The 144,179-nt window shown below is 33.7% G+C and overlaps 4 protein-coding genes and 2 long non-coding RNA genes across 13 annotated transcripts; 4 read left to right on the top strand and 2 right to left on the bottom strand.

Annotated features, from left to right (window-relative positions):
• Positions 1-2,109: 2,109 nt before the first annotated feature.
• Positions 2,110-5,646, bottom strand: LOC139861339 (soluble inorganic pyrophosphatase 1-like). Of its 3 annotated transcripts, XM_071849712.1 has the most exons (9): positions 4,693-4,869; positions 3,742-3,876; positions 3,527-3,555; positions 3,366-3,431; positions 3,096-3,203; positions 2,923-2,988; positions 2,675-2,795; positions 2,503-2,584; positions 2,114-2,391 (listed from the first exon to the last, which is right to left on the bottom strand). In XM_071849712.1, exons 2-9 carry the CDS (start codon positions 3,866-3,868, stop codon positions 2,349-2,351), a joined length of 642 nt encoding a protein of 213 aa, XP_071705813.1. In that variant the 5' UTR covers positions 3,869-3,876; positions 4,693-4,869; the 3' UTR covers positions 2,114-2,348. The 3 variants fall into 3 exon arrangements, with proteins under 3 accessions (XP_071705812.1, XP_071705811.1, XP_071705813.1); XM_071849711.1 differs by lacking the exon at positions 4,693-4,869 and adding an exon at positions 5,044-5,646 and having other exon boundaries at positions 2,110-2,391; positions 2,503-2,795; XM_071849710.1 differs by having other exon boundaries at positions 2,110-2,391; positions 2,503-2,795; positions 4,693-4,886.
• Positions 5,647-43,674: 38,028 nt separating this feature from the next.
• LOC139861794 (phosphopantetheine adenylyltransferase-like) lies at positions 43,675-70,800 on the top strand. Of its 3 annotated transcripts, none has more exons than XM_071850299.1 (8): positions 43,675-43,749; positions 44,017-44,165; positions 44,301-44,372; positions 44,455-44,514; positions 44,680-44,774; positions 44,861-44,930; positions 45,022-45,132; positions 70,651-70,800. In XM_071850299.1, the coding sequence occupies exons 2-7, from the start codon at positions 44,034-44,036 to the stop codon at positions 45,118-45,120; spliced, it is 528 nt and encodes a 175-aa protein (XP_071706400.1). In that variant the 5' UTR covers positions 43,675-43,749; positions 44,017-44,033; the 3' UTR covers positions 45,121-45,132; positions 70,651-70,800. The 3 variants fall into 3 exon arrangements, with proteins under 3 accessions (XP_071706400.1, XP_071706401.1, XP_071706399.1); XM_071850300.1 differs by lacking the exon at positions 70,651-70,800 and adding an exon at positions 47,865-48,184 and having other exon boundaries at positions 44,017-44,121; positions 44,311-44,372; XM_071850298.1 differs by lacking the exon at positions 70,651-70,800 and adding an exon at positions 47,865-48,184.
• Positions 45,684-47,997, bottom strand: LOC139862890 (laccase-11-like). The gene is made up of 5 exons (XM_071851520.1): positions 47,793-47,997; positions 47,520-47,667; positions 47,186-47,430; positions 46,932-47,060; positions 45,684-46,853 (listed from the first exon to the last, which is right to left on the bottom strand). Exons 1-5 carry the CDS (start codon positions 47,941-47,943, stop codon positions 45,799-45,801), a joined length of 1,728 nt encoding a protein of 575 aa, XP_071707621.1. The 5' UTR covers positions 47,944-47,997; the 3' UTR covers positions 45,684-45,798.
• Positions 70,801-77,592: 6,792 nt separating the features above from the next.
• LOC139861969 (uncharacterized) lies at positions 77,593-79,743 on the top strand. Of its 2 annotated transcripts, none has more exons than XR_011764027.1 (3): positions 77,593-77,688; positions 77,830-79,314; positions 79,403-79,743. It is a non-coding gene; the product is annotated as an uncharacterized lncRNA (long non-coding RNA). The 2 variants fall into 2 exon arrangements; XR_011764028.1 differs by having other exon boundaries at positions 77,633-77,688; positions 77,791-79,314.
• A 19,678-nt stretch (positions 79,744-99,421) lies between these two features.
• On the top strand, positions 99,422-101,929 carry LOC139863820 (probable folate-biopterin transporter 4). Its single transcript, XM_071852420.1, has 5 exons — positions 99,422-99,499; positions 100,291-100,616; positions 101,041-101,238; positions 101,346-101,483; positions 101,570-101,929. Exons 1-5 carry the CDS (start codon positions 99,422-99,424, stop codon positions 101,829-101,831), a joined length of 1,002 nt encoding a protein of 333 aa, XP_071708521.1. The 3' UTR covers positions 101,832-101,929.
• Positions 101,930-118,081: 16,152 nt separating this feature from the next.
• On the top strand, positions 118,082-119,461 carry LOC139864975 (uncharacterized). Of its 3 annotated transcripts, XR_011764565.1 has the most exons (6): positions 118,082-118,201; positions 118,328-118,457; positions 118,556-118,585; positions 118,654-118,705; positions 118,800-118,990; positions 119,210-119,461. It is a non-coding gene; the product is annotated as an uncharacterized lncRNA (long non-coding RNA). The 3 variants fall into 3 exon arrangements; XR_011764563.1 differs by having other exon boundaries at positions 118,556-118,705; XR_011764564.1 differs by having other exon boundaries at positions 118,137-118,201; positions 118,294-118,457; positions 118,556-118,705.
• Positions 119,462-144,179: the final 24,718 nt, after the last annotated feature.

Below are 144,179 nucleotides of genomic sequence, written 5' to 3'. Positions count from 1 at the left end.
GAACAAATCCTTACAGCTGAGGAGATCTTCTATCCGAGGTTTCCACAGCGTATAGTTTGTGGCTGTGAGCATAATCATAGCTCCGGAAGATGATGTTGACTCTTCTGTGGACATTATCACCTTAAAAATAATTTTTCAACACAAACGGGGTTGAATTGTAGAAAACAGAGATCACCGTTACGTCCGGAACGGTTGAAAATGGTGGAATAGACACTTCGCGGCTTAAATTCCACTTATGGGGCAAAATTATAATTTTCTAAACTTTCAGGGACCAAAAATGAATTTCTAAAAATTTCAGGGACCAAATTGTAAAATTTCATAATTGCTTACAGGAACTTGCTACAGTACCGCCAGCTGCTACAGTGAATTGCTACAGTGATCGTTTTCTCCGGCGAATATTCCGGCACCGGTCGTCTTCTCCGGCGAGATTCCGGCAAGTTGACCAAACTTTGACCGCGTTTTCTGGGCTCGTTATAACTCCGTTTAAGTCGCCATTTTTTGCGTTGGACTCGGTTCGACGAGACGAATCCAATGGTACACTCAAAATTGGATTTTGAGGAAACTTTAGAAGACCCAAAAACTCAACCAACGTCTCTAACCAAGCTCTGATACCACTTGTTAGGAAGAGAGGATCGCCTGGACGTTGGGAGATACAAATTTGAGAGAAAATAACTCTATTACTCACAAGAATAGATTACACGAGTATTTATAAAACTCTAAAAAAAAACTCTCAAACTCACACACACTCTCAAGGTTGTGATTACACTTCTCTGAGTGATTTTGGGATGATTTACAATTGAAGTTTCAACCTCTATTTATACTAAAACTTTGGTGACGGTGGAATGGTGTGAACGAGGAAGGTGTCGTGTGAACGGAGATGGTGGGCGGCCGTCATCGTGTTCATCTTTGCTTCTTCAACATGGTGTTCAAAGAAGACTACTTTGAACATCTAGAAGGTGAGCTTCTAGATTGTAGGCTGGAAACTTTCATGTATGTACATGTATGGTTATGTGAATTGTACATTAAAGTGCATATTGAAACCAATTACATACACATTTAGAAATATGTTGGATAATTTAATAATATGCATCAAGCATCATTAGATAAAATAACATTTTAAATTCTTTTATGTTATAATTCCCAAATTCGCGAGTTATAAATTAGTTATTGATATAGTTGACGTCATATTTTAGGAAAAAATATTAGCGCTTATATATTTAGTAGTTTTCAATTCCAACGGAGTATATACATTATTAACTATGTGATTTATTATTAAAAGCAAATGTAAAATTTATTGTTTATTTTTTTAATAATATATACTAATATATAATATAATATATATATATATATATATATATATATATATATATATATATATAATAATAATAATAATAATAATTGAAATTGGGTTTGATGGACCTATTTTTAAATTTAATTAAATGAATGGTTGGGAGATGACATCATCAATTAGTGATTGTGACTAGCAAGACACATCTATAGAATTGCATACGAATGTGCCAAGTAAGCAAAAATAACATCACTAATTCTATAAGATGGTATATATTTTATTTCAATACTGGATCAAATAATACGTTTGTCAATTGTGTTTGCAATGGTATCATGTCTCAGTGTGGAAAGGCCCGCGATTAGTTGCTAAGCAATCCGGGTTCAAATCCTGGGGGTGGAAGGTTTTCTCTCCAATTTTCTGCGATTAGTTGCCAAGCAACCCAGGTCCCGCGATTAGTTGCCAAGCAATCCGGGTTCAAATCCCGGGGGTGGAAGGTTTTCTCTCCAATTTTCTGCGATTAGTTGCCAAGCAACCCAGGTCCCGCGATTAGTTGCCAAGCAACCCGGGTAGGAGTTTCCTTCTAGCGTGTGTGGGTGCAAATGATGAGAGTCGTTGAAATAAATGATCCGCTAAAAAAAAAAAAAAATACGTTTGTCGTGAAATAACTAGAACCATTTTCTTCGATGACCCTTTATGTAAAATTGTAAGCTGATCATGTTCACTGTCAAAAGGATAATAGCTTTCAAAGACGAGAAAGCGAAAATAGCATTAAACCGTTAAAAGGGAGAAGAAAACTGTGGAAGGATGCAATCATTGTGCTGTTTTTGTTAATTACAACAAGACAGGGTGTGAGAAAGTAAGATGTAGGCACTTATAACTATTATAACTATCAGATGCACATCCTACTTCCATAAATGGAGTTGTTTAAGTGTCATTTATTTTAAAGAGTAGATGGTTACATCTCTTTTAGCATTCTTCATTACAAGTTTTTCATACATTTCTTAACAGTCCTACCACCATTGCTATTTTCTGCACCAATAAACAATACCTCGAAGACAAATCACTGCCTCAAACTTTCAACAATGTAGGAAGCATACAGATCCCTGCCATCATCAATTCAATATCAATCAATATTCAAGTAATAAGATATATAAAATGTGCAACAAACATATATAGATATATAACTATGCAAAATTTGGATTACTAATTCTCACATGGAATACTCAATAGCTTTGACTGCATCTTCAGCAGGGAGAAAGTCGTTCACTTTGACTGATTTGTTCTCGTTCTTTTTGTCTGCAACAATCAAATTAAGGGTATACAATGACCAAAAAAAAATAATATCAAACACATATCTAGTTTTTAAGCAAATGTATGTATGGATACAGTCCTCAAAGAAACGACGAATTTCAGCTAGACGGTGAGGAGGTAGTTCTTTGATGTCAGTGTAGTGCCTAAATTCTGGATCATCTGCACATACTGCTATGATCTTGTCATCCCCTTCACCCTGTTCAAACATTACATTTTCCAATATAAAGAATCAAACAAAGGATTGATGTACCAAATTTGTGTTTTTATCTAAATGTTTGTATTAGTAGATAATGAAATAATTAGATTAGTAAAATGGTATTCACCTGATCAATCATAGGCATCAAACCAATAGCACGTGCACGCAAGAAGGTGCCAGGCAGTACAGGTTCCTGTACAAGGGATTGAAAATGAAAATATACGATCAATTGGAGTGATTAAGTTGAACGATTAGATGCATTAAAATTACAAAAAATCATATTTTGGAATTTTTTATTACCTGCATTAATACCAAGACATCCATGGGATCACTGTCTTCACAAATGGTTCTTGGAATGAAACCATAGTTGTGTGGGTAAACCACTGATGAGTAGAGAATACGATCAACCTATTTTAGGGAATGTTATCAATCAACAATGCACCAGCAGATATATATAGATACTATAACAAACATACATATGATTGTCAAATTTGTTCACAAATCTTGATTATGCTAATAACTTATCATGTAGAACACAGCGTGATTAAAAGTGAGTAAAGAGATGTTTACCTTAATGAGGCCACTTGCCTTGTCAAGTTCATACTTAACTTTGCTGCCTTTCCCAATTTCAACCACCTGCCACAGATTAAACATCACTTGCATCAAACTATTATTTATATAAATTTCTCTCTTTTCAGAACATCCATTTTGAATGAAGTCGAAAAGCATACACAGTTGAAAACTTGAGGTGCACCAGGCCCTGCATTTAACACCACAAAAAGAACCTTTGAGGACAGAATCACGATCATTCGGAATCACTTTCTTAATCACACCAGATATCTTTCTCAACATTTGTCATAAACATTATCTATAAAGAATACAATGCTTCACTTTATGGCACAGTATTGGGAACAAAGGCAATATATACGGAGGATAAAAGACGTACCGATCTCCAAGTCATGCCAAGGATGAGCAGCAACGGATCTTCGTGACATGGAGTTGAGAATCCGTTCATTGAGGGTCGCACGATTTTTTCCAGAACTTTTTGCACTTCCTTGTCCATCATTAGCCATGTTTTTACCTTCAATTTAAGAGAATTCGTTTAGATCATACTAAAAGATACAACAACCACAAAGTAATTTACTACAAGACTTGTCAGCACAATTATACATGTGTTAAACAACTTCATTTATTGAGCAATTTCAAAACAGGAAAGCAATCAAACAACTTAATCAATAATATCTAAAACAAGGCCATAAGGTGTCAAGACAGTGAGTCAAAGTTTAATGGTAGATTTGTACTTTCAAATCTTCGTCGACCAAATATGTGCAGTTTGGGATCACCCAAGGGACTAAACTACCCACGCGATCATCCCACAGTTACATAACCCGCCCCAAACTGCTACCTTGAAAATCATCGATATTACGTTGCAATCTAAAGTACAAACAGTAGAAGGCATAACAGTTCTAATTAGGACACCGTAAACAAAATAATTCAAAATCAAAACACAAATTTTAAAATGGATATTTACAACTTAATGCAGTCTTATTTAATTTTTTTTTCAAAAAATCAACGAATACATGCACACAGTCACACACTGGAGTCACATTTTTAGTAACATTAACAGAATTATATCCAAACATCACATCACACGTCATCTAAACTGACGACGAAACAACGAAATCAGTATAATATAAAGCCCTAATTATTCAATCAGTATGCAATCAGTTTCACACGCATTGAATTAGAACACAAATCGATCTTACAAACACACACTAACAGCAAAATCGCTATCGAAGCAATGAATATGCAAATCTAATTGATGAATTCACTGATCGGTAAACAAAACAGTAAAGTAATCAGAGAATAATATCGTAAAATTAGTGAATAAACTTACAGATTAACAGCGAATGTGATTTGTGGAGAAAATAAAATGAAATGTGAGGAGAGGAGAGGAAAAAGGGTGGCCGTATAGTGGACGCGAAAGTGTGACCCTTTGACGCTTTTTGAAGACAAAAGAAAAGCAGACGGACTAATTAACCGTTGGATTAGTATAAATTATTATCGACGGTCGATGGTTATACACGTGTGTTATTCCGTCTTTTATCAGTTCCTTCACGCACACCCACGTATGCTAACGGAATCACGTTTTCTTGTGCGAATATTTTCAGAATAAAGTTAAAATGTTAATAAAAATTTACCCCGATGAAACCAAAAATACAACTAGTATACTCTAGCACAAATATACCATTTTAGAATGACAACTCCAACGGTTGTGAGTGGTATATAGAGGTGGTTATATTCGATGTGGAAGTCTCAGAATGCCTTGAATCATCATTTCTCTTTAAAAAAAATAGATAAATTTTGAATCTTTTTTTCGGAAAATGGACCTGCTTTATTTTTTGAATTCCACCACCCATCACCATCGTACCACCAATTTCAAATTTCTAACCCCTATTACAGCCACCTTCACACTTTAATCCCTCTCACTTTCTTCCATTAATTACGTTCCCAATGGTTCCAAGCCATCACACAAAACAAAGACAGTCTGTTGTTGATCAGTAGTTCCGGCCGTGAATAGTGGCAGCCGGTGGTGACTGACGGTGGTTCGGTATCGGAAAATTCTGAAAATTTCAGGGTCTGTTCAAATTTTGATTCCGAATTTAGTGGTGTTGGTGGTTTTGCCTGATTTTGGCTGGGTCGTGCTAGATCGGAAATTAAAGTTGACAGTGACCGGCCACTGTGGCGGCTTGTGGGAGCGCGTGTGGAGGTCGGCGTGGTTAAAAATTTCAGAGTTGATTTGGAATTTAGTTCCGCAGTTTGTGGTGTTTCTGATTTTGGCTAATTTGGACTAGATAAGTGGCAGTGGTTTTATGGGGTGGCGGTTTTGGTTGTTTTAACCCGATAAACTCGTTTCTGTGTGAAGGTTGCTGCAACCACATAACAATCTACAAGTTTTAGAGATGGGTGATTCCATTTTATTGAAAGATTGGAAGGGATTTCACATAATATGCTCGAAGACACTTTAGGTAAATCTACTGAATGTTGGGAGTTCTTCTCGGGTGAATACGGGTCCTCATAAGGGTGGCAAGAGCATTGGAGGTAAATCTGCTGAATGTGCAGGTTTGGGTTTGGATCGGTCTCCCTCGGTTACGCTATTTATAGACAAGGTTCAAGCGGCTTTAGATTCTCATGGTTTTTGCAGTCGCAAAAGAGCTCGTTGTTTTAGTTTAGGGGATGATGATGTGGTTTCGGAGAATTGAAAAATTGATAATGGGGTTTGTGGTTCGGATCGTGTTCCTAATTTTCTGGAGGTGAATGGTGTTTCTAATGTTCATCTGGTTTGCAATATGGTGGTGGAGGATGATGGTTGTCCTCGGGTCGATTTGGGTCAAAATAAACAGGGACTGGAGAAGGGTCGGGAGGCAGGTGTGGGTTTTGGGAGTCTTGATGGGACTGGGCCTGGTTTAATGGGCCTAGGTGAAGATAATACATCGGGTAAGGCTACTAGTTTTTTTAAGGAGGTGACGAAAGATCTTGAAGGGTGTATTAGAATGGAAGGTAAATTGCTTAATTCGAGGGCGCTTCCGAAACATATAGTGAGGAAGGGGTTTAAGGTTAAGAAAAGAGGTACTATGAAAGGTTAACGTTGAAGGTTTATGTAGTTTTTTGATTTCTTAGTTCTTTGATGTTAGCATGTTAGGTTACCTGCAGTGGTTGCTTAGTCTTGTGCGGTCCTCGTTGCCTCATTTTGTATCTTTGTTGGGGGTTTTTCATCTTTTTGATGAAGCTGGAGTTTTATAAAGTTAAAGTTTTTTGCCAAAAAAAAAAAAAAAGATAAATTTTGAATATGAAAAGAACTAATTAGCCACTTAAAACACAAACCACATGTCTCATATAATTAGTATAATTTTCTTAATAGGTGTTTCTGTGATAACCCGTTCTAATCCATCTGGACGAAGTCATCAACATTTGGTCCCATTGCGAGGTACAGTCCTAAGTATGCCATGAGCGACTCTATGTAATATCTTTAAAATGAGCAAATGCACAGCGGAAGATTTCTTTCATACCTGAGAATAAACATGCTTTAAAGTGTCAACCAAAAGGTTGGTGAGTTCATTTGTTTATCATAATCAATCGTTTGCATAATTTTAATAGACCACAAGATTTCATTTTCATAGTTAACTGCAGGAACACTCATCTGCAAAAATCATTCATATGGTGAACACCTGGTAACCGACATTAACAAATGCATATAGAATATCCCCAAATATACAGGTACACTCATCTGTATATAAAATCGAAGTACTAAAGCATCCATAACCTGGATGGGGTTTGTTAGGCCCATAGATCTATCTTCAGGATTCACGTCAATTAGGGGGTCTGTTCCCTAATTCTTAGGCTACCAAGCTAAAAGGGTGATATTCAATTTCGATAATTCAACCATAGAATGTAGTTTCGATTACTTGTGTCTATTTCGTAAAACATTTATAAAAGCAGCGCATGTATTCTCAGTCCCAAAAATATATATTGCAAAAGCATTTAAAAATGAAGCAAATGAAACTCACGATACTGTATTTTGTAGTAAAAATACATATGACGACATTGAACAATGCAGGGTTGACCTCGGATTCACGAACCTATATTATTTGTATATATATATTAAAACATATAATCGTAACGGAACAAATTATTAATTTTATCTTTATATATTGTATATTTAATTTGTGTATTTTTTCCAAAATGATTAATGTCTATATAGTTATTTTAATATGTCCATATTTATATACATTATTGTTTAGTGTTATATTAAAAAAAATATCAATAGTTTGCTATATGTAAGTATTTAAATAAATAATATTAATAAATTTGATATATATGGTTATGTGAAATATTAATATAATAATTATAGTATATGTAATAAGTATATTTTATGTGCAAATTATTTATCTGTTTAAAATGATAGTTTCGATAATAATAATGATTTACTAATAATATTAATAATAACTTTATTAATAATAATACTAATAATGATATTGTTAATAATGATACTTATACTTATAGTAATAATAATAGAAATCTTATTAATAATGATAATATTAATAATCATATTACTTAACAATAGTACTTATTTTGATAATAATATTAGTAATAACATTAATAATAATAATAATAATCATAATTGCAACTAGGGTTATGATAATAATAATAATAATAAATGGTAACTAATACTTATATTAGTAATAATAACAGTAATAACTAATATTCATAATACTTAATAATAATAATACTAATAGTAATAAAAATTCTAATACTTAGTGATAATAATAAAAATAACAATAATAATAATAATAATAATAATAATAATAATAATAAAAATAAATAAAAAATTGGTGTTGAAAACTACCTCATAAAGCTTGTATTAAAAAATGTCCCGACCCGGGCTCGAACCCGTGACCTCTCGTTTAACAACTTCCTCCCAAACCAATGAAGCACCCGTAAGTTCTCGTTTTAATTCGCTTGTTTAATTACTTAATATATACAAAACGGTTTTCATCTAAATATTTATCACCATTAAAAGAAAACGGTGAAGCCCAATTCAATATTTAATTTAACAGCCCAACTTCTCCATCTTTTAAAGCCCATAATCACAACCGATCCAAAATCATTTGTGGGTTTGTTTAATTTACGGCCTGCAACATAAAATCAAGGTATTCTTGGGTGGTGGGTTTCGAACTGCAACAGGAGACAGAAGTAGCGGCAGGAATGTCACGATAATCGTCATTTATTATTATTGTCGTTGTAACCTCTCACCATTATTGTAACAACATCACGATCATCATCTTCTAATCTGTGACGATCGCTCCAAATCCATATGGACGAACACGTCATTCATCGATTTCATTGCGAGGTATTTGACCTCTATATGATACGTTTTGTAAACATTGCATTCTTTTGAAAAGGCACACCATAAATGAATATTTAAATCAAAGGTTTTCGACATCTGATGATTTCTACATATAGACAATCACCGTAAATAATAGTTTACAATAGTACTTCCGTTGACAATGCAGTCAAAATAAGATACATGGTGATGATTTGGTGAATGCAACGTTTCCTTGAAAAATATGTCATGTACGACTCCATGCACATAGCTTGTCTAACATATAAGCAAACAGCGGAAGACTTCTAGGAAACCTGAGAATAAACATGCTAACAAGTGTCAACACAAAGGTTGGTGAGTTCATAGTTTTAGTGTTTCGCATAATCTGTATATAAAAGTGGATCACAAGATTTCAGTTGTTTCATCCAGAAACATTTACCAAAAGTTTGTCAATAGATTCTACGTAACAGAGCACCCTGGTAACTAAGCTTTAACGTTATAATGATAAATACCCCATTCGTTTTAATACACGCAAACCAACATGTGCTAAACTCAAATAATACACGTCCGTTAAAAGGCTAGCGCTCTAGCTCGGACAGGGATGTCAAGCCCTATGGATCTATATACTGTTATTCGCGCCCACCAATCCATATCCTATGTACTGGCAGCTACTAGTTACCAAAGCTAAGGGATTTTCGGTTCAAACTCAGCGTAGAATTAAGTATGTACTTGTATCCATTGCGTTTAAAATAAATTGCATGTATTCTCAGCCCAAAAATATATATTGCAAAAGCAATTAAAAAGGGAGCAATGAAACTCACCTTAGCAGCATATAAAGTTGTTTACCAAAATGTGACCGAAACACGGATTACCAATTAATCGTAGATCTCAACCTAGAGAACATATGTTGGTCAACAAATGTCTATTAAGCTAGGTCAGGTTATAGTGTATCACAATCCTAATGCTCGAGATCGACATATAATAGTTATCCAAAGTCGTTTCAAAAAGTCAATTTTGACAATAGTTCAACAAAACGAGACGTGCCTTATATAAGGATTCATTTACTCGGTTGGTAATATTTAAAAGTTCACTTTTATCAGTCTCGTAAACAAGTTATTTAAATCTTAATTGCAGATTCAACAGCAATTTCAATTAACTTCAATCATAATTCAGTTGATCATATCTTTTAATCCGTTCATCGAAACTATTCGATATCTAAATGAAAAGTTATTGATTTTTCGCCAGCTTTCCAAAAACATGTATATCATGTACCTTTTACCAGTAACATATGTATTTAATTAGTGATTCATTATAAACTGTTTAACGACGAAATTTAGCATACAAGCATATATAAATATATATACTCGAGCACTAGACATGGATACATAATTAATATATAAAAGATAAGATATGAGTGCTTACGTATCAGTATTGAGATTCAATATTGTAGGAAAGTACGTAGACGTAACGGAGATGATAAACACTAGGTTTGATTCACAAATATACCCCCGAACATTACCCATAACCTCCTTGGCAATAACCCATGATTTTCTTAGCTCTATCCCGCTTGAAAACCATTTGAAAGTGACATGCTCATAACCTCGTCGTAGTATTTTATGTATAATACTAATTAATAATATTAATAATAATAAGATTAATAATAATATTAATCTTAATAATAATAATAATAATAATAATAATAATAAATAAAATAAATACGGAGTAATATATGATTAGAGAAAGAAGTGTGTGAAAACTGAGCCTAAAGTCGAGCAATTTATAGAACCTTTTCTGAAAAAGTACCTCATGCGATCGCATGGGATTTGTGCTTCAAGGCCATGCGATCGCATGGTACCCTGGGACAGCTCACGAATTTTTAACTTCTTGTTTGTCGACATAATTTTATATTGTATATATAATATATTTAATTTATATAATTAATTATATATTATATTAAATTCACATGCATAGTTGACTTGTAATTTTTGTTCTGATAAGTCGTACGTCATCACTCGACTTATGTCCCGGTTCCGGTTTTTCAAATGTCCTTTCGTACGCTGAGAAAACTTGCATTTTACGTTTCGTGTCACGTACCTTTGTCAAAATATAGCCTTAAATTATCCCTAAACTATACCACTCAAAGTATATCTTAAACTTTCGAGTATTTTGGTCATTTACTTCTATAAATCATCGTCTCGCTATTTGTTAATATATATAATAACAATTCGTTTTTATGACCAAGTTAATATTATATTTTATCGTATTGTTAAATATATATTTTCAATATTAATAAACACATTTTAAAATACATATCGCAAGTTATTCATATATCTAATTCCAACAGTTAATATTCCTTATTATTGTATGTGTCCAAATTACGTTATTTAAACAAACACTTTACCATTTATTCCGAATACTGTTAAGAATGAATGATTTCCCAAATCAATGTGGACCTCACAACAGAGACCCGTAATAATATCATAATCCTTAAGGGACTCATTAAATATCTTTTAATTCAATCGTTTGGCATAATCTTTTAATTCCGTAGTTGAATATATCAATCAGATAATCAAACCAATAAGTTTAATACACAGTATCATTTACTTAACATTTTGTTATGTTTTCAAGTTATAGTATATGTACCTATTTACATATAATTGTTCGCGAATCGTTGAGAACAATCGAAGGGTAATTGAATAATTCAAAATTTTGAGATTCAACTTCATAGACTTTGCTTATCGTGTCGGAAACGTTAAAGATTAAGTTTAAATTTGGTCAGAAATTTCCGGGTCATCACAGTACCTCCCCGTTAAAGAAATTTCATCCCGAAATTTGAGTGAGGTCGTCATTGCTAACAATAAAAATGTTTTCATGACGAATATGAGTTGATAAATAGAATTTTTATTACCGTTGAATAATATGGATAAAACAATCCAATTACTCGAAGCATATGAGAGAATTTATCGTAAAATAGTGAATTGAAGGAATAGAGATTCGCCTTAACTGTTGACATAGTAACGATTGATTTCCGGAATTTAAGGAATAGAAAATTTTCATTATCTAAATAAGATTTGATTCTTCGGAATTTGCGGAAATTAGGATTTTCTTTGATTAAATGCGTAATCTGCCTCGATTGCTATGTCTGATATTTTGCTATAAATTAAACACTTTCGTTTCATTATTTTCACCACTCCTACATCTTCTTCTTCATTTCATATTTCCAAAAGATTTTGAAATGCTTCATCCAGTTCTGATTCTTGATATACTCCTAACTTTCATATCTGTCACTCTTCTTTTTCATCTACCACCAGAGGAAGTTATTTTCTTCTACCATTACCTTGGGGTTATAGTGTTTTTCATTCTCCCGTATCTTTATATTGATATACGCATTGATATACACGGTTTGTAATTTCGGGGTTGTTATAAGGCTTTATATTTTTCATTATATTTCGGAGCTTCATGCTTTCGTTTTCTCTTCCCGACTTTAAGTCAAGCGAATAATGGTCCAGAATTCGTAGGTATGGATTTTGAAATGAACATAGTTAATGTTCTAAGAAGGGAATTGTAATGGCACGATCTTGATTTATCAAATTACCAGAATATCCCGAAAAGACCGAATCATCAAGAAATATATTTTCTTGATATATTTAGAGATTATATAGAATGAAAGAGTTATCTAACATGGTTCATGATGAGGGTGGGATCTGTGAACCTTTATCACGTTCCATTAAAAACTCAGCATGACTTACTGTAATATAATCACGTTGATCAAGTGTCATTATATTATACTAATTCATGCTTCAGTTCCCAACACTACTTCAAAACATTCATATTTTAAACTTGAAGGTTTCAGAATTTAGAAACTTGATGTTTTAGCAGAGGTATACGAAATAGTTTATATTTTACTAGGAAAAACTATTAAATACGATACAATTTTACACAAGATATTTATTTATTTATAGAATGGATATACTTAAACCTTGCTACAACACTTATAGGCAGTGTACCTAATCGTACAGTAGTGTAGTTTTTAGTAAGTCCGGTTCGTTCCACAGGGAAATCTTTAAACAAAGCTTAACGCTATATTAGTTTACTTTTATAAAAATACAAATATATATATAAGTAATATTATTATTATAAAGGGGGGTTTTTACCGTTTAATGACCGGTTTGTCGATTTTAAAACTTTAGTCGCAGTTAAAACCTAATGCAAAATATAAAATAAATACAAGACTTAAATTAAAGCGTAAAGTAAATAACGATAATGAAATTGCGGATAATAAAAGTGCGATAAAATAAAATTGCGATAATTAAAAAGTACGATAATTAAAAGTGCGATTAAATAACAATAAATAAAAGTGCGATAATTAGAAGTGCAATTAAATATAAAATAAAGGAAATTAAATATGAAATAAAAGAATTATGCTTATTTAAACTTCCGTAATCATGATGTTTGACGTGTTGATTTTAGTTTTATGCCCATGGGTTAATTGTCCTTTGTCCTGGATTATTTAATATGTCCGTCTGGTTTTTGTCCATAACAGTCCATCAGTCATAAATATAAAGTGCGAGTGTCCTCGTCAAATTATTATTATACCCGAAGTTAAATATTCCAACTAATTGGGGATTCGAATTGTAACAAGGTTTTAATACTTTGTTTAATGAATACACCAGGTTATCAACTGCGTGTAAACCAAGGTTTTACTACTTTGTTAACAATTACACCAATTACCCTTGAATGTAATTTCACCCCTGTTTTAATTATTCTAGTGGCTATTAATCCATTCCCGTGTCCGGTTAAATGAACGATTATTCGTACATATAAATACCCCGCCCATCGTGTTCGATCGAGTGTATATGGTAATTTATAGGGATGCCCAATTGTAAATCTTTATATTAACATTAACAAACTATCATTTAGTTAAACAAATATAAAGCCCATTAATAGCCCATAGTCTAATTTCCACAAGTGTCGTTCTTTTGTCCAAACCCCAATTATGGTACAAAGCCCAATTACCCAATTTTAGTAATTAGCCCAACATCATGATTACTTCGTTTTAAATAAGCATAATAATAACTTAGCTACGAGACATTAATATAAAAAGGTTGAACATAACTTACAATGATTAAAAATAGCGTAGCGTTACACGGACAGAATTTCGACTTACACCCTTACAACATTCGCTAACATACCCTTATTATTAGAATTATAATTATAATTAAAATTAAAATATAAATTATATATATATATTTTACGTATATATGAGAGAAGAGAGATGGATTAATTGCGATCAGAATTCGGTTGCTTTTATAGGAAAAGTCGAAATTTGGGGCTCCGCGACTCGCGGTGAAATCCTCTTCAAACTCCGCGAGTCGCGGAGAATGAATTTACAGCTCAGTCCTTGGAGTCTTTCTCTGCCGACGGTTTTTATTTATAAATATAATATATATATAATTAATATAATTAATTATATATTATATTATATTTATATACATAGTTAACTTGTAATTTTTAGTCCGTTGCGTCGAGCGTTAAGAGTTGACTCTGGTCCCGGTTCCGGATTTTCGAACGTCCTTGCGTACAATTTAATATCTTGTACTTTGCGTTTTGAATCTTGTACTCTTGTAATTTCGAGACGTTTCTTATCAATAATTGGAACCTTTTTGATTGTCTTTTGTACTTTTGAGTTTTTTGGTCGTTTGCATCTTCAATTCGTCGAATCTGTCTTTTGTCTTCACCTTTTATTATTTAAACGAATATCACTTGTAAATAGAACAATTGCAACTAAAAGCTTGTCTTTCTTGAGGAATAATGCTATGAAATATATGTTCGTTTTTAGCATTATCAAATATTCCCACACTTGAGCGTTGCTTGTCCTCAAGCAATATCGTCTTGAAATACTAGAATCACTTCTTTATTCTTCACACTTTGTACATCAGTGATTTCTATACGGCGGTATAAATAATGGTAGTAACGATATGGTTTACAGTCCCACATGACTATAAAAATTTAGATCCATTAAGGAAATTGGATCTTTATGAAAACATTTGATCTTTTGAAATCTAGTTTTTACCCTAGATAAGTTTTCCGGAATAACCCTTTACCGATGTTTGCAAAATATTTTTGTGGGTTTGGTGGGTTTCAGATTTGAAAATTTTAGCTCAAACTTGCGGTTTTGTGTCACCCACTTGCTAACCTTGTATTTGGAAAGCAACACGTCCAGTTTACTTGTCCCGTATATTACCTTTCGGTAAACTACCGTCCGGTTGAAAGGAAAGCGTTGAACAAGCAACTGTTAAGGCAATGTCTCCTGACATGCTTTTAATTATGGTCTATAACGTGTCGGACGCAATTACTATCCTTGGTAGGAGCAATAGTAAAGCTCACCCTTATAATTTTTCGGTATGGCACAAGGTCCTGTCTTTGACCACTATGCAACCACCGTTCTTACGGTTGACACCCGATTTAGTTCAGGTGACCTAATGAATTCCAGGTGAATTCCTAGGATTTTACGTTCAATGGTAATGAACGCATTGAAAATAGGGTTTTCAGAAAACAAATCGGTTTATAATTTTGATCAAAATATTTTCTCGTTCAAGCTCGAGTTTAGATATCATTGAATTCCATGAGTTTGTAATTCTCAATCTTTAAGGTCAATCTCAAGGATTGAGTGATATCAGTCTTAAAAGCTGATTTTTAATCTTTAAGGAGATTATCCTTTCTGGGGATCTGATTCATTAGTCTTGTCCAGCTAATTTGCATGGTGCCCCCCCCATTGTACGAGATAAATCCTTCTCATGGTTAGGATAAATCTGACCACTTGGCGACCCTGTTTAATGCTGAGGTCCGTGGATTTCCTGCTGATTTTAGTGATGACTTTTCTAGATTTTTCGTCAACCTACAGCTGGTCTGGACGACAACTTCATGACCTAAATCAAGAAGCGCGTTTCTTTTTCGGAAGACTTTACTTCCTTTTAATGATGGAATTGATTCATCGTGTAGATCCATCTCTTCTTTTATTTCATCGGGTAAAACAGTTTAGTTTAGTCCAAAGCAAAAGTATTTTCAGTTATTTGTTACAGATATATGTGACATATGTTTAAGATAACTTGGTAAATTTTCCCACACTTGGCTTTTATTTTCCTTTTTATCGTCCTCTATTCCATTTTAAATGAATTTTAACATTTTAGTTTGTTTCTCAATTTATGTCCTTTCCGAGGTAACAATAATTTCGGTGTTAAAACCTAGTTTTATCGTTCATAAATATGTATAAACATGATTTTGAGTTCATTTAATTGAAAATTTTGAAAAATTTTACTAGAATTGGGTAGTCAGTATATAAGACTAGGGCTGTTCTTTTTTTATCAGAGAGCACTAGATTCTAATACAACTACTGCTTTACTAGTATTTTTAATGGTAACCAAGTGTATAAAGTAAAAAAATTTAAAATCCGAAAGAATTTAACCCCTTCTCACACTTAAGATCTTGCAATGCCCTCATTTGCAAGAAATCAGTAACAATTTAAATTATTGAGGGTGATTTGTGTGAAAATGATTAAATTTTACCAAAGTTTCCAAATATATTGGCGTTTGTTTGCTGAATGATAAATGGTGCACATCATTTGTTCATTCCGTCTTGTTGTTATTTCACATATATTTTGCATCTTGTCGTCAAAATTAGTTGCTTTTGCTGAACTTAATGCCAGTCTTTGAAAATGCGTTGTTTTACCCTATTGTGTACATAAGATAAACTGCAAACATATATACATATTTTTGAAGTTTGGTATATTACCCCACATTCAAAAATTATTAAAATCTAAGAATAAAAGTTAGATAATTATAAAAATGATTACAATATTAACAAAAGTATTAAACGTATCAATAATTACAAATTACAAAATAAAAAAAATAATAAGTAAACTAAGGATGATATTGGTACCAATAGGGGTTCCAGGCATAACCATAGGTGCTATAGAATGCTTCGGCAGGGTCATACGTAGGATATGGTGGCTGCATCTCTATAGACCAAGGAGGGAAGATGGGTTTCGGTGTAGGAATATAGTTTCTACCTATATGTTGGCAATGAGCTATGATTTGGTTCTGATGAACTTGCCAATCTTCAAATGCTCTCTGTCTAGCATTTTCGTATTCCTGAGAAGCTATAAACCTATGCATTTCTTGCATCTCATTCCCCCCTCCTACATTACCTTGCTGTTGGTTTCTCTCCACCTGTGGATGTCTACCATGGTATCGTACTGCGGCGTTATTTCGCCTCTTCAAAACTTTCGCACCATGGTATACATTTAAACCTATAGTATCGCGGGGTTCTGGTTCTTCTACTAATAATCCCCCCCGACTTATATCCACACCGAGATATTCACCAATCAAAGTAATAAAAATACCACCTCCTATTATGCTATGCGGTCGCATCCCCCGAACCATAGCTGATAAATAATAACCCACACAATACGGTATACTTACAGCGCTTTGTGGGTCTCGAATACACATATGGTAAAACAAATCTTGTTCATTTACCTTTTCCTTGTTTTTACCCCTTTGTGTAATCGAATTAGCTAAAAACCTATGTATCACTCTTAATTCGGCTCTATCTATATCCAAATAAGAGTAATTTCCCCCTTTGAAACGGTGATGGCTTGTCATTTGACTCCACACACCGTGTGTATCAAAATTTTCATCTATCTTTCTACCGTTTAGTATCAATCCTCTACAATCGGCAGATGCTAACTCCTCAGGCGTATATATACGTAAAGCCTGAGCCATGTCCAGTAAAGACATGTGGCGCATCGAACCGCCTAACAAAAATCTAATAAAAGAACGATCGGTTAAACTAGCTACCCGATCATTCAACTCTATACTACATAACAATTCTTCACACCATACTTTATATACAGGTCTACGTATGGTGAATAAATGTACCCAGTCATTAAAAGAAGAATTACCATACCTCTGTACAAGTAATTCCCTAATTGGCCCGGCCAATTCTACAGCTTCTAAGGGTCCCCATTCTATGACCCTCGGTACCTCAACAACCTTAGAATGAAGAGTATGCAAACCCCTTTGATATTTTGGATAATCTATCCAAAGTCTGTCAAATCTCAGGTTCGGGTGCAACTCTTCCAAGTGCATATCGGAAAAGGTCATGACTGGATGAGGTATATCCTGCTTGTAGTAGTTATCCACCTCCTGTTGTTCCAAATTCTCAGCAGGAGCATTGCGGGCTTGGGATGAAGATTCACCCCTTTCATTCTGCAAAACATATCAAACACAATTTTTGTGCATCCAAATATGCATTAGTGTCAGCAAAATCATCAATCAAAATAATTACAATGACATTATCAATTTATATCAAACTTAAGCTCATTTTCACATTTTTATCAAATCTACACTTTTTCAAATAAGCATATACGAAAATGTTCGCCAAGTTCATAAGCATTCAACTCAAATAACATTTCAAAATAATCATTACTAGCAATTAAACAAGTCTCAAATGGCATTATCTTTCAAAAATCAAGTTCATGAATTTTAGACTTGAAAAAGTCCACTTTAATTCTCAAAATCATGTTTAGGCTCAAAGTTTGGATCATTTAACTACCTAAACATGTTACATTACTCAATTTAGCAATAATTCACGACAAAAATCGGCCATAACCTGTTTATATCAAAAAGCCCCAAATTTGCTCAAGAACACAAACCCTAGATTACTCAAAATTTGAAGTTTAAGGCTTCTAATCATGTTAACTAGCATCAATCTAGGTTATACAAGCATAATACATAAACAATTTAAGCATAATTACACTAAAAAGCATCAAAATCAAATTGGGAAAAAAAATGGCTCAAGAACACTAATTTCGGATTAAATGGTGTTTAGGTGTAGAAATTTACCGTTTTTCTTGAGTAATTCTTAGATAGCATCCTTCGCAACATGATTTTAGCAAAAAATTTGGTGATTAACGGTTAAAAATTGTGTTTTTGGGGGTGTTTTTGGGTGGTTTTTCGGAGTGTTTTTCGCTGTTATTTTTGAGTTGGGGGTTGGACTGATCAGTTCTTGCGGGTATATTTTTTTTTCTGTAATTGGTCCTCCCGCGACTCGCGGGGATTAAACCTCCAAACTCCGCGAGTCGCGGAGTTTGGTATTTTTTTTTTCTTTTTTTTTTTATAATCATTAACTTATTAAAACAATTAAGTAATTAATTTTAAAATTTTGTTTCCCTTGTTATTTAGGACGAGGTCGTTTCGGATCGATGTCCTAGTCCGTCCCTCGACAAAATTTTAAAATTTGTCTTTTTGTAGCGATTGTTTTAAAAGATAAGATTTTTGGGTTTTTTCAATGTTTTTGGCATACTCTAATTCAATAAGATTAAAAATAATGATAATAAAAGTTCTCGTCCCTCCCTCGGGTAAAGCAATTTCGGTTCAAAGACCTAGTCTTCAACTTACGACGAATTTTAAAAATCATATTCTTAACTTAATGAGATAAAGTAAATTTTTGTTTTTAAATTCACACAACTTAAATATAAAATTCAAAATTAATATTAAAAATTCACACCAAACTTAAAATTTGAAATGCATAAAATTAAAAATTCATATTTTAAAAATTAAAAATTCACACCAATCTTAATTTAAAAATTCATATTATAAATTCATACCAAACTTATATTAATTTTTCAAATATATACAATTTTAAATATATTGTTTTTACAAAGTTTACAATATTAATTTAAGATTTAAATATTAATTTTAAAAACATGGTAAAAATAAAATTAAAAATCTTTTTGTCTTTTTATCCCACTTTAATCAATCAAATATTATCAAAAATATGCGCCCCTCTTTTCGGTAAAGTAATTTCGGTTCCAAGACCTAATTTAACTCATGACGAATTTTTGAAATATTTTGGGTTGATTGTTTAAAGATATTTATACCTTAAGAATAAACGTTAAATTTCGCAGTGATGTAATAAATTTTTGAATGATATCAATAATTTCGTTCGCCAAACCTAATTTTATTTAATACCAATTTAATACTTTTTAGCGAACAAATTAGCGTTTATTATCAAAAGGTTAAAAATAAAAATAAAAATAAAAACTGTACAGACATACCTGTGGAATAGATTTCTTAGTTATATGATCTATCCCATTCATAAGATAGTCGGTTTAATTGATTTTCCATGGCTACATAGGCGTAACCTCGAGCATTCAGTGTCTTTTCTTCTAAACATATGAACGGTCCGTCTCTGCATAAAGTAACAAATTCGGTATTTGAATAGGTTTGATTATTTGAACATTTACCTCCATGTGACCATTTTCCGCATTTGTGACATCGTTCTAGGTGTCGTGCTCTTCTTTTCGCTGCGGATTTTGATTTTCCTTTACCAAATTGTAACTTATTATCTTCGCATCTGGATTCTTTTCTAACTCCGTCCATTCTTTCTCTGATTACTGATACTATTTCACTTGGGAGTATGTCATTATTACGTTTAGTGATCAAAGCGTGTAGCATTAGACCATGGTTTAGTTCACAGGCAGTCTTCATTTTGTAAAAACCTAAAAAAAATAAAAATTCAGAATGGGGGGAGAAGACTAGTTCTTTAGGGTCTGCTAGGGAAAGACCATTCGGGTTCCATTTTCGAGAACTACACGAAAACAGACAATCTAACTCTAACAGAAATACATATTATCCTTTAAAGACTTGATTCTCCCCACACTTAGTTAGCTGTGGTGTCGAAATTGTGATTAACTTCGTTGTCGACTTCCATCGGACCATGTATGTAATGTTTAACTCTGTGACCATTAACTTTAAATTCAATCCCATTTGAATTTATCAATTCTATCGTTCCGTATGGGAAAACTCTTTTGACTATGAATGGTCCAGACCATCTTGATTTCAATTTTCCAGGAAATAGCTTGAATCGTGAATTGAAAAGAAGAACTTTGTCTCCTTCTTTAAATTCTTTTGAACTTCTGATTCTTTTATCATGCCATTTCTTCGTTCTTTCTTTATAGATTAACGAATTTTCGTATGCTTCATGTCTTAATTCTTCTAATTCGTTTAGTTGACTTAATCGTAGACGTCCAGCTTCATGTAAATCAAGATTACATGTTTTCAAAGCCCAAAATGCTTTGTGCTCAATTTCTACTGGAAGATGACATGCTTTTCCATAAACAAGTCTAAAAGGTGTGGTTCCAATTGGAGTTTTGTAGGCTGTTCTAAAAGCCCAGAGTGCATCCTCCAATTTAATGGACCATTCCTTCGGATTTGATCCTACGGTTTTCTCTAAAATACGTTTTAAAGCTCGGTTGGTATTTTTAACTTGTCCACTTGTTTGTGGATGATATGCGGTGGAGATTTTATGAGTTACTCCATATCTTTTAAGAACTTTCTCAAGTTGATTATTACAGAAATGAGTACCCCGATCACTTATTAAAGCTTTCGGTGTTCCAAACCTTGCAAAAAGACGTTTTAAAAAGTTGACTACAACTCGTGCATCGTTAGTTGGGAGAGCTTGTGCTTCCGCCCATTTAGATACATAATCAATGGCTACGAGTATATATATATTATTATGAGATTTTGGAAATGGACCCATAAAGTCAATACCCCAAATGTCAAATACTTCACATACTTGGATGACATTTTGTGGCATTTCATCACGTTGATTTATTTTTCCGGCCCTTTGACATGCATCACAGGATTTGCAAAGAAGGTGTGCGTCTTTGTAAATTGTAGGCCAATAGAATCCAGCTTCATAAACTTTTCTTGCTGTTAGTTGAGGCCCATAATGCCCTCCTGTTGGTCCTGTGTGACAATGGTTTAAAATTTTACTAGCTTCATCTCCAAATACACATCGGCGTATTATTCCATCGGGACAACTTTTAAACAGATGTGGATCTTCCCAGAAATAGTGTTTTATATCACTGACGAATTTCTTTCGTCTTTGGTACGATAATCCTTTTTCAAGGAATCCACAAACTAAGTAGTTTGCATAATCTGCAAACCATGGAATTTCTTTATAATCTATCTTCAATAGATATTCATCAGGAAAGTTGTCTTGTATGGCCGATTCATTTAGAACTTCTAACTCAGGATTTTCTAGACGAGAAAGATGATCAGCGGCGAGATTTTCTGCTCCTCTTTTATCTCGGATTTCAATATCAAACTCTTGTAAGAGTAAGATCCAACGGATTAATCTTGGTTTAGCATCTTGTTTTGAAAATAGGTATCTAAGAGCAGAATGGTCGGTATAGACCACCGTTTTTGCTAGAACGAGATATGATCGAAATTTGTCAAAAGCAAAGACAATAGCAAGGAGTTCTTTTTCAGTAGTTGTATAGTTCGTTTGTGCTCCTTGTAATGTCTTACTAGCATAATATATAGGTTGAAATCGTTTTTCAATCCTTTGTCCTAAAACGGCTCCCATTGCAAAATCACTTGCATCGCACATTAGTTCAAATGGTAGATTCCAATTTGGTGTTATCATGATCGGTGCATTAGTGAGTTTTTCTTTAAGAATATTAAAAGATTTGATACACTCATCTGAAAAGATGAATGGAGCATCCTTTTCTAGGAGTTTATTCATAGGAGTGGCAATTTTAGAAAAATCTTTTATGAAACGTCGGTAAAAACCGGCATGCCCTAGAAAACTCCTAACTCCTCTAATATTGGTGGGATGTGGAAGTTTAGCAATTACATCTACTTTAGCTCTATCCACTTCAATTCCTTCTTTTGAAATTTTATGTCCAAGAACGATGCCTTCTTTAACCATGAAATGGCATTTCTCCCAATTAAGTACTAGATTTGATTGTTCGCATCTAATTAGCATTCGTTCCAGATTAACTAGACATGATTTAAATGTATCACCGAAGACTGAAAAGTCATCCATGAATACTTCCATGCATTCTTCTATCATGTCGTGAAAAATCGCCATCATACACCTTTGAAAGGTTGCAGGGGCGTTACAAAGTCCAAATGGCATGCGTTTGTAAGCAAAAGTACCATAAGGGCACGTGAATGTGGTTTTCTCTTGATCTTCGGGTGCTATTGGAATTTGAAAATATCCGGAAAATCCATCTAGAAAACAATAGTAACTATTTCCGGCTAATCTTTCCAACATTTGATCTATGAAAGGTAAGGGAAAGTGATCTTTTCTGGTGGCGTCATTTAATTTTCTATAATCAATACATACACGCCATCCTGTTACAGTCCTAGTAGGAATAAGCTCATTTTTCTCATTTGTAATGACAGTCATGCCACCCTTCTTCGGCACGCATTGAACTGGGCTTACCCATGGACTATCAGAAATTGGATATATCAAACCTGCATCTAGCAGTTTAATAATCTCTTTCTTAACTACATCTTGCATATTAGGATTTAGTCTTCGTTGGCGTTGCACATACGTTTTATGACCTTCCTCCATAAGGATTTTATGTGTGCAATACGAAGGACTTATTCCTTTAATATCATGAATCTTCCATGCAATGGCTGGTTTATGAGCTTTCAACACAGAAATGAGTTGTGATTTCTCATTTTCAGTAAGAGAAGACGATATTATTACAGGTAATTCAGATTCACCATGTAAATAAGCGTATTCCAAATGGTTTGGAAGTGGCTTTAACTCTAATTTCGGAGGTTCTTTTATCGATGATTTGTATCGATATCTGTCTTCTTCTTTTAGCATTTGAATTTCTTCTGTTGTTGGTTCATATCCATTAGCTATAAGTGTAGCTAACATTTCAGCTTCATCAATTGGTTCATTACCTTCTCCTAAAGAACATTCTCCTGTTCCTTGTAATTCTGGAAATTCTTTTAATAATTCTGCATGTGCATCTATAGTTTGAATATAATAACATGTATCATCTGCAGATTGTGGTTGTTGCATTGCTCTATCAACTGAAAAGGTAACACTCTCATCCTCTATACTTAGGGTCAGTTTCTTACCGAACACGTCTATCATTGCTTTAGCCGTGTTTAAGAATGGTCTTCCTAATATGAGAGGAACTTGAGAATCTTCTTCCATGTCCAAAACAACAAAATCTACTGGAAATACTAAAGTACCAACTTTAACTAGCATGTTCTCCATTATCCCTCTAGGATATTTTATTGATCTATCGGCTAGTTGTATGCTTATTCTGGTTGGTTTCAATTCTCCAAGGTCTAGTTTAGTGTATAGTGAATACGGCATTAGATTTATACTAGCACCTAAGTCTGCCAATGCTTCTATTGAACTAAGACTACCCAGAAAACATGGAATTGTGAAACTTCCTGGATCAGATAGTTTTTCTGGTATCTTATTCAACAGCACTGCTGAACAATTAGCATTCATAGTAACAGCCGAGAGTTCTTCCATTTTCTTTCTATTTGAGATTAGATCTTTCAAGAATTTAGCATATCTTGGCATTCCTGAAATCACATCAATGAAAGGAAGATTTACATTTATCTGTTTAAACATATCCAAGAATTTGGATTGCTCGGCTTCAAGTTTCTCTTTCTTCATTTTACTCGGGTAAGGAAGTGGTGGTTGGTATGGTTTAACATAAGGTTTATCCTTAACTGTGTTATCTTCATTAACCTTTTCAACTACCGGTTCTTTTTCCTTATCTTGATCAGGTTGTGGTTCTTGTGGAGTAGGAATAGCTTCATCAGAAGTTACAGGTATTTCAGGTGGTTTAAGTGTTGTACCACTTCTTGTGGTAATGGCTTTAGCTGTTTCATTCCGGGGGTTAGCATTTGTATCACTAGGTAAACTTCCCGGTTTTCTTTCACCTATTAACCTTGCTAGGTTACTCACTTCTTGTTCCAGATTTTGAATAGAAGCTTGTTGATTTCTAAATGCTTGAGCATTTTGTTCATTGGTTTGTTTCTGAGATGTGAAAAATTGCGTTTGAGTTTCAACTAGCTTCGTCATCATATCTTCTAAATTCGGCTTTTTATCATCGGTTTGTTGTGGTGGTTTGTTTTGAAAATTAGGTCTTTGCTGATTATAATTATTATTGGATAATTGTTGATTGCTAGGACCTTGTTGGTTATTGTATGGAATATTTCAGTTATAATTCTGGTTTTGATTGTAAATCAGTCTTGGCGGTTGATAATTATTCTGATAATTATTTCCAGGCCTTTGGTTTATGTATGAAATATTCTCTCTTTGTTCCATTGTTAATTCAATACTGAGACAATCTTTTGTCAAATGTGGTCCTCCACACTACTCACAACTAATTCATATTGAGTGAATATCCTTAGTCATCTTTTCCATTCGTCTCTCCACAGCATCTATCTTTGCGGAAATGGAATCTAAGTCATGGCTAGAATCGGCTCTAGCTGCTTTAGATGATCTAATGATATCTTTTTCTTGGTGCCACTCATGTGAGTGGGAAGCAGTGTTATCAATAATTTTGTAAGCATCAGTTTCGGTTTTCTTCATAATAGAACCACCAGCTGCTATATCTATGTCTTTCCTTGTAGTGATGTCGCATCCTTGGTAGAATATTTGTACTATTTGACAGGTGTCTAAACCATGTTGCGGACATCCTCTTAATAACTTTCCATATCTAGTCCACGCCTCATATAGAGTTTCATTTGGTTTCTGTGTAAACGTAACAATTTCTGCTTGAAGTCTTACGGCTTTAGATGCAGGAAAGAATTGTTTAAGAAATTTGTCAACTAAAACATCCCATGTATCGATCGCCCCTTCAGGTAACGATTCCAACCAATCTTTGGCTTCTCCCTTTAAAGTCCAGGGAAATAACATGAGATATATCTGTTCATCCTCCACTTCTCGGATTTTAAATAGTGTGGAGATCCTATTAAAGGTACGTAGATGTTCATTTGGATCTTCCTTCGGCGCACCACTAAATTGGCATTGATTAGTCACCATGTGTAGAATTTGTCCTTTGATTTCATAATCTGGTGCATTAATGTCTGGATGAGTAATTGCGTGACCTTGGCCAGTGCGTTTAGCTCTCATTCGGTCTTCCATACTTAATGGTTCCAGATTCTTCATAATTGAATTTGTTGAATCGGTATCACTAGATGATTCTGATTTAATGGTTCGTTCCTCAACAATCTCTGTTTGAATGATTGGTGGTTCCGGAGGAAAGTTTAGTGGTTCAGGATCTATGAACCGTTCCTGAATATTTTCCGGATTCTCAATTGTGAGGTCGGGTTCAAAAAATGGATTATCGGAAATTCGAACTGAAGTACTTGGTCGACTGGATGATGATTCTAAAGAAAAATCAACGGCAGTTATATTTGCTAAATGTCTTGATCTAGTTACAGGTGGTGAACGTACAAAAGGTGATGAACGTCTTGCTCGGTGCATTCACTGAATATCCTATTAGTTTTAAAAAGGAAAGAAAAATTATAATAAGTTATCCAACCAATAGACTTTTCTGATTTTGCCCACGTTTCGAATAGCCAAAAGATGCAGCAGAGGGGCAGGATTCGTTTGGTCTCAATATAATTGAGGACTGTTTGGCTCCAATAACCCGGTCCACGTACAAATCCAACTATTACTACGAACCAGAAAATTTTGATGTCTATCAATTTAACCACTTAAAATAAATTTTCGTAATTTTAAGAAATTTAGATAAGAAGTAGAATAAAAATCTATGTCCTAAAAACTAGAATAGCGAGAAATAAGAAAGAAAAAGAGTTCGTCGAAAAAGAAAAATGGTTGAAAAATAAAAGGTGACGGAAAAATAAAAGAAACTTATAAAAACTTAAAAATACTTGACTAACCTAACCTTATTACTACAACTAACTTAAAATTATAATCGCAAATTGAAATTACTAATTGGAATGATAATTGGTACATAGTAAAAGGTGTCTAAAAATATTAAAGCTTACAGGAAAAACTAAATCCCAAATGGAAATAACTTAAAAAGAAACTAAAACTTAAAAAGGCGTCGCAAAATTCTAAAGCACCTAAATCTTAGTCTAAAGAAAAAGCACTTAAGGAATTCTACGGCAAAGCATAAAAATCTAGGAGTAAAAATAACTATAGCAAAAACTAAGTTTAAAATTAAATATGAGCTAAAAATACAAATATTACGCTAAAACGATTAAAAAGGGACAAAATATAAAAATATACAAAAAGTTGTAAAAAGTACAATTTTTATAAAAATATTATTTTTATATTATTTATTTTATTAAACTATTAATTTTACAATTTAATTAAACTAATTAATACTAAATACATAAATTAAATAAAAAGTAAAAGTTAAAATAAAACTAATAATAATAATAATAATAATTAGGGTTAAATAATAATAATAATTAATAATTACCCGTAATTAATGCTGAATTAGGGTTTTGTCGCCTGTCAGATATTCTCCGCGAGTTGCGGTATTTAAAACTTCAAACCCCGCGAGTCGCGGGGTTCCAGAATTCAGCTGACAGGTTATATCTTCAACGCGTTTTTCTTTATTTATTTATTTATCTTATTTTCTGTTTTTAATTTTTTCTGTTTATATAAAAAAAAAATAATATGTGTATAAATAAAACTTATATTTAAAACTTAAATAAAAATAGAATCACTTTATAATTTTATAAATAAAAATCTTAAAACTAGATTTATATATATTTTTTTTATATTTTTTTTTATATATGTTTTTAAATAAAAACAAAATACTTAAATAAAACTTATGTTTTTATAAACTAAAATAAAAATAAAGAAACTTATAAAACTTTTAACAAACTCTTAAAAATATATAAATTTTTGTTTTTCTTTTTATATTTTCGAATATTTAAAACGTATTTTTACAAAAGCGACTTTTAATAAAAATAAAATAAAAATCTTTTTTTTTTATATATATTAGCGTTCCGCTTCCGCCTTTTAAGAGATAATCCCCGGCAGCGGCGCCAAAAAATACTTGATGTTTTAGCAGAGGTATACGAAATAGTTTATATTTTACTAGGAAAAACTATTAAATACGATACAATTTTACACAAGATATTTATTTATTTATAGAATGGATATACTTAAACCTTGCTACAACACTTATAGGCAGTGTACCTAATCGTACAGTAGTGTAGTTTTTAGTAAGTCCGGTTCGTTCCACAGGGAAATCTTTAAACAAAGCTTAACGCTATATTAGTTTACTTTTATAAAAATACAAATATATATATAAGTAATATTATTATTATAAAGGGGGGTTTTTACCGTTTAATGACCGGTTTGTCGATTTTAAAACTTTAGTCGCAGTTAAAACCTAATGCAAAATATAAAATAAATACAAGACTTAAATTAAAGTGTAAAGTAAATAACGATAATGAAATTGCGAATAATAAAAGTGCAATAAAATAAAATTGCGATAATTAAAAAGTACGATAATTAAAAGTGAGATTAAATAACAATAAATAAAAGTGCGATAATTAGAAGTGCAATTAAATATAAAATAAAGGAAATTAAATATGAAATAAAAGAATTATGCTTATTTAAACTTCCGTAATCATGATGTTTGACGTGTTGATTTTAGTTTTATGCCCATGGGTTAATTGTCCTTTGTCCTGAATTATTTAATATGTCCGTCTGGTTTTTGTCCATAACAGTCCATCAGTCATAAATATAAAGTGCGAGTGTCCTCGTCAAATTATTATTATACCCGAAGTTAAATATTCCAACTAATTGGGGATTCGAATTGTAACAAGGTTTTAATACTTTGTTTAATGAATACACCAGGTTATCAACTGCGTGTAAACCAAGGTTTTACTACTTTGTTAACAATTACACCAATTACCCTTGAATGTAATTTCACCCCTGTTTTAATTATTCTAGTGGCTATTAATCCATTCCCGTGTCCGGTTAAATGAACGATTATTCGTACATATAAATACCCTGCCCATCGTGTCCGATCGAGTGTATATGGTAATTTATAGGGACGCCCAATTGTAAATCTTTATATTAACATTAACAAACTATCATTTAGTTAAACAAATATAAAGCCCATTAATAGCCCATAGTCTAATTTCCACAAGTGTCATTCTTTTGTCCAAACTCCAATTATGGTACAAAGCCCAATTACCCAATTTTAGTAATTAGCCCAACATCATGATTACTTCGTTTTAAATAAGCATAATAATAACTTAGCTACGAGACATTAATATAAAAAGGTTGAACATAACTTACAATGATTAAAAATAGCGTAGCGTTACACGGACAGAATTTCGACTTACACCCTTACAACATTCGCTAACATACCCTTATTATTAGAATTATAATTAAAATTAAAATTAAAATATAAATTATATATATATATTTTACGTATATATGAGAGAAGAGAGATGGATTAATTGCGATCAGAATTCGGTTGCTTTTATAGGAAAAGTCGAAATTTGGGGCTCCGCGACTCGCGGTGAAATCCTCTTCAAACTCCGCGAGTCGCGGAGAATGAATTTACAGCTCAGTCCTTGGAGTCTTTCTCTGCCGACGGTTTTTATTTATAAATATAATATATATATAATTAATATAATTAATTATATATTATATTATATTTATATACATAGTTAACTTGTAATTTTTAGTCCGTTACGTCGAGCGTTAAGAGTTGACTCTGGTCCCGGTTCCGGATTTTCGAACGTCCTTGCGTACAATTTAATATCTTGTACTTTGCGTTTTGAATCTTGTACTCTTGTAATTTCGAGACGTTTCTTATCAATAATTGGAACCTTTTTGATTGTCTTTTGTACTTTTGAGCTTTTTGGTCATTTGCGTCTTCAATTCGTCGAATCTGTCTTTTGTCTTCACCTTTTATTATTTAAACGAATATCACTTGTAAATAGAACAATTGCAACTAAAAGCTTGTCTTTCTTGAGGAATAATGCTATGAAATATATGTTCGTTTTTAGCATTATCAAAACTAAAATAGTTTCTTTTATGATGTAATACAGATAGCGCGAAGAGATGAATGATTTAAGATAAGAATAGTTATGAAGATATCTCCAGAAATATCGAGGATATTTATAATGAAAGATACGATGATATCTTAGAATTTCTAATATCAGAGGATGATGCAGAAAATCTGTCTGTGAAGGTTTAGAATGAGGAGTAAGGTGTTTGCTAACGATTTTAGCAGACATTGAATCATTTGGATCCTTTGAAGGTAGATTTCGTCCTTGTGATTTGTCCACAGCCTCCTTCATAGTTTGCTCAATCCGTTTTCCAGTTTCAAACCTTCTCTTTTTCTCAGATTTACCACCATACTATTCTTTATCATCAAACTTTTGACTGTTAAGGTCGTTTACAGTTTTTGCTGCTTCATCAGCATTGTTCCAATTTCAGAGAACTAGTTCATAGTTTGGGAAGTTTTTCAGAAACTTCACATTCGGAGTAAATAAGTCTAGGAGATAGACATTATATGTTTATATATAACTGTTGGCATAGAATTGCTGCGAAATTCGAAATACTGATTGCTAATTCCCGGTAGTTGGTATGGCAATTATCGTTAGAAGATGTAGATGAGTACATGATAGGGTTTCAATGAGTATAAGGATTTTTTGGAAGGTCAAGGATCAATGAAGTTGTTGGTAAATTTACTGCTAATGTGGTGGAACATAAAAGGTTCCCCAGTAACAAGAACGTATATATCAAGATTACAATAAGGCTTAATCTGAAAAGTTGAAGTTGACTGGTTGAAAGTGTGGTAAAACTGGATACTTTGAAAAGGAATTGCAAGGTTATTTTTGGTTAAAATAATACCAAAGGATCTTTCTCAGTTTTGAAGTCAAAGTATAGCTTTGAAAGATGTAGAGATCTAAGAATGATTTCACCGGTTCAGAGTTATGACTTAGATTCTGATCCGTCAATATCAGAATATGTAATTGAATTTGTATGAAAACGATTGTATATCGTTGTGAGCATTGTTAATAATTTTTGAATCAAAGTTGAAGAATGTACAGTGTAACATATTAATTGTGACCTTATATATTTCCCGAGTATTACCTACCCGTTAAAGATTTCACAAGTAATATTTTGTATAAAAGAATTTTTCATTACAGTCTTTATGAAAATATCTTTATGTATATTTTCTTCGGATGTAATTCGGATCATAGTAAGCTCATTTGATTTTTGGCTTGAATTAGAAATGAATAATCTCTAAAACATTAGAGATTACATAATCTTCGCGGAGTATTTCACTAATGAAATCAATACTTCATTATTTATTCTTTTTCCTTGGTGAAGGATGTTGATTGCTCGGGGAATTTTTGTGAACCTTACAAGGTACATATGATATTTTCTGGAACGTTTCAAATACATCGAAAATGAAAATGTAAAATCAATTATGTAATTGAATAATACACTTGGTTTGTTAGGAATGGAATCTATTAATTTGAAACAGAGATTGTAGTTAACGATGGCTAAGTTGTTAACGAAAGATGTACCTTATATCATATTAGTAATATGAATTAACTGAGTAATATTTACCCTTTTTCAATTCATACATAATAGCTTAGTACGAAAAGATTTATGATGGTTTTAAAATTTATATATATATATATAAGATATACATATAAATTCTTTAGAGGAATTAAGTTATTACTTCATAACTCATTGATACAATATACTCGTTGTTGTCTCGTAATGATGTCCACAGTGCTTTCTTGAACTGGCAGAGCTTGTGATGTTAGAGGCGATGTTGACAGTACTGACTGTGCTGGTGAGGCTAAGGGTACTATTGATACTGTTGGTAAAGTAAGTCTAGCTTGTACCTTACGCACAATTCTTGTCAGGGTTTCTATTCTTCCTTCTATCATTTCTATTCATCTGATTTACGGTTAGAACAGGGATAAATAATCTCTAAGATTTTAGAGATTACCTAATCGCCGTAGAATATTTCTCCGATGAAGTTATGAATCAGTACTTCATCATTTATTATTGTTGGTACTCCTTGGTACCTATGGTCAGTATGATGTTGATATCTGAGGTACAGATTGTGATGTTGAGGCGTGTGATAGGGATGTTATTGTTGGTGGTGGTAATGATACTGTTGGTGTTGATGATGGTGGTACCGGTTATGCTGCTGGTGCTGTTGCTGGTGTTCGTAACCCTTGCACCATATTCTCCAAAGCCACTACCCGAGCACGAAGCTCGTTGACTTCTTCTACTACCCCCGGATGATTGGCGGTTCGGACAAGCGGATGAATAAGATTTACAATATTGGATATTACGTAGTCGTTGCGAGCTATTCTGAAACTGAGGGTGAAAATGGTGTTACGAACGGGTTCGCCGGTAAGTGCTTCAGGTTCTTCACCAAAAGGTGAATGTGGTGGATGGAAGGGATCGCCTTCTTCCTGTCTCCACTGATTAAGTAGATTACAAACTCATCCTCAATTCATCCAGAATAGATGATGGCTAATTGGTTAATTCATTCCGGTTACGCTGCTTTCGGAACTCGAGTGGAAATCCATATCGAAATAGCTTTCGAAATCTGAGGAATTCGAACTAGATGCAGAATTCATCTTACACGGTTTGGATAAAGGATTTTTGATATGAAATGATTTTTGGATATCGGATGATATTCTAATTACATAGAATACCTATATATAATACAAGGGATCCGTAAATTACGGAGGAACTTTCGAAAGCTGTCAGGCAAAGTTTACTGTAATAGATAAGCCAAGATATGAATTTTGTCTATACTCTATCTATGCAATCAATGCAATAAGACGCGTTTAGACTTAAGATGATAGACAGGTAATTTCCGACAAGAAATGATAAGCAAAACTTTTGACATGCAGACACAGTCGAAGTCTAGACTTACGAATGCATCCTAAGAACTATCAGTTAGACACACTAATGCAAGACCTGGTTCACTAGGACCAACGCTCTGATACCAACTGTGACGATCGCTCCAAATCCATATGGACGAACACGTCATTCATCGATTTCATTGCGAGGTATTTGACCTCTATATGATACGTTTTGTAAACATTGCATTCTTTTGAAAAGGCACACCATAAATGAATATTTAAATCAAAGGTTTTCGACATCTGATGATTTCTACATATAGATAATCACCGTAAATAATATTTTACAATAGTACTTCCGTTGACAATGCAGTCAAAATAAGATACATGGTGATGATTTGGTGAATGCAACGTTTCCTTGAAAAATATGCCATGTACGACTCCATGCACATAGCTTGTCTAACATATAAGCAAACGGCAGAAGATTTCTAGGAAACCTGAGAATAAACATGCTAACAAGGGTCAACACAAAGGTTGGTGAGTTCATAGTTTTAGTGTTTCGCATAATCTGTATATAAAAGTGGATCACAAGATTTCAGTTGTTTCATCCAGAAACGTTTGTCAAAAGTTTGTCAATAGATTCTACGTAACAGAGCACCCTGGTAACTAAGCTTTAACATTATAATGATAAATACCCCATTCGTTTTAATACACGCAAACCAACGTGTCCTAAACTCAAATAATACACGTCCGTTAAAAGGCTGGCGCTCTAGCTCGGACGGGGATGTCAAGCCCTATGGATCCATATACTGTTATTCGCGCCCACCAGTCCATATCCTATGTACTGGCAGCTACTAGTTACCAAAGCTAAGGGATTTTCGGTTCAAACTCAGTGTAGAATTAAGTATGTACTTGTATCCATTGCGTTTAAAATAAATTACATGTATTCTCAGCCCAAAAATATATATTGCAAAAGCAATTAAAAAGGGAGCAATGAAACTCACCTTAGCAGCATATAAAGTTGTTCACTAAAATGTGACCGAAACACGGATTACCAATTAATCGTAGATCTCAACCTAGAGAACATATGTTGGTCAATAAATGTCTATTAAGCTAGGTCAGGTCATAGTGTATCACAATCCTAATGCTCGAGATCGACATATAATAGTTATCCAAAGTCGTTTCAAAAAGTCAATTTTGACAATAGTTCAACAAAACGAGACGTGCCTTATATAAGGATTCATTTACTCGGTTGGTAATATTTAAAAGTTCACTTTATCAGTCTCGTAAACAAGTTATTTAAATCTTAATTGCAGATTCAACAGCAATTTCAATTAACGTCAATCATAATTCAGTTGATCATATCTTTTAATCCGTTCATCGAAACTATTCGATATCTAAATGAAAAGTTATTGATTTTTCGCGAGCTTTCCAAAAACATGTATATCATATACCTTTTATGTGATGACCCAGAAATTTCTGATCAAATTTAAACTTAATCTTTGTATGATTAACATTTCCGACACGATAAGCAAAGTCTGTAAAACTGAATCTCAAAATTTTTGAACTACTTTTATATATTTAAATACCCTTCGGTTGTTTTTGACGATTCGCGAACAATTATATGTAAATATATACATATATACTATAACTTGAAAAGGTAACAATGTATTAATTGTTTGATACCGTACATTAAACTTATTGGTTTAAATATCTATTTGAAAATATATGATAAGTTGAAATATTTATTATTAAATTTTATGTGTATTTAAAAACTGATTTATGTATATTAAAAAGATATATACATATATATAATTTCAAGTTATTTAGTAAACGATAGTAACATTCGTTTATTGATTCGATTGATATTTAGATAAGTTAACTAAAGCGTTTAAGATGAACCAGTAAAACACTAATTTGCTACAGTATATTTAGATAAGTTGACTTTGCTACAGTAACTTTGCTACAGTAAAACACTATTTCAAAATGAAAATGTATGTATTATATATATATATATATATATATATATATATATATATATATATATATATATATATATATATATATTAACAAATAGCGAGACGATGATTTATAGAAGTAAATGACCAAAACACTCAAATGTATAAGTTATACCTCGAGTGGTATGGTTTAGGGATAATTTAAGACTATATTTTAACAAAGGTACGAGTCACGAAACGTAAAAAGCGAGTTTTCTAAGTGTACGAAAATGCGTTCGATAAACCGGAACCGGGACATAAGTCGAGTAACAACGTACGACTTATCAGAACAAAAATTACAAGTCAACTATGCATGTGAATTTAATATAATATATAATTAATTATATAAATTAAATATATTATATAATATTATATAATATTATGTCGACAAGCTAAATGTTAAAAGATCGTGAGCTGGAAATCTTGCCCATGCGATCGCATGGCACCATATTGCTAGCCAAGTCTATATAAAAGCTCGACTTCGGTTCTGTTTTCTCACACACATATACGATACATCTTATATTTATATTATTATTATTATTATTATTATTATTATTATTATTATTATTATTATTATTATTTATTATTATTAAGATTAATGTTATTATTAATCTAATTATTATTAGTAATATTATTAGTATTATACATAAAATACTACGATGAGGTCATGAGCGTGTCACTTTCAAAATGGTTTTATGAGCGGGATAAAGCTAAGAAAATTATGGGTTATTGCCAAGGAGGTTATGAGTAATGTTTGGGGGTATATTTGTGAATCAAACCTAGTGTTTATCATCTCCGTTACATCTACGTACCTTCCTACAATATTAAATCACAATATTGATATGTAAGCATTTATATCTTATCTATTATATATTAATAGTGTATCCATGTCTAGTGCTCGAGTATATATATTTATACATGCTCGTATGCTAAATTTCGTCGTTAAACAATTATGATGAATCACGAAGTAAATACATATATTACTGATAAAAGGTATATGATATGCATGTTTTCGGAAAGCTGGCGAAAAATCAATAACTTTTCATTTAGATATCAAATAGTTTCGATGAACGAATTAAAAGATATAATCAACTGAATTATGATTGACGTTAATTGTAATTGCTTTTGAATCTAAGATTTAAACAACTTGATTACGAGATTGATAAAATGGATTTTAAATATTATCAGCCGAGTAAATGAATCCTTATATAAGATACATCTCGTTTTGTTGAACTAGTGACAAAATTGACTTTTTGAAACGACTTTGGATAACTTTTGTATATCGATATCGAGCATTAGGATTGTGATACACTATGACCAGACCTAGCTTGATAGACATTTATTGACCAACATATGTTCTCTAGGTTGAGATCTACGGTTATTTGGTAATCCGAGTTTCGGTCACATTTTGGTAAATGACTTTATATGCTGCTAAGGTGAGTTTCATTGATCCCTTTTTAATTGCTTTTGCAATATATATTTTTGGGCTGAGAATACATGCACTTTATTTTAAACGTAATGGATACAAGTACATACTAAATTCTACACTGAGTTTGAACCGAAAATCCCTTAGCTTTGGTAACTGTTAACTGCCAGTTATAAGAACTGGTGGGCGCGAGTAGTAGTATATGGATCCATAGGGCTTGATATCCCCGTCCGAGCTAGAGCACTAGCCTTTTAACGGATGTATTCTATTTGAGAAGCGTACACATTAGTTTACGTGTATTATTAAGATGATTATACAAAGGGTACAAATTATATATACGTTAAAGTTTAGTTACCAGGGTGCTCAATTTCGTAGAATATTTTGATAAACGTTTCTGGATGAAACAACTGAAATCTTGTGATCCACCTTTATATACAGATTATACGAAACATTAAAACTATGAACTCACCAACCTTTGTGTTGACACTTGTTAGCATGTTTATTCTCAGGTTCCCTAGAAGTCTTCCGCTGTTTGATTATATGTTACACAAGCTATGTGCATAGAGTCTTACATGGCATATTTTTTCAAGGAAACGTTGCATTCACCAAATCATCACCATGTATCTTATTTTGACTGCATTGTCAACGGAAGTACTATTGTAAACTATTATTTATGGTGATTGTCTATATATAGAAATCATCAGATGTCGAAAACCTTTGATTTAAATATTCATTTATGGTGTGCCTTTTCAAAAGAATGCAATATTTACAAAACGTATCATATAGAGGTCAAATACCTCGCAATGAAATCGATGAATGACGTGTTCGTCCATATGGATTTGGAGCGATCGTCACATTTTACCAGTAATATATGTATTTAATTAGTGATTCATTATAAACTGTTTAACGACAAAATTTAGCATACAAGCATATATAAATATATATACTCGAGCACTAGACATGGATACATAATTAATATATAAAAGATAAGATATGAGTGCTTACGTATCAGTATTGAGATTCAATATTGTAGGAAAGTACGTAGACGTAACGGAGATGATAAACACTAGGTTTGATTCACAAATATACCCCCGAACATTACCCATAACCTCCTTGGCAATAACCCATAATTTCCTTAGCTCTATCCCGCTTAAAAACCATTTGAAAGTGACATGCTCATAACCTCGTCGTAGTATTTTATGTATAATACTAATTAATAATATTAATAATAATAAGATTAATAATAATATTAATCTTAATAATAATAATAATAATAATAATAATAATAATAATAATAATAATAATAATAATAATAATAAATAAATAAAATAAATACGGAGTAATATATGATTAGAGAAAGAAGTGTGTGAAAACTGAGCCTAAAGTCGAGCAATTTATAGAACCTTTTCTGAAAAAGTACCCCATGCGATCGCATGGGATTTGTGCTTCAAGGCCATGCGATCGCATGGTACCCTGGGACAGCTCACAAATTTTTAACTTCTTGTTTGTTGACATAATTTTATATTATATATATAATATATTTAATTTATATAATTAATTATATATTATATTAAATTCACATGCATAGTTGACTTGTAATTATTGTTCTGATAAGTCGTACGTCATCACTCGACTTATGTCCCGGTTCCAGTTTTTCAAATGTCCTTTCGTACGCTGAGAAAACTTGCATTTTACGTTTCGTGTCACGTACCTTTGTCAAAATATAGCCTTAAATTATCCCTAAACTATACCACTCAAAGTATATCTTAAACTTTCGAGTATTTTGGTCATTTACTTCTATAAATAATCGTCTCGCTATTTGTTAATATATATATATATAATAACAATTCGTTTTTATGACCAAGTTAATATTATATTTTATCGTATTGTTAAATATATATTTTCAATATTAATAAACACATTTTAAAATACATATCGCAAGTTATTCATATATCTAATTCCAACAGTTAATATTCCTTATTATTGTATGTGTCCAAATTACGTTATTTAAACAAACACTTTACCATTTATTCCGAATACTGTTAAGAATGAATGATTTCCCAAATCAACGTGGGCCTCACAACAGAGACCCGTAATAATATCATAATCCTTAAGGGACTCATTAAATATCTTTTAATTCAATCGTTTGGCATAATCTTTTAATTCCGTAGTTGAATATATCAATCAGATAATCAAATCAATAAGTTTAATGCACATTATCATTTACTTAACATTTTGTTATGTTTTCAAGTTATAGTATATGTACCTATTTACATATAATTGTTCGCGAATCGTTGAGAACAATCGAAGGGTAATTGAATAATTCAAAATTTTGAGATTCAACTTCATAGACTTTGCTTATCGTGTCGGAAACGTTAAAGATTAAGTTTAAATTTGGTCAGAAATTTTCGGGTCATCACATAATCCCTTGTCGTTATCAAAAAAGAGAAGCAACAGCTGCAGCAAGTATGGGTGTTGGACAGAAATAGTTAAATGAAAAAAAAATGATGATGATGATGATGATGGTGGTGGTTTTGCGGTGGTGGGTTCGATTATGTTTGATGAAGGTGATGACTGTGTGACCTGTTCGAGTAGCAACACAACAGGTTACAGGTGAGTGGTTTACGATGGAGTGGTGCTCGATGGTGTTCTCGGTGGTTGTGGTCTATAATGGATTATGGTGATCTTCAAAGGTGATGATGGCGGTTTCATTAAGAAGGAAGAGAAGGTGATTGGTGATTGTCACAGAAACGCAAAGTTAGAGAGAGAGATGGGAAGATGGGAGATGGGTATTGTGGTTTGGTTTTAGTCCTCGTCACATCCAAATAAAAGAGACGGCACAGTAGCCTGGTTAGATTAGGAAGTGGGTTCGAGATCGTCTTCTAGGATTTGGCATTAGAGTGATTGAAGACTGTAATTGCATAAGGGTCGGTATAGATTAATTTAAAACGGTTTTCTTTTCTTATACTGCAACATTATGTTAATTGCCGAAGACGATGATGATGCCGGAGATGACATGATATCAGTGACGGATAGGGGATCACTTGGTAGCTTAATGGATAAAATATTATCACAGAGATTGTAGTGTGTGGGCTTTTCTTCATTGTCATGGAAACGGTGTTCGATGGTGGCCGTGGTGGCGGTTGTAGGTGGTTGTAGAAGGTGAAGGATGGCGATTGTGATAGTTCGAATGGCCGGTAGTGGTTGGCTGTGAAGTGGGGAAGAAGAAGAAACACAAGTTGGTGTGTGTGGGTGTTGTCACATATGGGTATACATATATATATCAAGTTAGTGGAAATAAAAAAAATGAGTTTGTTATTTTAGTCGTATGTACACAGTGAGCAACATATATCTCCAAATTGTTTGTTGGAGAAAGAAAAGCAACGTGGAAAGGTGATTAGACAGAAAACAGAACTTATGCAAACAAGTGGATATATGTGTCGATGGTAGAGTGTATGTATATGTATATTACATATATATACACATATTTATACACATATTTATATATATATATATATATATATATATATATATATATATATATATATATATATATATATATATATATATATATATAAATATTTTGTAAGCTCAAATCAGAATAATAATAATGATATAATAATAATTATAATATAATTTAAAATTTAAAACGTGTGAATTGTTAGTCATTGTTTACTATTTCATTCCCGGACTGAAATTCGTACTCCGTTCATAATCAGTGGCGGATAAAAGTATACAGAAAAATTTCAAAATTTTAAATTAAATATAGTTATTTATTTTGGTCATTATGGTATAAAATTCGATCATTAATTTATTAAATAAAAATTACATCAACTGTCCCTCTCATTTATGGGTGAAATATAAAAAGTGTTCAAACTTATCAAATATTTCCTAAATACATTTTTTAATAAGCCTAAAATTTATAGAACTCATTTTCGTATCACCGTTTATTTTAAAATCACATAAGTTCGTTTATAACTTGTTTATTATCAATCGAATGATAATTAAGTGTTACTATCATTTTCCAAATAAATTCGAAACTATATATATATATATATATATATATATATATATATATATATATATATATATATATATATATATATATATATATATATAGTTTTGAAACTATTCAATACACTTTATTTATATATATAGATATATAGATACTTTTTAAATAATAATCATTATAATATCTTATTTTTATTTTACTTTACATAGTAAATTCTAATGATTGAATCATATAACATTTCAATTAATATATATTAAATATGTACATATCTATTTACAAATAATTGTTCGTGAATCGTTCGGGAGTAGTCAAAGGTCAAATGATATTATGAATATAGTTTACAAATTTTATTACTCAACATTACAGACTTTGCTCATCATGTCGAAACCATATAAAGATTAAGTTTAAATTTGATCGAAAATTTCCAGGTGTCACAGTTTCCTTTAAAATGTTTAACATTTCACCTAAAATTTTTTTTGTATATCGCCTAAATATCTAATTTTTACAAGAAACATGACACTTCTTTTTATTTTTGCTTAAATGGTACTACATCATTTCTCCATACTCGATGTATTTTGAGTTTCGTGACAACTATAGAGTGTTGGTGATTTTAGTGTGATCCAACATAAGGTTTTAGGTTATTGGATTACTTGGTTGAGAGTGAAAGTGATTGCTTGATACTCTACACGAATTCGGAAAATGTGGAGTACACATTAGTAAAGAGTTAGAACAATCATGTGTATAGTTGAATTAGGATGAAAAACTTAGAAATATCAAGATCTAGTTATAAGCCGCGCCATGGCTATGAGAGCCGTGCCGCAGCTCAAAGGGTGAAATTGATTCCGAGAGAAAAAGCAAAGTTGGATATTTGGCTCAGTGTTAAGCCGCGGCGCGATTTAAAGCATGAAAACTGAACTGGTGCCTTTTTTGACCCAAAAGGCATGTTGATCCAAAACAATGCTTATGATTTCCTGATCATAGTGTGACGGTTTTGGGCATCAAAAACACATGATTTAACATCAAATAAAGTGGTGTTGGTACCCAAGAGATGTACCATTTCATTATGGTTACATATGAAAGGTTGTGACTCTTCATTCACACTTTTTGGTCAACTATAAATAGAATGCTTATTCATTTGAGAGAAGGTTCCAAATTTTTTCCTTCTCTCACACTCTCATCATACTAACAAACATTTCCTACATTATACTTTTCAAGAACAACTTTTCTTGGTCTAGAAATGATCGTTGAACTAGTCTTATCCCAATATTGATATCGTGCAACCCAAGACCAATAGGTGTGAAATAATCTATTAACAAAGTGATTCACGATTCTAATTTCAGTTGGGTAACATTATCCTATTGGATAATCCACATTTCCTAACATAGAGTTATACGAATATCTCCTTTTCAAGAGTTTTATTTTCTCCACACAAATAGTAGTATTAATTTGACAATAACCCTAATGTTGAATTCTTGAACTATACACAACTTTATACATAGTCCAATTACTAATTTGTTATTACGAATTGAATTCCTAGTAATCATAGACACTGTTGTAAAACACCCGATTACTCGCCGATTAATCCCCGATTATTCATTTCTAAGAGGAATCCGTTTCGATTTTCCAAAATCCGTTTAATAAATCTGTCAATGTAGATTGACGGGTCAAAATCGAATTTGGTAATCAAAGTCGGTCAAAGTCAAAGTTGATCAAAATTTCAACATGAATTTAAACTAGAACTTTAGAGTTTTTGAAAAAAATGAACAATTTTAGACAATTACGTTAAAGTTTATGTTTATGCTTATGGTTTTCTTCTATATTTACACATATAATTTTTGAAATTTAATATTTAAATGTAGAAAGTACAATCCGATTAATCCCCGAGTTGTCGATTAATCTTTCCAAAGTTCCGATCGATTAATTTCCGAATAAAGAATTTTTCAATCTTGGTCATAGATATAGAATAGTTATTAATAAGGCTAGGATTATTCATAGATATAGAATAGAACTAGTCCGGACCGGCCCGCGCGTTGCAAAGTGTGCTTTCGGCCTGCGTGTTCATATTTAACGTAGCGTTGTGTATTTACAGAGGGGAACACGACCCATGTGTTAAGCGCCATTTTAGATGTTGTTGTGTTAAGCGTTTTTTAAAAAGTATCCGTTTCTAACGTAGTTAGTTTAGTTTTGTTTAATAAAGTTTTTCGAGTGTAACGGTGCTGTGGGGAAAATTTAACTCTCGGCGAACAGAAAGATACGGGTTGTCGTTGTGTTTAGCATTTTTTAAAAAGTGTCCGTTTCGAACGTGGTTAGTTTCGTTTTGTTCATAAAATTATTTCGAGTCTGACGCTGCCGTCGAAAAAATTTAACTCGTGGCGAGCGGGAAGATACAGGTTGTCGTTGTGTTTAGCGTTTTTTTTTTAAAAGTGTCCCTTTTGCGTATAGTTAGTCCCGTTGGGTTCGTAAGATTTTTTTCGAGTTGAACGGTGGTCTCTGAAAAAATTTAACTCGCACCGAGCGAGAAGATAGAGCCCGTTATAAATTCGGGTGGAATTAGTTTCTTTTATTTTAATAAAATTATATATTTACACTTTTTACCCCTGAAAAAATGTAAACTTGAGGGGCTGTGAACGCAAACTCAAAACGACAATCCGATATAACTGAAACGACGACACTCGGCACCACTTTTAGTATTTAAGTGTTAATAGTGATTAATTAGGCTAGGATTATTCATTAATAGCTAAATTATAAGGGTAATTATATGTGATATAAATAACATCATTCACCTTAAAATTAAGTCTTTCACCACCTAGCTCACAATAACAACAGATTTAAAGTGTGTTTCCCCCAAATACTCTCTCAAACACATTTAGAGACTAGGTTAACCTTGTGACATCAACTCGATCCGTATCAAGTTGATTGTTGAAAAAAGTCGTGGATCAATATTGTGATTGAATCATTTGGCTACGGATTGTAATCGAAACATAAATCAAATATATGTAATTGTTATATCCAGATACAAGTTGATTGTTGAAGAAAGTCGTGGATCAATATTGTGATTGCTTCCTGCAATTTCCAGAAGGGATAAGGAAATTAAAAAAAAAATCTGCTACAAATACTGCTTGCCGGATTTAACACCGAGTCCACATGGCCAGTTAGCTACATAACATTGGAAGTAGTACAGGGAAGATGCCATTTCAAAGTGCAGCAGACATAGAATTTTCAATAGTAAAGGCAGAGTCAAAATACAACATCATTCTAAGGGGAACATTAATGCAAAAGTTTGGAACAATAACTTCAACAGTCCATGGGATGATGAAATTCAAAACACCAGCAGGTTTAGCAACAATCCGGGTGCAGGAATTGGAGCCGATAGAATGTATGCATATATTTAAACCACTGGAGAAAATAACGATCAATGAAGACGGTTCTGTCTCTCCTAACCCAAAACACTTAGACCAAAAGATACATATAGGTTTGATTGGTTATAGTTTGTAGTGTTTTGTGTTTTTTTAAATTGTTGTATCTAGGTATGCTCGCAGTTTGATTGGTTTCCTTTTGTTGCTTTGTGACTGTTTTCGTTTTGGCACGGATTGAGTTAGCTAGTTTTTAGGTTTTAACTAGATTGTTTACTCTTTTGGAGTCTAAATATTTATTGGTTTGCTGTATCGATTTATAGGATTCTTCATTTATTTCATTTATTGATGAAGTCATTCTAATTTTAATAGGAATCGGTATTAAAAAAAAAAAAAAAAAAAAAAAAAAAAAAAAAAAAAACTATTCAGGGGCCATAGATTTTCTGATTCAAAAGTTAAAGGTCTTGAACAAAAATTACCCTCTGAAACCGTTTTCCCTTTGATTTCCTCCGTTCACCTTTATTGGTCAATTTTAATTTAATGTTTCAGAATTGAAACTTTACAGTGCAATCCAATCGCTTATGTAGCAAAGGTATGATTCAATTTCTTTTGCAAACTCAATTTCTTATTTACTTTGCTCAATTAATTGTTATGATTATATACTGCTACATCGATCCTACTAAAGCTTTGTAGAAAACCTACTCCGATTCGATCGCCATTATAACTGATTGCCATTAGTTTTTAGCTCCAAGTAGCAACAGATGTTATAACTGATTGCACATATCATGATTTAATTAATTAATTAATTTCTATATGATAGTATTATCATCATGAGAATACGAAATTGAATATTTTACAGATTAGATTGAAGATATAATGACAATCAAGGACTCAAATTCCAAACTTATAGCTAGTTCACCAATCAATTCTCCACCGAATTCATACGGTGCTGTTGTTTTAGGAGGTACATTTGATCGATTACACGATGGTCACCGTCTTTTTCTTAAGGTTTGTTTACGCATGCGTTATCTGTTTCACATCTAAAACCTAAAAAAGAAAAAAAGAAAAAAAATGAAAATGCTTAAGGAAGCATTTGTGTTATACTTATGTGAAATGTAAAGAGGCTAAGCATCTTTATTTAAGGTAGCTGCAGAGTTGGCTAGGGATCGAGTTGTAGTTGGTATTCTTGATGGCCCTATGCTCTCCAAGAAACAGGTTCGATGTTTTGGCCTTTTAATCTTTCGTACCAATACATAACGAAGTGATAAGTATAACTTTTATTTATATTCTCTTGCAGTTTGCTCACCTTATAACGCCTATTGAACTAAGAAAGAAAATAGTTGAAGATTACATTAAGGTGCTATGCTCTTTCTTGTTGAATATTGTTTATGTTTTTTACTTGTGCAACCATTCTTTTATGTTGAATTAGGATTAAGAATGGTGGGGTATACTCTAGTTCAATGCATGCATCAGTAGTTTCTTTCTTATAACGCCTTGAATTTGTTTGTTATTGATATTTCAGTCTATCAAGCCTAACCTGGTAGTAGAAGTTGAACATATAACAGATCCTTATGGTCCTTCAATCGTTGATAAGCATCTGGATGCCATTGTTGTCAGGTTAGATAATTCACCTAGTTTTTTATTGCACATTTTATGATCAAATTGGTAGGAGTACGAATGCTAATGCTGCGTCTTTCTTTCAGCCAAGAGACACTATCTGGTGGATTATTGGTAAACGAGAAGAGAGCTGAGAGGGGCCTATCACAATTAAAGGTCCGTATATATAATATTTTCTGCAGTTGTTTTAATATTTTGCAGATAATGTCTGAATTCCTGTATTTATGGGTTAATTTGCAAATTGCAGGTTGAAGTTGTAGATCTTGTGTCTGATGAATGTAGCGGACAAAAACTGAGTTCTTCTACATTGAGGAAGCGCGAGGCTCACGTTGCTGGAAAACTATAGATAGGTTAACAGGTATGTGTTTGTCACATACTGCAATAAAATTTTATTTGCAGGCAACATAGAAACCAATGCTAGTATACTTACAAGCACTGTTTTTAGCCGAGTCGGCCGACGCATACGTTTGGGGACTAGCCCGTTCCTAGTCGCCCAAAAACACCTCAAAGTCGGTAAATGCTAAAAAGTCAGGTCATTTTTTGTCAAAGTCGGGTTGTTTCGGCCTGAGTCGGTCAATGTCCAAGTTTTAGTTATTTAAAAATTAGATTTTGTGTCATATATATACGTTTGAAATATCTATATTATATGTTTGATATATATATATATAATATATATATATATATATATATATATATATATATATATATATATATATATATATACATGTGTGTGTGTGTGTGTGTGTGTGTGTGTTTTATTTCTTTTTGCTAAACGTCAATGTTGGTCCCGAGTCGTCCCCGACTTGACTGACTCGTTCCTCCAAGGTCCCGACCGACTTGCGACTTTTACAACCTTGCTTACAAGATTTCGTAAAAAGATAATTAAAATGTATACATGTACCCATTATATAACAATTACATCTGTAAATTTCATGTTGAGAAATTACAATCAATATAATAAAATAATCAAACCCTTCAAATTTACACTTATTTCCGAGAGAAGTCACGTGTCTGGTACGCATAGTTAGCATGGTGGAAGATCCTTGGGTGGAGGGCGGACAGCCTGATCTTTCCCGGGTCCATCTTCCACCACAAATGCCGTCTTTAAACCCCATCCAGTATGTAACTCCAAATGACAATGAAAAAACCAAACACCTGGATTGTCGGCTCTAAACCGAATGGCGGACCAACCGCCAGTTGGAACACCTACCGTGTTTCTTTCTGGAGGGTCCACCAAGTTATACTTGGCTGGATCCTTAGCTGGATCAAAGTTCCCGACGCCCGTTCCAACCACAAAGAAATTGTATCCGTGAAGATGGAACGGGTGGGACTCAACGCTCAGTAGATTAGTGTCCTGAACTACTAGTTCAACGGTTGAATTAAACGCGATTTTGCTCAATCGAGTTCCATGCGAAGTAAAAAGATTTGCGGTTAAGGGTGCACCCGTGTAGTTAAAAGCTTTCGGTGGCTTATCGGGAAAATCGAGACTAAACACTCCTTTCATGTTCGAGTAGTGTGCTTGTAGAAGCCCGGTTTGCGGCATCACAAACGTGATGTTGTTTAAAGAAGCCGAGAGTCTGGTTCCGTTTAAACATGTCGGGCATACACTCTTTCCTAACCCAACGGTAAAAAACAAGTTTCGGTCAACTTTCAATGGGACATTTGCTGGAAAGTTAGGCGTATTGAGGCTCCGAAGCTTTTTGTTGTAGCTTAACGCGAATGTGGTGTCGTTTGATGATGGTAAATTTGGTAGTGATGGAATAATGGTATTGGGAATGCCTTTGTACTGGAAGATTGCAGTGGCGGTTTTGTTGTCGATGGGAATCGGGACGTCCTGGAACGGGCGGACTGCCATGAAGTACCGTCCCGGGGCCTGGTTGGCATAAACTAAAACGTTTGTGGTTTGACCGGGTGCGATTAGTATAGCTGAGGTGGTAAATGGTTTGGTGTAAACAGCGTCGATTTCTACAACTGTCATGTTGTGTCCTGCAACCGCAAAGAAAAGCTCATCGTTGAGTGCAGCGTTAACGATTCTTAGAAGGTACTTCTTCCCTTGCTCTACTTCCATCGCAAATGTATCTGAAAAAACGCGAAAACAACGTTCAAAACCTGCACGTAAACGAATTTACCATGACACAATTTAGCGATGTTTCTTACGTTTTTCGGAGCACGGAAAGAGTGGGCCCGGTTTGCCATTAATAGTATGCGCGTCGGACATGTTAGGAGGTAAACCCATCGCGTTCCCCTGTTTAACAATCGCTTCCACGTCACCATGCCACCATTCGCCTTAATCATATACATTTCCCATTAAATATAAAGTATTAGTATTGACAAAAAGAAAAAAGAAAAAAAGAAAAAAAAAAAAAAAAAAAAAAAAAAAAAAAAAAAAACTGGAGGGATGCGTGTTTTACCAAACACCAGGACTTGTTCATTATCGGGTTTTGGGAACGGAAATGGAGTTCCTTGTTGAGGTAAAATGACAATAGCACCATAAACCGTAGCTCGCAGCCAAAGAATGTGTGCGTGCCACCACAATGTTCCTCGTTGTCCCGTAACGTTGAAGTCATAAACGTAGCTGTTTCCGGTTTTGATAGGGCACTGTGTTATGTATGCGGGCCCATCTGCCCATCCGTTAGCGTATTGTTTCAATCCGTGCCTAACATGACCGACAGCATACAAGTTAACATGACTGGTAGTTTGGTATCAACTGCATTATTGTCTTATGATCTGAATCGTGAAACATACCAGTGAATCGACATGTTATATTGTGCATGATTTGTTACGTTGATGATAACTCTATCGCCTTCTCTAGCGTAAATAGTGGGTCCCGGAAACCCCCCGTTTACAGTCACGATGGGTTTTGCGTGACACAGCCGGCTCACATTATTCACTTGTACCTGTTGATAATAAAAAGCCGGTTTAGCCTGTATTCTTATTGGCTAATGATATATCCACCAAAACTGTGTATTAATTAGTTGTACGGTACAACTTATTAATGAACATTTTTGATGGATGTATCAATTTGGTCAAATGTGCTAATGTAGTTAAATGGGAAAGAACTCGCATTGAATTGATACTTCTTGATCGCAGCTTCCGTTTGAAGAGAGACCAATGACACAAATATAAAACCGAAAAGGAGCATGAAGATCGAACCACAACGATGCGCCATTTTTCGGTTGCTGGACCGAAAGTTGTGTGTATAGTTGTGAAAGAATAGGTAAAAATGAAGGTGAATGGAAGTACATTGAAACGTGTATTTATATGTGTGTGAATACAGGTATTAGGTGAAGGAGAAGTAAGTTATATCTAAATGTATACTTGGAAGTTAAATATGTGCAGATGATGGTTTGAATTGAAGATTTGGAAACGTTATTAAAATATTAATTTTGTATGTGCAAAGTTTATGTAACCTGCAAAGAGGTACACAAGGCCAACTCAACTCCCTTTTCCTGTTTTAGATATTGTTTGGTAAATACTGTGTTTCATACGAGACATTGTTCAGGCCTATTATGCAATCATAATTTACCCTTTTAATAATAATAATATATATATATATATATATATATATATATATATATATATATATATATATATATATATATATATATATATATATATATATATATATATATATATATATAGTGGTAGGATCAAGAGGGGAAGTAACCAATCGGGGGGAAGCGAGGGGAAGCAAAAACTTTTTTTTTTTCGTTTTTTGAAAAAACTTTGTTAACGAACATTATAGATGAGATGAAAATATGAACATTTAGTAGAGACACTTTGTGATAAATGTTTTTATTTTGGCGGGAAAACGCTCGAAGAAGTAATATACAACAATTATCGTGTTTTTCGAGCGTATGTTGAGGTTTTAGCTATTGATGTTTAGATATTAGGGTTTAGATATTAGGGTTTATAGGGTTTAGATATTAGGGTTTAGGGTTTAGATTTAGGGTTTAGATTTAGGATTTAGATTGAGTTTTTAACACGAACGGTTTAGAGTTTAGGGTTTAGGGTTTAGGGTTTGGTGTTTTGGGTTTATGGAACGGTTTAGATATTAGGGTTTATATAATGTTCTTCACGAACAATATGAACATTTAGAAGAGACACTTCGTGATGAATGTTATTATTTAGGCGGGAAAACGATCGACAAAAATAACATTCAAGATAATATTGTTCGTGAAGAATATGAACGTTTTTTTTCTTCATGTTTTGTGAAGTAAAATTTAGCCCGATTTAGAGTTTAGGGTTTAGGGTTTAGGGTTTAGGGTTTGGGGTTTAGGGTTTATTCCATAAACCCAAAACACCAAACCCTAAACCTTAAACTCTAAACCCTAAACCCTAAACTCTAAACCGTTCGTGTTAAAAACTCAATCTAAATCCTAAATCTAAACCCTAAACCCTAAATTTCTAAACCCTAATATCTAAACCCTATAAACCCTAATATCTAAACCCCAATAGCTAAAACCTCAAAATACGCTCGAAAAACACGATAATTGTTATATATTACTTCTTCGAGCGTTTTCCCGCCAAAATAAAAACATTTATCACAAAGTGTCTCTACTAAATGTTCATATTTTCATCTCATCTATAATGTTCGTGAACAAAGTTTTTTCAAAAAACGAAAAAAAAAAGTTTTTGCTTCCACCCGAATGGTTACTTCCCTCTTGATCCTACCACTATATATATATATATATATATATATATATATATATATATATATATATATATATATATATAGGGGCAGGATCAATGGGGAAGTAACCAATCAGGGGAAGCAAAATTTTTTATTTTTTTTGTTTTTTTTGGAATTTTTTTTTCAGGCATTAAGATCACATGAAAATATGAACATTTAGAAAAGACACTTCGTGATGAATGTTATTATTTATGCGGGTAAACGATCGACAAAAATAACATTCAAGATAATATTGTTCGTGAAGAATGTTAAAGTTTTTTTTCCCCATGTTTTGTGAAGTAAAATTTAGCCCGATTTAGAGTTTAGGGTTTAGGGTTTAGGGTTTGGTGTTTTGAGTTTATTCCATAAACCCAAAACACCAAACCCTAAACCGTTCGTGTTAAAAACTCAATCTAAATCCTAAATCTAAACCCTAAATCTAAACGCTAAATTCTAAATTTCTAAACCCTAATATCTAAACTCTAATATCTAAACCATAATATCTAAAACCTCAACATACGCTTGAAAAACACAATAATTGTTATATATGAGTTTAAAAGCGTTTTCCCGTCAAAATAAAAACATTTATCACAAAGTGTCTTTATTAAATGTTCATATTTTCATCCAATCTATAATGTTCGTGAACAAAGTTTTTTCAAAAAACGAAAAGAAAAAAAAGATTTTGCTTCCCCCCGCTTCCCCCGATTGGTTACTTCCCTCTTGATCCTACCAATATATATATATATATATATATATATATATATATATATATATATATATATATATATATATATATATATATATATATATATATATATATATATATATATGTGTGTGTGTGTGTGTGTGTGTGTGTGTGTGTTATCAAAACTAGACGAATTTATTAGTACTAGTTGAATGACCCGTGAAATCACGGGTTTGCTTAAACGAAATAATTTAATGACATGTTTTGGGTATTAAGTGAATGTAAATGCTAAAGTCATTTATTTTAATGACCCGTTTGACTAAGAAACTTATCGTTGTTTTTACAAATATATAGAGACATGTATTTTCGCATACATATGTAACGCAATTAAATTCGTAAAAAGAATCCATATTTGAATATTAATAATATATAAATTATAATAATAATTATAACTATTATAATAAAAGTAAATAATAATAATAAAGTTTGCTCAAAGTTGAGTATTTATATTTTTAATAATAATACTAATTATTAGTAATAATAAATGCCTTTTAAATATTTTTAGAAAATTAATATACAATTATTATATAAAAGTTGTACAATATGCTTTAAAATTTGAGTGTTCTGTAGAAGATTTTACAATTTAGGAGAGATTAGTATTTCCTTTTATAAAAGATCTCGTATTATTTTTTTATTAAATTAATATAAAATTATGACATCATCATTATAAAAATTAAAGGGTAATTAACTTAATAATGACATCATTATTTTAGAGCTTTATATGACTATATAGATTAATAACTCACAAATAGAGTAGCACTATAATATGATATATTAATTATGACTTCCCATTAATAAATATGTAAAAAAATTTCATGATAACATTTTTATATGTATTTTTTATTTAACTTTATAGATTTCATTAATATTTAATTTTTATAAATGTACCATACTATTATGGTATGTTAAATTTTACAAATTTACACAAGTAATTTTACAAATTTGTAAAATTTGTAAACCAAACTTAAAAAACCTATACTCCTTTTCAATCCTAATTAGACATGCATATATCAAACAAGTCATGTGTTATCAAGTTCTACTCAAATCTCATAGACAAGAACTCTTGAGTTTCCTAAAGTAATTATCTTGGGTACGATTATGACACTTACACACTTGTCTTTATCCTTAACTAATTAGCACTAAGGTGGATTAAGCACAATATGTTAAGCAACAATAATGGTATGGAAATAATCAACAATAATCAACTTGCATTAAATAAAACTTGATCAATTCACAATATTCATAACACAAAAGACTTAAGCATTACAATATTGAATGAAATATACATATACTAATTGATCATGAAAGGAATAAAGTAAAGGAGACTAGCCACGAATGTTGGTGATGATGAACATGATGATTTGATGAAGAATCTTGGATAACTTGGCTTGAATCCTTGAACTTGGAATGATTGTGATATTGATTGTGGTGTTTTTACCTCTCAAAACTGATAGGAATGCTCCTCATTCGTGGTTTAGGGTTTGGTATTTATAGATGTCATGTATCTTGTTCTTAAAGCAAAAATCCCACCAAAATCGGCCTAAAAAATTATTTAGAAATTTGCCGAGCCGCAATTTCCACCCAGTGGCCGCAAATTGCGGGCGGACCGCAAAAACGGGCCGCAAAAAGGCGCCCAAACTGATGTTGACAGTTTTTCGATCACCAGCCAACCGCAATTTGCGCCTGGCCACTGCAAATTGTGGCTGGACCCCTTTTTTTCTCGTTTAAACCCCGTTCTTCGTGTACTTGACTCGAATCGTTACTTATTGCAAAAACCTTATGAACTAGCATTTTAAAAATCAAATATAGGCGCAAACTTCAACCCTTAACAACAATATTGATCGACATTTATGTGACAACCCGGAAAATTTTGACTAAATTTAAACTTAACTTTTATATGATTCTGACAATTCACGAACCATTATTTGTAAATAATTATGTATTAATTGTTATATTAATATTATTATTATTATTTATCATCGTTCACAAGTATTATTACTCTCAATATTATTATTATTATTATTATTATTATCATTAATATTATTAGTATTATCACTTTTACTAAAAGTGATAAGATTATTATAAATATCATTATTATTAAACTTGATATTAATTATTATTATTATCATTTATATTATTATGATTAATATGATTATTAATATCATTAACATAATTTATATTATTATTATTATTATTATTATTATTATTATTATTATTATTATTATTATTATTATTATTAGTATTATTAGTATTATTAGTATTATCATTACTAATATTATTATTATTATTGTTATACTTATTATTATTATTATTAATATTTTCATTCATATTATTTTTATTATCTCTATTATTATTATCATTATTATTACTTTTATTATTATTAATAATATTATCAAATTATTATTATTAATATATTTAGTTATTAATATATTTAATAATATATATAAAAAATAATAAAAATATAAAAGTCAAAAATAAGGTACTGATCTGTTTATATTTTTTTTATTATCACGATTTGTTTTTTTTATTTATTAAATCCATCATGATCCAATTTTATATTTACCATTTGATTAATTTTTTTATTATTTTTGTTCCTCCCTAATTTGAATTCTGTAGACTTTATTGCTATAAGACTCGATCAAGTCCAGTGTAATCAAGGCATTCGATTTCCCATCATCATTATCAAAAGAATTCCTTTTAAACCTCTGTCTATATAATTTAAACAGAAAATTTGTTTAAAAAAAAACAGAAGCAAATACTCTGTACGCGTTTTATTTTTCCAAAAGCTCCAATTCTAATCATTCTTCAAAATCTAATAATGTAGTTGTCTTAGGAATCCCTTGATCAAACTATCTGCAAAGTTTCAGTTCTTAATTCTTTCAATCGAGTACGCATTTTCGAGTCAAAGGTTATTTCAAAAAAAAGTCAAACTCTTCGTTCTTCGCAAAATTTGAATTCGTTTTGATGATTCATGTTAAATTGATGATTCCAATAGGTTATAGGAGTAATTTGAAACATAATTCTTGTTGAAACCTTTATCTAAAACGTCCTAAAATTCGATTTTTATGTTTGAGTTTATATATATTTTTTTCTTTTTCGAGTAAGCTATATCTTTTCTTTTATTTTTATTTTTTGTTGTTGTTTTGCATTTGTTAATTTAAAACTTCAATTAAACGTATCACTTTCAATACTAAATTAAATGATATATAAGAATATGATTTGATTGGAGGTTCTGTCGATTTAATTTTTGGTGATGAAGAAGATGAATACGCGTGTTAATATAATAGAAATTAAAAGGAGTATTATTCAGGAAAACAGAAATAGACGGATGGTAATGGGTGTTTACGGGTGAGCGAGAGGTCGCGGGTTCGAGCCCCGTCTTGGGCAATTTTTTTAGAAAAAGCTTTCTAAAGTATTTTTCCATTTCTATATTATTATTATTATTATTATTATTATTATTATTATTATTATTATTATTATTATTATTAATCCAATTAGTAGTATTATCATTATTATTATTACTAGTTTTATCATTAAGTATTGTTATTATTATTACTAGTAGTATTAAAGTATTATTATCGAAATTATTATTTTCATTATTATTATTATTAAACTTACCATTTTTATTAAAAACTACTATTATTATTAAAAGTAATATTTCTATTAAAATTATCATTTCATTAATAGTATTAATCACTTTTATTTTAAGTATTACTATTAATGTCATTACTATTATCATTATTAATATAAGTATTATTATTATTATTATTATTATTATTATTATTTAGAAAATAATACAAATTATCATTTTTATTAGTATTAGTATCATTTTATATTTATAAATATTATTATTAATGTTATCATTATTATTATTACTAATATGACTATCTTTATCAGTATTATTTGTAGTGACCCGAACTTTTCCATGTTTATATATATTAATTGAGATTGATATTTACATGATTAAATGTTTCCAACATGTTAAGCAATCAAACTTGTTAAGACTTGATTAATTGAAATATGTTTCATATAGACAATTGACCACCCAAGTTGACCGGTGATTCACGAACGTTAAAACTTGTAAAAACTATACGATGACATATATATGGTTATATATATAGTTAACATGTTTTTATTATAAGTATGTATCTCATTAGGTATTTTAACAATGAGTTATATACATAAAAATGAGACTATTAATTTAAGAAACTCGAAAACGATATATATAACGATTATCGTTATAACAACGTCTTACTAGGTACATATGAATCATATTAAGATATTGATACACTTGGTTAATTATGTTAAATGATAAGTAAATATATTATTAAGTGTATTAACAATGAAATACATATGTAAAAATAAGACTACTAACTTAATGATTTCGAAACGAGACATATATGTAACGATTATCGTTGTAACGACATTTAACTATATATACATCATACTAAGATATATTATATATCATAATATCATGATAATATAATAATTTAACATCTCATTTGTTATAATAAACAATGGGTTAACAACATTCAACAAGATCGTTAACCTAAAGGTTTCAAAACAACATTTACATGTAACGACTAACGATGACTTAACGACTCAGTTAAAATGTATATACATGTAGTATTTTAATATGTATTCATACACTTTTGAAAGACTTCAAGACACTTATCAAAATACTTCTACTTAACAAAAATGCTTACAATTACATCCTCGTTCAGTTTCATCAACAATTCTACTCGTATGCACCCGTATTCGTACTCGTACAATACACAGCTTTTAGATGTATGTACTATTGGTATATACACTCCAATGATCAGCTCTTAGCAGCCCATGTGAGTCACCTAACACATGTGGGAACCATCATTTTGCAACTAGCATGAAATATCTCATAAAATTACAAAAATATGAGTAATCATTCATGACTTATTTACATGAAAACAAAATTACATATCCTTTATATCTAATCCATACACCAACGACCAAAAACACCTACAAACACTTTCATTCTTCAATTTTCTTCATCTAATTGATCTCTCTCAAGTTCTATCTTCAAGTTCTAAGTGTTCTTCATATATTTTACAAGTTCTAGTTACATAAAATCAAGAATACTTTCAAGTTTGCTAGCTCACTTCCAATCTTGTAAGGTGATCATCCAACCTCAAGAAATCTTTATTTCTTACAGTAGGCTATCATTCTAATACAAGGTAATAATCATATTCAAACTTTGGTTCAATTTCTATAACTATAACAATCTTATTTCAAGTGATGATCTTACTTGAACTTGTTTTCGTGTCATGATTCTGCTTCAAGAACTTCGAGCCATCCAAGGATCCGTTGAAGCTAGATCCATTTTTCTCTTTTTCAGTAGGTTTATCCAAGAAACTTAAGGTAGTAATGATGTTCATAACATCATTCGATTCATACATATAAAGCTATCTTATTCGAAGGTTTAAACTTGTAATCACTAGAACATAGTTGATATTGCTCAATAACATCATATATATATCTATCGCAATATCACCAAAAACGCTCTAGAATCGAAGATGATGAAGGTGTTCTACAAGCTATAGGCCAAGATGTACAAATTCGTATCGGAAGAATGATTTACAAAGAATTTTGATGATTTATGACATTGGTTGATCCCGATACGAGTTAGGGTCAAGATAGCACTCTAAAATGATAAAACAAGGCTTCCGATATGTTAGGATTCGTCCAAATGAAGTAATATTGAAAAGAAAACGTAACAGTCAAAATTGGCACGACAGGACGCCGTCCTGGAAGGTGGGACGACGTCCTGCCCTTTGTTCTGGGACGCCGTCTAGGTTTGTCGGGACGCCGTCTAGCTCTGTTTAGTGGGACGCCGTCCTGAATTTTGGGACGACGTCCCGTAGTAGGTGTAGCCGAATTTTTTTACTTTTTACCTACTCTCTCCACTTTAAAACTTCAGTTTTTGAGGGACTGTTTGATCAGAATACGAACCAGAGAGTTTAGAGGCGATTTTCAGGAGCAAATTGGAGAACTCCAACCTCTTTGAAGAGGCTCAACATCAAAGCATCATCCATCAAAACTTTCTTCATCCAAGAACTCTTGTTCTTGTAGGTTATTTACTTGTTCTCAGCAATGATTTCAGTTAATAAATTGATTGTATTGTTGTCTGTTACCATGATTGTTGGCTAGTTTCTATAATGTTTGTCTAGATTAATAACCAAGGTATTGGATGTAATCTTATTGATTGAATGTATTATGCGTGATAGATTGAAGCTTGAATTAAGAACCATGCTTATTGTTGTTAAAATCATTTGTATCTAGTTAATTGATATGTTGTTGATAAAGAGAACTCTTGTTGATGTATCATATTGATTTACAATCAACTTGTCTTAGATTGATTGTTTGCTAAACCGGACCAAGGGGGTAAACTAGATTAAAACGGTTAAACAAAATAGGAATGAATTGTGTAGAGCGAACGCAAAGACAATTGTTATTCAAGTCTTTGATCTTGTTGATCAACTAGTCACAAACGAAAAGGTCTAAGTAATAGGGAACCCTCGCTTAGTAATTCTAGTTTGAGTACTTGCTAAAGAGAACTCTTGGCGAGTCGATTTAGGTGATTAGCATGCTTATAGTTATTTGATTACAAATACAAGAACCATAGTGAAAAGGGAACCCTTGATCTTGTTATTGTATTTGCGTGTTTATCCGAGAGAACTCTTAGTGAACCTATTAGATAACTACACACATAATTATTCAATCAGGACTTAATATCTAAAAATACATCCAATACCGAGGGTAAAATATCTAGATAAACATTTCATCTCTTTGATTTAATTCAAAACTATCTTACTTGCTTTATTTGCATTTATTCTCATTTCATAAACTTAAAAGACAAAAATATTGTTTTTACATTTAACCTTCTTTGATTTGGCTAAATCGTTAAATAGCCACCAAAACATAAAACTTGTACTTTTAACTTTCATTCACTTAGTTAATCATAATATAGTTTCTAATTCTAGTTTGACTGATATAACTGTCCTTGGAACGATACATGGAACTAAACCAGTTACTATACTACTACACGATCGGGTACACTGCCCGTTAGTGTGTAGCAATCTCTAAAACCGGTATTTTCCATACGATAATTCATATACCACTTTTCGCACATCAAGTTTTTGGCGCCGCTGTCGGGGACAGTTTTGTGTCAAAATAGAATTATTAACTGATTTGTGATTAAGTAGTTTCTTAATTATTTTAAATTTTTAATAATCTTTGATTTTTAAACTTATAGAATCGGTATGTTTAATAATTTTTGTTAGTTGTGTGATTGACAGTTTATAGGTCGCATATGCCACATACCCGAAGTTCAGAATCTCCATTACTTACACCGTTTACAGAACCTGATAGAAAGCTTGGTAGGATTTCAAAAGAAGTACTTGAAATTTTTGAATCTTCATCAAAGCAAGAAACCTTTGATTCAGAATCAAGTACGACCAAGCCTCGATATTCAGACTTTGGTAAACCCGTTCAACCCCCAAATTTTGAAATGGAAGGAGAAAGACCGTTGGTACCACGACAATCAATGGCAGCAAAGATGAAAGCAACCCGGACCGGACAAGGTAGTGCTATTACTCCACCTACTGGTGAGGTAACTTTTGAAATAAAAGGACCTATTCTTCAAATGATTAATAACAGGTGTCAATTTGGTGGTGGTCCGAATGAAGATGCAAACGAACATATTCGTCTCTTTCAAGAGATATGTCTTCTATTTAAACTTAAACCAGAAACTGACCAGGCCATATTATTAAGACTTTTCCCTTGGACACTCCAAGGGGAAGCACGAAGTTGGTTAGATTCATTGGCCGAGGCTACGATAGAAACGTGGGATGGTATGTTGGAAAAATTTCTTAAGAAATATTTTCCAGCATCCAAGTCCGCGAGACTCCAACACGAAATTACCCAATTCTGTCAAAAGCCGATGGAAACCCTGTACGAAGCATGGAATCGATTTTCCAAAATGCTAAGAGGTTGTCCAAACCATGGTTTGGATACCTTTCAAAAGGTCCAAATCTTTTACAAAGGTTGTGATGTAGCAACCCGAATTTCAATTGACCAAGCGGCCGGTGGTTCTCTTATGGACAAAACCGAGCAAGAGGCTTATGAGATAATCGAGAAACTAGCCGATTATTCTCACGAGTGGCATCAAGAACGCCCAATTACTCGAAATGCTCAAGTCCAAAGCGCCGGTGCTTATGATGACTTAAGCTCCCTAGGTGTAAAAATAGATGGTGTTGTTCGAAACATGGACAAAATCACCAAGGAAATCCATAGTATGAAAGTAGGTTGTGAATACTGTGGAGGTCTCCACTTAGGAAAAGATTGTGATGCCGGGTTAACCATGGCTCAAAAAGAAGAAGTGGCTTTCATAAGCCAAAGAAATAATAACCAGTTTCAGGGAAGAGCCCAATTTAACCGGAACTTTAACAACCCCTACAACCCTCTAGGTCAAACTTCCAATTTTCAACAAGGGTCAGGTAGTGGGTTCCAACAACAAACTCCGGGTTTTTACCAAAAACCCCAACATGAAGAGAAAAAGTCAAATTTAGAGAGTATGTTGGAAAAGTTAATTACATCACAAACTCAGCTTGTCACAAATATAAACCAAACCAACGAGAAAAACGAACATCAATTTAGAAACCAACAAGCATCAATTCAAAATTTAGAAAAACAAATGAGTGGTTTAGCCAATTTACTGAGCGAGAGGAAACCAGGTAGTTTACCGGGCGATACCAGTAAAAACCCACGAAATGAGCACGCAAATGTTATCACCACACGGAGTGGTCTAGCATACGATGCTCCAAAAATGCCCGAAAATTCTGATTTCAGGGTTCCATTGAACCAAAATGATGAACCGGTTAAGGAGCCGGAAAAAGTGGTTGAAAAGGAAGAACGGGAAAAACCCGTAGTGAAACCATATCAACCACCGCTCCCATACCCAAGAAAACAACAACAAGAGAGGCTAGAGGCCGAAAGGTCAAAATTCCTAGATATGTTTAAACAAATTAACATAAACATGCCTTTCATTGATGTAATCTTAGGTATGCCCAAGTATGCTAAGTTTTTAAAAGACTTACTTACTAATCGGAAGAAAATGGAGGAACTTTCATCCGTCACCATGAATGCAAATTGTTCAGCAATTTTGATGAACAAAATACCGAAAAAGTTAGCTGATCCTGGAAGTTTTACCATACCATGTCTCCTGGGAGATTTGGAATGCATTAAAGCATTAGCGGATTTAGGGACTAGCATAAATTTAATGCCTTATTCATTATATGTTAAGCTAAACCCCGGGGAACTGAAACCAACTCGAATGGCAATCCAACTAGCAGACCGCTCTGTTAAATTCCCTCGTGGAATTTTAGAGAATATGTTAGTAAAAGTCGGTACCCTAGTATTTCCGGCTGATTTTGTAATTCTAGACATGGAGGAGGACACACGTGTGCCTCTTATATTAGGTCGACCTTTCCTCAATACCGCTAGAGCTATGATAGATGTTCATGGGCAGAAATTGACCCTTAGTATTGAGGATATGAAGGTTACCTTTTCCGTTGACAATGCCTTGCAATACCCCGAGTCTACTGATGATCAATGTTATTATTTGCAAACCGTAGACACGTATTCGGAGTTATTGCAGGAATTTCCAGAATTGCACGGTACAGGAGAATGCATTTTTGCGGAAGGTGATGATGAAGCAATGGTGGAAGAAGTGGAGATGTTGACCACTTTGATGGCTAACGGGTATGAGCCAAATGATGAAGAGTACAGAAAGTTGGATTTAGGGAATGAATACCGATGTAAAACATCGATTGAAGAACCTCCCGTTTTGGAACTAAAGCCACTTCCAAGTCACTTGGAATATGCTTACCTACAAGAAGGTTCTACTCTCCCGGTGATCATTTCATCCGAACTCTCTGTAAGTGAGAAATCTAAGCTTGTTTCCATGTTAAAAGCCCATAAAACGGCTCTAGCATGGAAAATTCATGACATCAAGGGTATAAGTCCCTCTTATTGTACACATAAGATATTAATGGAAGATAACTATAAGCCGTGTGTACAAAGACAAAGGCGACTCAACCCCAATATGCAAGAAGTTGTTAAGAAGGAGATTGTAAAACTCCTAGATGCGGGTCTTATTTATCCAATTTCGGATAGTCCTTGGGTGAGTCCGGTCCAATGCGTGCCCAAAAAGGGTGGCATGACCGTTGTCACAAATGAAGACGACCAATTAATTTCTACCAGGACTATCACGGGTTGGAGGGTATGCATTGATTACAGGAAATTAAATGATGCTACCCGAAAAGACCATTTTCCCCTTCCTTACATTGATCAAATGTTGGAAAGATTAGCGGGAAAGAATTTTTATTGTTTTCTTGACGGTTTCTCGGGATATTTCCAAATCCCTATAGCACCCGAGGACCAAGAGAAAACGACCTTTACATGTCCTTATGGTACTTTCTCCTATCGGCGTATGCCTTTTGGCTTATGCAATGCTCCTGCTACCTTTCAAAGGTGTATGGTAGCTATTTTTCATGACATGATTGAAGACTTTATGGAAGTATTCATGGATGACTTCTCAGTCTTCGGTGATTCTTTTGACTCATGTCTTAAAAATCTTGAGCTTATGTTGATTAGGTGTGAAGAATCAAATCTTGTACTAAACTGGGAAAAATGCCATTTTATGGTAAAAGAGGGAATTGTATTGGGTCATAAAATTTCTTGTGCAGGTCTTGAGGTGGATCGGGCTAAAGTGGAAGTAATAGCCAAATTACCACCACCAACGAATGTGAAAGGTGTTAGAAGTTTTCTGGGGCACGCCGGTTTTTACCGGCGGTTCATTAAAGATTTTTCCAAAATTGCAACTCCCATGAACAAACTTCTTGAGAAGGACGCTCCATTTGTCTTTACGGACGAGTGTCTTACCGCCTTTAATCTTCTTAAAGCAAAGCTCACGCAGTCACCGATTCTCATATCGCCGAATTGGTCAATACCATTCGAACTTATGTGTGACACCAGTGACTTTGCTATTGGTGCCGTCTTGGGGCAAAGAATAGAAAAACATTTCAAGCCCATTTACTATGCTAGTAAGACACTGCAAGGAGCCCAACTTAATTACACTACCACCGAGAAGGAACTCCTTGCAATCGTCTTTTCGTTTGACAAATTCCGATCCTATTTAGTGCTAGCAAAGACGGTTGTCTACACAGACCACTCGGCATTAAAGTACTTGCTTTCTAAGCAAGATGCTAAACCCCGTTTAATACGTTGGGTCTTGCTTTTGCAAGAATTCGACATCGATATAAAAGATAAAAAGGGTGCCGAAAACCTAGCTGCCGATCACCTTTCTCGACTTGAGAACCCGAATCTTGGGGTTATACATGAGACCGTTATCCAAGATAATTTTCCTGATGAAAATCTCATGAGAGTTGAGAAAATTAATGATCCATGGTTTGTAGACATTGCCAACTATCTTGCGGGTGGATTCCTAGAAACCGGTATGTCACACCATAAAAGAAAGAAATTCTTTAGTGACTTAAAATACTATTTTTGGGAACACCCATATCTCTTTAAACAGTGTCCCGATGGGATAATCCGTCGGTGTGTTTCGGGGAAGGAATGCACCAAAATTCTGCTTGACTGTCACCTTGGTCCAACAGGTGGGCACTTTGGTCCCCAAATCACGGGGAAGAAAGTTTACGAGGCCGGTTTCTATTGGCCTACCATATTCAAAGATGCCTACGCTGTCTGTAAAGCTTGTGACGCGTGCCAACGGGCCGGTCAAATAACTAAACGGGATGAAATACCTCAACAAAGCATCCAAGTATGCGAGGTGTTCGATGTTTGGGGAATTGACTTTATGGGCCCCTTTCCAAAATCTCATTCTTACCTCTACATACTTGTCGCCATAGATTATGTTTCTAAATGGGCGGAGGCAAAACCTCTACCAAAAAATGATGGCCGAGTAGTGGTAAACTTTTTGATGGAACTTTTCTCTAGGTTCGGCACACCAAAAGCTCTTATAAGTGACCGGGGCACCCACTTTTGCAATAAGCAATTAGAAAAGGTGTTGAAAAGATATGGAGTAATCCATAAAATTTTGACATCTTATCATCCCCAAACGAGTGGGCAAGTAGAAAACACCAACCGGTCATTAAAACGCATACTTGAAAAGACCGTTGGTGCCAATCCAAAAGAGTGGTCAACCAAGTTAAACGATGCATTGTGGGCCTTTCGCACGGCCTACAAAACACCGATTGGAACAACTCCTTTCCGTATGATATACGGAAAAGCATGCCATCTCCCGTTGGAGATTGAACATAAAGCACATTGGGCGCTAAGGGCATGCAATTTGGATTACCAAGAAGCGGGTCGGTTACGTTTGACCCAACTAAATGAATTAGACGAGTTGAGGCTTGAAGTCTATGACAACTCTCTAATTTACAAGAAAAAAACCAAACAATGGCACGACAAAAGATTGAAACGTCCAAAGGAATTCATGGAAGGCGATCGTGTCCTTGTTTATAATTCCCGTTTCAAGTTATCACCCGGAAAGCTTAAGTCCCGATGGACGGGACCGTTTGTTGTTAGAAAGGTGTACCCTTATGGTACAGTCGAAATGGAGAACGGGAAGGGTGATATTTTTAAAGTGAATGGCCACCGGGTCAAACACTATGTTGATGGTCCCCTAGAAATTGAGGATGAGGTTAGCCTCAACTTCAAGAAAAACGCCTAAATCTAAATGGGGACGAGTTTGGTGAACGACTCGTGAAAAAAAAAAAAAAAACTGGTTCACAATTGTAATTAGGTTTGTATTGTGTGCACGATAAATTTTAGTTTGGTACAAAATGATTAACGTATGACCTCTAAACACGCGCGACTCAGAAAATCTGATCAGTGAGTTTTAGTGTAACAGGACGCCGTCCTAAATGTCAAGACGCCGTCCCGTTTCTTTATCCTAGACGCCGTCTAGATATCCAGGACGACGTCCTGACCCCCTGACTCAGAAAAATTAGACGTTTTAAAACACCTACCCACTCATTTCTTATCCACAAAACACACTCTTCTCTATTTTTCTCTGCCCTAACCCGAACCACTCTCCAAAAATCCTAATTTCTACTTCAATTTCGCGTTTCCTTCTTCAAATTCAAGCTTCAAATCATGAACTTTTGGGTATGGATACTTTTTTTTTTTTACACTTTTCTTTATCAATTACTTGAATTGTATGTTTATATCTATCAATTGGTTAAAGATAAGTGTGGGGTGTTTGATTTGCATGATTATTGTTAAGATTAACATGCCTTAGATGTTTAAATTGCCCTTATGTGTTTATTTTACAAAGATTACATGCTTTTAAGGGTTTTGTTCATGATTCTAGGGTTTGTAGAAATTAAATCCGAATTTAGGGTGTTTAACTTATGAAGTTGAGTTTATGTATGATGTTTATGATTCTTGTGAAGTATATGATTGTGTTGGTGATGTTGATGTCAACTTGGCCGGGTCGTTTTTGAATGTTAGTAAATTTCTAAGCATATTGTTGAATTGTAATGAATTTATGAAATGTGTATGCTTGTTTTTCATTTGTAAGGGCCTGTTGAATCAAATTAAGGGAATGGAATGCCTTAATGTATGATGTTATAATGGTCATTTGAGCTAAAAATTGTGAAAATTGTATTATGATTTGTGATGAATATGATTAGAATGCAAAGTTAAATGTTATGACCTATGACACAACATACTTGAATCTTTGAGTCCTAAGTTTGTGCTACTTTGTGAAGTTATGATTTTTATTTTTAAAGGTGTCTTAACAAATTCATGTTGACTTTGGTTGATTTTGGTTTGAAATGGTGAACATGCACTTTTGTGTAAATGAATCCTGATACTTTTGAACTAGGAATTGAATGATTAAGTTCTCCTGCTACTCGGTTATGTTTTAGCTAACATTAACACAACGGTTTCTACGTTCTTTTGGTTTGGTGTATAATGTTTTGCAGGGACAACCAAGCAGAGGAGGACCGGCAAATAGAGGAAGGACAGCAGGTTTGGCTCCTCCACGACAACCACCACCACCACAACAACAACATCATTCATCATCGTCTTCCGGAGAAGAAGAGGAGGAGGATCTAAATGATCCTCGAGTTTGGTTAACACGGGTTCAGAACGACGAAGACTACACCGAAACGTTTGAGAGAATAAACCGCAGGCCGATTAATGCCACTTGGTATTTTTTCTGGGGGCCATTGGAAGAAGCGGGCATGCGCCGACATGTTACTAATTTACTAGCCATCCCGTACAATAGAGTAGTCGCCCACGCTTGGGAACATGTTTTTAGCATCAATGAACCAATCTATCCGGTGCTGCTTAAAGAATTTTACTCTACCATGCGGTTTAACAATGTCAGCGATTATTTATCGAATGAGTTTCTACAGTTTCGTCTCGGGGGCCAAGATAGGGGTATAAGCAGTTTACAGCTTTGTAGAGTTCTGGGAATTTTTGAGGAATTCACCGATAATCAGTTAGGTGAATATTTGCGGGCTTCTGATTACGTTGGCCGGCATGTTTTTGATGACACCTCTTATTGGCGCAGAATTTGTAAGCCAAATATTGCGCCTGCACATTTTAGATCAAGCAAGCACAGGTACAACGAAATCACAGCCCGGGATGATAAGCTGCTTCATCGACTCATCGCATGCATGTTTAATGCGAGGATTGAGGGTAATGAGAAGGTGAAAACATTAGATTTGTGGATTATGGATCAAATCAAGCGGGGTTCCTATACCGACATTCCTGGGCTAATCGGTAATTATTTCCTTGCCATTGCGACTGAGACACGGCTACAGAAGCCACTTCTGGGAGGCCACTACATCACCCGAATTGCCCGACATTTTAACATTGATTTCAGTAGATTACAGGAGTACACGAGCGTAATGAAACCATTAAAAAAGGTTTTTTATATTAATGTTGAAATCATTATGAAAGATAGAAATGGGCATTTGGTGCCTTTTGTGGCAGTTGGTGCAGGTGACGCAAGTGGCAGTGGTGTTCAGCAAGAGCAGCAACAGGAAGAGGAGGCAGAAATGGAGGCACAGACTAATGTGGGTGAACAGGTTCCGTGGCATCCGTCCCAATCAAGTTGGGACAGTTTGGTTGGTAGTGTTAATAACATGAGGTTGAGCCCGAACGAACAAAGGATGCACAACGATCGAATGTGGGATAGTCAGCAGCGAATGGAGCAACGACAGATTGCTCAAGTGCACGATCAGGGATGGATAAGTTATGGTATTGATTGGAATAACCTTAACTCAGAGTTGTTTTATTCCAACCCCGAGCAGTACTATGGGACGACACGTCTGACACCCCAATATTACACGGATCCTCAAAACCCACCTCCGCCTCACCCGATTTATGATAATACCGCTGCGTTGCAGGATGCTCGGAACAGATTTGAGCAGCAATATCCACAGGGACGCCCGTACAGAGATGGTTCGGGTAATTATTTTTGGCGTTTGATAACTAGGCCTGCGTGCCTTTGATCATTTTGTACTTTGTTTTGAGACAATTTAATTTGTGCGGTGTGATTTTAGACAATATTTTGGTTTGTAATAATTTACTAATGGTGTGGTTTGATAAACGGTTGTGGTTGTAAAAACACCGTTATTTTTATTATGATTTGTGTGGTTTGTTAATTTGTGCAGCATGATTGAACTTCAAAGACTGGCATTAAGTTCAGCGACATTTGATATTATGATATGTGTATGATGATAATCGCGGAATGGACGATGCTCTTATGCTGGCCGTAAGTTCAGCGGCATCCGTCTACATATTCCACGATTTACAGGTTAAAAATTGAAAATTTCTACAATCACCCTATCACTTTGCCCTCTAAATTTAATCCTTTTTGTGATTTCATGCAATGAGGGCCTTGCATGATCTCAAGTGTGGGGTGGGGAATAGAAATTTATCGGGAACTCGTTTCACAAAAATTAAGGCGTTTATTATAAAATTTTAAAATTTTCATGTAAGCCTTAAAAACGATTAAAAGCCCAAAAACCACGTTATACACATTATGGTCTTAAAATCTAGAAAATAAATGTTGGTTTACATTTTAAATTATTAATAGTCTTTGAAGTTGCACTATCATTCAATTATTTGAATGAAAATCCTACTAGTTTAGTAAGCTAACTTGTAGGTCACTTGTACCAAAACGAGTGTAAACCGTGAGAGAGCGGTGATTGTATAGCGTGGTCGGAAACCGGATCTCGCGCCAGATCGAAAACCTTAAGGACGATCCTCATTGTTTCTCCTAACAAGGACAATGTTGCGTCCGACCACCTATTATAACCAATAGGATGTATCTGTTCCATCCTCAAGGAAGTAAAGTCTTCCGAATGACACACTTACTGATTCAATTCAGAAGATGTAGTCCAGACCAGTTGTAGGGTGACAAAAACTCTTGAAAAGTCATTACTAACATCGACTGGAAATCTACCAGGCCTCAACGTCAAACAGGGAAACTGGTAGTCAAGGTTTGTCTCAATGAGGGGGATTAACTAGTAAAACGGGGGGGCACCATGTATACACAAAATGTTAGTGATTTATCAGATCCCCGGAAGGATAACCTCCAGAAAGGTAATATATCAACTTTTAAGCCTGATGAACTTCAATCTTTATGATTGACTTAACGGATTAGATGATTACCTCATGATTATCGATGATATCCGGACGTAATGTGTATCCTCCTAAGCACATTATTTTCTACCGACATCTCGCGATGTTAGGTACCGTGGGAGGGATTGGCTTGACCAATAGCGGGAAACCCGCACTCATTTTTCAAAATTCAGAAAATCCGATAAAATCGGAAAACGTGTCTAGTATTAAAAACTAGCATGATATTTTCAAAACCATAAAACGTTTTCATCAAGGTCCTGATTTCCCTAGGATCAAATTTTTCGGATACTTGGCTCTAATCTCCCAAAAATGTGTGTGTGTGTTTCCATCGTGTATATAGCGTGCGTGTGATTTCAATAAAAGTGTACTGTACTTAAAGCGTGTGTTTCATATAGTGTGAGTTGTGTTTCATATCAACGTGTGTGTTTCGTGTGCTTCGAATGATTCATGTAATGTTTGTAATATATATTGTGTGATTGTATTTGATAATTGTTCCACTTTGTAAAGAAAGAATTGCTTGAGGACAAGCAAGGTTTAAGTGTGGGGTGTTTTGATATTGCTCAATAACATCATATATATCTATCGCAATATCACCAAAAACGCTCTAGAATCGAAGATGATGAAGGTGTTCTACAAGCTATAGGCCAAGATGTACAAATTCGTATCGGAAGAATGATTTACAAAGAATTTTGATGATTTATGACATTGGTTGATCCCGATACGAGTTAGGGTCAAGATAGCACTCTAAAATGATAAAACAAGGCTTCCGATATGTTAGGATTCGTCCAAATGAAGTAATATTGAAAAGAAAACGTAACAGTCAAAATTGGCACGACAGGACGCAGTCCTGGAAGGTGGGACGACGTCCTGCCCTTTGTTCTGGGACGCCGTCTAGGTTTGTCGGGACGCCGTCTAGCTCTGTTTAGTGGGACGCCGTCCTGAATTTTGGGACGACGTCCCGTAGTAGGTGTAGCCGACTTTTTGGCTTTTTACCTACTCTCTCCACTTTAAAACTTCAGTTTTTGAGGGACTGTTTGATCAGAATACGAACCAGAGAGTTTAGAGGCGATTTTCAGGAGCAAATTGGAGAACTCCAACCTCTTTGAAGAGGCTCAACATCAAGGCATCATCCATCAAAACCTTCTTCATCCAAGAACTCTTGTTCTTGTAGGTTATTTACTTGTTCTCAGCAATGATTTCAGTTAATAAATTGATTGTATTGTTGTCTGTTACCATGATTGTTGGCTAGTTTCTATAATGTTTGTCTAGATTAATAACCAAGGTATTGGATGTAATCTTATTGATTGAATGTATTATGCGTGATAGATTGAAGCTTGAATTAAGAACCATGCTTATTGTTGTTAAAATCATTTGTATCTAGTTAATTGATATGTTGTTGATAAAGAGAACTCTTGTTGATGTATCATATTGATTTACAATCAACTTGTCTTAGATTGATTGTTTGCTAAACCGGACCAAGGGGGTAAACTAGATTAAAACGGTTAAACAAAATAGGAATGAATTGTGTAGAGCGAACGCAAAGACAATTGTTATTCAAGTCTTTGATCTTGTTGATCAACTAGTCACAAACGAAAAGGTCTAAGTAATAGGGAACCCTCGCTTAGTAATTCTAGTTTGAGTACTTGCTAAAGAGAACTCTTGGCGAGTCGATTTAGGTGATTAGCATGCTTATAGTTATTTGATTACAAATACAAGAACCATAGTGAAAAGGGAACCCTTGATCTTGTTATTGTATTTGCGTGTTTATCCGAGAGAACTCTTAGTGAACCTATTAGATAACTACACACATAATTATTCAATCAGGACTTAATATCTAAAAATACATCCAATACCGAGGGTAAAATATCTAGATAAACATTTCATCTCTTTGATTTAATTCAAAACTATCTTACTTGCTTTATTTGCATTTATTCTCATTTCATAAACTTAAAAGACAAAAATATTGTTTTTACATTTAACCTTCTTTGATTTGGCTAAATCGTTAAATAGCCACCAAAACATAAAACTTGTACTTTTAACTTTCATTCACTTAGTTAATCATAATATAGTTTCTAATTCTAGTTTGACTGATATAACTGTCCTTGGAATGATACATGGAACTAAACCAGTTACTATACTACTACACGATCGGGTACACTGCCCGTTAGTGTGTAGCAATCTCTAAAACCGGTATTTTCCATACGATAATTCATATACCACTTTTCGCACATCAATAGTTTAGTTAATTCTAAACTTGTTCGCAAACAAAAGTTAATCCTTCTAACTTGACTTTTAAAATCAACTAAACACATGTTCTATATCTATATGATATGCTAACTTAATGATTTAAAACCTGGAAACACGAAAAAACACCGTAAAACCGGATTTACGCCGTCGTAGTAACACCGCGGGCTGTTTTGGGTTAGTTAATTAAAAACTATGATAAACTTTGATTTAAAAGTTGTTATTCTGAGAAAATGAATTTTTATGAACATGAAACTATATCCAAAAATTTTGGTTAAACTCAAAGTGGAAGTATGTTTTCTAAAATGGTCATCTAGACGTCGTTCTTTCGACTGAAATGACTACCTTTACAAAAATGACTTGTAACTTATTTTTCCGACTATAAACCTATACTTTTTCTGTTTAGATTCATAAAATAGAGTTCAATATGAAACCATAGCAATTTGATTCACTCAAAACGGATTTAAAATGAAGAAGTTATGGGTAAAACAAGATTGGATAATTTTTCTCATTTTAGCTACGTGAAAATTGGTAACAAATCTATTCCAACCATAACTTAATCAACTTGTATTGTATATTATGTAATCTTGAGATACCATAGACACGTATACAATGTTTCGACCTATCATGTCGACACATCTATATATATTTCGGAACAACCATAGACACTCTATATGTGAATGTTGGAGTTAGCTATACAGGGTTGAGGTTGATTCCAAAATATATATAGTTTGAGTTGTGATCAATACTGAGATACGTATACACTGGGTCGTGGATTGATTCAAGATAATAGTTATCGATTTATTTCTGTACATCTAACTGTGGACAACTAGTTGTAGGTTACTAACGAGGACAGCTGACTTAATAAACTTAAAACATCAAAATATATTAAAAGTGTTGTAAATATATTTTGAACATACTTTGATATATATGTATATATTGTTATAGGTTCGTGAATCAACCAGTGGCCAAGTCTTACTTCCCGACGAAGTAAAAATCTGTGAAAGTGAGTTATAGTCCCACTTTTAAAATCTAATATTTTTGGGATGAGAATACATGCAGGTTTTATAAATGATTTACAAAATAGACACAAGTACGTGAAACTACATTCTATGGTTGAATTATCGAAATCGAATATGCCCCTTTTTATTAAGTCTGGTAATCTAAGAATTAGGGAACAGACACCCTAATTGACGCGAATCCTAAAGATAGATCTATTGGGCTTAACAAACCCCATCCAAAGTACCGGATGCTTTAGTACTTCGAAATTTATATCATATCCGAAGGGTGTCCCGGAATGATGGGGATATTCTTATATATGCATCTTGTTAATGTCGGTTACCAGGTGTTCACCATATGAATGATTTTTATCTCTATGTATGGGATGTGTATTGAAATATGAAATCTTGTGGTCTATTATTATGATTTGATATATATAGGTTAAACCTATAACTCACCAACATTTTTGTTGACGTTTTAAGCATGTTTATTCTCAGGTGATTATTAAGACTTCCGCTGTCGCATACTTAAATAAGGACGAGATTTGGAGTCCATGCTTGTATGATATTGTGTAAAAACTGCATTCAAGAAACTTATTTTGTTGTAACATATTTGTATTGTAAACTATTATGTAATGGTCGTGTGTAAACAGGATATTTTAGATTATCATTATTTGATAATCTACGTAAAGCTTTTTAAACCTTTATTGATGAAATAAAGGTTATGGTTTGTTTTAAAATGAATGCAGTCTTTAAAAAACGTCTCATATAGAGGTCAAAACCTCGCAACGAAATCAATTAATATGGAACGTTTTTAATCAATAAGAACGGGACATTTCATTATTATTATTAAAAAGTATTATTATCATTTTTACAAAAATTATCGTTTTTACTATTATTAAAACTATCATCTTTACTTTATAATTATTAGTAAATCTATCAATTGTATTAAAATTACTATTATTACCATTATTATTATAATTATTAGTAAATCATTATTATCGAAACTATTATTTTTACAAATAAATATTTTGTACATTGAATACACTTATTTCATATACTCCAATTATATTTCATATAATTATATAACAAACATATTAATATTTTTATATAAATATTTATATATAACAAATTAGGTATTTTTAATATAATACCAATCAAATATATATATATATATATATATATATATGTATATATATATATGTATATATATATGTGTATATATATCTATATATATATATATATATATATATATATATATATATATATATATATATATATATATATATATATATATATATATATATATATATATATATTAATATAACTACAGAAATATATAACAATTGAAATAACGTATATAAACTTATTCGATTACGAGTATATGTGTTAATATTCTAATGACCCGTCCTAATCCATCCGGACGAAGTCCATATCGATTATAAACGATTCATAATAGTTGATTACATCGCGAGGTACTTGACCTCTATATGATACATTTTACAAATATTACATTCGGTTTTAAAAGACAAACTTGCTTTACATCGAAAGTTGACGGCATGTATATCATTTCATAATATATCCAACTATAATTGACTAAATAATAATCTTGATGAACTCAATGACTCGAATGCAACGTCTTTTGAAATATGTCATGAATGACTCCAAGTAATATCTCTAAGATGAGCAAATGCACAGCGGAAGATTTCTTTCATACCTGAGAATAAACATGCTTTAAAGTGTCAACCAAAAGGTTGGTGAGTTCATTAGTTTAACATAAATAATCATTTCCGTCATTTTAATAGACCACAAGATTTCCAGTTCTCATAAATATACGTCCCATGCATAGAGAAAAAAATATCATTCATATGAATTGAACACCTGGTAACCGACGTTAACTTAATGCATAGAATATCCCCAAAACAGAACCTCTCGTCTTTATAATAATCTCGAAGTACTAAAGCATTCGTACCCCGAATGGGACTTGTCAAGGTCCATAGATCTATCTTTAGGATTCGCGTCAATCAGGGGCCATTTCCCTAAATTCTTAGGTTACCAGACTTGAAGGGCGATATTTTGGTTTAATAATCTAACCATAGAATGTAGTTTTAAGTACTTGTGTCTATTTCGTAAAACATTTATAAAAGCAGCGCATGTATTCTCAGTCCCAAAAATATATATTGCAAAAGCATTTAAAAAGGGAGCAAATGAAACTCACATAATGTATTTTGTAGTAAAAATACATATAACGATATTTAACAACTGAACAATGCAGGGTTGGCCTCGGATTCACGAACCTATATCAATTATATGTTTATTAAAACCTATAATCGTAATCTAACAATTATATATTTTTTTATTAGTGACTTTTATATCAATATCTTATATATTTTACTATATATTTATTTTGTATATTTTAGATAAATAAAAGTATTAATAATTTTAAATTATGTATATTAAATATAATCTGTGTTTGCAAATTAATAGTTATAATAATATTAGAATAAGTATAATAATAGTAATAATAATTTTAATATTAATAATAATAGTAATAATAGCAATCATAGCAATAATAATGGCTTTAATAAAATGGTAGAGTTAAGGTAATGATACTTTTAGTAATTATAATAATTTCTAATAATAACAGTATTAATAATAATAATAATCAGATTCATCGTAAACTTCGTGTTAAATTTCTAGACTTATAACTGTTGTTTCTATTTTGTTAATTCATAATCATATTCATAATTGTATATATCTTCATATAATTATAAGTATTTTCCATAATTTTACCATATTAATTTATTGTTAACTTCCAAATATCAACGTTATTAACCTGTTCATAATTATTATTATAATAATAATAATAATAATAATAATAATAATAATAATAATAATAATAATAATAATAATAATAATACAATAACGATAATACTAATAATAATAATAATGTTAGTTATGATAATATTAATAATTTTTTATGATAGTACTAGTAATAATAATACAAGTTTTTATAACAATAATAATAATAGTCATAATAATAATGTTAATAATAATAATACTTATCATATCAAATACAATAATAATAATAATAATAATAATAATTAGTATTAATAATAATAATAATAATAATAATAATAATAATAATAATAATAATAATAATAATAATAATAATAATAATAATAATAATAATAATAATAATAATAATAATAATAATAATAATAATAATAATAATAATAATAATAATAATGAATATAAAAGTGTTCAACCTTTAAAAGGCTTTCTAAAAAGAAACTGCTCCAGTCGAGACTTGAACCCGCGATCTTCCGCTACCCCGGCTCTCCCCAAACCATTCTTCTATCTTTCCATTTCTGATTTAATATCACTCTTAATTACATTAAACCCGTTTTATCAGTTTCCTATATTCTCTTCTTCTCCTCTATAATTCCAATCGCTCAGACCCATTCATACACATCAAAATAAGTTATTTGGCTTAAAACTTAGATTAGAACAGAAATAATCGTCCAGGGGTGTTCACAATTAACAATCAGAAGAAAATAAAAAAAATAAAAAAATAAGAAGAATAAAATGCTGCTGTCGCAGCTTAGTTTAAAAAAAAATGATTTTCGATTTCGATCACGTATTAGACTATGATTGTAACACGAAATAGTTTTCTAATCATATATAAAAACTGTTGAAATCATCAATTGAGTTTAAAACATAACAAATAGCTTGAATTTGATGGAAGAGCAAATGTTGACTTTTAGAAACCTAAACTTTGACTCCCAAATTCGAGATCAATCGAAGAAATTAAGGATTGAGAATTTGCAGATAGTTTACATAGGTGATTTATAATCTATCTGCATTTTTATATTTTTAAAATGGATTAAATTTTGAGTTGTTGGTTTGAACATGACACGAACACAGGGACTAGACTCGTTTCAGTAAATTTCTGTTTGATTTTTCAATTACTAAGAAAGAAAGGCAGTGTGTATTTGATAATAATAATGAAAAATTCGAATGATCTCCCAGACACATAAGCTGATCGAGTTATAATATGAAAAGATGAGGTCGACACTTATTCACGAGTAGAATAGGAGGTAAGAAAAAAAATAGAACTGATTTTGAAATATATAATTAAGTTACGCGTAAATATCTGTCCTCCATCATCTTTAATCAATTAGTAAAAAAAAAATAACGAATATACTACTACATAAAAAAAATATACTAACTATATTAATAATAATTTTTTTATTGATAATGGTAAAAATAATAATAAAAATAATAATAACAATAATGTAACAAATTACTTGCCTTAGATTTCATAACTATATATTATAAAAACAAAATAATAATCTTGATAAGACTGATATTAATATACATTTTAATACTAATAATAATAATGAAAGTAACAATAATAATGATATTAACTATAAAATGATACAAATAATATTATTAATGATAATAAACCGTATTTACTAAAATAACGATTTTTTTTGATAATGTAATAACTTAACGAATCTTTAATCACATGTGGGAGAATAGAATGAAACTTAAAAAAAACAGTAATTTCGAATCAATTAGTGTCCAATCAATTTAGCACAGTTTTAATATCATTTAGCCACAATTTATTATGTCGATAGATATTTTAGGTTTAACGGTAGTATAATTTTATAATGTTATATTAACATTACATTTTACAATTAAAATAAAACAACAGTCATCGAATGATTAACGAATGCTACAATCGTTTACTAAATGAATTCGAAATTATTTATATTCGAATTACATTATATTTATTATGTTTAGATAATAATTTAATTATTTCGTAGATCATCAATTAGTTCTTATCATTAGTTCATATAATACTTTATTTAGTGTTTCTTATTATTACTTATATACTTATATAAACATATACATATTTATTTACAATTAATGTTCGTGAATCGTCGAGAGTAGTCGAAGGGTAATTGAATACATGAACATAATTCCAAAAATTTCGAGACTCAACATTACAAACTTTGCTTATCGTGTCGGAAACATATAAAGATTAACTTTAAATTTAGTCGAAAATTCTCGGGTCGTCACAAATATATATACTTGATATAGGTTCGTGAATCCGAGGACAACTCTGCACTTGTTCAGTGCCATCATATGCATATTTACTACAAACTATCATATCGTATCGTGAGTTTTCATAACTCACTTTTTATATATATTTTTGGGCTGAGAATACATGCACAACTTTTATAACTGTTTTATGTTTAGACACAAGTACTCAAACTTTTATGCTATATACGTGCTTTGTCATACTAAATCCCTGCCGTAATATCGTTAATTGCTGAGGTATAAGATGCAAGCTTAGTTATTGTGAGTAGCGCTACTGAGAGTGACGTCTCTAATCATTTGACCTCTGGTCTTTGGTTACATAATAATGATTCAACGACATGAATAACAAGTGTCACGGGGTAACTTTTGTTTAGTCGCGATATTACAAACAGCAACTCGTTCGATTGATATATTTGGTATTAATCAACTTTAAACTGAAATCTTGTGGTCTAATGTTATATTGAACTATTGGTTTATGATAAACCTATGAACTCACTCAACCTCGTGTTGACTTTTTAAAGCATGTTTATTCTCAGGTCCTACATAATGCTTCCGCTGTGTACTTGCTAATTGAAAACAACATTTCAACGAGTCATTCATAGATAATTTGAAAGACTTGCATTTGCTAACTTGATGACGATTGCTTGCTATGCTTGGAGTCTTCATTACATATCATATCAATTAAAGACATTTAATGCGTTGTTCATTAAATACAATGTAATCTATTTATCTTCCGCTGCAAAACTCAATAAAACGTCTCATATAGAGTCGTTCTCGTTTATACAATTGTGATTTGATATAATTAGTCACAAATACCCCAGGTCCTATTTGGGGGTGTGACAATTTATGACCCGATATGTGGTGACTCCTCTTTATTCTAGGATAAGGAAATGATTGTATACAACTTACCTCCCCCATACCTCATTTTTGTGACAATGGGTTTTGTTGTTGTTGTTATGAATCTGATTGCGTATTCTCCAATACGCGGATGCTTTATTATTGCCACTTCTTTAAATGCTTGTGAACCGTCACTTGGTGATATTGCTGAACTTATTTGATTAGATACAGTGTAAATGTAGCTCATAAAAGGCATCTTTTGTATTATAACCCCCCCTAAGCTCAATAGAGATGCGCCTAACCAGGATGACATGAACACACCAACGAAAAAGATGAACGCAATGGAGAGGAGATCACAAATCTACGACCTGAGAAGAAACTGTGGAGTCAAAACATTAAAAACAGTTCATTAGACTACTTTATTTTTGAACAATGGTTAAGGAATCACTAACGGGGCCCACCTGAATTGGAGCCACTCACTTGATCATATCCGTTCCATGTGTTCGGAGGAGATCACGGGACCCGAACCCAGAAGGTAACGTGGCCAACTGGGAAAAAGACCCCATGATGTTCGAACACAAGACATTACGCAACTTCAACATGTCACCGAGCAAGGCACATAAGACTACTACTAACCCTACCTGTGACGTGGTGGTAGATTTGGTACTTTTTGGCCAAAAAGTGCAAATCTTCCTGTGATGTGGCTAAGTCAGAATCTGACCTTTATTGACATAAATGTCACATTTTTGTGTCAAATATTTGTAGGGTCCAATAGTTTTATCTTTTTTTTCTTTTGAATAAATATAATAAAAAATACATACATATTAAATATAGAAAAGACAAATTAATTTTTCATTAAAATCAACAATACATAAAAATTTAACGATTACATAAAAATTAAACAACTACATAATTTTATAAATAAAATAAACTAAACATCAAAATTGAGATTACATAAAAAAAAAAACTAATGCATAGTACGAAATGTCGATTGAAGGTTTCAAATATGCTCGATTAGATCATCGGTAAGTTGATCGTGCATCGCTATATCCTTTATTTCTCTTGTGATCGTGTCTTGATCTTGTCTTATATTTCTTATACGTTTTGGACGATTCTCCATGCCCTCGAAAATAAAATTTTCCTCTCACTGACGTAGTGCAAATCCATTATCTTGTTGGATCATATTATGTAATATGACTTAACACTCCATTACTCTTCACGTATTGTTTACTGACATAGAGCGTGCAGCTAGTCTCATGTTGAAAATATCATCTCCCTTTTCATTACATCTCAATTTATTTTTTAAATTTTTTCCTACTTCCAAACAAGAAAACTTCATATTTTTTGATTTCGTGAGCTGCACTTAATAACACGTGGTAACCTATTATTGGCTGGCGTCTACACATAGCCAGCTCATTAAAAAGAATATGCTCGGCCCACAAACTAACCGCCATCAAAATAATCCCTATCATATCAGCCGTCCATTTGGTTATAAATACCAATTACCACAAGTGGTAGGTGGCATCGCCCGATACACCGCAGCAAACCCTAAACGTTCCTCGATCGTATATCGATAGTCTATGATTCGAGGTAAAGTTTGATTCCATTGATTTAAAGCTCGATTAGGATTATTGTGATTAATTGATTATTCAAATTGATTGATCAATCTTAATTAAGCTAATTGCTTAATAGATTACTATCGTTGAATCGCTGATTTTTGCTGCTCATCAGGCGACCTAATGAACATGGAGCTCGAGCTCTGTTTCGTGTAATTAAGTTCACGAATCTTATATTGCAGAGGTGAATTTGATATGTGTGTTGTGGAAGCTCGATGTAGTTGTTGATGTACTGATGATGAAGAATTGCAGTATTTAGTCTGCTATCAGGTTTGTACTGTGATGTAAGGTTAATTAGCGATTTATATGGATATAGATACAGTATGTATATAGTTGTCTGTTAATTGGCCTTTGCCATGTTGGGTGCGCTCGCATGGCAGGTCGTACCTGATGTTAATAAAAGGAGATATTTTTTGGTGTTTGGGAGGGGATCGCACGGCGTCGTTTTTGGCCGGGTTCTCCTCCCAGGTGTGGCGTGTGCGTGTTTGTGATTGTTTTATCGTTTGAATGTGTGTGTGTGTGTGTGCCGCAAGCAATCTGCATCAACAGGATTATTCAGCCTGCAAACACCAGGAATAATTAATCTAATCTGGACAGTGGAAAGGTACCAAATTTCTTTATTTAACAAACCACGATCTATTTACATTTACATTTACATGTATAACATACATTATACATTAAATCTCTAATGATATGCTACTCGAAAAATTGTATATTTAACTTTTCTTACTACGATAAAATATTAAACTTACCTCAATTTCATCTTTATAAGAAGAGTTTCACATACTAATGTTGCTTTGCAATCTTTTAATCAGGGTCGGCCCCGAGAATTTACGTATCTAAACCGGTAGAAAAAAGGGCCCTAACATATAATTACAAATAATATACATTTTATAAGCAATTTAAAGAAAAAAGCCCTTTGAGTCTTGCTAGAATGCTAGTTCAGTTGTGTTCGAATATATTAAAAAAATTGGCCTTTAAAAACTGGGTACCCCGAACAATTGACTAGGATGCTCCTCTGGGCCGCCTCTGCTTTTAATCAATATTTAAGCTTTTGTCCCTACCAATAGGGTTACAATATTACTTTCATTGTGAAAAGTTTTGTTTGTCAGTAGTTACGATCTATCATGTTTTCCATTTAGTATGCTTTGTGATCATTCATTGTAATGTACGATTTTGCCAAACAAACTCCATTCATTGTACTTTTTAGCTTTAAGTTATTGATGGAGACTGAGTTGTATCATTTGGAGATAGAGTTGTTATTTCATTTATTGTGTTCATATAGCTAGTCTCTTGATTCATTTAACATAGTTATTGTATAGCATCTTCTGCACAAAGTGATAATTGCTATGAAGTGTGGTTTGTATTATACTAGAGGAAAGGCGTTTATTAAGAGAGGTCAGTGAAATTGATGGTTCATAAAGGTGGAGCTTGATGTGGTTTGTGTATACGAAAAGTTGTGGACTTTAAGATGTTTGACGGTGCATTGGTGCAGTTTGTATCATCAGCTGAGATTTACAAAAGTGACCAAAGTCCATGTGTTCATATTGTTGTATTTGGTACTGTGGTGACTCTGAAATTGGGTTCTTACCCTTATATGGTTGGTGCTATTGGATATTTTCTAATTTGATTTGTTAATAAAAATTGATGTTTTATTTGTGAGGATCCGTTGTTCTGGCTCGTTTCAGGTTGGTTCCAAAGAACGGTTTAAAGTTGCAATGTAATTAGGAGTTTATATAAGACCCCTGTACATGTTTGGATGATGCATATTCTGAAAACATGTACTTTCTTAAATGAATTCGAGTCTGGATGAATTGCTTATGTTACAAAGTTTTTTCCTTGTGCAACTCTACTTTCATCAAGGGTAAACCAAGTGAGTAACTGATTCTTCATAGCTTATAAGTTCTTTGTTATTGTAACCTAGTAGTAGTATCCTACTATATAAATTAACAGTGTTGTTTTTACATAATCATACATGTTGATTTGGAATTAATGGAGCTATGATTCTATGTGCTCGGCGATTGATCTTTCTTATTGTACTAGTTCCTCTGTTGCAGTATTTTGCTGAATATCTCTACTGCATTTTTATCTTCCTTTACCTAAATTCTTATTTTTTTATTTTATTTTTTTGGCTAAAAGACGTAATAACATTTATAACGGATCCGAAGATCGAACAAGTACAAATGATACAAGGAGATCCAAACCTAGGCAAAAACCGCGACCAAATCGAATCCAAAGTAAACGATCTCACCAACAGGTTGAAGACACACTTTACCAAGAAACAAAAAACTAGTCTAACATGCCAACAAACAAAGATTACCAGAATAAGTACTAAAATAAAGCTAGAAACCAACAAAGGATAAAATAACCGTCGGACACCGATCGGAATACACCGGAAACAGGCAACCATCTTCAAAAATCCAAACACGGCCAAAACCCAAGTAAGAGAACTGTCACGACCCGGAAAATTTCGACTAATTTTAAACCAAACTCTTGATACAATTTAGTATTCTTGACACAATAAGCAAAGTCTGTAATGTTGAGTCTCGAAAATTTTGAAACTATATTCATGTAATCAATTACCCTTGGACTATTTCTGACGATTCATGAACAATAGTTGTAGATAAATGTGTGTGTGTGTGTGTGTGTATATATATATATATATATATATATATATATATATATATATATATATATATATATATATATATATGTATATAAGTATAGAAATAATTATATATAACAAATTGGAAATTTTAAAAATACAATTGTCACTCGAATCAGAAATGAAAACTTATATACAACATACTAAGGTTGCTATATTAATATTATTATTACTCATCAAAATAAAAAAAAAAAAAATAATAATCAATATTATTAATACTATAAAAAAAAAAATAGATAAAAAGTTTGATACATATAAATTGTTACATTAATATTATTATTAATCTTATAGTTATCATAATTAGTAATTATTATTAATCTTCTTTTCTTTTGTATTAATATTATCATACTTTTAATTTTTTTTTTATCATCTATTATTATTAGTATCTTTATCAATAATATTATTATTGTTAGAAATATTATTATTATTAATTAGTATTATTAATATTATGAATGTAATTATAATTATTAATTATCAATCTTAAGAAACATAAATACAGATAAATCGAATTCAGTTTGTTACACTTTATTTTCAATTTTTAAAAATTAAACAGCCATATACACATGTGGTTATAAGTCACTATCTATTTTATATTTTTTCTCCCATGTCTTCATCTTAGGTCGACACACATTTACTTTATATAACCATCAAACGTCTCCAATTGTTGAAAGTGATTCGAATTATCTACTTTCATTATTGATTACAATCAGTACTGTAACTAATTGATTAAGTTTATATACTGTGTTTGGTTTTATCATCAACTTTATGCATATATGTATATGTGTGTGAGTTAGTTGAGTTGGAACACAGAGCCATCACCACCCATCTAATTCTCCTTCCTTGATCATCAATCCCACTGTATATTATTCTCTGTCTTCTTTGCTAGAGACACCTTTCACCACCCGGAACCACCTTAACTTCACCATTCACCCACCAACAAGTTAGGTAACTTTTACTACTTGTCTTTCTTAATTGTGTGTTCGACACAACCTTGAAGACCACGACTGAAACAACATGTGAGCTGCTATACTGCTGTTTCCTTTCATATTTATGATTGGTTTCTGTATTGAAAAACAAGTCCTATTATGTTTCAACCCAAATCAACACTCACGAAAACCCTTCTCTCTCCTCTCTCTCTCTCTCTCCAAACCCTTGAAGCCGAAAACCACTTGCAATATTACTTTTCTCAATAATAATAACCATGAAACCACCACCACCGTCCTTATTTCCTTCATCTCCTTTTATACGGCTGCTTTCTTTTTCTGTTTCCTTTCGCCACAAACACATACATTTTATTTTCTTCTGTTTCTGTGAAAACCACAAACGACCACCATCCAATTAAACATCAACGATCACTCTAATAAACTACTAATGCTGCCATACATTTTCTGTTTAGATTCTATTATATATCTTCACCATAAACACCACCGATTCCAACGGTTGTTATCTTAGTTTCCTGTTTCTGTTACACAATGAAATAATAATGATACGACGGTGATGGATGATAGATAGTATTATATAAAAGATTAAGATGATAAAGGTTAAAATATTAAAGGATGATGACTATGAAGATACAGCGAATATGGTAATGCAATTGTCAATTTATGCTTCCTAAATTCTTGACAACAAGAACCCACCACAAGAAAAGGATTGGTAATCGATTTTTTTTTATATACCATTATAACATTGAACCAACTAACGGGTTACCTATTGGATTCGTTTTTAGTATTAAGCTTAATAAAGAAAACGGGCCACTATGCTAAGGGTGGGCTTCTAGATCATTTGGGCTACTGACGGATCAAATTCTTGGGCCAACTCGATATTGGACTACAAAGTGTGATCGAGTTTATGATTGGGCCGTGAGCCAACCCTTATATTTTCCGTTGAGTTGAAACCATGAGATTAATGACAGAATTGATGATACGTGATGTTGAGAATAAACCTTGAGCATGGCGATGATAACATGGGGACGATGAATATAGATGATACTGTCGTAATGTTGTTTGAGGTAGATGATGGTGCGATTATGATATTGATGTTAGGATGAGTATGATGATAACAAAGTTTGATTGATGATCCTGATAAAATATTACGTGACGTGTGATTATGTTAAGACAAGGAATATGACGACGATGGTGTTAAAATTATAATGATGCGGGTTAGATGATGATATAAGTTAAGATGAAAATGATGGTGAAGCGTTTAGATGATTATGATTATAATTATGATATGATTATGATGATGATATGATTATGATTATATTATGATTATGATTATGTTATAATTATGATTTTGATTATGATTATGATTAAGATGGTGGAATTAAAATAATTAGGATTATGATTAGGATTATAATGATGATAGTTTAATAGGATAATAAAGGTCTACAAGTGATGATGATTCAGGTTAAGGATGTTATCGGGTTAGCGGGACGTCGCGGGTTCACACCCGGACTTGGGCATTATTTTTAGGGCTACTTCCTAAAGGTAGTTATTTATCTAATTAATATTATTATAATTATTATTATTATTATTATTATTAGTATTATTATTATTATTAGTATTATTAAAATTATTATTATTAGTATTATTAAAATTATTATTAAAAATATCATTAATATTATTATTAGTATCATTTTTATTAAAAACTATCATTTATATTAAAAGTATCATCATTACTATTAATATTATCATTATTAGAAAGATTATCATATTTATCAAAATTATTATTATTACTATCATTATTATTATTTTGAAATTAATATTATTATTTTCATATTATCAATATTATTATCATAACAACTATTATTATTATTATTTTTGTAAAATAAAACAACTTTTAGTTATTATTATTATAAATATTATTTTGTCAAATAACTATTAGTTATATAAAGATATATTTACTACATATAACATAACTATATTAATATTTTAATAATAAATATTAATAAATGTAACTTATTAAGGTTTTAATGAAACACTTAATTAAGATAACAATTATATCACTATTAATATGTAAATTCGTTCGATTACAATTATATGTGTTAATATATATATAAATGATATAGGTTCGTGAATCCAAGGCCAACCCTATACTTGTTCAATATCGTTCTATGTATTTTTACTACAAAATACAGTATGGTGAGTTTCATTTGCTCCCTTTTTAATTGCTTTTGCAATATATATTTTTGGGCTGAGAATACATGCGCTGTTTTTATAAATGTTTACGAGATAGACACAAGTACTTAAAATATATTCTACGTTGAGTTGTACCACCCTGCATATCTTCCCTAATAGCTTGGTAACTACTATTTACATGTGGTATTGTAAACGCGAATCCTGTTGATAGATCTATCGGGCCTGACAACCCCAACCGGACTGGACGACCAGTATTCAACGGTTGCACAGTACTTCGTTTTAGTGACTACACTTGGTACGGTGTAGTGAGATTTCATAATAAAGGGAATATGCGACGTTGATTAAAAGTTAAGTATGGTTACCAAGTGCTCAACCACTTAGAATGCTTTACATACACTTGCGAGTGTATTATGTTTATGATTATGAAATCTTGTGGTCTATTAATATATTGAAATGATTGTTACGATAAACCTATGAACTCACCAACCTTTTGGTTGACACTTTTAAGCATGTTTATTCTCAGGTACGAATTAAGTCTTCCGCTGTGCATTTGCTCAATTGAAAGATATTATTTGGAGTTATTCATGGCATATTTAGGTCAGTACCTCGCAATGGGACCAGATGATGATGACTTCGTCTAGGGGATAAGGACGGGTCATTACAGGTGGTATCAGAGCGGTGGTCTTAGCGAACCAGGTCTTGCATTAGTGTGTCTAACTGATAGTTGTTTAGATGCATTAGTGAGTCTGAACTTCGACCGTGTCTGCATGTCAAAAGTTCTGCTTATCATTTCGTGTCAAAAATTATCTGCTTATCATTCTTAGGGAATCACTTGCTTATCATTCTTAATCTAGACATATCTTACTGACTGGATTGCATGAATAGTGTACAGACAAAAATTCATATCTTAGCGTATCTATTACTGTAGACTTTGCCTAACAGCTTCCGTAGATTCCTCCGTAACTTATGGGATTTTAGTATTATATATGCATATGTAAATTATGTGTTGCAGGGTACTAATCTACATCTTATAATCTATTTCTTATCAAAAATCCTTCATATGATCGTACGAGATGAATCCCTCAACCAGTTCGAATTCCTCGGATTCCGACAGCTATTCCGACATGATGTTCACCTAAACTCCGGAAGTAGTGTCACCAGAATGATTCCACCAATTAGCCATCCCCAATTCATCTGATGGGTTCGTAATCTACTTAATCATTGGAGACAAGAAGAAGGAGATCCTTTTCATCCACCACATTCTCCTCTTGGCAAAGAACCTGATGCACTTACCGGCAAACCTGTTCGAGACACCATTTTCTCGCTTATTTTCAGGGTAGCTCATCACAATTACATTCTATCAAAAATTCTAAACCTTATTCATCCACTCGTTCTGACCGACAATCATCTCAGAATAATGGAAGAAGTCAACGAGCTTCGCGCCCGAGTTGTAGCCTTGAAAAATATGGTGCAAAACATACCAGCTTCGGCAACATCACCGGCACCAACAGTACCATCAGTAACAGCACCCGTACTATCAACAATCCATGACTCAACATCTCATTCTGCACCTCGAGTATAATCATCGTTCTACATGACGTTCTACATCATTTATCTTCATTCGGCATAGCAATTATGTAATCTTTAATGTTTTAGAGATTATATATTCTTGTTCTAATGGTAAATCAAATGAGTTTAACATCATACTGACTCATTAAATCCATGATTACATCTGAAGAAAATATATATGTATATATGTTTTCATAAAGATTGTAATTAAAAATTCTTTTGTACAACCTGTTAATGGTAAAAATATTTTAACGGGTAGGTAATACCCGAGGAATATTTAAACTTCACATTAATAAATACACTGTACATTCTTTCAAATCTAACTCAACAGTCATTTACTATCCTACTTACATCCACAAGATATACGAATCCGTTCACCACAATACAACCATTTTCATTCAATTTTATATTTGAATTTTGACTTATCAGGATCCAACAAGTGGCATAATGAAGAAAACATTTGACAAAATAAAATTTGTTAGAAACAAACAAATTAACTATGAGAAATTTTGTTAAGAATTCACGCTAACTGTTCCTAGCTAATTGTTCCTAGCTAACTGATTAAATTTTATTTATCGCAATTTACATTCTCGCAATTTTATTTATCGTCATTTAATTTATGTTATTTACTTTACGCACTTTATTTATCGTCATTTAATGTCTGTTATTTATTTTACGCACTTTAAATATCGGGACACGTATACAAGGTTTTGACATATCATATCGACGCATCTATATATATTATTTGGAATAACCATAGACACTCTATATGCAGTAATGTGGGAGTTAGCTATACAAGGTTGAGGTTGATTCTACAATAATATATATAGTTTGAGTTGTGATCGAGTCTGCGATGTACACGGGTCACGATACGTATTAATTAATTCGAATATTATATATTAAACTATATATGAATCATTGGATTGTTAACTGTGGACTATCGACTGTGGACTAATAACATTGGACAATTAAAATGAATTAAAATATTGATTATAACATATGAAACTAAACATTTCTTCAAGTTTGCCACTTGATTTCATCTTAAACCTCGTTTGAATCTTGACGATTCCAATCCATGTTCAAATCTTTCATGATTCTTGAAAACACCTCGATCGAGAGGATGAACCAGCCGCACTTCATCTACGGAAGAAAAGATTTATGCATATAGTTATACACCTGAAAAACCCTCGGAAACTGAGTAAACGTTTAACACGTAGCTGTGCTAATTCCTTTAGTGTTATTATTACCCAAAATGATTTGGTAATCCATTTCAAAGTAGCAAATTTTGTCACAGCTCCAGCAAGTCAACTCCGACTTTTCATCCGAAACAACCTTATTATAAGCTTGATATATTTGCGTGCTCATTTTTTTTTGTTACCAGAAAACCTTTTATATTTCACCATACTACCATCAGCGTTTAATCATCTAAAAACACAATTCTCCTGAAAACACCTCGGATTGATAATCGACGATTCAGATATGATAGCATTAAATGCCGAATAAACAGCAAAATCTTAGATGGTCTAAACGGCCAAAAGTTTGATAATAAAAAAAAAGGAATGTTGGGAACGCTCGATAGAAAATTTGGTACTGAAAGCGGATTATGCGAAATCATGAAGGAGACTGTGGACAAATCACAAGGACTAAACTGGTACATAAAGAATCCTGATGATTCTGTTTCATTTGAAATCTTTAGAGAATATCTTGTTCCGAAGTCATGTTTAAAATCTTGCGGAAAACTTTTCCTCATCAACCTTCGAACTTAGAAATTTCAAAATATCATCATAAATATCTTCGATATTTCTGAGGATATTTTCATAAATAGTCTGGTCCGAAATTATTTACCTCTTTGTATTTCTGTATTCCATTATATTGGAAACTTCTGTAAAGTCTAAGTATAAATTATGAATGAAATGTGGAGAAGTGTTGGGAATTGATGCATGAGTTAGTATAATATAATGCGCTTGGCCAACGTGATTATATTACAGTAAGTCATGCTGAGTTTCTAATGGAACGTGATGATGGTTCACAGTAGATCACACCCTCATCATGTACCATGTTACACGACTCTTTCATTCTACTTAATCTCTAAGCATATCACAGAAATATTTTCTTTGATAGTTACGTCCTTCCGTAATTCTGACAGTTCGTTAATAAATCGTGCAAATACATTTTCCTTCTGATTAGAAGATTTCCTTAAATTCCTTGAATTCCGGAAATCCACCGTGACTACGTCAAAAAGTTAAATCTCTAGCTAAATCTTTTGTGATAGCTCCACTCATACGCTTCAAGTAATTGAATTGTTTTATCCATATTACTCAATGATGATAAAACTCTATTTTTTCAATTCATATTTGTCATAAAAACATTTTTATTGTTAGCCATGACGACCTCAATCAAATTTCGGGGATGAAATTTCTTTAACGGGTAGGTACTGTCACGACCCGGAAAATTTCGACTAATTTTAAACCAAACTCTCGATACGATTTAGTATTCTTGACACAATAAGCAAAGTCTGTAATGTTGAGTCTCGAAAATTTTGAAACTATATTCATGTAATCAATTACCCTTGGACTATTTCCGACGATTCATGAACAATAGTTGTAGATAAATGTGTGTGTGTGTGTGTGTATATATATATATATATATATATATATATATATATATATATATATATATATATATATATATATATATATATAAGTATAGAAATAATTATATATAACAAATTGAAAATTTTAAAAATACAATTTAGTCACTCGAATCAGAAATGAAAACTTATATACAACATACTAAGGTTGCTATATTAATATTATTATTACTCTCATCAAAATAAAAATAAAAAAATAATAATCAATATTCATAATACTATAAAAAAAATAGATAAAAAGTTTGATACATATAAATTGTTACATTACTATTATTATTAATCTTATAGTTATCATAATTAGTAATTATTATTAATCTTATTTTCTTTTGTATTAATATTATCATACTTTTAATTTTTTTTATCATCTATTATTATTAGTATCTTTATCAATAATATTATTATTGTTAGAAATATTATTATTATTAATTAGTATTATTAATATTATGAATATAATTATAATTATTAATTATCAATCTTAAGAATCATAAATACAGATAAATCGAATTCAGTTTGTTACACTTTATTTTCAATTTTTAAAGATTAAACAGCCATATACACATGTGGTTATAAGTCACTATCTATTTTATATTTTTTTTCCCCATGTCTTCATCTTCGGTCGACACACATTTACTTTATATAACCATCAAACGTCTCCAATTGTTGAAAAGTGATTCGAATTATCTACTTTCATTATTGATTACAATCAGTACTGTAACTAATTGATTAAGTGTATATACTGTGTTTGGTTTTATCATCAACTTTATGCATATAGGTATATGTGTGTGAGTTAGTTGAGTTGGAACACAGAGCCATCACCACCCATCTAATTCTCCTTCCTTGATCATCAATCCCACTGTATATTATTCTCTGTCTTCTTTGCTAGACGACACCTTTCACCACCCGGAACCACCTTAACTTCACCATTCACCCACCAACAAGTTAGGTAACTTTTACTACTTGTCTTTCTTAATTGTGTGTTCGACACAACCTTGAAGACCACGACTGAAACAACATGTGAGCTGTTATACTGCTGTTTCCTTTCATATTTATGATTGGTTTCTGTATTGAAAAACAAGTCCTATTATGTTTCAACCCAAATCAACACTCACGAAAACCCTTCTCTCTCCTCTCTCTCTCTCTCCAAACCCTTGAAGCCGAAAACCACTTGCAATATTACTTTTCTCAATAATAATAACCATGAAACCACCACCACCGTCCTTATTTCCTTCATCTCCTTTTATACGGCTGCTTTCTTTTTCTGTTTCCTTTCGCCACAAACACATACATTTTATTTTCTTCTGTTTCTGTGAAAACCACAAACGACCACCATCCAATTAAACATCAACGATCACTCTAATAAACTACTAATGCTGCCATACATTTTCTGTTTAGATTCTATTATATATCTTCACCATAAACACCACCGATTCCAACGGTTGTTATCTTAGTTTCCTGTTTCTGTTACACAATGAAATAATAATGATACGACGGTTATGGATGAGAGATAGTATTATATAAAAGATTAAGATGATAAAGGTTAAAATATTAAAGGATGATGACTATGAAGATACAGCGAATATGGTAATGCAATTGTCAATTTATGCTTCCTAAATTCCTGACAACAAGAACCCACCACAAGAAAAGGATTGGTAATCGATTTTTTTTATATACCATTATAACATTGAACCAACTAACGGGTTACCTATTGGATTCGTTTTTAGTATTAAGCTTAATAAAGAAAACGTGCCACTATGCTAAGGGTGGGCTTCTAGATCATTTGGGCTACTGACGGATCAAATTCTTGGGCCAACTCGATATTGGACTACAAAGTGTGATCGAGTTTATGATTGGGCCGTGAGCCAACCCTTATATTTTCTGTTGAGTTGAAACCATGAGATTAATGACAGAATTGATGATACGTGATGTTGAGAATAAACCTTGAGCATGGCGATGATAACATGGGGACGATGAATATAGATGATACTGTCGTAATGTTGTTTGAGGTAGATGATGGTGCGATTATGATATTGATGTTAGGATGAGTATGATGATAACAAAGTTTGATTGATGATCCTGATAAAATATTACGTGACGTGTGATTATGTTAAGACAAGGAATATGACGACGATGGTGTTAAAATTATAATGATGCGGGTTAGATGATGATATAAGTTAAGATGAAAATGATGGTGAAGCGTTTAGATGATTATGATTATAATTATGATATGATTATGATGATGATATGATTATGATTATATTATGATTATGATTATGTTATAATTATGATTTTGATTATGATTATGATTAAGATGGTGGAATTAAAATAATTAGGATTATGATTAGGATTATAATGATGATAGTTTAATAGGATAATAAAGGTCTACAAGTGATGATGATTCAGGTTAAGGATGTTATCGGGTTAGCGGGACGTCGCGGGTTCACACCCGGACTTGGACATTATTTTTAGGGCTACTTCCTAAAGGTAGTTATTTATCTAATTAATATTATTATTATTATTATTATTATTAGTAGTATTATTATTATTATTAGTATTATTAAAATTATTATTATTAGTATTATTAAAGTTATTATTAAAAATATCATTAATATTATTATTAGTATCATTTTTATTAAAAACTATCATTTATATTAAAAGTATCATCATTACTATTAATATTATCATTATTAGAAAGATTATCATATTTATCAAAATTATTATTATTACTATCATTATTATTATTTTGAAATTAATATTATTATTTTCATATTATCAATATTATTATCATAACAACTATTATTATTATTATTATTGTAAAATAAAACAACTTTTAGTTATTATTATTATAAATATTATTTTGTCAAATAACTATTAGTTATATAAAGATATATTTACTACATATAACATAACTATATTAATATTTTAATAATAAATATTAATAAATGTAACTTATTAAGGTTTTAATGAAACACTTAATTAAGATAACAATTATATCACTATTAATATGTAAATTCGTTCGATTACAATTATATGTGTTAATATATATATAAATGATATAGGTTCGTGAATCCAAGGCCAACCCTATACTTGTTCAATATCGTTCTATGTATTTTTACTACAAAATACAGTATGGTGAGTTTCATTTGCTCCCTTTTTAATTGCTTTTGCAATATATATTTTTGGGCTGAGAATACATGCGCTGTTTTTATAAATGTTTACGAGATAGACACAAGTACTTAAAATATATTCTACGTTGAGTTGTACCACCCTGCATATCTTCCCTAATAGCTTGGTAACTACTATTTACATGTGGTATTGTAAACGCGAATCCTGTTGATAGATCTATCGGGCCTGACAACCCCAACCGGACTGGACGACCAGTATTCAACGGTTGCACAGTACTTCGTTTTAGTGACTACACTTGGTACGGTGTAGTGAGATTTCATAATAAAGGGAATATGCGACGTTGATTAAAAGTTAAGTATGGTTACCAAGTGCTCAACCACTTAGAATGCTTTACATACACTTGCGAGTGTATTATGTTTATGATTATGAAATCTTGTGGTCTATTAATATATTGAAATGATTGTTACGATAAACCTATGAACTCACCAACCTTTTGGTTGACACTTTTAAGCATGTTTATTCTCAGGTACGAATTAAGTCTTCCGCTGTGCATTTGCTCAATTGAAAGATATTATTTGGAGTTATTCATGGCATATTTAGGTCAGTACCTCGCAATGGGACCAGATGATGATGACTTCGTCTAGGGGATAAGGACGGGTCATTACAGGTGGTATCAGAGCGGTGGTCTTAGCGAACCAGGTCTTGCATTAGTGTGTCTAACTGATAGTTGTTTAGATGCATTAGTGAGTCTGAACTTCGACCGTGTCTGCATGTCAAAAGTTCTGCTTATCATTTCGTGTCAAAAATTATCTGCTTATCATTCTTAGGGAATCACTTGCTTATCATTCTTAATCTAGACATATCTTACTGACTGGATTGCATGAATAGTGTACAGACAAAAATTCATATCTTAGCGTATCTATTACTGTAGACTTTGCCTAACAGCTTCCGTAGATTCCTCCGTAACTTATGGGATTTTAGTATTATATATGCATATGTAAATTATGTGTTGCAGGGTACTAATCTACATCTTATAATCTATTTCTTATCAAAAATCCTTCATATGATCGTACGAGATGAATCCCTCAACCAGTTCGAATTTCTCGGATTCCGACAGCTATTCCGACATGATGTTCACCTAAACTCCGGAAGTAGTGTCACCAGAATGATTCCACCAATTAGCCATCCCCAATTCATCTGATGGGTTCGTAATCTACTTAATCATTGGAGACAAGAAGAAGGAGATCCTTTTCATCCACCACATTCTCCTCTTGGCGAAGAACCTGATGCACTTACCGGCAAACCTGTTCGAGACACCATTTTCTCGCTTATTTCCAGGGTAGCTCATCACAATTACATTCTATCAAAAATTCTAAACCTTATTCATCCACTCGTTCTGACCGACAATCATCTCAGAATAATGGAAGAAGTCAACGAGCTTCGCGCCCGAGTTGTAGCCTTGAAAAATATGGTGCAAAACATACCAGCGTCGGCAACATCACCGGCACCAACAGTACCATCAGTAACAGCACCCGTACTATCAACAATCCATGACTCAACATCTCATTCTGCACCTCGAGTATAATCATCGTTCTACATGACGTTCTACATCATTTATCTTCATTCGGCATAGCAATTATGTAATCTTTAATGTTTTAGAGATTATATATTCTTGTTCTAATGGTAAATCAAATGAGTTTAACATCATACTGACTCATTAAATCCATGATTACATCTGAAGAAAACATATATGTATATATGTTTTCATAAAGATTGTAATTAAAAATTCTTTTGTACAACCTGTTAATGGTAAAAATATTTTAACGGGTAGGTAATACCCGAGGAATATTTAAACTTCACATTAATAAATACACTGTACATTCTTTCAAATCTAACTCAACAGTCATTTACTATCCTACTTACATCCACAAGATATACGAATCCGTTCACCACAATACAACCATTTTCATTCAATTTTATATTTGGATTTTGACTTATCAGGATCCAACAAGTGGCATAATGAAGAAAACATTTGACAAAATAAAATTTGTTAGAAACAAACAAATTAACTATGAGAAATTTTGTTAAGAATCCACGCTAACTGTTCCTAGCTAATTGTTCCTAGCTAACTGATTAAATTTTATTTATCGCAATTTACATTCTCGCAATTTTATTTATCGTCATTTAATTTATGTTATTTACTTTACGCACTTTATTTATCGTCATTTAATGTCTGTTATTTATTTTACGCACTTTAAATATCGGGACACGTATACAAGGTTTTGACATATCATATCGACGCATCTATATATATTATTTGGAATAACCATAGACACTCTATATGCAGTAATGTGGGAGTTAGCTATACAGGGTTGAGGTTGATTCTATAATAATATATATAGTTTGAGTTGTGATTGAGTCTGAGACGTATACGGGTCACGATACGTATTAATTAATTCGAATATTATATATTAAACTATATATGAATCATTGGATTGTTAACTGTGGACTATCGACTGTGGACTAATAACATTGGACAATTAAAATGAATTAAAATATTGATTATAACATATGAAACTAAACATTTCTTCAAGTTTGCCACTTGATTTCATCTTAAACCTCGTTTGAATCTTGACGATTCCAATCCATGTTCAAATCTTTCATGATTCTTGAAAACACCTCGATCGAGAGGATGAACCAGCCGCACTTCATCTACGGAAGAAAAGATTTATGCATATAGTTATACACCTGAAAAACCCTCGGAAACTGAGTAAACGTTTAACACGTAGCTGTGCTAATTCCTTTAGTGTTATTATTACCCAAAATGATTTGGTAATCCATTTCAAAGTAGCAAATTTTGTCACAGCTCCAGCAAGTCAACTCCGACTTTTCATCCGAAACAACCTGATTATAAGCTTGATATATTTGCGTGCTCATTTTTTTTGTTACCAGAAAACCTTTTATATTTCACCATACTACCATCAGCGTTTAATCATCTAAAAACACAATTCTCCTGAAAACACCTCGGATTGATAATCGACGATTCAGATATGATAGCATTAAATGCCGAATAAACAGCAAAATCTTAGATGGTCTAAACGGCCAAAAGTTTGATAATAAAAAAAAAGAAATGTTGGGAACGCTCGATAGAAAATTTGGTACTGAAAGCGGATTATGCGAAATCATGAAGGAGAATGTGGACAAATCACAAGGACTAAACTGGTACATAAAGAATCCTGATGATTCTGTTTCATTTGAAATCTTTAGAGAATATCTTGTTCCGAAGTCATGTTAAAAATCTTGCGAAAAACTTTTCCTCATCAACCTTCGAACTTAGAAATTTCAAAATATCATCATAAATATCTTCGATATTTCTGAGGATATTTTCATAAATAGTCTGGTCCGAAATTATTTACCTCTTTGTATTTCTGTATTCCATTATATTGGAAACTTCTGTAAAGTCTAAGTATAAATTATGAATGAATTGTGGAGAAGTGTTGGGAATTGATGCATGAGTTAGTATAATATAATGCGCTTGGCCAACGTGATTATATTACAGTAAGTCATGCTGAGTTTCTAATGGAACGTGATGATGGTTCACAGTAGATCACACCCTCATCATGTACCATGTTACACGACTCTTTCATTCTACTTAATCTCTAAGCATATCACAGAAATATTTTCTTTGATAGTTACGTCCTTCCGTAATTCTGACAGTTCGTTAATAAATAGTGCAAATACATTTTCCTTCTGATTAGAAGATTTCCTTAAATTCCTTGAATTCCGGAAATCCACCGTGACTACGTCAAAAAGTTAAATCTCTAGCTAAATCTTTTGTGATAGCTCCACTCATACGCTTCAAGTAATTGAATTGTTTTATCCATATTACTCAATGATGATAAAACTCTATTTTTTCAATTCATATTTGTCATAAAAACATTTTTATTGTTAGCCATGACGACCTCAATCAAATTTCGGGGACGAAATTTCTTTGACGGGTAGGTACTGTCACGACCCGGAAAATTTCGACTAATTTTAAACCAAACTCTCGATACGATTTAGTATTCTTGACACAATAAGCAAAGTCTGTAATGTTGAGTCTCGAAAATTTTGAAACTATATTCATGTAATCAATTACCCTTGGACTATTTCCGACGATTCATGAACAATAGTTGTAGATAAATGTGTGTGTGTGTGTGTATATATATATATATATATATATATATATATATATATATATATATATATATATATATATATAAGTATAGAAATAATTATATATAACAAATTGGAAATTTTAAAAATACAATTTAGTCACTCGAATCAGAAATGAAAACTTATATACAACATACTAAGGTTGCTATATTAATATTATTATTACTCTCATCAAAATAAAAATAAAAAAATAATAATCAATATTATTAATACTATAAAAAAAAATAGATAAAAAGTTTGATACATATAAATGGTTACATTACTATTATTATTAATCTTATAGTTATCATAATTAGTAATTATTATTAATCTTATTTTCTTTTGTATTAATATTATCATACTTTTAATTTTTTTTTTATCATCTATTATTATTAGTATCTTTATCAATAATATTATTATTGTTAGAAATATTATTATTATTAATTAGTATTATTAATATTATGAATATAATTATAATTATTAATTATCAATCTTAAGAATCATAAATACAGATAAATCGAATTCAGTTTGTTACACTTTATTTTCAATTTTTAAAGATTAAACAGCCATATACACATGTGGTTATAAGTCACTATCTATTTTATATTTTTTTCCCTATGTCTTCATCTTCGGTCGACACACATTTACTTTATATAACCATCAAACGTCTCAAATTGTTGAAAAGTGATTCGAATTATCTACTTTCATTATTGATTACAATCAGTACTGTAACTAATTGATTAAGTGTATATACTGTGTTTGGTTTTATCATCAACTTTATGCATATATGTATATGTGTGTGAGTTAGTTGAGTTAGAACACAGAGCCATCACCACCCATCTAATTCTCCTTCCTTGATCATCAATCCCACTGTATATTATTCTCTGTCTTCTTTGCTAGACGACACCTTTCACCACCCGGAACCACCTTAACTTCACCATTCACCCACCAACAAGTTAGGTAACTTTTACTACTTGTCTTTCTTAATTGTGTGTTCGACACAACCTTGAAGACCATGACTGAAACAACATGTGAGCTGCTATACTGCTGTTTCCTTTCATATTTATGATTGGTTTCTGTATTGAAAAACAAGTCCTATTATGTTTCAACCCAAATCAACACTCACGAAAACCCTTCTCTCTCCTCTCTCTCTCTCTCTCTCCAAACCCTTGAAGCCGAAAACCACTTGCAATATTACTTTTCTCAATAATAATAACCATGAAACCACCACCACCGTCCTTATTTCCTTCATCTCCTTTTATACGGTTGCTTTCTTTTTCTGTTTCCTTTCGCCACAAACACATACATTTTATTTTCTTCTGTTTCTGTGAAAACCACAAACGACCACCATCCAATTAAACATCAACGATCACTCTAATAAACTACTAATGCTGTCATACATTTTCTGTTTAGATTCTATTATATATCTTCACCATAAACACCACCGATTCCAACGGTTGTTATCTTAGTTTCCTGTTTCTGTTACACAATGAAATAATAATGATACGACGGTGATGGATGAGAGATAGTATTATATAAAAGATTAAGATGATAAAGGTTAAAATATTAAAGGATGATGACTATGAAGATACAGCGAATATGGTAATGCAATTGTCAATTTATGCTTCCTAAATTCCTGACAACAAGAACCCACCACAAGAAAAGGATTGGTAATCGATTTTTTTTTATATACCATTATAACATTGAACCAACTAACGGGTTACCTATTGGATTCGTTTTTAGTATTAAGCTTAATAAAGAAAACGGGCCACTATGCTAAGGGTGTTCTTCTAGATCATTTGGGCTACTGACGGATCAAATTCTTGGGCCAACTCGATATTGGACTACAAAGTGTGATCGAGTTTATGATTGGGCCGTGAGCCAACCCTTATATTTTCTGTTGAGTTGAAACCATGAGATTAATGACAGAATTGATGATACGTGATGTTGAGAATAAACCTTGAGCATGGCGATGATAACATGGGGACGATGAATATAGATGATACTGTCGTAATGTTGTTTGAGGTAGATGATGGTGCGATTATGATATTGATGTTAGGATGAGTATGATGATAACAAAGTTTGATTGATGATCCTGATAAAATATTACGTGACGTGTGATTATGTTAAGACAAGGAATATGACGACGATGGTGTTAAAATTATAATGATGCGGGTTAGATGATGATATAAGTTAAGATGAAAATGATGGTGAAGCGTTTAGATGATTATGATTATAATTATGATATGATTATGATGATGATATGATTATGATTATATTATGATTATGATTATGTTATAATTATGATTTTGATTATGATTATGATTAAGATGGTGGAATTAAAATAATTAGGATTATGATTAGGATTATAATGATGATAGTTTAATAGGATAATAAAGGTCTACAAGTGATGATGATTCAGGTTAAGGATGTTATCGGGTTAGCGGGACGTCGCGGGTTCACACCCGGACTTGAGCATTATTTTTAGGGCTACTTCCTAAAGGTAGTTATTTATCTAATTAATATTATTATTATTATTATTATTATTATTATTATTATTATTATTATTATTATTATTATTATTATTATTATTATTATTATTATTATTATTATTATTATTATTATTATTATTATTATTATTATTATTAGTATTATTAAAATTATTATTATTAGTATTATTAAAATTATTATTATTAGTATTATTAAAATTATTATTAAAAATATCATTAATATTATTATTAGTATCATTTTTATTAAAAACTATCATTTATATTAAAAGTATCATCATTACTATTAATATTATCATTATTAGAAAGATTATCATATTTATCAAAATTATTATTATTACTATCATTATTATTATTTTGAAATTAATATTATTATTTTCATATTATCAATATTATTATCATAACAACTATTATTATTATTATTATTGTAAAATAAAACAACTTTTAGTTATTATTATTATAAATATTATTTTGTCAAATAACTATTAGTTACATAAAGATATATTTACTACATATAACATAACTATATTAATATTTTAATAATAAATATTAATAAATGTAACTTATTAAGGTTTTAATGAAACACTTAATTAAGATAACAATTATATCACTATTAATATGTAAATTCGTTCGATTATAATTATATGTGTTAATATATATATAAATGATATAGGTTCGTGAATCCAAGGCCAACCCTATACTTGTTCAATATCGTTCTATGTATTTTTACTACAAAATACAGTATGGTGAGTTTCATTTGCTCCCTTTTTAATTGCTTTTGCAATATATATTTTTGGGCTGAGAATACATGCGCTGTTTTTATAAATGTTTACGAGATAGACACAAGTACTTAAAATATATTCTACGTTGAGTTGTACCACCCTGCATATCTTCCCTAATAGCTTGGTAACTACTATTTACATGTGGTATTGTAAACGCGAATCCTGTTGATAGATCTATCGGGCCTGACAACCCCAACCGGACTGGACGACCAGTATTCAACGATTGCACAGTACTTCGTTTTAGTGACTACACTTGGTACGGTGTAGTGAGATTTCATAATAAAGGGAATATGCGACGTTGATTAAAAGTTAAGTATGGTTACCAAGTGCTCAACCACTTAGAATGCTTTACATACACTTGCGAGTGTATTATGTTTATGATTATGAAATCTTGTGGTCTATTAATATATTGAAATGATTGTTACGATAAACCTATGAACTCACCAACTTTTTGGTTGACACTTTTAAGCATGTTTATTCTCAGGTACGAATTAAGTCTTCCGCTGTGCATTTGCTCAATTGAAAGATATTATTTGGAGTTATTCATGGCATATTTAGGTCAGTACCTCGCAATGGGACCAGATGATGATGACTTCGTCTAGGGGATAAGGACGGGTCATTACAAGAACGCCACCATAAAATAAAGCTAGAAACCAACAAAGGATAAAATAACCGTCGGACACTGACCGGAATACACCGGAAACAGGCAACCATCTTCAAAAATCCAAACACGGCCAAAACCCAAGTAAGAGAACGCCACCAAGGTTCCTACTAGCTGGCATCTAGGACAATCACCAACAACATATTCCGGCCAAAAAGTGGCCGACCGAAAAACATAACCGTCACCCACCATTCAAACGACCACCTTGAAAACGGACAAAGGAAACAAAAGGCCCTAGGACCACCCTCAACAGAGAACCAGAATACCAACTTGGTATTCGTCGCCTGGCCAAAGAGAAAGTGATACCGGAGCAACCTTAACTCCGGCGAGAAGCACGAAAATCCGGTGACCCGGTAAAATCCGAAGACACAACCAAGCTACCCATTAAAGCCACGAAAACGGCGACAATAAAGAGCAAAATGGCTGGAATCCGTCGGGAGAGAGTAAACGAAAAAAGAGAGCCCACCGGCGTGATGCCGATGGCCGGAGATAACAACGTACCTGAAGGATCTACAAAACAGGAGCAGATCTGCGACGATGGAGGCTGATGGAGGTTGAAAAAGTTAGGGTTTATAAGGTGGGCGGGAACACAGGAAAAGAGTGAAAAAAGGGGAGCGTATATTTGAGAGAGAGAGAGAGACCTTTTTACCTAAATTCTTATACATACAGGTTGATCTAAATATTTTGAACACATATTTTAGGCGGCTTATTCATTGTAGCATCCACCATGTGTCTACATGTCATCTCAAAGTATATTTCTTTTAGATAGACAAAACCAAATTCTAATTTCTATAAAAAAATACTTTGGAAGTTTTTTCGCAACATTGTAAGTTTGTCATTTGATAAATACTATTACTCCTACCATTATGCAAAAGACATCTCATTAAATGCTATATCTAAGTATCATTTACGGATTATTAAGGTCACATTAAAGGAATTAATTATTGTTCACGTGAACATGCTACACAAACTTTATTTTTAAATTGGTGTTCTAGGTGCTTTGAATGTTGGTATGTCTGGATAATCAGTTTCGGTAAATGAAGAACAAATGATTATATTTAATTAAAAAAAAAAAAACTGATAATTGAAAGATCTGTGAGCTCGGAAACTGGTAAGAGCAATTAGGGAGGCAATCATTTTTGCCTTTCTAGGAAGATGGTGGTTCGAACCCACCCAGATCTACCTGAATGCATATGCCCTCAACTTATCTTGTGGAGTCTTATTTAATTATTACTACTACCCACCCTATTGGCTTAAGTCTTACTTTGTGGAATAAGTTCTTTCTTAGAGGTTTATCTCCATCTTGCAACTATTATCCTGTGGTTTTGTGACTGAGAGTCCAGTTGGGAGTTCACAATTGCCAGAATTTTCTACGTCTAATGACTCTGAAATCGATAATAAAAGTGTATCTCATGAAGACATAATATCGACGGAATCACCTAAACCTGGTACTTTGATGAGAAAGAGGAGCCATAAAAGTAGCAAGAAAACAATTTCTGATATAATCAAAATTCAGATGCCTGAAAACGAATCTTTGCCATCACAATGGTTTCGATCTTTGAAAATGGCTGGTTATACCTTGTTTAAAGCTTTTGGACGGCCCATTATCTTGAGGTACAACACTTATAAAACTGTACCCACATTCTTCATGTGGTGTATCATGTCCTCGTTTTAGACCGGACCCGCAATTAGTTCCTCATTTCATGGGTCCAGTTGTTACAACTTTTGCAGCAATAATAAAAAAAGATTTTATTAACGACAACTCTTAGGGTTGGCGTTAAGATTCATTAATATGTTGTACAAGTCGGTTAATGTTGACTTTTACACGATGGTTATTAAAAAGTACAAGTCTTTTTGCACCTTAATGACAGCTTAAGGGTTTTCGTTAGAAAAATCCTTTTAGCCTTTAGTAGAGTAAATATGATTATTATGAGTACTTGTTTATTTAGAAGTCAAAAAACCAGTTTTATATCACCTGCAACACCATCTATGTGGTTGATTATGCTAACATCTGATTCAAACCGTTGGGAGAAACCAGACCAATGGCTTGGTTTTTGTTATCTCAGGTGACTGTACCAAACCTCTCAACAGTTATGTTCTACTACCAGACAGAAATACTAAATCTAGACGCTTTGTTTTTGGGCACAGCACGCGTTATCGGGTGGATGGGCCTCATGCTTGGAACTTTCACTTACAACCGCTACTTAAAAAAGATGAAGTTAAGAACGATTCTCATGTAAGCTTAAATACAATAATCAAAGTCATGTTATGTATGTTGTGTAGATTCCGATTTAAAGCTTTCTAATTAATCTTATAATTAATAAATCTGGAACATTTGTGCAGGTTCGCTCATGTTACTCTGTCAATATTAACTCTTCTAGACTCGGTATTAGTTTCGAGACTAAATGTGTTATTTGGCGTATCAGATGAATTAATGGTGCTGTTTGGTTCTGCACTCTCGGATGCTGTTAATCAGTTCAAGTATGTGCCATATTTGCAGTCTCTTTATCTTGTTCGATAAGTAATCTGTATACTGATATTAATACTTGTACACTTGTTGAGTGCAGGTTCATGCCGTTTCTAATCCTATCAGGACAACTCTGCCCACCTGGAATTGAAGGGACTTTATTTGCGCTTTTCATGTCCATAAACAACTTTGGGTCCACAATGAGTTCACTTGTTGGTTCTGGTTTGGCTTCGGTTCTAGACATCTCTTCGGGTTCTTTTGATAATCTTTGTTTTGGGATTGGTGTTCAAGTCGTTTGCACATTTATACCGGTTGCTTTCCTGTTTTTGATCCCAAAGGATGCCACAGGGATATCAACCTGATCCACACATATTGGTAGCTAGCTATACACATTTATCGATAGAATACTTTAGATATCAAAACTAAGTACTCAGTAGACTTAAGAACGCGAACTTTGTAAATATGCAAGTCAGGCCGCACAGGGCCCCAAATTTTTAAGGGGCTCAAAATTTTGAAAAACCTATGTAATAATTCATTTATTTGTACATCGTAACGGAATATCTTATCTACGGTCTATCATCTAACAAGAAAGACTTAATAGATTGACGTTTATAAGTATTAAAAACAATATAATGGGAGTATTACTTTAAAGAGTTGACCAATTACTTCGTTACAAAAATGTTAGGATTACGGTTTTATATAAACAATAGCGTAACTATAATGAGTTGACAACTATTTGAGAATAATACTTTGCAACGGTTATTTTGAAGTTTTTTAATTACTATTGATTACGCTATCATAGTATTATATATTATACGTTTATTGAAAAAATTAACATTTATAAGAGCCCTTTTTAAGTTTCGAACAGGGCCTCCGAAATTAGCGAGACGGTCCTGATGCAAGTTTTGTTTTTTTTTCCTCTCAATGCTAACGAAACCAAAACTATCTTTCTGTAAATCTGTATAAACAGTAATACAATACAATATTGTATTACCTTTTAATGTTTTAAGCATATTCTTGGTACATAATATTGTATAACGTAGAAGTAAGATTATACTAGTAGGTGTCAATGTGTCATCATATAGATTGTTAGCATGATATTGCCGTCTACGTCCAATTTCTCTTGCTTATTTTACTTATCACACACATTTGATTCACCTGAGTTTCAAAATTAAGAACTAGAAAGAGAAATTGAGTAACCATCCGGGCATAGCTTGGATGGCCACTGAGTTGCCCTAGCTGGCAGCCCACCCAGGTTCGAATCTGAGTTCCGCCTCGTTCGTTCAAAAAGGGAGGTTGACCATGAGGGGTGCCTTCACAGGCAATTCACCCGGTAGCGGGTTTGACGCTCAGCGGGTTCGTTCCCCCAGGTTTACCCTCTGCGGGGGAGTCCAAAAGATTCGTTCGTAGGGGGTCCTGAGTCACCAAAAAAAAAAAAAAAAAGAAAAAAGAAAAAAAGAAATTGAGTTCTAGTTGGTACCTCATAATTGATTTATTATGGGGTGAAGATGGATCAGTTTATGACACCATCCGGATTGCTAGGTTGGCGTGAGCTAGTTGGTGTTGCCTGTTTTTCATCCATGATCGATGATGACGAGTTGAAGGGACATTTGAAGGAACAAAAACCAGAGGGACGTCGCTTGAACTGAAATGCGGCTCAAAATTGAATTGAAGAAAAAAAAAGGATGTAATTTTATAACAAAAGAAGTTAGGAAATCAAATTTGTGCATCAGATGACTAAAGATTAATCTGATATAGATTAAGTTCAATGTCATTCAACAGCCAGGGAAGGTTCAAGTGGTTGGGGCCCTGAGATCCTTGCAAGAGGTCTCAGGTTCAATTCTTGGGGTGGCCAGGGAAGGGTTGGAAACAGCCAGGGAGTATTCCTGATGGGCTGCGTACACTAGAGTATGGGGTCGGATTACTCGCCCTTCCCGGTTAACCCGAACAGGGAAAACCTTACAACTTTTCAATGTCATTCAACAATTTTTTATTTAAAGGATATATGTTGTTTAAGCTACTTTCCTCAAGATTAAATGATTATTGAAATACCATGAACTCCTATTACTAGCATATTCCTAGCAGTTTTCCATTAAAATCTTAACAATTATATCAAATCAAGACCGGTCAAAATGGATTGTACACCGACCCATCTCAATATCAACCCTGCATCTAGAAAGGTTTTAACGTGATGCGCCCTTGACCTATGTTGTTTATGTCTATGGTCACAAGATTTTGTCACCGAGTCTAGGTTAAAGTAGACCACTTTATTTATGAGAAAATCGCTCACATACACTTTTTTCTATTATTTTACGTTTCACATTTTTTTAAAAATAAAATTGGTAAAACACACCATTCGTTTGAACACGTTTTTGTTCTAACTCAGCATAAATTTTCGAACTCAACAACTGCGGAGTTCGAATAGTTTTGTGTTCTAAGTCAGAAAATTTTCACCGAGCTCGAATGAGTTCAAACATATTTGTGTTTTATTCCTATTTGAACTTTAAACCATCGTATGTTTTGATTCATAGTTTCAATTTAGTAGTTAATTTTTTTTTTTTTTTTTTTTAATGTGTGTTTTTCGAGACCTATCTGTTTGCATGAATTTTGAAGCTCCAATTTTATTTATAAATGGACATCATGTTGCGATTTACGTTTTATGTAATCAAATTTATGTGTCTTTGAGGATTGTGGTGACATGAATGTTTAATTTTCATACAAGTCTAAATTGACATTATGGACGTGTTTGTAACTTCGGATTCCCGAAATTATGCATATGGTTTAAGATAGACTCTTATGACCCAAACGAGTCGTATATTTTCACCTTGACTCAAACTAGCCGTAAACTCATTTTTAAAACACCAACACTTGAAAATACAGTTAATTTGGCAGAGTGAACGTGTCAAAATCAACAAATACCCTATTTGATATCATATGACCCAAACATGACAAAGAGTCCAAATGGGCATATAAAGGAGGCTTTTAACCATACAACTTTCAAACAACCAATGATTCGTTTCTAAAATGACCAGTCTGAAATTTCAACAACCTAACCATATTTATAAAAATTAAAATAACCAATTTTTATGTCGTTTTGAAACAAAACCATAAAAAAGGGTGATTTATCACAAGTAAAACTATCACAGGGTAATTTAAAGAAACCATATTTATACACTTATTACAAGTGTATAATCCACAACTACCCTTTCATAACCTCATTCCCTTTCTAATGTTCAACTTTCACATCAAAATAGAAAATTTGTACATAAAACGTAAATTTACCGATTTGCAAATAAAAAGTGAGACTTCAATCAATATATATATATATATATATATATATATATGGGCATGATTAATGGGGAAGTAACCAATCGGAGGGAAGCGGGAGGGAAGCAAATTTATTTTTTTTCCTTCGTTTTTTTGGATTTTTTTCAGGCATCAAGATCACACGAAAATACGAACCTTTAAAAAAGACACTTCGTGAGAATGTTATTATTTAGGCGGGAAAACGAGTGACAAAAATAACATTCAAGATAATATTGATCGTGAAGAATGTTAACGTTTTTTTTCCATGTTTTGTGAACTAAAAAGCCTGATTTAGAGTTTAGGGTTTAGTGTTTTGGGTTTAGTACCTGAAACCCTACACTCTAAACCGTTCGTGTTAAAAACTCAATCTAAATCTTAAATCTAAACCCTAAATTTCTATACCCTAATATCTAAACTCTATAAACCCTAATATCTAAACCCTAATATCTAAAACCTCAACATACGCTCGAAAAACATGATAATTGTTATTATATTAATTTTTCGAGTGTTTTCCCGCCAAAATAAAAACATTTATCAAAAAGTGTCTTTACTAAATGTTCATATTTTCATCCAATCTATAATGTTCGTGAACAAAGTTTTTTCAAAAAACGAAAAAAAAAAATTGTTTCCCCCTGATTGGTTACTTCCCCCTTGATCCTACAAATATATATATATATATATATATATATATATATATATATATATATATATATATATATATATATATATATATATATATATATATATATATATATATATAGGCAGGATCAATGGGGAAGTAACCAATCGGCGGGAAGCAAAATTTTTTTTTTCGTTTTTTTTTTGGAATTTTTTTTTCCGACATCAAGATCACACGAAAATATGAACATTTAGAAGAGACACTTCGTGATGAATGTTATTATTTAGGCGGGAAAACTGTAGTGACCCGAACTTTTCCATGTTTATATATATTAATTGAGATTGATATTTACATGATTAAATGTTTCCAACATGTTAAGCAATCAAACTTGTTAAGACTTGATTAATTGAAATATGTTTCATATAGACAATTGACCACCCAAGTTGACCGGCGATTCACGAACGTTAAAACTTGTAAAAACGACATGACGATATATATATATGGATATACATATGGTTAACACGAGATTATGATAAGTAAGTATCTCCATAAGTATATTAACAATGAGTTATATACATATAAACAAGACTACTAACTTAAGGATTTCGAAACGAGACATATATGTAACGATTATCGTTGTAACGACATTTAAATGTATATATATCATATTAAGATATATTAATATATCATAATATCATGATAATATAATAATTTAACATCTCATTATATATAATAAACAATGGGTTAACAACATTAATTGAGATCGTTAACTTAAAGGTTTCAAAACAACACTTACATGTAACGACTAACGATGACTTAACGACTCAGTTAAAATGTATATACATGTAGTGTATTTAGATGTATTAAAATACTTTTGGAAGACTTCAATACATATATTAAAACACTCATACGTAACGAAAATGGTTACAGTTACTTTCCCATTCTTTTCTTTCATCAAGAATTCTAGTCGTATTCTTACCCGTATTATACACAGCTTCAAAACGTACTTACTATGGGTATATACCAATAGGAACTAGCATGGGATTCCACTATTGATTATGTCATGTATGACTAATCAATTTTAACTTCTACCATGAGCTAGTCAACTAACTAGAACTCCTTTTAACCCCACTCACCACTCACCAATTACCACTCATCATTCACTTCATTTCACTTTCAATTCTCTTTCTAATTCTCTCTCAACACACACACACACACACACACACACACTATTATGAATGTACCAGTAGTTAATCATCATCTTCATCAAAAATCACTTCAAGAATCAAGCTATAATCATCATAGGAAGAATACTTCAAGAACTTTCAAGCCATCCAAGATCCTTTGAAGCTAGATCATTTCTTGTCACTTCCAGTAGGTTTACCTACTAAACTTGAGGTAGTAATGATGTTCATAACATCATTCGATTCATATATATAAAACTATCTTATTCGAAGGTTTAAACTCGTAATCACTAGAACATAGTTTAGTTAATTCTAAACTTGTTCGCAAACAAAAGTTAATCCTTCTAACTTGACTTTTAAAATTAACTAAACACATGTTCTATATCTATATGATATTCTAAATTAATGATTTAAAACCTGGAAACACGAAAAACACCGTAAAACCGGATTTACGCCGTCGTAGTAACACCGCGGGCTGTTTTGGGTTAGTTAATTAAACACTATGATAAACTTTGATTTAAAAGTTGTTACTATGAGAAAATTATTTTTATTATGAACATGAAACTATATCCAAAAATTATGGTTAAACTCAAAGTGGAAGTATGTTTTCTAAAATGGTCATCTAGACGTCGTTCTTTCGACTGAAATGACTACCTTTACAAAAACGACTTGTAACTTATTTTTCCAACTATAAACCTATACTTTTTCTGTTTAGATTCATAAAATAGAGTTCAATATGAAACCATAGCAATTTGATTCACTCAAAACGGATTTAAAATGAAGAAGTATGGGTAAAACAAGATTGGATAATTTTTCTCATTTTAGCTACGTGAAAATTGGTAACAAATCTATTCCAACCATAACTTAATCAACTTGTATTGTATATTATGTAATCTTGAGATACCATAGACACGTATACAATGTTTCGACCTATCATGTCGACACATCTATATATATTTCGGAACAACCATAGACACTCTATATGTGAATGTTGGAGTTAGCTATACAGGGTTGAGGTTGATTCCAAAATATATATAGTTTGAGTTGTGATCAATACTGAGATACGTATACACTGGGTCGTGGATTGATTCAATATAATATTTATCGATTTATTTCTGTACATCTAACTGTGGACAACTAGTTGTAGGTTACTAACGAGGACAGCTGACTTAATAAACTTAAAACATCAAAATATATTAAAAGTGTTGTAAATATATTTTGAACATACTTTAATATATATGTATATATTGTTATAGGTTCGTGAATCAACAGTGGGCAAGTCTTACTTCTCGACGAAGTAAAAATCTGTGAAAGTGAGTTATAGTCCCACTTTTAAAATCTAATATTTTTGGGATGAGAATACATGCAGGTTTTATAAATGATTTACAAAATAGACACAAGTACGTGAAACTACATTCTATGGTTGAATTATCGAAATCGAATATGCCCCTTTTTATTAAGTCTGGTAATCTAAGAATTAGGGAACAGACACCCTAATTGACGCGAATCCTAAAGATAGATCTATTGGGCCTAACAAACCCCATCCAAAGTACCGGATGCTTTAGTACTTCGAAATTTATATCATATCCGAAGGGTGTCCCGGAATGATGGAGATATTCTTATATATGCATCTTGTTAATGTCGATTACCAGGTGTTCACCATATGAATGATTTTTATCTCTATGTATGGGATGTGTATTGAAATATGAAATCTTGTGGTCTATTATTATGATTTGATATATATAGGTTAAACCTATAACTCACCAACATTTTTGTTGACGTTTTAAGCATGTTTATTCTCAGGTGATTATTAAGAGCTTCCGCTGTCGCATACTTAAATAAGGACGAGATTTGAAGTCCATGCTTGTATGATATTGTGTAAAAACTGCATTCAAGAAACTTATTTTGTTGTAACATATTTGTATTATAAACCATTATGTAATGGTCATGTGTAAACAGGATATTTTAGATTATCATTATTTGATAATCTACGTAAAGCTTTTTAAACCTTTATTGATGAAATAAAGGTTATGGTTTGTTTTAAAATGAATGCAGTCTTTGAAAAATGTCTCATATAGAGGTCAAAACCTCGCAACGAAATCAATTAATATGAAACATTTTTAATCAATAAGAACGGGACATTTCAGTTGGTATCAGAGCGTTGGTCTTAGAGAACCAGATTTTTGCATTAGTGTGTCTTATCGAGTTTGTTAGGATGCATTAGTGAGTCTGGACTTCGACCGTGTTTACTTGAAAAATGATTGCTTAACAAATTTTGTTGGAAACTATATATTTTTAACATGTGAATATTATGTGATATATTAATCTCTTAACGCGTTTGATATTATGTGATAGATGTCTACCTCTAGAATAAGTCCCATTGACTCACCTAATAATAATGAAGAGTCAAATGTAAATTGGAATGATTCGTGGACTGATTCACAAGTTCCCGAAGAGGAACCGGAAGAAGAGTCGGAATCGGAAGAAGAATCGGAACCGGAAGAAGAATCGGAACCGGATGAAGAAATAGAACCGGTGGGGGAAATAATAAAACGGTTAAGTAAAAGAAAATCCTCAACCAACCGACCAAGGTTAATTATGGTCAATGGTGTTTCCGCTAAGGAAGCAAAATATTGGGAGGATTACCAATTCTCCGATGAATTGGATTCTGACGAGAATTCCGATGATGTTATAGAAATTACCCCAACTGAATTTAAAAAGGCAAAAGAAAATAATAAGGGAAAGGGCATAAAAATAGAGAAATCTAATTCCAACCCCGATGAACTTTATATGTATCGTCAACCCCCAAGTCCTTAAGTTGTAACAATGACCCGGGAACCTCTAAACCACCGGATTTTTCTAAACCAATGTGGAAAACGACGGCTCGTATTAGGGGAACATCATATATCCCTAGAAACTTGGCAAAACGAACCAAAACCGAAGAAAAAGAAACAAGCAAGTCGGAATAAGATAGTTGTATTCGTGTGGTGTAATATATGTAATATAGTGTGCTTATGCTTTATGATATATGTAAAAATTGCTTGTATTAATAAGTATTTTTTTTTTATGAATCTAACTCTTGTCTATTTTACAGTATAAAAACACAAAATGGATAGACAACCCAATATTTTAAGAGACCAACCCGGAGACATGATTGATGAAATCTTGTCTAGAGTCGGTCAGAATTCTTCGGCACAACTATTTAAGGCGAGATCAGTTTGTAAGACATTCGAAGAACGTTCCAAGAATGCCTTGGTTTATAAAAGGCTTTCGTTCGAAAGATGAGGGATATCACATTGGGAAATCCATAAGTTACGATGTGTTTACTTTGACGCATATATTGCGGGAACCCAAATGCTATTTTACGCAATGGGTTAAGAAATTATTTTGACTCAATATATCCGAATATTGGACTTCGTGATTTAGAAAAAGCGGCTAACATGCAACATAAAGAAGCATGTTATGCTTACGGATTAGTAATGTTCGCTTCTCACCAAAGTGAGAACAAGAACATCGGGCTACAACTATTAAACAAAACGTTCCCACAAGTGACGGAGTCGGTAATTGGGGTAAGAAATGAGGTTTTTAGATTGTTACGGGACTGTTGGACATTACGTAACCCTCGTCCCTTTGACGACGTTACAACACGCTGTCTTATCAACAGCCATAACGGTTATGTTCCACAAGACCAAGGATGGGAAGTAATCCTAGTAAAACCAGAATGCATGACTTGTTTCTGGACGTATGAATTACGTGTCTTTATTGCCTTTGCTGAACGACTTGTGTACTAGCTAGAATTATCATCACAACCATCTTGTATCAAATTTATTGTGTGCTATATTTCATGCTATATGTAAAATAAGCGGTATTGTAAGTTTGTAAAATATTGTGTAAAAGTTTGAACGCGAAATATTATTATAATCAGTTTTTCATATAGAATTGTAGTAGTTGAATTGTATATTAGCTACTAAGTATGAACTTAACGGGTAGGTACTACCCGAATTTAAACTTATAAAACGCTAATATGAAGAAAAAGCTTTTATAAATGAGTTCATATTATGCTACAAAATACTATTAATTACTCTTAATATTCTGTATGATTAACTTGTTCCATTTGACTATTTTGAAGGAAATGGCACCGACTACTCGACACACCGTGAATATGAATGAAGAGGAATTCCGTACTTTTCTAGCTTCAAACATAACCGCAGTACAGGCTGCGCTACATACCAACAATAATCTTGGATCTAGCAGTACAGGAAATCGTGTAGGATGCACCTACAAAGAATTCACTGCCTGCAAACCTTTGGAATTTGATGGAACCGAAGGACCGATCGGATTGAAACGGTGGACCGAGAAGGTCGAATCGGTGTTTGCCATAAGTAAGTGTACTGAAGAGGACAAAGTAAAGTACGCTACGCATACCTTCACAGGTTCTGCGTTAACATGGTGGAATACCTATCTAGAGCAAGTGGGACAAGACGATGCGTACGCAGCATTCAAGCACTTGATGAACGAGAAGTACCGTCCCAGAACCGAGGTCAATAAGCTCAAGACAGAACTTAGAGGGTTACGAACCCAAGGATTTGATATTACCACGTACGAAAGACGATTCAAAGAATTGTGCCTATTGTGTCCGGGAGCATTCGAAGATGAGGAAGAGAAGATCGACGCGTTTGTGAAAGGATTACCGGAAAGAATCCAAGAAGATATAAGTTCACACGAGCCCGCCTCCATACAATAGGCATGTAGAATGGCTCACAAACTAGTGAACCAGATTGAAGAAAGAATTAAAGAACAGACTACTGAAGAGGCGAATGTGAAGCAAGTCAAAAGAAAGTGGGAGGAAAACGGTGATAAGAATCACCAATACAACAACAACAGCAATTACAACAATAATCGCAACAATTATCCCAACAATCGCAACATCAATCGCAACTACAACAAATGGCCCAACAGTAACAACAACAACAGCAACTACAACAATCATCCCAACAACAATAATAACCGCAACAACAACAACAATCAGAAGCAGCTATGCCAAAGGTGTGAAAAGTATCACTCGGGGTTCTGCACCAAATTTTGCAACAAGTGTAAAAGAAATTGTCATAGCGCGGCAAAGTGTGAGGTCTACGGACCAGGGGTTAATAGAACGAAAGGAACAAATGGTGTCGGAACGAGTAATGGTGGAGCAAGTAGTGTCGGAGCAAGTTATGCCAATGTAGTTTGTTATAAATGTGGAAAACCGGGCCACATTATTAGAAATTGCCCGAACCAGGAGAACACGAATGGACAAGGCCGCGGAAGAGTTTTCAATATTAATGCGGCAGAGGCACAGGAAGACCCGGAGCTTGTTACGGGTACGTTTCTTATTGACAATAAATCTTCTTACGTTTTATTTGATTGGGGTGTGGATAGAAGCTATATGAGTAGAGATTTTTGTGCTAAATTAAGTTGTCCATTGACGCCTTTGGATAGTAAATTTTTACTCGAATTAGCAAATGGTAAATTAATTTCAGCAGATAATATATGTCGGAATCGAGAAATTAAACTGGTTAGCGAAACATTTAAGATTGACTTGATACCAGTAGAGTTAGGGAGTTTTGATGTGATAATCGGTATGGACTGGTTGAAAGAAGTGAAAGCAGAGATCGTTTGTTACAAAAATGCAATTCGCATTATACGAGAAAAAGAAAAACCCTTAATGGTGTACGGAGAAAAGGGCAACACGAAGCTACATCTTATTAGTAATTTGAAGGCACAAAAACTAATAAGAAAAGGTTGCTATGCTGTTCTAGCACACGTCGAGAAAGTACAAACTGAAGAAAAGAGCATCAATGATGTTCCCGTCGCAAAAGAATTTCCCGATGTATTTCCGAAAGAATTACCGGGATTACCCCCACATCGATCTGTTGAATTTCAAATAGATCTTATACCAGGAGCTGCACCAATAGCTCGTGCTCCTTACAGACTCGCACCCAGCGAGATGAAAGAACTGCAAAGCCAATTACAAGAACTTTTAGAGCATGGTTTCATTCGACCAAGCACATCACCGTGGGGAGCTCCTGTTTTGTTTGTCAAGAAGAAAGATGGTACATTCAGGTTGTGTATCGACTACCGAGAGTTGAACAAACTTACCATCAAGAACCGCTACCCACTACCGAGAATCGATGACTTATTTGATCAACTACAAGGCTCGTCTGTTTATTCAAAGATTGACTTACGTTCCGGGTATCATCAAATGCGGGTGAAAGAAGATGATATTCCAAAGACTGCTTTCAGAACACGTTACGGTCATTACGAGTTTATGGTCATGCCATTTGGTTTAACTAATGCACCAGCTGTGTTCATGGACCTTATGAACCGAGTGTGTGGACCATACCTTGACAAGTTTGTCATTGTTTTCATTGATGACATACTTATTTACTCAAAGAATGACCAAGAACACGGTGAACATTTGAGAAAGGTGTTAGAAGTATTGAGGAAGGAAGAATTGTACGCTAAATTTTCAAAGTGTGCATTTTGGTTGGAAGAAGTTCAATTCCTCGGTCACATAGTGAACAAAGAAGGTATTAAGGTGGATCCGGCAAAGATAGAAACTGTTGAAAAGTGGGAAACCCCGAAAACTCCGAAACACATACGCCAGTTTTTAGGACTAGCTGGTTACTACAGAAGGTTCATCCAAGACTTTTCCAGAATAGCAAAACCCTTGACTGCATTAACGCATAAAGGGAAGAAATTTGAATGGAATGATGAACAAGAGAAAGCGTTTCAGTTATTGAAGAAAAAGCTAACTACGACACCTATATTGTCATTGCCTGAAGGGAATGATGATTTTGTGATTTATTGTGACGCATCAAAGCAAGGTCACGGTTGTGTATTAATGCAACGAACGAAGGTGATTGCTTATGCGTCTAGACAATTGAAGATTCACGAACAAAATTATACAACGCATGATTTGGAATTAGGCGCGGTTGTTTTTGCATTAAAGACTTGAAGGCACTACTTATATGGGGTCAAAAGTATTATATATACCGACCACAAAAGTCTTCAACACATATTTAATTAGAAACAACTGAATATGAGGCAGCGTAGGTGGATTGAATTATTGAATGATTACGACTTTGAGATTCGTTACCACCCGGGGAAGGCAAATGTGGTAGCCGATGCCTTGAGCAGGAAGGACAGAGAACCCATTCGAGTAAAATCTATGAATATAATGATTCATAATAACCTTACTACTCAAATAAAGGAGGCGCAACAAGGAGTTTTAAAAAAGGGAAATTTAAAGGATGAAATACCCAAAGGATCGGAGAAGCATCTTAATATTCGGGAAGACGGAACCCGGTATAGGGCTGAAAGGATTTGGGTACCAAAATTTGGAGATATGAGAGAAATGGTACTTAGAGAAGCTCATAAAACCAGATACTCAATACATCCTGGAACGGGGAAGACGTACAAGGATCTCAAGAAACATTTTTGGTGGCCGGGTATGAAAGCCGATGTTGCTAAATACGTAGGAGAATGTTTGACGTGTTCTAAGGTCAAAGCTGAGCATCAGAAACCATCAGGTCTACTTCAACAACCCGAAATCCCGGAATGGAAATGGGAAAACATTACCATGGATTTCATCACTAAATTGCCAAGGACTGCAAGTAGTTTTGATACTATTTGGGTAATAGTTGATCGTCTCACCAAATCAGCACACTTCCTGCCAATAAGAGAAGATGACAAGATGGAGAAGTTAGCACGACTGTATTTGAAGGAAGTCGTCTCCAGACATGGAATACCAATCTCTATTATCTCTGATAGAGATGGCAGATTTATTTCAAGATTCTGGCAGACATTACAGCAAGCATTAGGAACTCGTCTAGACATGAGTACTGCCTATCATCCACAAACTGATGGGCAGAGCGAAAGGACGATACAAACGCTTGAAGACATGCTACGAGCATGTGTTATTGATTTCAGAAACAGTTGGGATCGACATCTACCATTAGCAGAATTTTCCTACAACAACAGCTACCATTCAAGCATTGAGATGGCGCCGTTTGAAGCACTTTATGGTAGAAAGTGCAGGTCTCCGATTTGTTGGAGTGAAGTGGGGGATAGACAGATTACGGGTCCGGAGATTATACAAGAAACTACCGAGAAGATCATCCAAATTCAACAACGGTTGAAAACCGCCCAAAGTCGACAAAAGAGCTACGCTGACATTAAAAGAAAAGATATAGAATTTGAAATTGGAGAGATGGTCATGCTTAAAATTTCACCTTGGAAAGGCGTTGTTCGATTTGGTAAACGAGGGAAATTAAATCCAAGGTATATTGGACCATTCAAGATTATTGATCGTGTCGGACCAGTAGCTTACCGACTTGAGTTACCTCAACAACTCGCGGCTGTACATAACACTTTCCACGTCTCGAATTTGAAGAAATGTTTTGCTAAAGAAGATCTCACTATTCCATTAGATGAAATCCAAATGAACGAAAAACTTCAATTCATCGAAGAACCCGTCGAAATAATGGATCGTGAGGTTAAAAGACTTAAGCAAAACAAGATACCAATTGTTAAGGTTCGATGGAATGCTCGTAGAGGACCCGAGTTCACCTGGGAGCGTGAAGATCAGATGAAGAAGAAATACCCGCATCTATTTCCAGAAGATTCGTCAACACCTTCAACAGCTTAAAATTTCGGGACGAAATTTATTTAACGGGTAGGTACTGTAGTGACCCAAATTTTTCCATGTTTATATATATTAATTGAGATTGATATTTACATGATTAAATGTTTCCAACATGTTAAGCAATCAAACTTGTTAAGACTTGATTAATTGAAATATGTTTCATATAGACAATTGACCACCCAAGTTGACCGGCGATTCACGAACGTTAAAACTTGTAAAAATGACATGACGATATATATATGGATATACATATGGTTAACATGAGATTATGATAAGTAAGTATCTCCATAAGTATATTAACAATGAGTTATATACATATAAACAAGACTACTAACTTAAGGATTTTGAAACGAGACATATATGTAACGATTATCGTTGTAACGACATTTAAATGTATATATATCATATTAAGATATATTAATATATCATAATATCATGATAATATAATAATTTAACATCTCATTATATATAATAAACAATGGGTTAACAACATTAATTGAGATCGTTAACTTAAAGGTTTCAAAACAACACTTACATGTAACGACTAACGATGACTTAACGACTCAGTTAAAATGTATATACATGTAGTGTATTTAGATGTATTAAAATACTTTTGGAAGACTTCAAGACATATATTAAAACACTCATACGTAACGAAAATGGTTACAGTTACTTTCCCATTCTTTTCTTTCATCAAGAATTCTAGTCGTATTCTTACCCGTATTATACACAGCTTCAAAACGTACTTACTATGGGTATATACCAATAGGAACTAGCATGGGATTCCACTCTTGATTATGTCATGTATGACTAATCAATTTTAACTTCTACCATGAGCTAGTCAACTAACTAGAACTCCTTTTAACCCCACGCACCACTCACCAATTACCACTCATCATTCACTCCATTTCACTTCCAATTCTCTTTCTAATTCTCTCTCAACACACACACACACACACACTATTATAACGTATTTTTCCAGTAGTTAATCATCATCTTCATCAAAAATCACTTCAAGAATCAAGCTATAATCATCATAGGAAGAATACTTCAAGAACTTTCAAGCCATCCAAGATCCTTTGAAGCTAGATCATTTCTTGTCACTTCCAGTAGGTTTACCTACTAAACTTGAGGTAGTAATGATGTTCATAACATCATTCGATTCATATATATAAAACTATCTTATTCGAAGGTTTAAACTCGTAATCACTAGAACATAGTTTAGTTAATTCTAAACTTGTTCGCAAACAAAAGTTAATCCTTCTAACTTGACTTTTAAAATTAACTAAACACATGTTCTATATCTATATGATATGCTAAATTAATGATTTAAAACCTGGAAACACGAAAAACACCGTAAAACCGGATTTACGCCGTCGTAGTAACACCGCGGGCTGTTTTGGGTTAGTTAATTAAAAACTATGATAAACTTTGATTTAAAAGTTGTTATTCTGAGAAAATGATTTTTATTATGAACATGAAACTATATCCAAAAATTATGGTTAAACTCAAAGTGGAAGTATGTTTTCTAAAATGGTCATCTAGACGTCGTTCTTTCGACTGAAATGACTACCTTTACAAAAACGACTTGTAACTTATTTTTCCGACTATAAACCTATACTTTTTCTGTTTAGATTCATAAAATAGAGTTCAATATGAAACCATAGCAATTTGATTCACTCAAAACGGATTTAAAATGAAGAAGTTATGGGTAAAACAAGATTGGATAAATTTTCTCATTTTAGCTACGTGAAAATTGGTAACAAATCTATTCCAACCATAACTTAATCAACTTGTATTGTATATTATGTAATCTTGAGATACCATAGACACGTATACAATATTTCGACCTATCATGTCGACACATCTATATATATTTCGGAACAACCATAGACACTCTATATGTGAATGTTGGAGTTAGCTATACAGGGTTGAGGTTGATTCCAAAATATATATAGTTTGAGTTGTGATCAATACTGAGTTACGTATACACTGGGTCGTGGATTGATTCAAGATAATATTTATCGATTTATTTCTGTACATCTAACTGTGGACAACTAGTTGTAGGTTACTAACGAGGACAGCTGACTTAATAAACTTAAAACATCAAAATATATTAAAAGTGTTGTAAATATATTTTGAACATACTTTAATATATATGTATATATTGTTATAGGTTCGTGAATCAACAGTGGCCAAGTCTTACTTCTCGACGAAGTAAAAATCTGTGAAAGTGAGTTATAGTCCCACTTTTAAAATCTAATATTTTTGGGATGAGAATACATGCAGGTTTTATAAATGATTTACAAAATAGACACAAGTACGTGAAACTACATTCTATGGTTGAATTATCGAAATCGAATATGCCCCTTTTTATTAAGTCTGGTAATCTAAGAATTAGGGAACAGACACCCTAATTGACGCGAATCCTAAAGATAGATCTATTGGGCCTAACAAACCCCATCCAAAGTACCGGATGCTTTAGTACTTCAAAATTTATATCATATCCGAAGGGTGTCCCGGAATGATGGGGATATTCTTATATATGCATCTTGTTAATGTCGATTACCAGGTGTTCACCATATGAATGATTTTTATCTCTATGTATGGGATGTGTATTGAAATATGAAATCTTGTGGTCTATTATTATGATTTGATATATATAGGTTAAACCTATAACTCACCAATATTTTTAATAATAAATTTATTATAATAATAATAAATTTACCTACTATATATTAGCCCAAGGGGCTGGATGTCGTTTTCTATTTTAAAGCTGCTGTCGTTTTGAAATTTGGTATTTCCTCTGTCGTTTTAGCCGAAGGTAGATAATTAGGGTTTGATTTAGCATTAGGTAAGCTTCCATTTGTGCATCGACTATCTCAACTTCATCTTTGGTGATTATTTGGGCGAAGCGTGTGTTCATCGATAGATTGAGTACGCATCTCTCTTCTGTTATTCTTTTATACTTTGATTATTAGGGTTTTCCCTTCATTTTCATCCATTAATCGTCGCAAATATATTTCCAGAATTGGGGTAAAAATTAGGGTTTGATTTTTTCAGCCGATTCCTTTATCTCTCTAAAGATTCATGCGGCTTCCTTTGTTGTTGCTGGATTGGGTGTTATTTCGCCCTTTCATTCCTTTAATTGTGGCAGCTTTGAACAACGATTACCATCGACGCTAACTAATAGGTATGTATTCAGTTTTGCAAATTAGGTTTTCTCAGATGTTGATTTGTATTGCAAATTAGGTTTTCTCAGATGTTGATTTGTATTGCTTAATCAATCAGGTATTTATTCGCTTTGGTTCTGTTTACAAGGTTAGTTCCAAAATTTTATCACGTTTCTGTTCATGTGTTTATCTTGACTGAGATAACTGATATATCAGATTTGCAGCATGACGCTTACCTTAAAACGTAGTCTACATTGAACTTTACTAGGTAAACAAAAATTACACCCCTTTTCCAATCTGTGACGGATAGCATATTGTTGGTGTTCCTATAAAGAATTTCTATTTGGTTACATAATGTGCAGGAAGTAGTAATCGAAATTCGAAGAGAGATTTGCATAGTTGATCAACTGTAGTGTTGCTACTTTGAAAGTAATGAGCCCAATGTGTGGAGGCCGAAGAATCAATGGGAGCTGTACACAAATACCTTACAGATGCTATAAAATAATATATGCTCTAAATGTTGTCTTATAGAGATATATTGATCCAGTTGCCGGTACCACATGTTAACATTTAGACTTCTTAAAACTCTTGCATTGCTTAATCGCAATCGATTAATAGTTTATGAAGTTTGCTAGGGGTTTAATTCATGACCTTCACCTTTATTTATATTCCAAGTGTTTTAAGTTTTAATGTTTGTAGGCTTTTTTGAAACTTGCCGCTACCACCAAATAAAAAGTTTAGAAACATCACTAAAAATAATGATTTATGTTAGGTTTACTGGGAGCAGCCCCTTCTAAGGGAGTATGGAGCATAGCAGCGGTTATACATGTTGGTAGAGGAACCAAAGTAAGCAAAATTAACAGAAATAGCAGTGGTAACTCTGGATCAGCCTTCCAGGTTAACTGTGTGTATGTATTTATTATTTTATAGATCTCTATTAATTATCATGTTTCGGTGTTACGAAATACAGAGTAATACTTATACAATGTACAAATGTATTAGAACGCTGGAGAATATGTAAAGACCCGACTTTTTCGATTTACCTTTGTGCTTGTTACTTTCACGAAACTGCGTATTTGTGCGTACTGTGTTGGTTTATGTTCTGGGATCTTATTTCATGTTAATTACTTTCGTTAATACCATACAACGTGCCATTAAGTACTTAGTTACTTAACTTGATCCCCGAATGCTTTATGACCGTTAGTGTCACTGGACGTTTAGAACGAGCTATATGTTCTGGTACACGTTTAACTTTTGTCGTAATTGGAATATTACGACTACGTAATACTAATTGTTATTTCCTAATAACAATTACTTGGGTTTTTGGTTGCTTAATTACGCTTAGTAATTTACTTATACTCACTAGTTAGTCTTGTTGGACTTTCTACCTTGTTGGACTCAAGCCCACCCTACTCTAGCTAATGGACTATTTAATTAGCCCAATTTTAATAAGTTTATGACCCATATAAATGTAAGACAAAAACTCACTAAGTTAAGTCAACATACTAGCATTTTTGTTCACCATTATCACAAATGTTGCATGGGATCTTAACAATAAGCACCACCTTTAGACCACCACTAACCAAAAAGCAAAAAGGTGTCCCCCTTGAAACCGTCGGTCACCCTCACCCCTCACCACTATATATATCATGCTCATTTCATCCATTTTACACTTGATCTCATTCACATTTTACACACACTTACTCTCTAATTTTCTCTCTAGTCTTTCTCACTCTAAAAAGTGTAAGTTTTAAATTTTCTTCTTCTTCTTCTTCTTCTCATAGTCACAACATCATCATCATCTTTATAAGATCAAGCTTGTTAGCTTTTTGATCTTGTTATATCTTGTAGATTCAAACTTTGATTTGAATCCTTCAAGAACATTAAAGATTTAAGCTTTCTAGCTTTGAATTTTCATTACTTTGATGGATCTAAGCTTTATAGCTTAAGATCACTTTATTTTTGTTAAAAGATCAAAACTTGTGTTTATGATCTTCATAAAACTTGAAGATATAGCTTCATGCTTTAAAGATCTTCAAGAACATTCAAGATTCAAGCTTTCTAGCTTTGAGTCTACATTACTTTTGTTGGATCTAAATTTTCTAACTTATGATCTCTTTTATTTTGTAAAAGATCAAAACTTGTGTTTATGATCTTCATGGAACTTGAAGATCTAGCCTTTTGCTTTGAAGATCTTCAAGAACATAAAAGATTCAAGCTTTCTAGCTTTAAAATCTCATAACTTTTGTTAAAAGGATCCAAGCTCTCTAGCTTAGGGTTCCATTACTTTGTTTGATCAAATTTATGTTCTTACTTGTTTGATTGAATGAAAGTTTGTAGCTTTAGTTGTAGATAGAACTTGTATTTGTGTTAAGACTAAGAACATGATGTAACCTTGGTTCATCATCCTTCTAAAACTCTTAAGTGACTTGTATTCTTGCTTGGTCTTGACATTGTGTGTTGATGGTTGAAACTTGGTCAAAGTAATGCTAAAATATCAAAGAGTTGTACACTTGAAGCTTACACGCATCAAGGATGAGAACCTTGATGAGCATCAAGCACCAAGAAACCCACTGGAGCACTTGTTTGCTGTTTTCGGGGTCTTACCAGACTCCTAGAACTTATGAAAAATTGATTTTCAGATAGTTCGTTTCGAGTAGATGACTTTTCGTTTAGGACTCGCCTAATTCCTATATACGGTTTAGGATTTATAGCCTTCCGAAAATCACTACGCCTTTGTAACGACGTGCTGAAAATTCTGACCTACTCGTGCTTGAACCGTCGCCAAGGTCAAACGACATCGAGTTAGGATCTGAAAATTGGACAGCGGTTAGAGGACTCACATACGGAGCCTTGGCCACTGACCACGCGTCTTTTTGGTTTGTATAGAGGTCGTAGAAGCTGTCCGAAGTCAGCCTTTTGTTTCGATCTCTATTCTTGTTGAAAACTTACTTTAGCTCTTACGAATGATGATGATGATGATGATACTTAAGACTTAATTTATTCACTTTTAAACTTTTGGGGACAATATACTGACTTAGTGACCTTTGACTTAGGTTGACGACCTTTCGGACCGACTTACTACTTGCATACTTTTCAAAATCGACTTTTACTGCTTATTCACTGTGAGTTATAGCTTCACTTTTTACTTTACTATTTTTGGGACTGAGAATACATGCGCTTTTTATGTTTTACATACTAGACACGAGTACTTAAACTTTATATATGTGTGGGTGACATAACGGCACAAAGATTCCCCTTAGCTCGGTAACGTTTAGTCATTGGTTTATGAACCGGTGAACGCGAATCTTAGATATGGATCCATAGGGTTTGACATCCCCACTCGGGCTAGTCGCGCTAGCATTCAACGGGTGTTTAATACTTTGTAAACAGACGCACTCGCCAAGTGTACTTTTAGGGGGTAATATTACGTTAAGTTAGTTAACGGGTGCCCACGGATAAGCATATACTTTTCATACTGTTTTGAATACGAAATCTCGTGGTTTACATTACATTACTGAATACAAGCAAACTATAGCTCACCAATATTCGTGTTGACCTTTTAAGCATGTATTTGTCAGGTGCTTAGACATTGTCGCTTCCGCTGTTAGACTTGCTGTCTTGGTGCTAGACTTGCTGTTACAGACTCACTGTGTTAGACTCCCGCTGCATTACTTAGAGATGTCTCAATCATGGAACTTTTATTTTGCATTCGCAACTTATGTTATTTTGAATAATGGCTTTGTAATGACCTTTGTGTCGCGTTATCTTTTGTAAAACATTTGAAGTTATCTTTTCATGAATGCAAAACTCGTTTTAAAAACAGCATGTAGTATTATACCGTGTAATGGACCTGTTGTTGAAGATTCGTACATGATGGTTTTGTACGAGGCGTCACATTTGGTATCAGAGCATCGGTTGTAGGGAATTAGGTTGCATTAGTGAGTCTTGACCAAGCCGAGTAGGATTCGCTAATAGGACTAATCTACAACTTGCTCGTTTACTTGTTTCTGCGGAACTGCTGCATGCTACTGTATTATACTACTGCATGCTACTGCTTACATTTACTGTTATATGAACTTGCTGTATGCTACTGCTATTTTCTCGCTACTGCATACTACTATCTGCCTTTGATTGCATGTTACTTCTGTTTAATACTGTCCCGATTGCCATGCTGTGTACTGCTAGGATGCTGTAGTGCCTAATTACGTGCTTGCTATATGTCTTACTGACATGGAAAAAGTTATTTTTCCTTGTTCAGATGTCGGACATGCCGCCCCTGACCTTTGACTTCAAGAGTGACTCAGATACGTCTGCTACCTCGCCTACTATTGTTGCTGACTCACCGCTACCCTCCGGCGACTCTGGCGATTCATCTTCTGGAGATAGTAGACACACGCTTGACCTAATGGACATCTAAGACGGAAACGAGGATCCCGAGGAGATTCCAGCTCCACCCAGCCCTAGATTCCCGGGGCCACAGCACCATTCTGGTGGTACTGTGATTCCTGGGGGAGACGGGGACGGCCCCTTCCATAATGAGCGTGGACATTGGGTTAGACGCACCGCTGATGGACGAGTCGTGCCGATTACACCTGGCAGATATCGACTTATGACCACCGGTCAGACGCTTTCTCCCGTCCGTGATGTACCTGCACTGCCTTCAGACGATTCAGACGGTTCATCATCCGACGACACCAGCGAGGAGGATCCCGAGGAGGATTTTGAGGAGGACCCCGAGGAGGAGCCCGTGCAGCCACCCTCTACCCCGCCGAAGAAGCGGTACCGCTTCGATGGTACTGTTATTCCAGGGGTTAATGGATGTAAGCCGTTCGTGAACGCACATGGACAGTTGGTTAGGGTCACAGCCCGTAAGCGGGTTGTGCCGTATTCTGCCAATCCATTCGTGCGTAAGGTCGTCCGCACTATGCCGTCTACTTCTAGTGCTACATCTGGACCACCTGCACCACCTGCACCACCTGCCCCACCAGCATCTCCCACGGTCAAGGAACTGACGAGGGAAGTGCATGCCCTCCGTGCTCGGGTAACTGAGCTCGAGGACCAGATGACCCACCTGATGGACATCATTTACCCACCCTCACCCTAGGACTGTTGTATTAGATTTCTTTATGTATCCCGTTAGTAGTTTCATGTTTTTCATTTATGTATTGTACGAACCTTATGCAGTTGTATGCAATTTTCCTATTATGAATGGAATTACTGTTGTTGATTTATTGTACGGCATTTTATTACATGTTGGCTTTTGTGCTATCTGCTGCTTGTTTGCCATGCTTAGTTAACGTGTATTGTGTTGCTTCCATGTTGTTTACCTTATGCCGTGACGTTGTTGGATAATGGATTTTGACTTAAGTCGAAACTTTTGTTTGGAAGATCGATGGCTAACGGAAGAGGTCCAAGGGAAATGCCCACACCAGCACAGATTGAAGTGATGATAGTCGGTCGAGTAGCCGCAGCTATGGCGAATGCCAACCCCCAAGCTCCACCGGCTAACCAGAACATCCAGAATGGGTGCACTTTTAAGGAATTTCAGAGTTGTAAGCCTCACAATTTCAGTGGAACAGAAGGGCCAGTTGGGTTGACGAGATGGTTTAAGAAGTTGGAATCTGTGTTCCGTGTGAGTAACTGCTCCGAAGTGAATAAGACCAAGTTCGCATCGTGCACGCTGTCGGATGGCGCTTTGACTTGGTGGAATACGCTCACCCAGGCGCAAGGAATTGACGAAGCTTATGCTACACCATGGGAGGAGTTTAAGAGGGCTATGATTGAGGAATACTGCCCCAGAACCGAAATTCAGAAAATAGAAGCGGAATTTTGAGAAATGAAAGTTATAGGAACTGACCTTGATGGCTACAACTGAAGGTACTTGAAGTTAGCTTTAATGTGCCCCACAATGGTTACTCCTGAGTACAAACAGATGGAACGGTATCTGTGGGGACTCCCCAAGGACATTCAGGGAAATGTCACTTCTTCGAAACCAGCAAATATCCAGAAGCTATGCGCATGGCTGATATCGGCTAAAAAGTCACGTTTTTACCCCGGTATTAAGGCCCAAAAACAAGAAAGATTCGAACTTTGTTGGCAAAATACCCACTTCGTCGGTTAGAATTGAAGAACAAGTAATTACGAAGACGGTGCAAAAAGAATCAAGAGAATCGGAGCTAAAACGAAGATTCTAGAGCGAAAACGGTGAAAGACAAGAAATCAAGTTACGATCAGGGAATTCAGGCTGACCAGCAAGCCATACGGCCTACCATATGGCCTGCCAGTATGGAAACGACCTGCCATATACGTGCCACCACACGAGCCACCAAACGGCCTGCCAGCAATAGGGCCTGCCAAATACGGCCTGCCATACGGCCTACCAAACGGCCTGCCAGGCGTATTTGGCAAATTTTCAAGTCTATTTAAAGGGTCTTTGTCATTAATTCCAACACACACTTCAATTCACTTCTTTCTCTCTCTTGTACAATATTAGTCATACTTTCAAGGCCTTCTCACCTCTGAGCGGGAAATTAAGTATCCGGAGGCGAACGCTGAAGATTGTATTAGGAGCGGTCTGGAGTCTTGAAGTTGTCACTTTTGTATTCGGAACTCGTTTAATCTACTGGTACTTCTATCCTTTATCTTATATAATGTTTTATGATATTATTGCCATGATTAGCGAGTAGTTATCTTTAGTGTATGCTATGATGTAAGCAGTTATAATGCCGAAATAATATTATGGTCTGTGTATGCTGTTGAAATGCTTTCCGATTATGCTTTAAACTCAATCGGTTTTTCAACTAATAGTACGTAGTTATAGGCTCTGTTATTGGGAAGTCGCGACCCCGATTCAGAGTACACTATCTTTGTCACCCTTTGGTAAGAGAAGTCTCTCGGATACAACGTAAGATCGATCGAGGCACACCGGTTGTAGTAAGTCTATCGAGCTTTGGATTCCGACTTAGGACTCTTTCGTAGTGAAACATCTGATTAGACCCCTAGTACATTGTCGGTCCCAGACCATGCTAGTGTAGTTACCAAGCATATAAAATTCGTACGTGCACGCTGAAGCACAGCGGTTGTTGTAAGCTGTACCTCTGCTAAGTAAGGCCATGGAACACGGTTAGTATTGACCAGTACACTGCACCATAATGCGGTCTCAAGCATTGCACCCCGCTTGAGGGATTCTTAGTTAATTAAGGAACTGTTTGTTTAGACACATAAAGGATTGGACCGTTAGGATAACCGAATGTGTTCATGGAAGTCAGACTTGACTTGGCCATGGTGTTCTTTATGGTTGAACTCTTTTTAAGGGCCTAACTATCTTTTACCAATCATTAACGAAAGCATTGAAACACATCACGTCTCTCGGATATGGTACACCATGTATTCTATTATGGTTAAGAAAGTTTAGACCATTTTGAAATGTTAATACGTCACCCAACCGAGTCGCTCAATTGGATGAGCCGTCTGAACGTGTATGCCTGTAGTCAGACTGCACGGGCGTCGGGAGTAAGGGACGTTGCTGTCTATTCAGAATCTTCAAGCCTAACGCAGTACCCAGTGACATGTCTTATGACAGGGGCGTTTAGGACCAGTGTAATGAATACATGGCCTCTACCTATTCATGAGCCAGCATTCCATAATCTCGGCAGAATAACTGATGAAGTCATAGTATGCACTTACTTTAACCTTATCCGAATTGCAAATTTTATCACATTTACTTTATCTATCTTATAAATTTGAAAATCCCAAAATAAATATTCACTACTCCTTAACTATCTTAGGCTACAATATAGGTTCGATGTTACTGATATCTCAAAAATACGACTCTAGGTCATACTTTCCTTACTTATAAGGAGTAGTAAGATTTAGGCCCCGCTAAATATAAATTTAAAACAGTAACCTCTCCCACGAGTGGCTGATCCTGGCGAGCCGCGACCTGACGACACCGCGCAAATAAAAATCGTCCGTTTCGGCCATATCAGGAGAACTACTAGTTTTTGGCGCCGTTGCTGGGGACTTGGTATCAGGCAATACTGCTCTCTATCAAACTTATTCACAAGCATTTAGTGGTGTCTAAGAAAGACAATTATACACGGACTTGGTTATTGGATTTTCCGAACAGTCGCCAATTATATTGGGACCAAAAGGATCCTGCCTCTCCGTAGTCGGCCTGGCCACTTGGTTTGTTGAATAGTTTGTGCGAAACTTTGTTACCGAAATACCAGGGAATCAGTAGCCAGAACTAAAAACATATTCCACCATAGGATAGTTACTTTAGATTAGATTAAGATTACCTTAGATTACTTTAAGTTTGCCTTAGATTAGATTACATTAGATTACCTTAGATTAAATTAGATTACCTTAGAATTAGATTAGTTTAGTTTAGCTTATTATAATTAGCTTATTTGCGAAAATTAAAAAAGGCATACCTAGTGTATGACCCAAACCCGATCTAGACCAGGGCCATTGTTATTCGTACCTGATCCAGACGCAATAATCTCTAAAGCACGCAAGGAAGCACGAATCAGAAACCAAATGGCGTTACGCGTTACTTTAGCAGAAAACACCAAACCCTCGATTGAAGGTCGAGGAGGACCAATCAGATTTCCAGAGATTCAAGGACACTCGTTCGAGTTAAAACATCACATCATCTAGCTCATTCAAAATAGCTGTCAGTTTCATGGATTACCGAATGACGATCCTAATTCTCACCTTGATAAATTCATATCTCTTTCGAACTCCTACAAACAGTCAGGGATAGGACAAGATATAGTCTGGCTATACTTGTTCCCCTATTCTCTCACTCATCATGCTCAAACTTGGTTTTAAGGACTGGAAAAAGATTCCATCACGTCATGGACGGAGATGGCGACTAAATTCCTAACCAAATATTTCCCTCCTTCTAAACAAACCAAACTGAAGAATGACATCATTAACTTCAAACAAAGTTACGATGAATCTCTTTACACTGCATGGGAGCGTTTCAAAACCCTGCTGAAGAAGTGCCCTAATCACCAGTTAGAATGGTCAGCCCAAATCTGTACCTTCTACAATGGTCTTACGGTAAATCATAGGACGACGATCGATGCAGCAGCTCAAGGGAATCTGATGAACCAAACTGCAGATGAAGCATGGGAATTTCTCGAGAACATGACGATGCATCATCATGACTGGAACAGTGGTGAAACAACTTCATCATCTGCCCCACTCTCTGCACTTAACAATCAAACGGAGGCCATCAAATCCCTCACGGATAAGATGGAATCTCTTGCAAAGCAACTCGGAGAATTGAAGACGCAACCGCAGCAGGTTAACCAAGCTCAGGCTTGTGTTAATTGTACCAACCCAAAACCTACTGAAGACTATCAAGTTGAGTACGAAAACCCTGACAGTTCAGTCTGTTACGTTCAATACCCAGCTCGTCCACCAAATTCCGGATTCAATCAACCACAAAGGGTTAATCAATTTCAGCGAAGCAATCAACCTTTTCGCTATCGCTATCCACCTTACCCAGCCCAGCAATCTCAATTGACCTACGATCAACCACTTCCACTCACTGGTCCCCCAGTTGAGGAGAATTCCCCTACCACCCAGATTACAAAAGCAACTAACCCCACTCTCGGAGCTGATGATCAGTTAACTCAGTTCATTCAAGGACAACAACAGTTAAATCAGAGAACTGCAACCAGACAAGATCAGACGGAGATACTAATAAGAAATCAATTGGCTCTGCTCAAAAGTTTGGAAACGCAGCTCGGACAGTTATCACAACGCCTTGAAACCCGACCACAGGGAAGATTGCCAAGTAATACTATCCAGAATCCCCACATAGAAGAAGCAAAGCAAATGGATTCCGTAATCCCAGAGGAAGAACCACGGAGAAGGTCAACTAGGCTCAAGAACAAATCAACATATACTCAGAAGCTGACCCCTGAAACTCCAGTTCGCGTATCTTATCGTGGAAGGCTACAAAAAGAACCATCCAAGCTTGATTCCTTCAAACTAGATGGAAGATTCTTGGACACCATGTTGAAAAAGTTCCCAACCAGAAGAGATACATCCGAAGGCTTCTATCTACAAAGGAGAGGATACCAGACTCTAACAAAATTTCACTGAGTGAAGAATGCTCTGCATTACTCCGAAACTCTCTACCACTTAAACTAGGAGATACGAGTCGATTCGTTTTCCTGTGTTCAATCTACCAATCTGGAACCATTCATGCGCTAGCAGATTTAGGAGCAAGTATCAACCTAGTCCCCTACTCTCTCTACAAAAGATTAGAGTTAGGAGACTTGTCACCAACCAAAATGACAATCCAACTTGCCGATCATACAATTCGATATCCTAAGGGCATAGTTGAGAACGTCTTGGTGAAAGTCGACAAATTCTTGTATCCTACGGATTTCGTAGTAATGGATATTAAGGAAGACCTACACACCCCAGTAGTGTTAGGGAGACCTTTCATGAATACGGCTAGGACTGTCATTGATGTGTACAATCAAGCCATGATCTTACGATCACATGGGGAGAGCGTTATCTTCAAAATTGACCGACCAACCGATCTTTCTGGACAGGCAGAAATGTTTGCTATTTCCACCAGACGGATTACTTCCGATGATGATTCATCACCACCAGCCGATGATATCGAGATGGGTGTCGAATCACAGTCTGTAAACGACCCAGAAATGGAAGAAGAGGATCCCAGCGAAGAAATAGAGGAAGAGGAAATGGAAGACGTAAAAGAAACTGCGACAACACCCGTTTCATGCACTGAGCGTCATGAAGAAATAATGAGGCTTGAAACGACAGATCACAGTTTAATCATTCGCTTCAAAAAGAAGACCGATAAGGCTGAGGTTAAGGATATAGAAATTGATCCTGTAAGTATCAAAGTGGAGAATCAGAATACTGAAGAAACCCGTTCATCAGACGCATCTTCAGAGGAATCGGATACCGATGATGACGAGGAAGAGCATCACGAAGACATTCTGACTAACTCACACTCTCCGACCGAAGTAGATCAAGGGGAGCCGGACTCTTCTTCAGATCGAATTCCGGTTATATCCACACATGCAGACATGATTACCTTCATTAATGATACCGATGAATTTGAAGACATTCTCGAAGCAATCCGAAAGTCAACCATTGATTTTTCGCTACGCTTAACAGAATGAATCATGGCTATCAGAGAAGAGCACCACCTCTATCTCCGAAGGGAAGACAATGATGTTGAAATCCTAGAAGAACGCATTCAAGACTTTATCAACTCTCTTCACGATCATATCTATCACGAAGAAAGGCAACGAGAGCATAATTTAGTGGTTCGCACTATTCTCGAGACAAGATTCTGTCGAGATCAGAAGATCATTTACTCTAAGGTTTATAATGCCTTAGCTGGATCTGCTCTTCCGTTCTCACGAAACGAACGAGCACTACTGACTCTCATCCGGAAGCATATGGATCTTTCCACCGGCCGCCCGACTTATCACTCTGATTTGCAAATGATCGAGGATATTCACAGTCTTTTTGCTCTTCTGGATAGAGATAACTTCGAAAGCACACCAGACAGACTAGTGATTTACGTAACAATTGATCACCACGCTGATATGATTATCAAAGAGTTACAAGACGCTGTTATGAAGGAAGCAAGGCGAAACAATCCATTTTCTCATCTTGAACCAGATCGAGTCAACATTGCCACCTATGTTACGAAACAGCTATCACGTATCTTTCACGAGTCCACAGATCCTAGTTTCATATTTAAAGCTGGATGTTGGGAGATATACTCAAAGACGGTGAAATTGATACTCGGATCAGGATTGCTGTTCACTTCTTTCCAGCTTCGTCTCTTAACTAATCTGTGCAAAGCTACAGACTCTTACTGCGGAGATCACCGTTCCGAAGACTTCGAAATTCTAAAGATACAGTTTCTTACATTGTTTGAAGACCTCCGAAATGAGCATCCCATCAGAGAAATCATCAACACCAGCACTGCTACCATGATTGAGATTCATGGGTCAACCAGCAGAGCTGTGGATCACATTCTCATCGGACTTCAAGACTTATCAAGAGCCGAAACTACGCACTACTTATCGTTCAGAAGGTCTTCAAGAGAAGTACCGGACTTGTTACCATTGTTGGTCCGACACTTTCTCAGGACTTATCCACCAAGACTCACATTCCCTCAAGAAGACCAAGATCACAACCATCAATGAGGAACGTTTGCTTTTTGAAGAATCACTACGGTCGAGCCAACGACATTAAACAAAAGCGCTTCTCGGGAGGCAACCCGTGCAATAAAGTAGAGTAGAAGAATAAAGGATGACAAATGAGCCGATAAAGAAGCAAGGAAACCAGCAGCATCTGCTAGGGGTATTTCTTTCTTTTCGCTACTAGCTCAAGATTCAAACTATACCACATCCTAGCTTATCACTAAGTGTGGGATAACACCCAATTAAAACACTAGACAAAAACTCCCAAATCTTCAACAAAAACTCCTAAGTGTGGGATACACTAGGAACATTGAGGACAATGTTCGTCTAAGTGTGGGATGTTGGTATCTTTTTATGCTATATCATAATAACCCATTACGAAGATTCCAAGTCCTTAAGCCAAATTTCAAATTTTTTGCAAAAGAACCCCTTTTCGAAAAAGTATTTTTGAAAACCTAAAACGTTTGTCAATAAAAATAAGGCTTAAGTAAGGTGGAATTCTTGTTAGATTGAAATCTCTAATAGAGCATTGCATGACTAAGGCATTATCGACCTAAATTGATTATGGTGAGGCACCCCAAATAAGACCAGCATTCATCTTTAATGCTTCACTATTTTCCGTTGAGAGTGCCGATGTCTGTGCTCAGAATCAGAACTTGCTTTAGATCTACATCTCCAAGCAGCAAAGCGTGGTTCGGTTGTAATCAAAATAGCCACCCATTTGTCAAACATAAGCCTTCCACACCTCCACTACTTCTACTCCACCACCACATCCATATCACCTTTACTATTTCTCAGAAAACCCAGAAAATGAGATTCCTTCCGAAAACCCAATGTTATAAACCTCTCAAGTATCATGGCAAAGGTCTTGAAAAAGTTTACCGGCAAAAAGTTTCTCGTGATGAAGTCTCCGAAAAAAAAAATGAAGTTCTGAAAAAAGGAGCAGAACTAAATAAGAGAAATGCCGAAGAGAACTCGACCGAAAATGATTATCAAATGAAGAAAAGTTCAAAAGTGCTTCTCAAAATACTTCAGCACTCCTATCTATCCAAAGACTACATTACCCTTTTATCTCACCCTTCAAAAACAACTTCACTACCACTCCAAAATTCCTTTCCATCATTGACAAATAACCCATAAAGCTGAGATTACTAACCGTTCTCGCGTTAGCAGCAAGGATTTGAGTCTTTATCAAGCCTATGACGATGGGTGCAGCATAACTGGCTATGAGCGTATTCATTTCTTAAATCTATAGGGAACCCTAAACACTTGAGTGATTTGAGTGACCTGTGAAAGCTAGCCTATGTCATGTAACCTCCTCGCATGCTTGCAGAGATAATTTCAATCCTAACATAGATGACTCACCTTATCTTTTTGCTCTTATAATAAAAGCAAACCGCTTAGGCTATTAGAAAAGAAAAGATTCTTTAAAATGAAAGTTTGCTTGAGGACAAGCAAAGTCTAAGTGTGGGATCTTTGATATCGGCTAAAAAGTCACGTTTTTACCCCGGTATTAAGGTCCAAAAACAAGAAAGATTCGAACTTTGTCAGCAAAATACCCACTTCGTCGGTTAGAATTGAAGAACAAGTAATTATGAAGACAGTGTAAAAAGAATCAAGAGAATCGGAGCTAAAACGAAGATTCTAGAGCGAAAATGGTGAAAGACAAGAAATCAAGTTACGATCCAAGGAATTCAGGCTGACCAGCAAGCCATACGGCCTGCTGTATGGCCTGCCATACGGCCTGCCAGTATGGAAACGGCCTGCCATATAAGTGCCACCACACGAGCCACCAAACGGCCTGCCAGCAATACGACCTGCCAAATACGGCCTGTCAAACGGCCTGCCAGGCGTATTTGGCAAATTTTCAAGTCTATTTAAAGGGTCTTTGTCATTCATTCCAACACACACTTCAATTCACTTCTTTCTCTCTCTTGTACAATATTAGTCAGAACGCTGAAGATTGTATTAGGAGCGGTCTGGAGTCTTGAAGTACTTTTGTATTCGAAACTCGTTTAATCTACTGGTACTTCTATCCTTTATCTTATATAATGTTTTATGATATTATTGCCATGATTAGCGAGTAGTTATCTTTAGTGTATGCTATGATGTAAGCAGTTATAATGCCGAAATAATATTATGGTCTGTGTATGCTGTTGAAATGCTTTCCGATTATGCTTTAAACTCAATCGGTTTTTCAACTAATAGTACGTAGTTATAGGCTCTGTTATTGGGAAGTCGCGAACCCGATTCAGAGTACACTATCTTTGTCACCCTTTGGTAAGAGAAGTCTCTCGGATACAACGTAAGATCGATCGAGGCACACCGGTTGTAGTAAGTCTATCGAGCTTTGGATTCCGACTGAGGACTCTTTCGTAGTGAAACATCTGATTAGACCCCTAGTACATTGTCGGTCCCAGACCATGCTAGTGTAGTTACCAAGCATATAAAATTCGTACGTGCACGCTGAAGCACAGCGGTTGTTGTAAGCTGTACCTCTGCTAAGTAAGGCCATGGAACACGGTTAGTGTTGACCAGTACACTGCACCATAACGCGGTCTCAAGCATTGCACCCCGCTTGAGGGATTCTTAGTTAATTAAGGAACTGTTTGTTTAGACACATAAAGGATTGGACCGTTAGGATAACCGAACGTGTTCATGGAAGTCAGACTTGACTTGGCCATGGTGTTCTTTATGGTTGAACTCTTTTTAAGGGCTTAACTATCTTTTACCAACCATTAACGAAAGCATTGAAACACATCACGTCTCTCGGATATGGTACACCATGTATTCTATTATGCTTAAGAAAGTTTAGACCATTTTGGAATGTTAATACGTCACCCAACCGAGTCGCTCAATTGGATGAGCCGTCTGAACGTGTATGCCTGTAGTCAGACTGCACGGGCGTCGGGGGTAAGGGACGTTACTGTCTATTCAGAATTTTCAAGCCTAATGCAGTACCCAGTGACATGTCTTATGACAGGGGCGTTTAGGACCAGTGTAATGAATACAGGGCCTCTGCCTATTCATGAGCCAGCATTCCATAATCTCGGCAGAATAACTGATGAAGTCATAGTATGCACTTACTTTAACCTTATCTGAATTGCAAATTTTATCGCATTTACTTTATGTATCTTAAATTAGAAAATCCCAAAATAAATATTCACTACTCCCTAACTATCTTAGGCTACAATATATGTTCGAGTTACTGATATCTCAAAAATACGACTCTAGGTCATACTTCCCTTACTTATAAGGAGTAGTAAGATTTAGGCCCGGCTAAATATAATTTAAAACAGTACCCTCTCCCACGAGTGGCTGATCCTGGCGAGCCGCGGCCTGACGACACCGCGCAAATAAAAACCGTCCGTTTCGGCCATATCAATGGCGCATACCCCGATGAATCAAATTACCCGCCAAGAGCTAGAGAAGGCGAAATCAGAATCGGGAGCTAGTAATGAGAAACGTAAGTGGGACGGCAACAAGGGAAAAGGTTTCGATCAAATCCCAGCTAAGAGGTATGAGAATTTTAAGGGAAACAACGACTGGATGAACCCTAACCCGAACTCTAGCTCTAACCCTAACTACAAAGGTACCCTTCCTCAGTGTAAGAGATGCTACAAGCATCACATTGGACACTGAAATGTAGTGTGTGAGAAGTGTAAAAGGATTGGACACGGCGGCAGAGATTGTAAGAGCACCACCCCATCTGTGAGGACAAACCCAGGTGGACCAAGGAAGTGCTATGAGTGCGGTCAGCAGGGCCACTTCAGGAATGAATGTCCTAACAAGAAGAAGGATGGCAGACCAGCACGTGGAAGAGTCTTCAACATGAACGCCAGAGATGCCCGCGAGGATCCTGACTTGGTTACAAGTACATTCACTATCAATAAACTATTAGCTTCTATCCTGTTTGATATCGATGCCGATAGGAGTTATGTATGTAGACACTTTTGTTCTAAGATAGATTGGTCATTAGTGCCTTTGGATGAGAGTTTACTTGTTGAGGTAGCCAATGGAAAGCTTGAGAAAGTTGACCAAATTGGCCGAGGAAGTATTATAAACTTAGCTGGTATGGATTTCGAGATTGATTTGATACCCATTAAGTTGGGGAGCTTTGATGTGATAGTCAGAATGGACTGGTTGTCCAAGGTGAAAGCAGAAGTTATTTGTGGAGAGAAGATTCTTCGTATACCTCGCGAAGATGGTGAGCCACTAATTGTTTGCGGAGAGAGATGTAACCCGAAGCTGAACCTTATTAGTTGCTTGAAGGCACAAAAGGTTATGAAAAAGGGGCGTTTTGCTATTTTGGCGCACGTGAAGAAGTTAGAAACTGAGGAGAAAAGCGTGGATGATGTACGAATTGTGAACGAATTTCCCGATGTCTTTTCAGAAGAATTACCAGGATTACCCCCGCCGCGATCAGTGGATTTCCAGATCGATCTAGTGCCAGGAGCTGTACCTGTAGCTCGCGCACCTTATCGACTTACACCTTCCGAACTGCAAGAGTTGCAGAGTCAACTGCAGGAACTGCTAGACCGTGGATTTATCCGACCGAGTTCATCGCCTTGGGGCGCACCTGTTTTGTTCGTGAAGAAGAAGGACGGATCTTTCCGCATGTGTATTGATTATCGTGAACTGAACAAGTTGACGATCAAGAATCGGTATCCCCTTCCCAGGATTGACGATCTTTTCGATCAGCTGCAAGGATCCAGCGTCTACTCCAAGATTGATTTACGATCAGGTTATCACCAGTTGAGGGTGAAGGAGAGCGATGTGTTGAAGACTGCATTCCGAACTCGTTATGACCACTATGAGTTTCTGGTGATGCCATTCGGTTTAACCAATGCATCTGTCGTGTTTATGGATCTCATGAATCGCGTTTGCAAGCCGTACCTGGACAAATTCGTTATCGTATTCATAGACGATATCCTAATCTATTCCAAAAGCGAAGAAGAACGTGAGCAACATCTTCGACTTATGCTTGAACTCTTGAGACAAGAGCAACTCTATGCCAAATTCTCGAAGTGTGAATTTTGGTTGAAGGAAGTCCAATTTCTCGGTCATATCGTGAGCGATCAGGGTATCAAAGTCGATCCCGCAAAGATCGAAGCCATCAGCAAGTGGGAAAACTCCCACTACTCCTACTCATATCCGTCAATTTTTAGGCCTCGCCGGTTACTATCGTAGATTCATCGAAGGTTTCTCTTTGATTGCGCGTCCTTTGACCGCGTTATCTCACAAGGGGAAGAAGTTTGTTTGGAAAACCGAGCAAGAGTCGGCATTCCAAACCCTGAAGCAGAAGTTAACCACCGCTCCTATTCTGTCCCTTCCGGAAGGCAGTGATGACTTCGTTGTGTATTGCGATGCCTCCCGACAAGGTTTTGAGTGTGTACTGATGCAACGAAAGAAGGTTATTGCTTACGCCTCCCGACAACTGAAGATTCACGAGCAAAACTACACGACTCACGATCTCAAGCTTGGAGCTGTTGTCTTTGCACTCAAACTGTGGAGACACTATCTGTAGTGACCCGAAATTTTCCATGTTTATATATATATTAAATGAAATTGTTATTTACATGATTAAGTGTTTCCAACATGTTAAGCAATCAAACTTGTTAAGACTTGATTAATTGAAATAGGTTTCATATAGACAATTGACCACCCAAGTTGACCGGTGATTCACGAACGTTAAAACTTGTAAAAACTATATGATGACATATATATGGATATATATATAGTTAACATGATATTATGATAAGTAAACATATCATTAAGTATATTAACAATGAACTACATATGTAAAAGCATGACTACTAACTTAATGATTTTGAAACGAGACATATATGTAACGATTATCGTTGTAACGACATTTAATGTATATATATCATATTAAGAGATATTCATACATCATATTATCATGATAATATAATAATTTAAAATCTCATTTGATATTATAAACATTGGGTTAACAACATTTAACAAGATCGTTAACCTAAAGGTTTCAAAACAACACTTACATGTAACGACTAACGATGACTTAACGACTCAGTTAAAATGTATATACATGTAGTGTTTTAATATGTATTCATACACTTTTGAAAGACTTCAAGACACTTATCAAAATACTTCTACTTAACAAAAATACTTACAATTACATCCTCGTTCAGTTTCATCAACAATTCTACTCGTATGCACCCGTATTCGTACTCGTACAATACACAGCTTTTAGATGTATGTACTATTAGTATATACACTCCAATGATCAGCTCTTAGCAGCCCATGTGAGTCACCTAATACATGTGGGAACCATCATTTGGCAACTAGCATGAAATATCTCATAAAATTACAAAAATATGAGTAATCATTCATGACTTATTTACATGAAAATAAAATTACATATCCTTTATATCTAATCCATACACCAACGACCAAAAACACCTAAAAACACTTTCATTCTTCAATTTTCTTCATCTAATTGATCTCTCTCAAGTTCTATCTTCAAGTTATAAGTGTTCTTCATAAATTCTACAAGTTCAAGTTTCATAAAATCAAGAATACTTCCAAGTTTGCTAGCTTACTTCCAATCTTGTAGAGTGATCATCCAACCTCAAGAAATCTTTCTTACTTACAGTAAGATATCTTTCTAATACAAGGTAATACTCATATTCAAACTTTTATTCAATTTCTATAACTATAACAATCTTATTTCGAGTGGAAATCTTACTTGAACTTGTTTTTCGTGTCATGATTCTGCTTCAAGAACTTTCAAGCCATCCAAGGATCCTTTGAAGCTAGATCCATTTTTATCATTTCCAGTAGCTTTATCCAGAAAACTTGAGGTAGTAATGATGTTCATAACATCATTCGATTCATACATATAAAGCTATCTTATTCGAAGGTTTAAACTTGTAATCACTAGAACATAGTTTAATTAATTCTAAACTTGTTCGCAAACAAAAGTTAATCCTTCTAACTTGAATTTTAAAATGAACTAAACACATGTTCTATATCTATATGATATGCTAACTTAATGATTTAAAACCTGGAAACACGAAGAACACTGTAAAACCTGACATACGCCGTCGTAGTAACACCGCGGGCTGTTTTGGGTTAGTTAATTAAAAACTATGATAAACTTTGATTTAAAAGTTGTTCTTCTGGAAAAATGATTTTTCTTATGAACATGAAACTATATCAAAAAATCATGGTTAAACTCAAAGTGGAAGTATGTTTTCTAAAATGGTCATCTAGACGTCGTTCTTTCGACTGAAATGACTACCTTTACAAAAACGACTTGTAACTTATATTTCCGACTATAAACCTATACCTTTTCTGTTTATATTCATAAAATAGAGTTCAATATGAAACCATAGCAATTTGATTCACTCAAAACGGATTTAAAATGAAGAAGTTATGGGTAAAACAAGATTGGATAATTTTTCTTGTTGTAGCAACGTGAAAATTGGTAACAAATCTATATTAATCATATCCTAGCTAACTTATATTATATTATACATGTATTCTAATATATTATGTAATCTTGGGATACCATAGACACGTATGCAAATGTTTTGACATATCATATCGACCCATGTGTATATATTATTTGGAACAACCATAGACACTCTATATGCAGTAATGAGGGAGTTAGCTATACAGGGTTGAGGTTGATTCCAAAAATATATATACTTTGAGTTGTGATCTAGCCTGAGACGTGTATACACTGGGTCGTGGATTGATTCAAGATAATATATATCAATTTTTTTTCTGTACATCTAACGTTGGACAACTAGTTGTAGGTTACTAACGAGGACAGCTGACTTAATAAACTTAAAACATCAAAATGTATTAAAAGTGTTGTAAATATATTTTGAATATACTTTGATATATATGTACATATTTGTTATAGGTTCGTGAATCGACCAGTGGCCAAGTCTTACTTCCCGACGAAGTAAAAATCTGTGAAAGTGAGTTATAGTCCCACTTTTAAAATCTAATATTTTTGGGATGAGAATACATGCAGGTTTTATAAATGATTTACAAAATAGACACAAGTACGTGAAACTACATTCTATGGTTGAATTATCGAAATCGAATATGCCCCTTTTTATTAAGTCTGGTAATCTAAGAATTAGGAAACAGACACCCTAATTGACGCGAATCCTAAAGATAGATCTATTGGGCCTAACAAACCCCATCCAAAGTACCGGATGCTTTAGTACTTCGAAATTTATATCATATCCGAAGGGTGTCCCGGAATGATGGGGATATTCTTATATATGCATCTTGTTAATGTCGGTTACCAGGTTTTCACCAAATGAATGATTTTTATCTCTATGTATGGGATGCGTATTGAAATATGAAATCTTGTGGTCTATTGTTACGATTTGATATATATATAGGTTAAACCTATAACTCACCAAACATTTTTGTTGACGTTTAAAGCATGTTTATTCTCAGGTGAATACTAAGAGCTTCCGCTGTTGCATACTAAAATAAGGACAAGATTTGGAGTCCATGTTTGTATGATATTGTGTAAAAAATGCATTCAAGAAACATATGTCGATGTAATATATTTCTATTGTAAACCATTATGTAATGGTCGTGTGTAAACAGTATATTTTAGATTATCATTATTTGATAATCTACGTAATGCTTTTGAAACCTTTATTGATAAAATAAAGGTTATGGTTGTTTTAAAAATGAATGCAGTCTTTGAAAAATGTCTCATATAGAGGTCAAAACCTCGCAACGAAATCAATTAATATGGAACGTTTATAATCAATATGAACGGGACATTTCACTATCTGTATGAAACAACCCAACCCGTATTAAACTCGAGTAAATTTTTTTTAAAATAATAAACCATTAGCGCCCAATTAAACGGTTACAAATAACCCATTTAACAATATCACAAGTTTAATGTTTACAAAAGGCACGAAAGCCATTAATCAAATGTAATACAAGTTCGACCCACTAAAATGATAGTTTTAATCCAAACTACACCCGAGCATGGTTTGGGGCTAAACTACCCAAAACGCTAGGCCGACTTCAAAAGCTTCAACAAATAATTCAACATAGGGAACTAGTATCCAACAACCCCCTTTCCCTTCTACGCACCTGCATCTAAAAAAAGATAAACAACGAGAGGGGTAAGCTAACGCTTAGTGAGTGAAATAATTATACACATGAATATATAATCTATCTACTTGCATTCACTTACACAAACCGCACACAGACTAGCAATTCGACAACCATGCAAGCATCATGCATAACGACTATCCGCACATTTACAACAAGCTAGCCAAAACAATAGCATATGGTTCACAATTAAATATGCTAAATACAAAATTCACACAACCAAGGTTAACCAATTGTACAAAGGAATGGTACTCGAATTTTCCATCGGTGTTTATAACAACCGTTAGTGTACAACAACATATATCTCTAACCCTTGGACAACACATATCCGTTCAATAAACCGTTAGTGTACAACAATATATACCACCAACTCGGACAATGCATATCCATTCATAAAAACCGTTAAGGTACAACGACATATACCACCAACTTGGACAACACATATCCATTCACACATATACATACATCATATACATACATGTATACTTATCCCACTCACCTTAACGCCAAGGTGATGATTAAAGTCCGCAAGCTTCAAAGCAAGTACCTAATTCATTAAGTACACATTTAATACACAACTAGTTTGTGACAACCCGGAAATTTTCAACCAAATTTAAACTTTATCTTTATATTATTCCGACACGATAAGCAAAGTCTGTTATCCGGAGTCTAAAAATTTTCGAACTGTTACATTTGACTTTCGACTGCTTCTGACGATTCACGAACAATTGTGTAAATAAATATGTATATATATATATATATGTGTATATATATATATATATATATATATATATATATATACATACATATATATATACATAATAAGAATTTGAATATACGATTTAATTGCTTGAACTACATAAGTAAAATAATATACCAGATAATATACTTGTTATTACAATAAATCTATGTACATACATATATGATTTCAATACATAATTAATATTGTATGTATATTATAATATATATAAAATGTATAAATATTAAATGTTGAAGATATGTTATATATATATATATATATATATATATATATATATATATATATATATATATATATATATATATATATATAACATATTAAAAAGGAGATATGTGATAATGCTAAAAACGAACATATATTTCATAGCATTATCCTTCAAGAAAGACAAGCTTTTAGTTGCAATTGTTCTATTTCCAAGTAATATTCATTTAAATAATAAAAGGTGAAGACAAAAGACAGATTCGACGATTTGAAGACGCAAACTACCAAAAAGCTAAAAAGTACAAAGTACAATCCTAGTGGTTCAAATTATTGATGAGAAACGTCCAAAAAATTACAAGAGTACAAGCCGCAAAACGCAAAGTACAAGATATTAAATAGTACAAAAAGACGTTCGAAAATCCAGAACCGGGACATGAACCAACTCTCAACGCACGACGCAACGGGCCTAAAATTACAAGTCAACTATGCACATGAATATAATATAATATATATATAATTATATATTATATTATATAATTAAATAAAACGTCGGCAAACTAGAAAACAAATCATTGTGAGCTGGCCAGGGAAGCCATGCGATCGCATGGCCAGCAAGACCAAAATCCATGCGATCGCATGGGATGAAAAGCATGGTCAGGTCTATAAATAGCACAAGAATTCGACGAGTTTAAGTACACCTTCATTCACTGATCTCTTACTCTCTCTCTCAATTAGATTTATATTTATTTTATAATTATAATTTTAATATTAAGTTAATAATAATAAGGTTATAGTGGCGAATGTTTTAAGTTTGTAAGTCGAAATTCTGTCCGTGTAACACTACGCGATTAATACTCATTGTAAGTTATGTTCAACCTTTTTAAATTAATGTCTCGTAGCTAAGTTATTATTATGTTTATTTATGCCGAAGTAATCGTGATGTTGGACTAAATATTAAGACTGAGTTATTGGGGTTTGGACCATAATTGGGGTTTGGACAAAAGACCGACACTTGTGGAAATTGGACTATGTGCTATTAATGGGCTTTATATTTGTTTAACTGAATGATAGTTCGTTAATGTAATATAGAGATTTACAATTCGAGGTAATTATAAATAACCACCTACACTCGATCGGACACGATGGGCGGGATATTTATAAATACTAATAATCGTTCATTTGACCGGACACGGGGATGGATTAATAGTCAATGGACTCATTAAAACAGGGGTGGATTACATACAAGGATACTTGGTGTAATTGTTAACAACGTATTAAAACCTTGGGTTACACGCAGTCGATATCCTGGTGTGATCATTAACAAAGAATTAAGACCTTGTTACAGTTTAAATCCCCAATTAGTTGGAATATTTGACCTCGGGTATAAGGATAATTTGACGAGGACACTCGCACTTTATATTTATGATCGATGGACTATTATGGACAAAAACCAGATGGACGTATCGAATAATCCAGGAAAAAGGACAATTAACCCATGGTAATAAATTAAAATCAACACGTCGAACATCATGATTACGGAAGTTTAAATAAGCATAATTCCTTTATTTTATATCTCATCGCACTTTTATTTACTGTCATTTTATTTATTGCACTTTTAATTATCGTACTTTTAATTATCGCATTTTTATTTATCGTCATTTACTTTACGTTTTAAATTAAGTTATATTTATATTTAATATTTTACATTAGGTTTTAATTGTGACTTAAGACATAAAATCGACAAATCGGTCACTAAACGGTAAAAACCCCCTTTTATAATGATATATATATCGAGTTATTTCTATAACATATATAATTAAATTATTTATTTAAATCGTTATATATATATATATATATATATATATATATATATATATATATATATATATATATATATATATATATATATTTATTTATTTATATAAATATAGTTTAAAATATATATAGCGTTAGACTCAGCTAGCTCCATGTGGAACGAACCGGACTTACTAAAAACTACACTACTCTACAATTAGGTACACTGCCTATAAGTGTTGTAGCAAGGTTTAGGTATATCCATTCAATAAATAAATAAATAACTTGTGTAAAATTGTATCGTATTTAATAGTATTTCGTAGTAAAATATAATCTATTTCGTACTACACCTCGCACACATCAAGTATTTTTGGCGCCGCTGCCGGGGACCAAACAACGTTGAAAGAGAAACGCTATAAAAAAATTATTAGTTTTTAAGATATTTTGGTAAAAATATAATATTTCTTATTTTGTAAAAATATTTTGTTAAAAATACAAAAATATAAAAACATAATAAAAAAAGTATATATATATATATATATATATATATATATATATATATATATATATATATAGGGGCAGGATCAATGGGGAAGTAACCAATCGGGGGGAAGCAAAAAAAAAAAAAATTTTCATTTTTTTTGAATTTTTTTTTCCGTCATCAAGATCACACGAAAATATGAACATTTAGAAGAGACACTTCGTGATGAATGTTATTATTTAGGTGGGAAAACGATAAAAAAAATAACATTCAAGATAATATTGTTCGAGAAGAATATGAACGTTTTTTTCCATGTTTTGTGAAGTAAAATTTAGCCCGATTTATAGTTTAGGGTTTAGGGTTTGGTGTTTTGGGTTTATTCCATAAACCCAAAACACCAAATCCTAAACCCTAAACCCTAAACCATAAACCCTAAACTCTAAACCGTTCGTGTTAAAAACTCAATCTAAATCCTAAATCTAAACCCTAAATCTAAACCCTAAACCCTAAATTTCTAAACCCTAATATCTAAACCCTATAAACCCTAATATCTAAACCCCAATAGCTAAAACCTCAAAATACGTTAGAAAAACACGATAATTGTTATATATTACTTCTTCAGGCGTTTTCCCGCAAAAATAAAAACATTTATCACAAAGTGTCTCTACTAAATGTTCATATTTTCATCTCATCTATAATGTCCGTGAACAAAGTTTTTTCAAAAAACAAAAAAAAAGTTTTTGCTTCCCCCCGAATGGTTACTTCCCTCTTGATCCTACCACTATATATATATATATATATATATATAAGTGTTTAAATAAAAACAAAATATATTTTTTTATATAAAGTATAAAATTATTTTTTTTAGTTCTTAAAAATATAAGTTTATAAATATTACTTATATTAATTTGGTAAAGATTATAAAGTAAAAAGTAAAAAAAAAACAAATTAAAAGTAAACGGGTCTGGTACTGTAGCAGCCCAAGACTTGGCTTGGAACCAGAAGCCATGCGATCGCATGGAGAAACCAAAGAACCCTCATGCGGTCGCATGAGGTGAAAAGAAAGGACTGGTACCTAGTACGACAGGATTAGGGTTACGGTTTATTATTATGATTATTAATTAATTAGTTATTTAGGGTT

Source organism: Rutidosis leptorrhynchoides, chromosome 8 (genome assembly GCF_046630445.1).
Source record: "Rutidosis leptorrhynchoides isolate AG116_Rl617_1_P2 chromosome 8, CSIRO_AGI_Rlap_v1, whole genome shotgun sequence".
NCBI classification, from domain to species: Eukaryota; Viridiplantae; Streptophyta; class Magnoliopsida; order Asterales; family Asteraceae; genus Rutidosis; species Rutidosis leptorrhynchoides.
This window is presented reverse-complemented; position numbering and strand designations above follow the sequence as displayed.

Bases quoted from the DNA above. Each gene is read 5' to 3' on its own strand.
- LOC139861339 (XM_071849711.1), bottom strand. From the start codon at position 3,868: ATGGCTAATGATGGACAAGGAAGTGCAAAAAGTTCTGGAAAAAATCGT. The intron at 3,556-3,741 runs GTACGTCTTTTA...TGTTAAATGCAG, and splicing joins TTGGCATGACTTGGAGATCG to GGCCTGGTGCACCTCAAGTT. The intron at 3,204-3,365 runs GTAAACATCTCT...TCCCTAAAATAG, and splicing joins AGGCAAGTGGCCTCATTAAG to GTTGATCGTATTCTCTACTC.
- LOC139861794 (XM_071850299.1), top strand. From the start codon at position 44,034: ATGACAATCAAGGACTCAAATTCCAAACTTATAGCTAGTTCACCAATC. The intron at 44,515-44,679 runs GTGCTATGCTCT...TTGATATTTCAG, and splicing joins TAGTTGAAGATTACATTAAG to TCTATCAAGCCTAACCTGGT. The intron at 44,775-44,860 runs GTTAGATAATTC...TCTTTCTTTCAG, and splicing joins CTGGATGCCATTGTTGTCAG to CCAAGAGACACTATCTGGTG.
- LOC139862890 (XM_071851520.1), bottom strand. From the start codon at position 47,943: ATGGCGCATCGTTGTGGTTCGATCTTCATGCTCCTTTTCGGTTTTATA. The intron at 47,061-47,185 runs GTAAAACACGCA...TATATGATTAAG, and splicing joins TGAACAAGTCCTGGTGTTTG to GCGAATGGTGGCATGGTGAC. The intron at 46,854-46,931 runs GTAAGAAACATC...GCGTTTTTTCAG, and splicing joins CTTTCCGTGCTCCGAAAAAC to ATACATTTGCGATGGAAGTA.
- LOC139863820 (XM_071852420.1), top strand. From the start codon at position 99,422: ATGGCTGGAATCCGTCGGGAGAGAGTAAACGAAAAAAGAGAGCCCACC. The intron at 101,239-101,345 runs GTAAGCTTAAAT...ACATTTGTGCAG, and splicing joins AAGTTAAGAACGATTCTCAT to GTTCGCTCATGTTACTCTGT. The intron at 101,484-101,569 runs GTATGTGCCATA...TGTTGAGTGCAG, and splicing joins GATGCTGTTAATCAGTTCAA to GTTCATGCCGTTTCTAATCC.